Source organism: Mchenga conophoros, linkage group LG15 (genome assembly GCF_057382185.1).
Source record: "Mchenga conophoros isolate Kocher_MC1m ecotype Shallow Benthic linkage group LG15, M_conophoros_male_GT1.1, whole genome shotgun sequence".
NCBI classification, from domain to species: Eukaryota; Metazoa; Chordata; class Actinopteri; order Cichliformes; family Cichlidae; genus Mchenga; species Mchenga conophoros.
Window position 1 is genome coordinate 38,517,722 of NC_140540.1, and position 144,179 is coordinate 38,661,900.

Genomic DNA, 144,179 nt, shown 5'->3' on the forward strand with positions numbered 1-144,179 from the left:
AGGATACAGAATTGAAATCATATTTTCAAAGGTTATAGCTAAAGTGTAGTTCTGGTCATTAAAAAAAAGAGGATTTTAAATGGGAATATAAAAACACCTTGATTTTGGGGGAAAAAAGTAAATGTTTTGTAAAACTGAGCAGCTGAAGATGGGTGCTTCACAAACCACCACAGGCTCAGCTGCAGGAGCTCCGTGTTGTCATTGATGAGCTGAGTACCAGTTGATACACTTACCCACAAAAGAGGGGCACACAGGTAGAGTGCAAATACGTAGATCATTCTGCTAAAGTGGTGTGACATTTATACCTCTGGCTGCATGTCTCTTGTGAAACACGCACTGTTAGAATTAAAAAGTATCCACTATGAGGTCATTCAATGGAAATGTCTGTTTTTCTGTCCCTTAAAGAAATATTACACTTAAAAAAATGGTAAATGGTAAATGGCCTGTATTTATATAGCGCTTTACTAGTCCCTAAGGACCCCAAAGCGCTTTACATATCCAGTCATCCACCCATTCACACACACATTCACAAATGCTTCAAAGTTACAAATTATTTATTTCCTAAAATGAAACAATGTTATTTGAACAAGTACACCTTCCATCACTTTGACAGTATTGGTTATTAAATCAGTTATACATCAATTCAAGCACAATATGAGTGCTTGTGGCCACAGCTTTGCTTTTATGTTAAAAATATTTTTTTTACCATTTAAAATGCAATATTTTTTTTAAATAAATATGACTGACACCATGTGGTTTGATGCCCTGTAGCAGCCATTTTGTAAAAGGCATTTTTCATGAAAATTGTCACTGGCATGTTCCCTTACATAACACTAGAGCCCTTACTTAATAACTGGATCTTGGTAACACCAGTGACTTTATTTGACTGTGCAAATAAACTTGATCAAAAGCTGTTCATGCAGTTCTTTCAAGCATCAATGGTTCTTAAAGTACTGTATACCGCAGCTGTGTGCCATATGTGTCCCCAGATGTGTGTCACTGGTGTTACTGTGTGTTTTCCCCCCGGCACATTAAACACAATAAATTGATAATTTTACATCTATCAATTTTTTTTAGACTTCAGGGTTAAGATCAAAAGGAGTCCATCATTACTCATTTTTAACTCTTATTCTAATAATTTCATTGTTGTAGCAAATAAATGTCACACTTTTAACAAAGCTGATTGAAAATGGTAATCTCATCCGGATTTGTTGCGTTCCTCTTCTTCTGTGACTAAATGTGCTGAGAGATTGAAGAAGTAATATTTCCTGAGGTTTTAAATGCCTTTCATCGTACTCCTGTTGAAGCATGTAAATTATGTAGAAAGTGTTGTTGGTGAAAGTGAAGTGTCATTTTTTCTTATTTAACTGTTTTCAAGACACTTTTGTTGCTTTTTGCTTTCTTTATTTCTTTCTCTTTTTTAAATAAAGCAAGCAATTGATCAGAGTTGCCGAAGGAGTAAGGTAAATGTACAAAAATTATTTAAAAAATCATTAAATCATTAAAATCATTAAGCTGTCATTTTTGAGAATATGTGAAGTCAAAAAGTTATATTGTAATATTGTTGTAGTGTTTAAAAATGTGAAAAATAAATACATTTTAGCACGTTTATGTAGAATTGACCCTATCAATTAAAGGTGACAGCCTACGTTATTTTTAGATAATTATAATCTTGTTATTGTTATGGGGTTTTGTCTTTTGTAAGTTTTTTTTTAATGGCTTGTCTTTCTAAAAATCTGTCCTTTCCGAGCGCAAAAACGCAGCACCAGATGAAAAAAAATGAAATCTCGTTTAGAAATCCCGCGATATGTCGCGTCGACCAGACCCGCTAGTAGCGCTGTTACCCCGCCGCCCAACCAGTCAGTGTACAACCGGGGAGAGAGTAGACATGCAGGATCCTGACTAGATTTCTCCGGAGTTTGAGGACGAGCACTGAGTTATGACGGAGTGCACCATTAAACCAGGGTCTGTGTTTTGTAACTGAATCGTATAAATCACAGAATAAGAAAACCAGCGCAGGAGAAATAGTTGAAAGCCAGCACCGGTCTGACAGTCAGCGTGTGGGAATGGCAGCTCCCCGGCCGATAAAAGGCATCCTGAAAAACAAGAACAGCGCTACAAACAAGTCGCTGCCCGACGATGAGCCAAAAGAGATTACAGAACAAGTCCCGGGGCTCTCGGAGGATGACCAACAGTAAGTTTTGCCTGAGCTGTGCTGAGGCTGGTAGCCGAGTAACGTTAGCTAACGATGGCTAAACACTTGTTAGCCTTTCTAACGTTACCCCGCTCTCACCCCATTGGCTGTTAATGTTTGCCGGCAATGTGTGGTGCCGAATTGAGAACTTTCTGGGTGTTTCTGTAACTATCAGACAGTGATGTCTTGTCTCTGATTTAAACCTTGATGGGAGGTATGACCGAGCGCTAACGTTTACACGGTGTAAATTAGTGTAAATTACACCCCCTTCGAAGCAGGTTAGCCTGTAATAAACAATCACCACATGCAGTGTGACTGTAACGCCTGCTAACAAACGGTTATTCTGTTAGAGGTTTCAGTGCCCATCACTGTGTAGTAGCATGAATCAGCACTAGTAAAAGAAGGTGTGGAGCTGTTACCGCGATAGTGACAGCTCTCAGATGACCATTATCATAATAGGCATAATAACGTGAAGTTGGGCAAAAAGTGGCGCGTTTACGCATGGATGTGTAGACTAATGTATTGCGAGAGGATCGAGGATTTTCATGACCTAATCTAAGGCCATTAATTTCATCAACCTTCTCTGCCAGTGATTTTAAGCAGCAAGTGGTTTGTTTTATGGTTATGGATCAAGATTTGGATAAGGAAAAAAACCTCTGGATGTTAAAGAAATACACTGCATGCGATGCATGTCTAATGCAAGCACCGTGTAACACTTTGCCTGTTAAAGGATGTATTAGAGTGATCGATATCTACGACATTTACAGCACAGCTACAATCAACACCCTGTTACCAGACCACACTGTCCCTACGGCTTAAACTTTATACTAAATACTACGTGTTGCCAAAGATTTGATTCGTCTGCCAGACTTCAGATTTGTGTCCTCTTTCATTTTCCTCTGATATTTATGTCTGACACTGACATTATCACTGAAACAACTGTCTGTGGTAAACATGGTCGTCCTCATGCATGTTTCGAAAAGCAAAAGAAATATGTTGTATCACTTAAGAAAAACAAACCTTAAAAAACAAACTAGAAACGATCATATTTTCTGAAGCAGTTCATCGGCATATAGAATTGCTCAGCAAAGCATGAAAGGACAGGACATTAGCAGTCACAAACATCATGTTACTTTGAGTAAGATCCTGAATGCATCACTTTATGCTACCTCAAGCTTTTGCATTTTTGATACACTGCCAGAGCACCACAAATCTGCTGTGGGGGGAAAATCAAGGATTCTGATTCACTTTAGTCAAGGTGATTATTATTCTGCTCTTTCAAGGGTTGAATTCAGTACCATACTGTAAACCATACCTTCAACAGACCTGAAACAGCTGCTGCAAGCCAGCACCATAAGGAGACAGGACATCCAAATCATCAGCATATATCAAATGGTTAATAAGGCTCTCCCTGATTTAGTGTTTTAGAAAGACTATCCTTATATAAGTTGAAGAGAACAGGTGACAGTATCCCACCTAGTCAAATAAAAAGGGTGTAGATGCGCTCCTGCCTCACTGAACTCAGATTGATATGAACAGCAATAATGTGGGATTCTTATCAGATATGAGGGGGGACACACTCACATCTCATAACACTGCTGTTGAATATTCATGAGGCTCGGTATAACCTCTGCTTTCTGAACACATCTAATTTGACCTTTATTTCCAGCTGCCTATCAGATTTTATGGGCACCTCACGTTATTTGGCTTAACATCCAACTTCATGTTGGCCAGCGCGACTGCTCACATAACCACTAGTAGTAAAGGATATCAAGGATGGGGGTGGGGTTGCTTCAGATTCGGGACCATTGCAGGGCAAATAAATCAGAGTGGGCCAATAGTCTCACAGGGACGTGACTAGGGTACCTAATGAAATGCTGATATGCAGAAACCGGTGCAGAGAACTGCTTAATCAGCCATCCTGTTGCCTGTTAGGTACTTGTGCTGAGGATTGAGTTGACAAGAGCTGCAGGTTATCTTCTCTCTGTCTGGAGCCTCACCTTCTCATATGCATTTGACTGTGGCAGGGAACATGAACCAAATGACCGAATCCAGTTAGGTCATTTCCACAGCCAACTTTCTGTTTTCTCTCTGGCCTCAGGCAACTGTGCGTAAACAAACTTTTGAAGCTGTTGAATTAGGTTGTATTAGTGCCAACAAGGTCAAATTTTAACAAAGGGACCATATATAAGTAAGCAAGGTGGTTCCATTTGGCTCTGCTGTTTTTTGATTATCCCGGTAATGTGTGACATTAGGAGACGTGGCATAGTGTGATCGAGGAGTGGACACAAATCCTAATAAGATCAAAAATGGTGACTTAGTCGGGTATTTGTGACAGGAGGAATACCTGAAGCAAAAAAGAATAACGTTTGCACAGGAAGTTATCAAGGTTAATGCAGAGAGGTTCAGATCCCTCATTAGTGAACCCTTGAGCAAGTTTGAGTCACTGCAAAGCACATTTGCTGTATGGGCTAAACTTTTAAAAAATGAACCCTGCTTACAGGATACAGCTTTACATATGTTGATGTGATGAAGTCAATAAAATGAATGTACACAACATATGAGGGCTTTTGAGGCACTACATGAAATGAGTTCTGTGTGCTTTATAGTCATGGACATTTATTAACACCACCCACCTGCCAAATGCTGCTACATTTTTGGGAGCTCACTGGACTCTATCAATAACAGCATTTATCATGTTCATGAATAAACCCTCCACATGTCTTACTGGTTACTTTCAAAGGGTAACCATCCAGTTCTTTTTACTTGGCAGAGGCTAACTGTGATTTACCATCCACTGTGCCTGCTGTTTATCCTGTGCCATCACGTCTAGACAGGAGGAGCTCTCTCTGAGCTGCAGCATGAGAAATTAGGCCATACCAGGATGGCAGTTAATAGTGAATTCCTAATTCAACAGTGAATCAAGCTTTTTCTGTACTGTTCTAAAAATAGCCTCTCTTTGACTGACGAGGAAGTGGAGGAAAAAGAGTTTTCTGGATGGATCCCGTGTGCAGCCAAGCACCAAATCCATGGAGAACTCGAGCTGGACCGTGTCAACACTGTCTGCATGCAGAGCATCCATGCTCTCATATTGTACCAATATAGATGTTAATGTTTTGTCTTCAAACATTTTTCATAATTTTCAAAACCTTGGGTAAATGCTCGTCATCCCCTCCCCCCAAAACAAATAAACAACAAAATAAATCAAAACAAAAAAGCCACAAGATATAATAATCAAGTTGTTTATTTAGTCTGATAGATATTGTTGAGAATCAAATGGTTAAGCAACACAGGAAGATGTAATGCACAATAAAGCTGATTTCAGAATCATCTAGAGTTTTAAAGCCTTATCAGTCCAGGGTTTCTATCTCTAAATGGGACTTTTTTTGGGGGGGGGCGGTTACACATGTACATCACTGGTTTGCGTATAGTTAAAGCAATGACTCTGTATTACCTTACTCAACAGAGATGGTCTTGTTATTTTTGGCCATTTGTTAAATATCAGTGTTTTTAAGATAAGATAAGATAAGATAACCTTTATTAGTCCCACACGTGGGAAATTTGTTTTGTCACAGCAGGAAGTGGACAGTGCAAAAGTTATGAGGCAAAAATTAGAATACAATAAGAATAAATACAGTACACAACTGTACAGAATAGAATAAAATAAAATACTATATACAGTAGAATAAAATAAAATAAATATACAATAAGATAAAAATAGAATACAAATACTATATACAACTGAGTAAAAATACAACGATGACAGAAAGGATTATTGCACTTAGTATTATTGCATATGTGTGGATGTGTGTGCTTGATCAGTTAAAGTCTTTATTATGGAGTCTGACAGCAGTGGGGAGGAAAGACCTGCGAAATCTCTCCGTCCCACACCGTGGGTGCCGCAGTCTCCCACTGAAGGAGCTGCTCAGTGCTGTCACAGTCTGCTGCATGGGGTGGGAGATGTTGTCCATCAGGGATGACAGCTTAGCCGCCGTTCTCCTGTCACTCACCACCTCCACTGGGTCCAGAGGGCATCCTAGAACAGAGCTGGGCCTTCGGATCACCCTGTTCAGTCTCTTCCTGTCCCCAGCAGAGATGCTGCCGCCCCAGCAGACCACGCCATAAAAGATAGCAGAAGCCACAACAGAGTCATAGAAGGTCTTCAGGAGTGGGCCCTCCACTCCAAACGACCTGAGTCTCCGCAGCAGGTACAGCCTGCTCTGCCCTTTCCTGTAGAGGGCGTCTGAGTTATGAGTCCAGTCCAGTCTATTGTTCAGATGAACACCAAGGTACCTGTAGCTGTCCACAGCCTCAATGTCCATACCTTGGATGTTCAGTGGTTGCAGTGGAGAATGCTTGTGCCTGCGGAAGTCTACCACCAGTTCCTTTGTTTTACTGGCGTTGATCTGGAGGTAGTTCAGCTGGCACCAGTCCACAAAGTCTTGGGTCAGACCTCTGTACTCCTTGTCATCCCCATCAGTGATGAGGCCGACTATTGCAGAGTCATCAGAGAACTTCTGCAGGAAGCACTGGGTGGAATTGTGGGAGAAGTCTGCAGTGTAGATGGTGAAGAGGAACGGAGCCAGAACCGTTCCCTGTGGGGCCCCCGTACTGCAGACGACCCTGTCCGACACACAGCCCTGAGTCCTCACATACTGTGGTCGGTCGGTGAGGTAGTCCAGGATCCAGGATTTGTTTTGTTTTTTAAATGCTTGTATTTTTATCTCTGTCCTAATGAGTGTCCTGTATTTGGAGGTCAAAATCTCCTTCATAGGTACCAGCACAGCGTTACAAAGCAGGTTTTTTTTTTTTTATTAAAACATCCCAATAGTCAGTGTGTGCATGAATGTATTTAAAGGCTTATTATCTGAAGGTTTTATTGTAGAATACAGGCAGTTTATATACCGAATGATTTGCCCTGTTGAGTGTCATTCACAAAAGAGTTGGTAAGGCTAATTTCTGCCATGATTTTAAGTTGGCAGCACTAACAAAGAGCAACAGCACAAACATGTTCTCCTTCTTATCATCTTCAATTGTATAAAACATCCCATTCCCTCCACCAGCTCGCTCTGCCAGCAGGATATCCTGAAGTAGCTTTACAAAAACCCACCATTCATTTATGTGACCACCTGTCCGTGTTTACGCGCTTCATGCACTCTCAGTCTGACTCTGTGGTTTACAGTCAGTGCGATGCACCTTTTAGAATTTTTTTTCTTTATCATCTCTTAGATGAAACAAACAGGATCCGCTATTCCAGCAATTTGTGTTCATGGACATGAATTGGGGCCTTTTTATCATGACCTTTGGCACAAATACAAAGTTTTGTGTTTCAGTAGAAAGATTGGCATGTCTGAATGAGCTGTTGTTCACAAGAATCTTGGACACGTTACCATGGTGACCATGAAAACAGTTCTAAAATAACTAGCAGCCATTGCATTTTTAGCCCAAGCTGTGATTTTCTTTTTCCAAACCTAACCAAGTTATGTATTTTGAATTAATCACATATTATGTGTTAATAAATAATGCAAAAGTGTGAATGGTATGTGACTCCTATATGGCTCTGATGTGAGCGGAAAAAGGAGTCGCTCCGTCAACAACCCCCAGCCACTAGGGCTGCTCGATTATGGCAAAAATGATAATCACGATTATTTTCACTGATATTGAGATCACGATTATTTGACGATATTTATTTAACCCTTTAAGACCTACTATAGAACCAAGTCCACCAGAGCTTATATTATTTTTATTTATTTATTTTACATGCTGTAGTGCCATTTGTGGGAGCATTTCAAGTTGCTATACATCAATACAACTGTTATAGCCCATATTTTAATAATATGTATGCATTAAGTGCATAGTAATTACATAAATTGCAAAAAAGTGCAATAAACTACAAAAAAAAAATTGAAAATCGCTTTTGTTTTGTTTACATATATTTCTACTTGGAGAAATTTAAGAGGTTTATCCCTCAAAACTTTAAATACAATAAAGTTGCAAAAAATAGTTTACAACAACAGGAAATTTATTTTGAGTGTCTTCATAGTTTTATTTTGGAGATACAGCAATTTTTATATACTGCAGGAAAAACAAAAAACAATCCTATGATGCAAATTTGCAAAGAAAACAGCATGTGCATCATTTCACTGTGGGAAGTGTTACGAACAGCTGATAGGAACGGCAAAGCGTGTTTCTGGAATATTATGCTTTTGTTCCTGCAAGCGCTTTTTATGCAGTTTTTGCAAAGCTATATGTGGAACGAAACCGTGACCGAGGACAAGCTGATGGCATCAGATGTAAGTACAACTCCTCCGGTTTCATATGCAAAACAAATTATTGCGCTAGCTTACACGGTTCAGGTTCTACAGGGATTTAAAAATAGTTACGCAAAACGGAGCGTGCTGCTCTGACCGGCTTTAAAGGGTTAACAATGACTTTAAAAAAATAATATAAAATAGTGTGCAACACCACTGAAGTTTTTTTTTTTTTTTTTAACTCTTTTCAACCAACGGCAGTCACTCTCCAAATAACTTCTGCTTAGCTTTCCGAGCTTCCCTCGGGTCCTCTTAATCAGCGGTCTCCACCCTTTTTTGCGCCACGGACGGTTTATGCCCGACAATATTTTCACGGACCGGCCTTTAAGGTGTCGCGGATAAATGAGGGAGGGGCTAATAATCGGCTCAGTCATTTTTAATGATCGTTGAAAGCCCAGATCGTAATCGTGATTAAAATTCGATTAATTGAGCAGCCCTACCAGCCACCCCTAAATGTGGGTGAAGTTGTCTTTTTTTTGTTTTGCTTTTTTTTAAAGCAGAAAATGTTGATCTTGTGTTGTACGTGGACCAAGATCATTACAAACACGACAGAGCAGATTCAATTCAAGAAAACAAAACACATGTCCACAGACATGAGTTTGCAGAGCAGCAGGTGTGACAGCTTTACAAACTGCCACGAGATTGCTTTGGATTTGAAAAAGCAAAGATAAATCTTAGAAGAAAATAAAGTAATAGGGTTCATTAGAAGCGGGGATTATATTCCTTCTGCATTCAAGGCTAAAAAACAAGCACTGTTCCTTGTCCCTTTAATCACCCACTGCTATTTAGTTAACAGTAATGTCTGAGTCTCACACCCAGTCATATATAATTCATTGATGCCTCCATGAAATCCAACCTTTCCCTAACTGTCTCGCAGGCCTCATCATGGCTGTATGATGTAGTGTCAGACTGGTAGGCAGTGAATCTCTGATTTTCCATAACATGGATAGTAGACAAAACTTTGTTAACCTCTGGCTGTCATTTTACACTCCTCTGTACAGGTCAGATGGGGTCAACTGTGTTTCCAGTTGAAACTGGAAACACAGTTGACCAGCCAGCTTTTTTATCGAGGAAAGATCAACAGGTGTCTAACAGCCTCTTGTCTACCAGGTTAAAGTGTGACCACAGCTTTTTTTAAGAAGCAGTAAAATGTGCAGATATCTTACTCTTTTGTGGCACATGGCCCAGGAGTGGGTCGTAATTTAGTGTTATACCACCTGCGGGTGTAGTTTTGTTCAGATAAAATGAAACATTTGACCTTTGAAGTTTAGGATTCGTGACGTCATCGTGATTGCCAGTGCATTTAATTTGTGTTCCACCCTGCTCCGCTTCTCCCCTGAACATTTTCCTCTACAGTCTGAGCAGATCAGAGGAGCTTAAGGAATAGTTTTCGTCCTAATTCTAGCTGGCCGTCTCTCAAACTTTGTGTAATCTTTTTCTGTGCTGTACCCAAGGGTGCGCACACTTGTTAAGTATATATCTTAATAATTCTCACTGTATTATCACTGACCTGCCAAATGAGTAATCAAAAAGTTGCTGTGTTGTCTAATAATTGTGAGACTATTTGGCTGTGACCATCTGTAAATGCAAGCAGATATAGGCCACTTTTACCAGTGTGGTTTACAGTAGATCAGTTGGAGGGGACAAAGGGAAAATGATAACGACTACATAAATGTTCAAATGGTTGTCTACGTTATCTTTTCTATTGCTTGCTCAACAGTTTGCAGTCAGCAGATGGATTTAATAGGAGGTTATCTTAACCATGAGTTATCCTTATTTGCTCACACAAACCTGGTATTGGCTTGCTTTGTTTTTTCTCCTCTCACACCACCACAGTCTGCACAGCAGTAACTGAGGAGGTGGCTCATGGCCTTCTTTTCAGGCCGTCTGCCTGTTGTGTGGTCTTGATCAGAGCTGATATTTGGTGAAATTCAAAGTTAAACTGGGACACCTGTAAAAACTGATTAGCTCTTCCCTGTGGCTGGTATTCATTTCCTTCCCTGGCTGCTACTGCTTTAATGCTAATTTTCCACGCTCCCTGTTGTAAATATTTAATTTGGCACTTTCATTTGGTTTAATTAAGCGTTCCCTTTGGCACGCTTCCTTTTTATGTTGTTTCCCCGTGAGCCAGGTCATGGCACTCGCTTAGAGTACTCAGGAAGCAGTATATTTTGTGAATTTATACTGACCTCTGTTTATAAACTGTGCCCGCTGCTGTTACTGCTGGCGGGCTGATGCTGCGGTAGAGGGCACAGGGGCTGGACCTTTCCTCACCGCCCTCTGCCTATGCCACCTGATAGCACGGCTCAGCTCGCAGTGATGACTCACTCTATTTAATGAGTTTTCCTGAAGCGTTATGTCGCCAGCTGTTGACCACCTTCGAGAGGAAGTCATCATCACATAAGAGATGGAGCTCTATATTTAGTGTGTACTAGTAGTTGGTTGTGTCCTGTTTTTTCTTCGCGTGCAGAGGCAGGTGCTTCATCTTTGCACTACAATTTTCACGATGCTCTTAATGACTTAGTGAAGATGTTTGGTGGGAATGAAACAGAGGGGTCTGCTTCTGTTTTCTTTTCTTTTTTTTATAAATATAAATGAAACACTAGAGTGAAGTAAACAAAACACTAATGTGCAAAATCCTGTTTATTTCCAAGACCCTAGTCTGCTGTTATGTTGCTGAAGCTCTGCTTGTCTTTAGTCTTGTCTGATTTGACTCTTGCAGCTGAAATTTTCCCCAACTTGTCAAGTAGGAAGAAAGGAGCCACAGCAATCTCAGGTCATGAATACTTTGATGCAGATGAAAGCTTTGTGGTTGATATATTTGTAAAAAGTGCACATTGATTCTGTGCATTCATTCCAAAAGCAGCTTATTTAGAGTATTTTCTTCCACTGCTAGGCCACTTTGTGAGCCACAGTTCAGGCCAGCAGCATTGTCCCATTTGGTGCTCAAGTTTTAGCCAAACTTGGCGATTGGAAGGTTTATATCAGTATTGAGATCTACTAATCCTCTGTTCCAATCCTCTGTTTTGATGTGTCATTGTGACAAGCCAGGAGATCTACCTGTTCTTCCAGTGGAGTTCCTTTTTGAATTTGTCTTGTAAGTCTGAGATTAGCCGTAATCCATGTATGGGAAAGCTACATCAGCCTGGCCCAGCCCGGACATCGCAGGGCCTTTGCTTTGGTTTGGGAACAGCAGTGGGTGAAGTCCTCCAACAGTTGATTCTTTTGTCATAATGCACAAAAATTAAAGTTGCCTTGGAATGCATCGCAACATCCTGACAGTAAAAATAAGCTGTTACGTTGGAGGGTTGGGCGGTGGCACTTCTGTGAGGTTGGTGAGCACCAAGCATTTTGGCAGCTGATGAGAATCTTTTCTCCACCGCCCAGCTGTGTACCACTGTTAGCATGGTGACATAATAGGGACAATGTTGCACATGTATCTGATCTGTTTACATTAAAAAAACACTGACTATGCCCTCTTTCCTAATGTCGTCAGGAAAGGCAGCGTGCCAGATTGACCAGGGAGATGCGTGCTGTCTGTCATGCCTCTCACGCATGAAAAGGAGAGAGTTTGTCATCCTATAATCACTTAATCTGAGGCAGTCCCCATCATGACAGGCAAACATCTCGTGTAGTCTGAGTTCAGCATGAGTCCAACTGTTTAGAAATTGACATAAACGCAGCTCTTGTGTTTGAAGCTTTCATGTAAACAGTTTAATGAACCAGTTCATTCACATCAAGCAGTTGTAGCGCTCAAGTCTGTGGAGCTTTTTTGGCTTGTCGCAGGAGGCGGTGGATTAAGCATCTCCTGCCTCCCACTCCTTCCTGTCTCCCGTGATACTTGACCTTTTGTTCCATGAACAAAGTCAAGATGTGGTACCTTAGCAGAAGAAAGCAGAGCTGGGTTAACCAGACCCTGATAACCTTGAATTGAGGCTGTTTGGCTGAACATGTCTGGAATTAGAAGTTTTAAATGTGTGAAAAGTAGAAAGTTTCCTTGGCTTGGAATAAACTGAAAGGAGAAAGAAATGTGAATATAAAATGGAAATTATTACAAGTAAGTCTACAGAAATCTGCCAAACTCTTGGCAGTGCAAAAACATCTTCTTCTGTGAGTTAAAAGAAACAGTTCCAGCATCACTCCTCTTGGCAGGTGGCAGGTGTTCTCTTTATCCTCCTGAGCAAAAATTCAAATTCAGCACTGATTTGCTGTCTTTGTCTCAGTTCATTTCCTCTAAGGATTTGAAAGGGTAGCACGGATTAGTGTAATTTTTGAACAAAACAAAGCCGAGGTGAAAACCTTATTCCCCAGATGAGAATAAAACCATTTGAGGGATTAGAAGCAGACGTGCTAAAGAGAGATGGAACCAGAATCAACTCTTGATGCGATTGTTTCAAATGAGTCAGTTGTTGGACTTTTGGCCTCATTCACTCACAGCTGATAAGCCTCACCACCCACTTAAACCCACACCCTCATCTGCAATGTGTTACCTTGACACAAAAGCAAAGGCCGTGGCACTTCCTGGTAGTTGCTGGGACAAACTGGTGCGGAGGACATTTCTGGGCCGTGTGTGTGTGTTTGTGTGTGTGTGTTCCCAAAATAATGCGGTCTGAGTGAAAACTGGGGCACATTCAGTCCTAGATTAAATCTGTTCACTCGTCTCCCTGGAGGAAACTGGGATGGGATGGTAGCTGGGTGCGCAGTGGTCCACATTGAGTGACTGTCTGTTTAACCCTTCTTCTTCCATCCATTTTACAGGAAGAAGTCCCAGAAATGGGATGAGATGAACATCCTGGCCACATACCATCCACCTGACAAAGATTACGGCCTGATGAAGATCGATGAACCCAGCACACCTTACAACAGGTTCAAAATATCATTTTAAATATTACTAAAACAGCACTCTACAGGGCAGTTTATCATTCGTTTCTTTTTCTATAGAGGTGCCTGACTGTTCAGGACTTTTTCTTGCCCTGCTTTCATTATCCACTTTATAAACTTCTCTTTCAGGATGATTGGGGATGACGAAGATGAAGGGGCACTGAGTGACTCAGACGGCCAAAGTGGACTTGCAGTCGATGACCTGGCATCAAAGTAAGAATTGAACTTGAGCGCTGGGAGACAAATGCAAATGAAAAGCGAGGGTGCAGCTGATTGTAGACGCTATCATTGTTGTCCTTCAACGGGAATGTGCATAAAAATGACTCCGATGGCTTTCAGACACTGAGCGCCATGTTACTGCACAATTAGTCCCAGTGACAGAACTTGTAGTAATATTCTGATCCACAAACATATGAAGCAGTCTGTGTGTTTTTCTTAACAGCTGTTCCATTCAGTTAAAGTATGACTTCAAATATACTCCGATGAATAAGTGTTTTTGCTGGAAGTTGGAAGGACTATAATGCCAGCATATAGTCACATCCTGCTGATTCGTTTTTAAATATGTGACCTATTGCAAGTAGTTTCGGTGACCACTTTGAATTGCAAGGGAATCAATCGCACATCAGGTGGGAAGCAACCTGTCTCCAACCAAGGTTGGCAAATAATTGCCATCTGATCGTCAATCAGAGCCACCGAGTGCAACTTGTCTACGATGCTTTGCAATGAGAGTTGACTCAACTTGTTGCCACCTGGGTATATTCATGTATAAAAGCAAGGCTATTGAGTGCCTGTGTCACCTTGCAGTTATCTGCCATGCTGCAGCAACAGTGTCACTATTTGTAAAGGAATTAGCTTCAGATTTGTGAGGTTATCACGGATGATGAAGTCAAATAAGAGTAGGAACGGAAATAAGCTTCTTTTTTTCAGGGTTGTATTGGGCTTATAAGTATTTGGTGATGACAACAGATGTAAACACGATTTGCTTATCAATGAGTTTGAGGTGCTTTCTTTCATGGACATCTTATTACTGCTTATGCTAACAAACCCCCAGCTAACATTGCAGGTTCTTCTGCTGTCCTCAGGCTGGGGCTAAACCCTGTTTTTGGTCTGCCAACAAATTTCTTCTATACTGTAACACGCTTGCTAAAGCCACTATGGCACTGTCTGTATTTGAAATCTGAGAATTTTACAGTATGTGTGTTATCAAATCCAGTTTGAATGCACTCCACATGTAATCTCTTGGAGTGAAAATACTGAATTAGGAGCTGAAGCTTGAGGGCATACTGAAGATAGGTGCTTTTACAAAACAAGTGATTTGTGTCATAATTCATGGACACAAATGGAAAGCAGGAGGGCGGATAACATCTTATTGTCTCCTGCTATTGCGATCCAAAAGGTCTGTGTTCAGAAGCCACTCCGAGCCGTGATGCGGACGCTAACGGGAAGCTCGAGAAGCGTGTCCGCTGCGAGTTACTGTGCTTACATAAGCGTATCGGCGCAGTTGGGGATGAGCTCGTTCGAGTGTGTGTGCTCCAGAGTGTAGCGATTAGCTTCAGGCTTGGAAGTCAATTAGCCTCCTTTGTTTGCTTGTGCAATGAGTGCCAGCCATTGTTTTACACTAAACCCTCCAGATAGTGCAGCAGCTGCTCTCTTCCTCTGCGCTCTTCCTCGTTTAGATCCTCAGCATCCACTCTCTCTCTCGCTCCCGTCATCCATCAGTTATCCAACTGTGCTTTTCCTGTGCTACCTTTGCTTCTTAACTGTATCTCACGTGCCATCTCTCTTCCTCTTGTCTTCACAATGCTTCGCCAGCATTGTTTCAGCACATAGAAACAGCTCTCGAGCTGGTTGGTTGGAGAGCAGTTGCACAGTAAATGGGAGCTTCCCCGTGGGCACTTTCACATTTTCACTACCATCCACTCAGCCATGACTCGTTATTCATTTTGTCCACCTCTGTTAAAGCTCTTTGTTATTTTTATCTCATGCTTGAGTACTCGCACACTCTCATCCCTGCACTTTTCACTCTGCCTACTCGTTTTTCCACCTCCCCTAATGCCTCTCCTGCTTTGTTTCTCTCCAGTTTATTTGTTTGTTTTAACCACTCACAGTGACTTTGAGGCTCTATCAGTCATTGCCTGTTTGCGTTTGGTTTCACACTTGTGTAATGGAGTGAAACCGAAATTAAGACAAGTAAAATTGGATTGTGAATCTCCTAATGTATGCCCTTTCTGTTTCTCTCTTAAGGCTGGTGGCAGCAGAGGGCTCAGAGCCTCGCTTCATGAAAGAAGAGGAGGAGAGCAGCGAGGAGGAGGAAGAGGAGCTCACTCCCGAAGAACAAGGTAGACATCCACTCAGATTTCAGTGGAATACTGCAATTTTTTTCTCTGAAGCCGTCATGGGCTTGCAGCCTATTTTGGCGTGTGCGTCCTGCAGTTCACCTGTTTATGTATTCCTTCCACCTCAACACAAAGTGTCCTACACAGCTGTGAGGGTGACTAAATGCAGAGTGACACTCCACAGCCAAGTGCTGGCAGAGAGGGGACAGACTGAGAAAGAGCTCAAGTGTTCGGTGTGCTCTTGACCTTCTGCTGACTTCCTCCACACACACACACACACACACACACACACACACACTGACTCTCTCTGTCAGCATGCGTTTAACTGTTCTCCCACCTTGCCCTTCTGTGCACACTCTCGGCACACTCCGCTCTCAGATGCAGAGCTGTATTAGGAGACACACACACACACACACACACACACACACACACACACACACACACACACAGAATGTATTACTGTCGCTGGCTTTTATATTTATATCTGGCCCGTGCAGGCAACAGCGAGAGAACAGTCTGGAAAGTCACAAATCCGGTCAATATCCTCCCAACTGCAAGAGCATCATCAGCAGTTTTTGGACGTGCAGTTTAATCATGTGACACAACAGGATGATAAGATTTGTTAAAAGCAATAACAACAGATGTGTGTTAGTGCATGTTAATAGGATTGTCATTAAAGTACTCTAACACTGAATTTTCTACCACAGATTATCTGTTGTTAATTAAGTTAATTTATTTATGTAATGGACAAGCCCAAAGATGGGATTGGATGGTTTTTTTTGCAGTATAATAATCTGAAAATCTAATTAAATTAGAAGTAAACTATCCCGGGGTTTCATCTCAGTGGGACATGCCAGCGTGCAAAAGTAGCAGCGTTCATCCTCGACAATATTCATACAGTTTTATTATGCAGCCACAAAGTTATTTATTTTTTTAAATTATTAAATAGTCTTACATCAACAAGTACTGACACTAAATGTTTTTATTTGCTCTGTATTTCTGCGTACATGCAGTGTCTGAAATGGTTTAATTAGCCCACTGCTTCACACATTAGAAACTCTGCTTCTGCTTGGCCAAACCTCGTTGTAACCTTTACTGTCTCAGATGTGTGCATTAAATGCTGAGTTGGCCAGTGCCGCATCACTGACACTGTGAGGCGTAAACACAGGCCAGCAGCGCCTCTGTTAGGTCTCAAACAGGCTCCACACAAAACTGCTTACATTACACAAAGGCCAGCTGGATCAAACAGCAGAAATGCAGGAGTCGCGTAAACATTCACAACATCCACTCTGACTCACCGGTGAAGGTTATCAGTGTCCTCGAGGATGCGGTGTGGGCTAATCAAAGTCAATCGGAGCGTTTCCATGACCACAGGAGTACATGGCATTAGGGAAGGAATGAAAATTTCTGTTTTTAGTTGTTGATGGAGGAAGGATGGTGTTTGAGTCTGGAAGTGTAACTGGAACATTTCTCTTGGATGTCAGTGAAACCGATCCATATGATTGCTGAGGTTTTTGTGTGAAGATGTTGGCTTTCTTCTTTTAGTTGCTATAGCGACCCTCGCTGCAATGTCCAGACTGCAGGTCATGCCATGCTTGAGATTTTTTTTTTTTTTTAAACAGGCACGTGTGTTTCCCTCTTATTCATTATTTTAGACCAAATAAAAAACTGCAGACACTTAAATTGTTGTCTATAGTTACTATATTGTCTATTGCAGATTGTTTACTGATGCCAGATGCAGATGTATTGTTGCATGCTTTTACAGTGCATCAACCTTTCCATGAGTCACAAGTAAAGCTCTGTTTTATCATTATAGTTATAACATGCCAGCATTGAACTCGCTGCTTTTGGCAAATTAAAGTGATTTCAAATGTCTCTGTCCCCTGTAGCCAAAAAGAAACAGTTTCAGATGATGAGGAAGATGCACTACAATGAGGGCCTAAACATCAAGCTAGCCCGCCAGCTCATCGCCAGCGAGCTAGAAGCTGACGAAGACGAGGAGATGAGAGATGACACGGAGGAGACGGAGGAGATCAGTGTTGACCCGCCACAGGAAGGTGAGGGGAGGGAGACTGCGGCCTGTTGGGTATTTGTTAGAGCAGTGATTCCCAAAGTGTGAGCTGGGGCCCCCTGGTGGGCACTTTGAATTCACTTTTTATTTGTATAAAAAGTGAATTCAAATTGGTAGTAGGAAGTGGTTAGTTTGTGATATTATTCATTATTCTTATTGTTTATGCCTCAACTCTTTGCATATGCCCAGGTAGCAATTTATAGCCAACAGCCTGTGTTTATGTTTTTTGAATAAAGTTTTCAAGGGAATACATTACTTGATTAGAGGATGAAAAAGCTGAATAAAATCAAAATATATCCACTCCTGTCTTTTCTCATGTCTTTGTTTCTTTCTTTCTCCAGCTGATTCTCTGGACTCATAGATGCCGTCTCCGACCTTCAGCCCTGCGTGTGTTTGTGTGTGCGTGTATTTGTCGACTCAAGAATCAGAAAGACAACGCTGCTGATGTTTTTAACACTGAGCAACACAGCAAAACACCGCTTCAACACCCATATAACAACTCTCAGCAGCCATTAAACTCCCGGTCACACGTCTGGCTCTACTTTTCCTTCCAACTGTGCAATATGACACACTGGTTTTTTCAGCCTCCACAGTCTGTACAACACACAAAAGAAGACTGTTGCTCCCTCCTCTTCCCTCTCCTGTTGCCAAGAATTTCTTCCTCCCGCCTCTTCTGAACTGGCGTCGCAGTGAAGGGTGTGATTCTGACCCTGAATGGAGGATCAAGGCCTTTAAAAAAAAAAAAAAAAAAAAAAGTACCAGGACTCCCGTCTGGGCGCTCCACACGGCTCCTCTGTCGGCCACAGAGCCAGCACATCAGCCCTGGAGGAAGCCAGGGGAAACCCCACGACCTCTTCAAAGGCGTATCCGAGACATGACGACGGCTCCTTCACCGATGGCTGTGAATATTTTCTTTTTTTTGGGTATGTTTTTGTTTTGCTTTATAACCCGCTGCTCTGTTGTGTTGTCCTTCCCCCTTCAGTACTGTCTGTGATAAAAGTTAGTCCAAATGATGACCAGTTTGTTTGTTTGCTTTCATCCACACTCACGTTTCTTAACAGTTATGCTGAAGACTTCTCATTAGTGTAATGGTATTAAAGTAAGTTGGGGATTCTGTATGTAGCCCACAAAGTTTAAATTTTGCCACCAAAATAATAATAATAATCAAAATTTGATGCCTTACATTGATTAAACTCCTGACATTTGTAATATGTAGAGCAGTGCATCTCAGATTGAGGGCTGTGCTGAGACGGCGTCTTGACCGTGGGGCTGTTGGGCTTTTTGGTTTATAAGCCACTACTTGCAGTGCCTCACCTCGATACTCTCCCATATGGCTACACATTAACTGTATTTACATCAGCACATTGATTTGTTTTTCCCCTGGTATTTCTCAGTTTCATCATTTCGGTTTTACAAACGTGCGTGCCTCATCAGCACCTGATCGAATCCACTGAGAAATTCGGCCTGTGTGACGTCTACTGAGGCACTTTTTTTCTTTTTCTTTTTTTAAATCAGACTAAACTAAAATCTGTTTGTTTTGCTGGTGCATGTTGGGATATGAGGGAAGATCAACGGTATGAGTGTTCTCTTATTTTCCTCGGCAGAGCAGTAACGGTAATTTAAACAGTGTTTTGGGGGCTGTATTGAAGTCTTGCTGCTGAGGTAAAACATCCACTGGAGCGCTGGCTCTGCTCTTGCGTAATTTGCCTACTGCATTAGAGCTTTGACAGAATCTGTGATTATGTTATTTAGTTTGTGTTTTAAGCTTCATCACACACCAGTTGTCGGACTTGTCGAGTATCTCGGTGTGATGCAGTTTGGGATCTCTGTAGAAGGAGATGCTGATGCTACTGACCTTAATGGAGACGTCGGAAGTGGCTTTCGATGGTTTTTTGTAATGTTTGGTGTTCCTGCAAGCGCCGAGGAAGTTGCAACGTAGTCTGACTCGAGTAACAGAGGAAAGAAAGCAAAGGTCCCGATCCCGACTACACACTGTACGACTTGAGTCTAGTAAACAAAGAGGAGGTGTTTGAAATGAAAAGCGTGCAGGAGCCTTGACCGTCTCGTGTTTGGAGCTTTCATTTCCCTCTGACCCTTTAATTCCTCACTGTGATTGAAAGTATTGAGCTTTATATTGTGGGAATGCGGAAAATCATTGAAACATTTGGACTTCTGGATTTATTTTAAAGTCTTATATAAAAACACCTTCTAAGAGAAACTCTGTAAAGTGAGCAGCTAATTATCAAAGGGTTCTCATCAGGAAACAGGAAGTCGATGTTCTCTAGAAGCTCTTCTTCTTCGATGACTGAATCCATAGACTGATAGAAGAGTTCAGAGGACTTCATCTTCTCACTTAGATAAAAAGGACAAGATTAAAATCTGACACGATGACCCCGTAGGTGGTTATTACCCATCAAAAGAAAACGTGCCTCTCATGTATCTTTGTACATGTGTGTAAAATGAACATGATATGCCCCGTTGCTTGTTTCCCCCCCGGTTTGCTTTCTAAGGATGATAGACTGTTAAGCAGCCCCACGACTTTGCACTGTCTCAGAGTGACATGGATGTTGAATCTGTGTTTGTACTTTGTTTTGTTTTTTTTAAACTACCAGACTGCATGTTCTTTGCATCATCAGATTGTCTATATATTTTTTTCCTTTCTTTTTTTTGTCTCTGACCATTAAACACACGTTGTTAGGAATTCCTGTCGTGTGGTTTGTTTTGGAGCAAGAAAATCTGAACTAAACGTGTGTCTGTCTGATTAAAGCCACAAATTACACAGCTTTTCTTAACTGCAGCTCACACAACTGTTTGGTCCTCTAGTTTTTGGGTGTTTAAACTTTTTCTCTTGACATGAGTGTGAAGAGAGAGAGAGAAGCCATTTTAGGTCATCATTCAATTTTTTTAAAAGATTTTTTTCTAGTTTTTCTAGTTTTTTTTTTTTGTTTTTTTTAAAAGAAAAAGCTGTAGAAAAATCCATATTTTAAGAAATAAATGTGTCCATTCCATTAACATACTTTCCCCCAAGTAGTCCTCATATAAGTTGGCAGAAATAAAAGTACCCATTTAAAAAAAAAAAAAAAAAAGTCTCTTGAACTCAGTTATAATACTTAACAATGACTTCGCAGATATTTGAAGCTTCTAACCTAACTGGACTTTTTATTAGCAATACACAGTTGCTTTTTCCCCCTCGTACATTCAATCAGGTGCTGGAAACATTGGAGATTTTGGTCCACATGGACACGATCACGTCACACAGATACTGAAGATTTGTTGGCTGCACATCCGTGGTGTGAATCCTTTTCACCACATCACCAAGATGCTAGATTGGATTGAAATCTGGTGACTGTGGAAGCTGTTTGAGTGGAGGGAACTTATTGTTATTAGTTTAACGCACCTGTTTGGGATGATTTGAGCTATTTTGACCTGCTGCATTATCCTGCTGGAAGAAGCCATTTATGATGCCACTACTACCTGTAGTGATACGCGGCAGAATGAATCCATGCTTTCATGAAATTTTGGCACCACCATTTGAATGTGTCAGCAATGACCAGACTCATCAGACCAGGCAAAGTTTTTTCCAGTCTTTTATTGAGCAATTCATCTCTGTTAACCATAGAGATGGTTGTATGGGGAAATTCCCAGTTTCTTAAGCATTCAGACCAGCTTCTGGAGTACCAACAACGACGTTGCACTTAACATTGCCTTTTCCCCCAAATGTGATGCTCAGACGTGCATGGATAAATGGACTAAGCTGCTACTAAGCGATTAGCACATTAGACATTAGAAAACAAGCAGCCAAACAGGTGTACCTAACACTAGTGCGTATATGCAATATTCAAAAAATCTTCAGGTCTGCTTTTTAACGTTAAGGTACTTTATTGCTGCCCAACAACCCCAGATTTATTTCAGAAGTCTGCACTGCATTATAGCACAGATAAAAATCTGTTTTTCCATTAAGCTGAAGCAGATATTCTGCCTGATTCCAGGTGATCTACTTTACATTAACCATGTTACAGTCCCATCACAGTTGACTTTCACTATATAATGACTGAGCTAATGGTGCGTAAACAAATTAAAAGTAAAAAAGCACATAAAATATATCAACAATGAAATTATTTCAAGCATATTTAAAGTTAGTGCCATACAGATTTTCTTTAAATAAGCAAAAAAAACAAAAAAACAACAACAACAAAAAACAAACCCTCTTAACAGTAGGCTGCCACCAGATGGCGCTGTCGCACAAAACTTCTCATCTTCCCGGAGGATTTCTAGTCATTCTCAGAGGATAAAGCTTGACATTCTCCGTGCAAAGGATTATTCTGCGTGTTTCGTCTGGTGTGTGTGTTTCCGGCAAGGAAAAAAGAAAAGAAATGCATCATCTGAGGTCCTATTCAGCCTCAAAGTGTCGCTGTACTGTAATCGAGGCAGGCGAACTTGTTTTCATTCCCGGGGAAAAGTGCTCATTATTCCACTCACTGTTTCTCGTGGAGGAGTGCTCGTGTACTTGAAGTGTAAAGCACAGTGGGGAACATCCCGTCCACCTCAGAGATCGTGTCGGCGATGAAAGAGCCATCACTCCTGCCTGTTTTCGAGGTTATGGACCAGCAAGATTATAATTGCTTTATAATTATAATAATAAAGATTCATATTTTATGCCAAACTAGAAAAAACAGGGAGTCTGTTTTGAGCAGAGCATATTTTCTTTACATATAAATTCATTTATATAAAAATATTTTCTATTAAAACAGTCTGAAAGCTTCAACGTCAATTTTAATATAACTTTATCATTCACACGCCTGGTTTCCAACATAAAACACGATACTGGCAAGAGTTAGTCAGCTGTATCAGTCACACCTGTAGGGAAATCATGGACACATTTAATGCAACACCTTCTGTGCACATTGCAGGTGCGGGAAATGTGAACCAGTGGCGATTCTAAGTTTAAACGTTTAGGGGAGCTCAGCTCTCATTCATGATGCCAGCAGTGCTTTGTAAATAAAATTAATGGAATATGCTGTTTGCAAATATAATCAGCCCTTTTTGCATTTGCACAACTCAGTTCAGTTGGATACACATTACAGTGTCACCTTCAAAAGCAATCTAAGCAGTTGGATGACCTATTGTAATGTCTGAGAATAATTCAGAGTGAATAATCAGACCTAATCCACCTGGTTTAACCTATTTTGGGTTTGAGCTTTTTTTTTTTTTTTTTAGCTTAGGTTTAGATATCAAACCCGAGGCTAACCCTAGAAGAGCAGGTTGCAAAGCCAAAACCGATTACAGTACAGCACAGTGCTTAGTGAAATCATCGTCAATGAATCTGGGTAAAACAAAAGCTACAGCTTTATAATTTTTGGTGAATTTGACTACATGTCCACACTTCCGGTTTATTTTGCTCTTTCTCTGTCTTTATGCCGTCACCCAAAAGTTAAATGTTACAGTGAATAAAAGATATAAACGGATCCATATCAGTTCATAGCATAATTCAAAGTGAGTAAAGCCTGCAGCTGGACATTGATCTGGAGCTGTACTGTAAACAACCACTGAAGCCCAGTTTGCCCATAAAATGATTTTTTTTCTGTTTTACAAACTAAAAAAATAAAGTATATGTGAGCAGACTAGAGAATCATAATGATTTATGCTACATTAGCCAAATTTGTTTATGTTATTTTGTCAAATAAAAACATGCAGATGCTTTATAAGTCACAGTGATTTCCACGTGTTATCAGAACAGTTTGTACTTCTGTTATATTCCAGTTAAAGTGTGTTTTAAATCCACATCACTGATTTGTGTCATTACATTACCTCTTCATTAGGGGTGCACTGATAAATGGGTCTAAACTTATTGAAAAAACCTTCAATTATGTTTAATTTTGCTGACATAAAAGCAGTTAAATTAAAAGTTACTAAAGATACTAAAGTCAGCTTATCATTTGTGGGCTGATGGCTACGTCTTGTGGTGGTTTCCTAAAAGAAAATCAAAAGGAAAAGCTCTTTGGGACCATTGCACGTGACAGTATGAAGCAGGGCAATATCAGAGACTTTAAATGAGAAGGACTTTGGTAATAATCAGGGGAAAATATCTCTTCATTTCCAAATGTCCTGCACAGAATGTTTTGAGTGCAGAGTACAAGAAAACTGAAGGAAAGGAAAGTGAGAAAGATTTATTTTCACTTTCTCACAGGATGAAATATAAAGCACATGTATGTGTTAAAAAGATTAATAATAAATTTTGAAATATATTTAAGCTTTTATCCTTGGAAATGTTGTATTTAAATTAAAATATATTTGCTATTCACATCCTAAATACCAAGCCTGCCATCTGCACAGTTTATTGTTTTTTTTATTTATAAGTTACTGTTTATTTGAAAATGTCAGACCACCTCCCAGCATCACTAATGTGTCCCACATTGTTTCTCTCGAACTGTGTCTTTATATGTTTTATAGAGTAATGTATATATAATGCAGTGAAAAGTATTTTCCCTCTTCTTCTTATTTTGCATATTTCCCACTTTTTTCTCATGTTTCAGATAATCTGATTTTTTTATATTAAACAAACCTGAGTAATTGTCTTTAAATAATCATTTTATTTATCAAGAGGAATAAAGTTATCCAAACCTACCTCTCCCTGTTACCTAATAACTATTTGTGCCACCCCGGGCAGCAAGAACTGCAAACAAGCATTTACAACAACTCACGATGAGGATTTTTTAGTCCACACTTTAAGGTCATGCTAAAGCATCTCAATTGCATTTAAGTCCTGACTGCGGTTAAGAAAACTGACAGAGTTTTCTTAATTTGTGGATAATGACTCTCACCATGGTTTGCTAAAGCCCCAAAGCCTTAGGAACGACTTTATAACCATTTCCAGACTGATAAATGCCAGTTTCTCATTTGTTCTGGAGTTTCTTTGGATTTTGGCACGATGTGCTACTTTTTGAGATCTCTTATTTTGTTTTACTTTGTCAGACAAGGCCAGGTAGTTTTTTTTTAACCCCCTTAACAAATGACATAATCATTTGAAAACTGCATTTTTTTTGTTTTCCTGGGTTATCTTTGTCTAATATTAAAACGTTTTTGACGATCTGAAACACGAAAGTCTGACAAATATGCAAAATAAATAATAATAAATAAATTAAATAAATTAACATAAGAAAGTAAAAAGGAGATAAATACTTTTTCCACAGCAGTGAATATTATAGATACTTTGAAGGATGCAATAATATCCTATATTCTTAGTTATTACTGGATCTATTTGTGAATTAGTTTATTCATTTACCGCTTATGTAGAAATAGCAAGGATTGTTGGGTCAAACCTTATTAAAAAAGTCAGTAATGAACTTTCATGAGTAGTTATTAGTTGTTATATAGTTGTCATATTCCTGCCTTGCGCGTTATTTTGTGAATTACATTTCAATACGTCCTCAGCAATGGGGCACATGCGCACTGGCCGGTGGATCCCTCTCTGACCACGACAGACGATCTTCGGAGTTGTGTGTGTGTAGTGTGTGCGCTCCACTCCCGCTGGCTGCTATGACCTAGCTACCGGACGACACTTTCCGTTTTTCCACGCTGACCCTTCCGCCTCAAACTGCAGTCCCCACACTCAACGTTACGGTCGTTTATGGTCGCATTACCGCCACTTTTTCATCGTAGCTGCTGGCCTCCGGGGCTAGCTGGCTAGCAGAGAGGGGGTGACGGAGTGGAGCCAGCTGGTCGGACAGAATCGGCAGCGTTAGCAAACAAGCTAATTAGCGAGAAAGACTCAGCCTGGATTATTGCCTTTAATCAAAAGAGAGCATAGGTCTGCGGCTTCACCCACTGCAGCAAAAATGAAGATAACTGTGGATTTCGAGGAGTGTTTGAAGGACTCCCCAAGGTTCAGGTGAGTGATGACAGCCAGGCTTTTTTATTGTCCCGTCCGCTGCTTTTTTATTTATTTATCTCAAGGGTAAAAGTATACGGCTAGCCGCCTGCTAAACCCTCACGCCAATCAGCAGTAAGTAGCTAGCTGTTCGTCGCCTGCTACTTTTCTATTTTTGTCCCTAAGAGAGCTGGGGCCAGTCTGGGAGGCTGCTGCTGGGACGAGGAAACCAAACAGAGACTCGCTGAGAGTCGTGGTGCAGTGGAAAGCTGCTCCAGCGCCTGTTTTTACCCCCAATATAAATTATGTAAACATAGTAAAATACATTAAATATGAACGCAGAGATTAGAGTCTGTCCCAGGATCCTTGACTGGCATGACCCTGCTTAATAGTGTATTTTTTCATGACAGCCAGCTTTGTGTTTACTGTGCGCAGCACTGCATCTGTAATTCACTTTTCTGTTTGATCACACTTATATTTCTAATTAGACCCAATGTCTATTTTCACTGTCCGCTCATTATCTTGCTTTTAAAGTAACCTGACACATTCATGATCGTTTCCATATAAAGACATATTAGTAGCGTAAGCAGTAAGCTTCTTTCCTCCTTCAGTTACGAGCTGATCAGTGAAAAAAAGACAAATCACTGGTGACTTTAAAAATAGTGTTACCGTCCATGTGACGTGTTCTCTGTGTGGTCATTTCTGAAATCACCCCCCCCCCCCCCCCCCCCCCCACACACACACACACACTTCTTCTGAAATTTGTGTAAAAATGGCTCTCACCTCCCTCCTCTAACAGTGGCCTTGAACTGTCCAGTGTTTTGAGACAAAAAGCATCTTCCCCTCTTCCTCCCTGCACAGCCCCTCGCGCTCCCTTGCTGCTGCTGCAACATCCTCTCTCACAAAAACGAGGAACAGATGTTCGAAAGTTGTTGTTGCAGTTGTTGTTTTTCTGAGACTGAGCATTTCCTTTAGGATTGTATTCATAGGGCTGAACAAAGGGGAAATGTCCCAGTCGGTCGTTGTTGCCTGGTTTAAGGCTGTGTGACCACGATTGCTCCCTTTTACTCACTGTTTTAAATTGGACACATTATTACTATTAAAGCGCTCTAACTGGTGTGCTGCTTAGTGTGTCAGCTCATTGGTATTTGAGGTGTTCGAGGTGCTGCATGCTGCCACAGGCTTTGAAGCCCTCACCTCTTTGCGTCATCACACTTACGTTTGCTTTCATTGATTGTGGATAACAGAGCGCTGAGTCACTGCATACAGTTTGAAGTTTTCTATGTCAGCGAGGCAGTTTTTCAAACAAAGAAAGGAAACTGTTCAGTGGGAGTGCAGAGGCTTTGTTTGCGATGTATATCCAGCAGAATCTGAAATACTGAAAGTCACTCATTTGTATACAAGACTTGCCTGACTTTTTTTTATTTATGTTAGTAAATAAGAACAGTCATCATCATGAGCCAGGTCCGAGCATCTTTTAAGGTAATTCATTGCAAGGCTGCAGCAGTATAAAAAGGCTTGGCACTTATTTTTCTTAATTAGAGCTTTGCTTTTCCCGGCACTGAGGCGGTGTGTGATTGACCTTTCTCTGACCTGTAACTTTGCTGCGGCACCTGTTACAGCACCTAAATGACACCATTACCTTGTCCTTGCTTTATTCCAAAAACAAATGCACAAAAGATGTGGAAAGTGGTAATCTGTTGATCAGTTAGATGATGTTTGATGAATATATACTCGTTTGGGGTCACCTTGGGCTTTAAAAAGGTGCTCTTTTTCTGACTTCTGGAGACCAAAGAATCTGTTGATTAATCCTGTAAAACATTAACCTAAAGTCAAAATTAATCATTAGACTTTACAGTAGTTCTCGTTCTGTCTGTTTAAATGTAAATATCTCTGCTTCTCTGCCTGTCCCTATCAAAAGTATAAAAGTTATCACTTTTATTGAGGGAATTCTTGGAGGGGTTTGGATGCAGCAGGCAAAGTACTTGGCCTAGTTTGTGACAAATAAACAACAAGCAGTGAGTTTCTCCTCCAGGACTTCTGAACTTGCCATCGGTTGCACTGAACTTGCCGGTGCCACCGATGTCGGTGCTGTTTGACCAGAGTACATGTAATCTTGCACCACTGAAGGACATCATGGATAGAACCTGTAGGAACGTAACTTAGTGCTTAACTCAATGATTTCACTATAGTACTTTTTCTCGTAGTAGTTTTCTAGCAGGTTTTTTTTCTCCAGTTATTTCTATGTTATGCTGCTTGGTGCTTCTACTGTTCTACATTTTGGATGCCAGCTTTATAATCCACACTAAAACCAAAGCATTGCATTACTATGGATCAAACTATGAAATATAATAAGTCAACAGCTGCAACATTAAAGTCATAATGATTTGGACAAGTGCCATTCTAAATGGTAAACACATTTAGTTTGGGTCAACACCTGGATTTTACTTAGCAAAGTGTAAGAGCTTTACATTGGTCTAGGATACTGTTACTTTTGGTCTAGGTGTGGGATCAGCATCATCATGTACCACCCAAAAATTGAGGTCAGTTGAATAGCTGAATATATTGAGTGACCAGTTTTTTTCTTCCCTGGTGGAAATGGTACATTGACACACTCAGGCATTTGACATAAGCACACCAAATGCTGAAGGTGATCCAATGAAATATTAGAGATTGTGGGGGGTTGTTTTTGGTCAGGGCAGTGTGTTTTGATATTACAGCCTGTGCACTGTTAAGCTGCTTAAGCAGGATTCTAACTTTTACTTAAGTAAAAAGCCAGCATACTTTTTTTCCACTTTGCAAAACAAACAAACAAACAAACAAACAAACAGTTATCAAATATAAAGTTATGTTTAAACTTTCGTGCAGCACCACTTTCAGTTGGACAATTTCTATCCCAATTTTTTTACACTGATTGTATTTCTCATCAAATATTCTGATTTCCTTTCGGCACCTCTATTTTGTTCTTAGCCCGCTCTGTCCCACCCTGGTTTATAAACTTATGGAAACGCCCATGCATCCAGCTGACAGTGGATCTCCAGAGCTGAGCTGCAGCTCAGACTGGCGGGGCTGGAGGCTGTGGGATGAGAGACTTGCAGTAGAAAAAGCTGAATCATATTGAGGGCCGCCACGGCAACCTGGCCCGTGAGTCAGCTGGTAACATGAGACAGGAATGGTCGGTGTTAGTTGGCTAGCAGCAACTGAACTTTCAGAATGAGAGCAAGAGGACTGTTTTTAAATGTGTCACCAAATGTATGTGATGAGGTAAAATCTATGAGTAGGAAACACCACTGTATGGGCAGATGTGATACAACACATAGAACTCGACAAATGTTGTCGTTACTTTTTGTCTAAAAACTCCAGTTTGTGTTTTATTCTGTTAATCTAATTCACATCCACTTCCCATGATTGTCTGAGCAAGGTAACAATATAGCCCTGTCTCTGTTTGTGCTTTTTTGTGACCTTTGCCCCCCTTTTGGATGAGTCATCAGTTAGCATTTCCTGACTTAAACACTGCTGTAGGTTCATCATTGCTCCATAGTTATTAGAGATTACTGCACCATAGTTTTCCACTTCGACCACCGCAGCTCTGCTGCCGTTTATCCAACCCCCCTCTCGTTGTGTTTGGCCAGGGAAGACGACGACGACGCAGGAGACACAGAGTATGGATAAAAACATGTAATACGCACCAGCGTGAATTAGCTCTCACTTGCTCAACATCTGTTTCCAGTTTGGTGTTTGCTTTCAACTTGGTGCTGGAGAATATGGAGCCCCCAAATGTAGAGAGGGTTGTTTTTAAGTGGTATTTTGGCACACCCCACTTACTTTTTTTTGTTTTGTTTTTTTTTCATCCTCATTTTTGTTGGAGAAACTGTCTTTGGTTGTAAACCATGTGTTCGGGCTGCATGAGAGGTTCACTAGTGCAAAAAAGTTATGTATTTTTGGCAGTAAACCCTAGTAGCCTAGTTTTCCACTTGAGAATAGATGTTGGACTCGAGAGCTTCCTGGCTCCTCTTCAAGTATGATAGTTAAAAATTCCCTCCAGAGTGCAGCAGCTTTTCTCTCCACAAGTATAGGAACAGATGTTTTACATATTTTATATGCTGTTCCACTCTGCAATGTCCCCAACAAAAGCAATTATCTGTAGTGTCTTTTTATATGAAATAAGCAATGTGGGGGTAGCTTAAGGACCTCGAAAGTTATGGATACTATAGGCTCCATTTATTAAACTGATCATAACATCTGTAAAACTGAAATGTTTCCAGTTTTTTTACATAGGACACACAAGAAATTATCCCATCAAGAAAATTATAGTATGATGGAAATGTTTTCAGACTAGTTGTCGGTGAGGTAATTTCTGTAAGTGGCAGAAAAGTTCTCCTTGTTGTTGCGTCCCTTTTAATCATTATTACGCGAGTACGTGCTTCTGATTGGGTGTGTGACCATGCAGTGCGATACATCCTGATTAGCTTCCCATGGGAGTCCACCTGTGGGCTTGTTATCATGCTGGGCTATTTGCAGTTTGATTTAATTAAGCTCTGGTCCATTTCCTTTTAATGGTTATTAAGCCAATTAAAATGAATGAAATGTGAGGACTGAGGCTGCTCTTTATATCACATAAATATCCGTGTAAATACTTTAACTTTCAAGTATACAATTATTTTATCAGAGAGGATGAAGCAGAGAGAAGCTGTTGTTAATTTATCTCTCTAAAAATGCTTTTTCAAAACCTCAGATTTTGTGGATTTTACACATTGCCTTCGGTATATAATTATTAACTCTGGATTTTTTATGAGGCAGGATTTCACTGTCTATAAGTGATTGATCTGTTAAATGAGAGAATATTCTGTAAGTCCTTAAGAAAATGCTTTTGTTATAATTATTATTTATAGCTCTCCAAATACATAATATTGTTGAACAATGATTGTTGATGATATCGTTTTCCCCTCGTCTACAGCAAATACAGTTAAACCTGTAACTTTGTGGACATGGGCACAATTTTTGTAGTGTTGCCATCTTTACATCATTAAAGTAGATTTTAATTCAAACAATCAACATATGATTATGCAAAATAGTCAGTTAATATTAGAGAGTTAGTATTGTAATAATTGTTTAGGGGTTCACAGCTAGTTTTATACACAGTCACCTATTTTCAGTGGCTCAAAACTGATTGGATAATTAATTCACGGCTCAGTGAGCTGTTAATGCAAGTAAAGGGGATCTTCACAGGAGGCTTTTAGTATTCTTTAGGCTGAAATCCAAACTAAAAATAAAGTAAATAATTAAGGAGTGGCCAGATTAACAATCTATTTCATTCTTTAAAAGAATGAATGCACTGGCCAGCTGTGAGACAACTATTGTGGGTGATCTGTGACTTTCAGAGTTTACATTAAGGTGCAAACCTCTGGGTACACTCGAGATCAACAAGACCAGTTTAGACATTGGCAGAAAACATCTAAAAGAGCCTGAAAAAAATGAAGGTTAACTTGCACCAGAATGATGGAAAGAAAAAAGTATGGAGAAGGAGCCAAAGTAGTGGTCTGTCAAACATCATGAGAGTAATGCTGTGGCATGGGCATGTACGGCTGCTAGTGGAACCAGGTCACTAGTGTTTATTGGAGATGTGACTGCTGATAGAATTAGCAGGATTAACTTTGAAGTGTACAGGTTTATACTCTCTACTCAGATTCAGCCAAATGCTGTAAAAGCTGATTGTACTTCACTTCACAGTCATAGGGATAATGTCCATGGTTTCTACACCTCCGGCAGTTGCTGACTGCAACGTTTTTTTTTTTAATCTAAGTATTAAAAAATAATCATTAGATCAACAATTATGTTAGTTACTGAAAATGTAAATGGGGATTGACTTTAATTCCTAAACATGTGTCATTATTAGTGGTGCAACGGATCAAAAATCTCACGGTTCGGATCAGATCACGGTTTCAAGTCACGGATCGGATCAATTTTTGGATCAGCAAAAATAGAAAAAAAAAAAAAAAGACAAATTTGACTCGCCATTTACTTATTTAAGTATTTTTTGCCTATTAAAAAACATTCAACTGAAGACTCATTCCACGCACTTATATAAAAACAAATTAAGGTGCAATATGGACATTATGGACCATGCTGGGCATCCTCTGCATCCTCTGCACACGGCCATAAACAACCAGAGGAAGTCTGTTCAGTGACAGGTTGCTTCTCCCAAAGTCAAGGACCAGCAGACTTAAAAAGTCCTTTGTCCCACACGCCATTAATCTGTTTAACTCCTTGCTAGAGGGGAGAGGGAGGGGAAACGGGGACAAAGGAGGGGGGAACAAGTAAGCTGTAGTGCCTTTTCACTGTGCAATAGTTTCTGTTAATATCCAACGGTGTAATAGACTCACAATACTTGAAATGTGCCGTTCCCTTGTATTCTTATTCCTATTTATTCTATTTATCCCTTTTGTATACTCTGTATTTATATATGTGTGTATTTCTGCTCACATTCTGCAACTTCTGTCGGTGCTGTGCTACTGGAAACTGAATTTCTCGGAGGAACCCACCCGAGGGATAAATAAAGTTTCATTTAATCTAATGTAATCTATAGGGCAGTACAGGGCTTTGTATCTACCACTCCGCTGTGATACAACGAGCGGTCCCAGTCACGTGGCTTTCCGTTGCCCTGGAGCTAGACCCATTTGTAGTTTGATCAACAGAAGATGGCTGGGACAGTTCAGCCATAGCTTTAAACTTCTCCTGCTCATACATGCTTGGAACGATCTTGTCACACTGAAGTGGACAAGCAACGGGATATCATAGCGTGGCTCAAGCACGTTCATCACAGTTTAAACCCCTTGTTTTGCACAACGGAATACGGCCTCCCGTCTGCAGCTAAACACCCCGATAGCTTTTGTAATAGCTTTAGCCCGGTCGGATTGGGCAGCAAAGGGCTGCTTAAATGCAGCAAACTCCTCTGCTCCGCCACTTGGATCGCTAGCGCTGGCCATAACTATCGCTTGACAGACCCAACACGCGCACCATACACATACTTTTTTTTTTTTTTTTTTTCTCGACTCTTCGGATCACATGCGTACCGAACCGTGGAGTGGGTTCGGATTTCGGATCAACCGTGATCCGTTGCACCACTAGTCATTATCCAAAAAACCTACTGACCTAACTGTGTGTGAGCACATTAATCTGTGGATCACATTAACGCCACCGTCTAGTGAAAATGCTGGAGTTTCCACTCTTTCTCATCAGTGCGTTTCCTTCCTGCTACTTCCTTGTGACATAGGAAGACCAAATGTGAAGCTGGCCTTGATGTTTAGTCAATCTCACACCAGAATTTCCAAAAGCTAGTAAGCGTTTATCTTTAAATAATGACTTCATCTTGTTGACGATGCCGACACGTGTTTGTGTGTATGTGTCTAATGGTGGGTTTTTACCACTGGAGGACCCCCTTCTGTGACAGCACTGCTCCACTCTCTAACAATTACAGGATCTACGTCACGGGACTGAATCTCACCCTATTCTTCATGTTTCCAACTGTTTGCCTCTACCACCACTGTTATTTCAGTCCAGTGGAATAAACCGTTTTCATGCAAAGTGGTCAGCTTTTCTGCGAGAAGTAATGAAGTAAAAAAAAAAAAAAGCAGACTGTGTAAAATAATCTTCCTCCTGTATTTTAAGAAGTTCTTGGCAGAAGTAAGACAAGACGAGGGAGGCTGACAGTACGCTAGATATATTTGGAAGACATCAAAGTAAAGATGTAATGCCAGGCTGACACATCTAAATTGGATTAGTAATAGTAATTTAGAAGTAAGCCTGCTTGGGGCTAACTATGAAGTTTGAGCTATTTTATTTGGAAAATAGTATTGTTAACAACTAGGGAAACTTCCCTGTATTCTCTTGAATATGGCTTTAAACGGGTTATTGTCACTGGAGGTAGAGGAGCTCGGTATTTCTGTGTCAACAGTGCATATTAACTTCCTGAAATCAGATAATTGGTGAACCGAGAAGTCGTTTTACTTCTGTATGACCATTACATGATAAATAGTTTTTCCGATATTGTGCAACGGGGGAACAGATTTTCAACCAAACCGGTGCTTCTGTATTACACAATATTCTCCAGTGAGACAGAAATACGTGTAAAGTATATTCTTTGATGTCTCCTTTTGTCTTTGAAGTGTTGAGGTCCGTACCGCAGGCCTGAAGAAGACTCTGTAGCAACATGAATGACAAACCTGTTCGGCCGCCTGACTTCTTTATGTAGAGTAGACACAAGCAGCTGGGCAGATGCCAGCTGCCTCACAGAGCTCCAGGGGTGGAATTATTTGCTTTTTGGAGTGTGGTCACTGAATCGCTGCTAAAGAATTAGGTGTCTCCTTTTCTTTTTATACAGTATTTTACTATCCAGACAAATCATTGACTCTAGTGCTTGTAGACTAGCACAGTAAAAGTCCGGAGCTGCTGTTAGTGTTGTTGGCAGTGTTAGAATCTTAGTCACCCCCTGCTAAAATAACCTTTTTATGTGGATGTTTACTCAAAAGCTTTAAGAGGCAGAATGTCAGGCGACTAACTAGAACTGATTCAAATGACTTGAATTAATTTCCTAAAGTATGGAAGCAAGCTATTGTTTACTGTCTACTGTTGTTAGATTGCTGGCTTACAAAATGGAAGATGGATCGTGTTATAAGATATGTAGAGTAATATAAGAATATTGTAATATTGGCATTTATATTCCAAGCAGGAGGCTTCTGTTTTGATGTACAGTGGTGTGGAGTCCTATCTGACATAAGCTTTTGGATCAGTGCCTTTTTGGGTCAACATAAAGGGAAGCAGGACATAAACATGGCCTCGCTGAAGCTGAAATTGCCTCTGATGTGGTTTACAAAGCAGACTTTTTTTCTCTCCCCGTTTTACTTCTTCATGGCCTGTAGTCTGTCTTATACCACACGTCTCTCCCTATTTAGCTCTGGCTTGATCCTCACACCCACTCCGCACTTAAACCAGGCTTAGTTCCCTAATTTTTATTGTTTCATGTAATAAAAAAGCTAGTAGTCATATGGATATTTCCTGGAATTTATTCTTGGATGCCTTGTCACAGAGGGAGGAAGAGAGTGCTTTTTTAAAGCTTTAATGGTTTGGAATATGGATATGTTTTCTTTAGATCTTGAATGAGCAGCACCAGCTATGGACCAGCAGGGATCTGGTATCTCTATGCATCGTGACCCTTCCAAATAGTTTGCACAGTTTTCTGTTGTTGAATGATACCATAGTTCAGAGAGTTTGCATTTTGTTTTATCTACTGGTTACACTCTGTGAATGCTGTTTTTGCACAAACTACCTCTCTTGTTCTGTTTTTGGAGACCAGAATCCTTTTAGACTAAGAATGTAGATTCTTAGTGATCCAAATTGGTGGGCAAGAACATTTTATATCTCTTTACTAATGATATTCTCCTCTTTTTGTCAAATTTGGCAGGTAAATCTCATTAAACAAATTGATAAATTCAGACAGTTTTCAGGTTATTAAATAAGTTATACGATACCATCAGTGCTTTATTTAAATCAAGAGAAAGAGAATCTCCAATAATCAAATCACTGTTTATAAATGCAAAAGAAGGATTCATGTATTTAGGAGTCAAAATTACTACAGATATAAAAGCAATTGTAAATGTTAACTTGTATATAAGAAGAACTTTGGATAGGGGGATGACGATACCCATCTCTTTAATGGATGTGTCAATATGATAAAAATGACTATTTAATTCTATTGGCAAAATTTCTTTACTTATTTCAGTTGATCCCTTTGCCGTTATTGAAATCATTTTTTAACATGATTCATTCAGTATTTGGAACAATACAAAGCCCAGAAAAAGACTCAGATATCTACCCTATGACAGAGGAGGGCTGCAGTTCCCAAATTTGAAATTGTACTATTGGTCTGCCCAATTACAAACTGTACATTTTACTTTTCAAGGTGTTCCAACTTCCTGAGTAGATATGGAAAAAAACATCAGCAAAGAGTTGGTATAAAGCTCATAAACACCAACCCCCTTTTTTTCTCACCAGTCCATGGTAATGCATCCTAAATGGGACAAATTGTTCAAATATCATCCCTATGACATTTAAAAATGAGGGCTGTGAATAAACACAAGATATGTTGTTATTATTATTATGTAATTATCCTTGTAGTTGTTTGATGTACGATGATTTAAATCTCTCTTCTCGGATAGTCTTTTACACCCAAAAGTCAGCTGCTTAAGACTCAGGTCGTCATATTTGTGCAGTATCTTCTGTATCAGAATACCAGGAAAAATAAATACAAACACTTAAACAACTTGTATATACTTCTTACTTGCCATGTTTTCATACTTGTGAAAGACAGCGTGAGATTTTTGTTTTCTTTTTGCTTTTGCTTTTTTGTATTATCCATATCAAGTGCTGAAGAAGAATGTCAGTGTGTCACCTGCTCAGATGCTAATTTAACAGTTTTAAGTCAACAATCAGGATAAAACGTAAAATGCTTGAAACCAGACTGAGCAGACATGGTCTCAAGCAACAAAGCATTTTACCAAAATACGTAAGAGAGAAACAAGTCAATATAGAAAGAGCTATAATAAACAGGATTTAAGAAGAATGACAGATAAAAGTAAGCCATATAGATATCTTAACTTTGTCTGATCAAATGGATCAGAATAATAAATCCAGTGTAGTTAACTTTGTGCATATGTGGCATTTCTCATGACTGTCATATCTACTTGCTCTTTGTACACTTAATCCAGAGTGAAGGCCGTACACTGCCACCTTTAGTTTATCAGGTTCCAGATGATTGATAGGACAGCATATACCATGTGTGGATATGTATATGAATGTATATTGTTTTTAAGAAAAAGAAGAAAACAACTATCTACAAAGCACATTTCAAATGGATTTCTTTCTCCTGTAAATGTATTCAGACTCCCCTGCAACAAGTATACTTTCAGTCTCATTTGCTAGAACCAGCTGTTCAGCTTGGCTCACTCCAGGAGTGGAAACAGAGTTGTCAGCAGTCAGTATATCCAAACCAGCTGAAAATGCTGCCTTTCATGTTACTGCTTTTCAACTTCTGCTGCTTCAGTTCATTAGTGTTGCCCTTTTGAAGTCATGCTCCAATATTTCTTGGTTTAAGGGCTGTTTCTGAATTTTACTTGATTTTTCAATATTTCTGTTGTTGATTTGTTTGATAAGCACATAATCTTATTGAGCCATCTAACCTCTCCCCAGCTTCGGGCCATGAACTTCTGTTCTGACGTTCACCTATAAACATTGTTTTTGATACACTTTAAAACCAGTTGGTTCTCTGAGAGATTTCAAAGTAGCCCCATGATGATGATCCCACCACTGTGCTTCATAATTAGGATGATGTTTTGTTTTTGTTGTTGGCCTTTTTCCCCCAGATGACCTGTTTTGACATTTTTTTCCCTGTTTCCTGCTGATTTATGATGTAAAGCAGTGTGAAATTTGACTGTCATACCACTCATCACAATTCATGAAACTAACCTGGTGACAACTCTATTGAAAGGAGTCTTATGAGGCTGTGATAAAACCGTGGTTCACACTGTCCTGACTTTGTACAGAAAAGAGGGCTTTGTCACTTAGTGGATTTTGTATCACTTTGTTTATGTAGAGCAGCACTTGTACAACCCACACTTAGAGTTTGCTCATTAATTTAAATGCCTGCATTCAGGTATCTTTTAGAGAGAGTTTTCTTTGTCTATTTTGGTGACTTTATTCTAGTAGGGACCACATTTTATGACTCTTCAGTGTCGATCTTGGTGTTTCCAAAGCTTTGTGGCTCTTCTTTCCTCTGCTTTCTCCTCTTTTGCTCATTATCCAGTTTCAGCCTGGATATGCTCCAAGTTCAGAGCTATGAGGCAATAGCCCAAATGTTCGTTTTGCCAAAGCCCCTCCTTTTCTTATCCTGTCAGCACTTTTGCAAGTTTAGCTTGCAGGCTCAGCTTTTCAGATTAGAAGGAAATGGTCTTCTTCTTGCGGTTACTTGGAAAGCATGACAGTGACTGACTGACTGACAATTAAAACAATTGTTTCTAGGTCTGTTCCTGAGATTGTATCCGAGTTTTCCAGTCTTCTTTCATTTCAGTGATGTTTATTATAGTTCATACTTGTGACCTGGATACTAAATGTTGTTGTTTGCCCCTGGGCAGAGAAATCAAGTGACTTTTATCAAGCAAGAACTGGCCTGACAAGATGTTAGATAACACATAATCAGATAGTAATTTGACTGACTGACAAACACAGTCTGTTATTGGGTAATTTTATTGTAATAATTCAATTCACTTTTTTGTAAAGTGTACAACTAAAGCTTTCCTTAAACATGTTTTAACTAACTCTTCCTTCCCTCTGTTTTTAGTGTTGGCAAATGTTTGTACTCCTTACGTTTGTACTAACTACATCACCAAGCAAAAGTCAAATCCTCCTGAAGTCGGACGCTCGACACGGTCGGCAGAGCAGTGGTGATTCTGTGTGAATCACTGGAGAAATGTCCTTTGCCCGTGGCAGCAGAGAAAGACAAACGGGGCTTGTAGCATGTTCTTTTGACCACGGTTAATATCTGTGTGAGAGAGGCACAGTCATCTATTGCCTTTGACCCTGTTTCTGCCCTGTTGGACTACTTAAGACCTCAGTTCACAGACTTTACTTGGACTGCTATTTAAGACTCATAAAAAGAAGCACTTTGCTGTCTTCCTCCTATACTTATTATGAAGCACAGAAGACAAAAAAAGATCTATTCAGCTAATGTAATTTTATGTTAACATGTATTAATCAAAGTACATGAGATTACTTGTGCAATAAAGTACATGTTGCAAAGCAAAGGACTTCTCTATGTGGCAGGTTCTTCAAGCATTTAGCTGAATAAGGCATATATCAGTTTCTGAAAGCTCAGCAGTTTGATTTTGGCATTCCCACAGTTGAACTTACTGAGTGATGGATTTGCTGTTCATGCATGATATTCAGATTAGCCTTACCACCAGGTTTATCCTATGCGCCTTGTAGCATAGCCAGCAACTCAAGCTAATTCTAGTTTATAGTTTTAACGATTGTGACTGCTGCATCTGTGCATCCTGCATTAAAAAACAACAACAACAACAACAACAACAACAAAATCCCTTTCACATACAGAAGAAAGACGAGGACATGTAAATAACAATAAAATTAAGTCATACAGTTGCACTTCACAGTATCTGCTGTTCAGTATGCGCATACATCCAAGCCTCTCCTGTTGAGGGATCCCCGGCACTGACCAGATGTCCACGACTTAGTTTGATGCCATATGGGAGAACAAACAGCTACAGGGGGTTTGGAGAAAGCCGTCCGCTGCTACTGCAGGGTGACGTTCTTAATCCCTCTGCTTTACACTGACACATGGCACTCATGCACTGCACTGCATGATGTTGGACACATTTTTTCCTGCAGTAGAATAAATTGTATTTGAAATGTAAAACTGTTGTTCTTATCTTCAGTGAGTTTATGCTAAGGGCGATTGGCTGATAGGCCTGAAATGGAGAGAATCGCTGTGATAAGAAACAGATACTGTTGTATTAGTAGATGTAAACAGTTTTAATGCTGCTATTGTCTTAAGAATAAACTTGCCTCAGTGTTGATTACTGCTGCTAAATGGTTATAAATGTGAAGCATGCATTATCTAAAGGCCACATCTGAGCTGCACTGCATAACTAATGATACATGACTTAACAGCAGCGCATTCATTAAGTTTTCATAATGTGCCACCACTAGCACCATCATTTCAGAGCTTTTCTCCTATTTTAAATGTGTTTTTCTAGGATATGTGGGCTTATATCGTTGCAGTGCACTCCTTAAATTGGTGTTTTAATGCTAAAGGCGCTGTTGTGTTGTATGTTTTAGATGCACCTTAAAGACCTTGTTGCTTTTCTGCAGATACATCTGTGTCTAATAAATCCATATATCATTATCAAGTGTTGGCATTTGCCATGTTATTTCTTATTATTTCTTTACTCCAGATTAAGCATAAATAAATGCAGTTTTAGAAAAAATTAATCCACAGATCCTTTGCTGGGATGATGTATTTGTTATTCTTCTCCCTCTGTTGTGGTATCCTGAAGCTCGTAGGCTGTCGATCTTGTGGAGAGGCGAGCTGTGTCTCTGTCACATTTTAGAGGGCAGGACGCCAGACCTGACTTCAGGCCCAAAATGGCAGCTCTCAGTTTGTCTGCTTCTAGACGTCTGTCTGTGTGTCTCACGTGCTCGAACGGGAGGATATTGTCATTTACTGCAGCTGCCGCTTTCAGAAACTATAATTGTGGAATACGGGAATGTTGGGGGAACCGAACTGCTATAATTAAATTAAGTTCTTCTTCTCTGTCTGAAAATGATCAAGATGTTGAATAAAAGACAAATATTTGACCCAGTTTCAGTTGCATATGTGACAAAGATGAAGCTGTGTGGCTATAAATTATGTTGCTTATATTGGCATGCAGTATATTGCTTCCTTTTTACTTATGATCAACATAAGTGCCATAATGCGGAACAGAGATTAACCTAACTGCTCTGTAGACACAGGAGGGTTATAAGGAGAACTGTGATAATGGGATGAAGATGAAGGGTATGCATGCTTTCCAGCAGAATGCCTCTGAGTACACCTTCTTTCTCTGTTTCACAGTTCATGCATCCGAATGTCAATGAAGTATTGAGTCATGGTTGCGCTTCACTTCAAACCTTTGCATTTTCTGTCCTCACAGAGCCACCATAGAGGAAGTGGAGGGGGATGTGTGCGAGTTGGAATCCAAGCTTGACAAAGTGAGTACCGCCCATGAAAAAACATTGTTTAATTGTTCGTTTTCTCCACCGTGTGAGCCAGCAGCAACATAAGCCATCCTGTAACAGGTCAGGTTTGTCCTCGGACTTGTCCTCGCTGTATTCCTTGGCATTTCGAGCAAGACTGAATGAAAGCAGACGAGTAAACGCACTCGTTACCCTTCCAGCAATGTGATGGTTTACTTGGACCAGATTAAATATCTATCTATATGCCAAGTCTTTTATTGTAACTGTGGCATTTTGTTGATCAAAATCATACGTTTGTAAAATCACGAAAAGGGATGTGTGCCTATTATTAGGGATTTGAAAAATGGATTTCATGGAGGGGCCAAATGAATTCATGATAAAAGACGAGGTTAATGTTTTAAGAAGAGTTTCCAGTTTTTGTAATAGGTCTGGATGAAGTAATGCAAAGTAGTATACAAACAAAATCAGGGTTATTCACACACTCACACTGATGCATGCATCGCCTGTTGATTGGTAGACGACCCACTCTACTGCCTGGCTCAGCATTTACTCACCATTCAGCATATTTATTCTTTTATCAAAGCTTTTTATTGTTTTGCTTATTTTTAATAGGAAATACTCATGCGTAGGATGGTATTTACAATCGTATTTAGTGGTACAGACTTGGGTTGGACGACTGGACGAATATATCGACTATCAATGATAGGCTGAGCCCATCGGCCATCATTTTTACAAGGGGCAATTTAATTATTCGTCCATGAGTAAGTTTGCTAATAAAGATGGAGCTAATAGAACCAGTCAACAGAAAGGGAAAAAAAAAAAAAGCTCCATCAAATGCTTGTTGATGGAGCTGCAGAAGCTGGTGATAGCCTAGCATACTCAGCCGGATGGTGGCCACGTGCATGCTCATGCAAGTTAGCTGTGTTTGAGTAGTTTGCTCGCACTATAGGTCTGCACAGGCGGGACACTGCTTTGGTTACATCCTTGAATTGACCTCTTTCATCCCAAATTGGCGACTTTATATATATATTTATGTGCTGTCAGTGTTAACACGTTAACATAAAATTTTTACATGCCGCCCAACCCTAGTACAGACTGTTAAGCACTTGATGAAATCCATATTAAAGCTACAGAATTGTTTCACACTTGATTACTTATTAAAATTAAAAAATAATTGGCTCAATAACTTTCTGTGTGCAGAGATATTTCGGGAGTGTTATTTATAGTCCTGAGTCCTGAAGAGTGCCTTTGGTACTTTTCCCAGCTTTCGTGCAGATTTCTTTTCCCCCCCCAACAATCAATTCATGCCTTTTGGGTTTTTTCCTGTGTAACTGACATTAATCCAACCAAACAGAGTCATGTTTATCAACGGTTGTACCGTCTTGATGCCACAGAGCCCACAGAATTGTTCTCTTGCTTAGAGTGAGACCGTAGAAGAATCCAGTTCTTTATTCCTCGACTTAGTCTTACAGCGTTACTCTTACACCCTCCTCCTCACTCCACCTCCGTGACTCAGCCTCACTTCCCCTCTTGCTGTGGAGAGGAAGGATCTGCCAGAGAGTGGGTGTGTTTGCGTGAGTATGGCTGTGATAGTGTGTGTGTGTGTCTGAGTGTGTATATGTTGACTTGGGTGAAGTGAAGTTGTCTTCAGATACCAGAGTTCAGCTTTTCCTTCAAGCTTGCTTACCTGTGTGACCATAACGTGCACAGCCATGTTGGATCAGAAGTAAATCAACAGAGACAGTGTACACATTACATCTGCTCTCATACATCCTGTTTCCAAACAATGGAGTAGAAACCTTTCACATACTGGTGTCTTCTGAATGGTGTCACTGTGGTTCTGTTTCTGTGAAACTGTTGCTTCCCTCATCAGTGTTAAGTCTCTTTTTATGTTCTGGAAATGAACCAAGAGAACAATGAAAAAGCATGTCTACCTGAAGCATTCCTGAAGTGCTACAAGAAATTATTTACAGAGCAACAACAGAAAGCGAATACATCTCTAGATCTATGGGTGTTTTTTAAACCAGAGTGAGACCACCTCCTCCAAAGGGTCTCGGTGTGCGGTTACCTCGTTTACATCTGCGCAAATGAACATCTGCACAATGGATTTAAACAGACTAAACACCACAAGTGTGAAAACACCCTAACAACATGCAGCAGGGCTGAGGCAGCTGTAGTGTAATCATATTTAAAGATAAGTATTTTGTTCAAATGGAAAGGAAATGACACGTGTGCATGCTGGAAATGTGTGTAAATGTGTGTGAGAGTAAGGTGTTGACCCACTTGTCTTGTGCTTCTAATGTTTTGTAGCACTTTCACTTTTTTCCACTTTGAGCCTGTCTTTTTCTTTTGTATCCTCACTGCTGAGACGGTTATATGATTGGGGGAAAAGAGCATTTTTTAACCTCCTAGGACCTGGCGTCCACATATGTGGACGTCACATTTTGGGTTATTTAGGCCAAAATACTCAATTTTGCTCTACAAGAGCCTGACATCCACTTACGAGGACATTATACTGCTACTGTTCTATCAAAATTTTAAACGAATATCCTCATTTGTGGCTCTCATTTTTCTTAGAAACAAAAATCAGGTAAAAAAAAAATCTGGTAATTCTTTGTTTTTACATTCATCGTGTCCCAATCAGCCCAAATATCAAAGAGAAATTAAAAATGCTGCTGTGAAAGAGTTCGGGTCTTAGGAGGTTAAATATTAAGCGAAATGCTTCATTTTGAGTGACAGCATTGCTTATTCTCTTTCCGACTCAAACTTCACTCATAATTAGTCGTGAAGCAGGGTCAGTCTGCGTTTGATCAGCTTTTAGGTGTTCATTAACATTTAGTAATTGTTGAAGGAAGCTGCTTAAAATTGGCATTTTCTTAGCGTGTCATTTAGCTGCTTTGGCTGTAGATGCACATTCAGCCTCTGTGTCATCAGCTGTGTGGGAGTAGATGGAGAGTGGCCAGAATTTGTTGGGAGTTTACATAACCTGGAATTATCTTTGCCCTCAATGAGTCAGAAGGGAAAGAAGTGGCTGTTGTTAATTACCAATAAACTGAGTAAGCACTGAGTATCTTATATTTTAGTCCTTTTCTCTGCGTTTCCAGTTTCCACAAAAAATCCCAAATCTATTTTCAGCAGCAGAACTCCACTGTTATTAATAAGAGACAATGCCCTGAAGAAATCTCTAGCACTGTTTCTAGTTTATGTTCACTGAAGTGTTTCTATTGTTAATGCATTTCTTCATTTCTCCGTTACCCCCTCGAACACTGACGTCTGCCTCTTTCCTTTCTAGTTGGTGAAATTGTGTATCGGGATGATTGATGCTGGAAAAGCCTACAACGCAGCTAACAAACAGTTTGTTAATGGGATCCGGGAGCTTGCACAGCAGTCCACCAAAGATGAGGTCATTGAGGTAAACAAAAATATAATTTTGCTCCATCTTATCTGCACAAAATGCTTTGAAGTATTTTTTTGCTTCTTCTCCAGCTTGTGTTGTGACAGTCCTCCTGTAATATCCAGTAAAACTTTGAAAACTCTACATCTCAGTAAAATAAACATCACAGATGGTGTAAAAGCATTACTGACTTCATGAGAGTCCCCAGATGTGAAGAAGCCTTTAGCTCTTTGTTTGATCACTCTAAATGGGTTTCACTCTGCATCCATGGTGAGATTTATCCAAGTTTGAAAACTGAGGGCTAGCAGAACCTCGCACTGTCCGCTGGGTCTCGCAGAGGTCAGATGTTTTGTTTTGTTCTCTCTTATAAATTTTGCATGCCGAGGCAAGCACTTCCTGGCTGCCTTTGTGTATTTTGTTCACCGCCTCTCCCTTTAGGTTTGAAGCTGAGCCACTGCGTGTATCTGAAAAGTGTAACTTAGCCAAAAGAATTCTTTCCCAAAGTGCTATTGTTGCTTCAAAAACACCAGGGTTTCCTTTCTCTCATACCTGAGGAGCATTTGTCCCTGCAGCTGTGACTTAGCAGGCATTTTGAACCACTGGTTTTAATTATATTTGACCTTGTGCTGTTTTGTGTTTTATTCTTGCTTTGTCTCTTTGCCTGCCTTCATGGCTGTCCTCTTCCTTCTCTTCACAGTCCAGTCTCACAAAGTTTGCCGAGAGTCTGCAGGAGATGATCAACTATCACACGGTACGCTGACCAAAACCGGATGCATGTTTTTTTCCCCCCAAGTGACTATAAAATCCAGATCGTTTTTAAAAAAAAAATCCTTGTGCTGAGAAAGAGAAGCAGAAAATGTCCAGTGAACATGTTTTAAAAGCTTAGCACAGAACTGAACTATGGTGGCTGAATGTGAAGAAAGTGGCTATAATAAGCATCTTCCTGGGGGAAGATTTCATATTGCTGTAAAATATGTGAAGCAGGGTGTTGCTAAAAACACACAGGAAACAATGCCTATTGTAAACAGTGGTTTTAAAAAAAGCTCCTTGGGTCAGCTGCAATAAATTCCTTTTTTATTCATTGTCAGCCATCATTAGTCACAAACGCTTTGGGATTTCTTGTCTTTTGTTACAAAATAAAAATAATTCCTGGAGTAAAACGGTCCATGATGTCATAAGCAGATCTGGTTGTGGGTGTGGGTTGAAATCCATCTGTTGGAATAAATCATCCATAACTGGTGTAAAGTGTTTGTGTGTTTAGTTCATCCCGCAGACAGGTGAAGAGCTTTAGTATAATGTTGACCATAACAGATGTGTTGCATGCTAGATCATTTAAAATAAACCAACATGATGCCTTTTCCCCACTCTTCAAGGAGCCCAGTAGGAGAGATCTAATTATGTGATTATTCCTTTCCTTCTTAAACTCCCTACTTGTCAGTCTCTGGTCGGCATTAAGGTGGCGCTTGAAACTTTCCTCTGTTGGGCTTCTCATTAGGACTTGAGCTAGAGCCTCTTTCTCTACAGTGAATTTAGAGAGTCCCCTTGTCAGGAATTATCTCCACTACCTCTGCCTAACATGTCCTGATTGAGCCTCCAGGCGTTAGCGTTGCACTGTGATCGTTACTGCTAGTTGAAATACAAAATTTACAGTTGAATAGAAGTAACATGGTTACATACTGTAGTTTCTAAAGGCTTTAAATTTTAGGTGAGGCAACATAATGTAGATGTTGTCACCTCAGTGAGATGTTTGTTGCCTTTCAGGTTTGGTTAAACTGGCTTCTGCACAGTTTTAGTTCTATGTTTAGGTCAGACTGCAATTCCAGGATATTTAGTACTAGTTAGTAGAGATATTAACTTAGCTGCCTTGTTCCCTAACAGCCTGAGACTGTTACTCATTGGTGGAGACTGCGGTCACATCAGCTGATTGTCAGATAGGATTTTGCTGCTCAGCGATCTTTCAGCACGTGATCTCCTCACAGTGCTCAATCTGTTTGTCAGTGAAGGCCTCTCCACATCACACTGCTCATATTGTCTGTTTTTGACTACAGATATGCGCCGAAGCCTTATTTAATGCATTCGTCTGGCTTTTTTTTCCTTTTGCTTGGTTCAGCTCATTTTTAAGGAAGGATGCAGGTTAATGAGGGTATGACTCATGAGCGAGAATAAACGAATCACGTCATTTCTCGTGTTTGTGTCTTTATGAGGGGAGTTTACAAAGTCAGCGCGTTTGAGTAAATTTAGCTGCTTAATTGCACCCTGTGATGTTAACAAACGTCCTCCTAAGCAGATGCTGACAACTAACTTAGAAATCACACGGGGGCTTAGAAAGAGAATAAAATTGTCAGGTTTTTGTTTCTTAAGTTCCTCGACATGTTTAGAGAGAAACCTTTTCTTCAAATGGGAAGGAGCAGTCACTCAGTCTTTCTGTCTGTTTTTGTTTCACAGATATTATTCGATCAGGCCCAGAGATCAATCAAGACGCAGCTTCAAACCTTTGTCAAAGAGTGAGTATTAATTACCACAGTAAAAACTGGTTAACTTACCTTTCACAGCTTCAAACACAAAATATTCAGGAGTAAATACACTACAGGATGATGCGGACAGCATTGTCATTAAATTGCATAAGAGAATATTTTTATTTCTATGTAGGCTTCATAACATCCTCCTCAGTTCTCCTAATTTAGCTCAGAGATTTGGGCAGCTTGTATAATTACAGGAAGGAGTTGCTTCTCTGGTTTATTTCATTATAAGGATTAGCAGTTTTTGCCTCTGGCACATCAGGACTAAACACCCACATCAGCAGCACTTATACTTTACTCAGTATCTTGTGGTGCTCAAATGTGACTTAATCTCACTCAGGAAAATGGCTGCAAATGATAAGTGTGGGGCATGTGGTTAACAAGAAGCAGGTCAAGGAGTTTGCCTTTGTTTTAAATTGACATGTTCCTGTTGCCTGACCATTCTCGTGCTCATTCATATTCAGAGATTCCTGTAACTATGGACCTTTCCCTTTAAACTTTAACGTCTTAGATTATTGAAGTCCCACTCTTCGTGGAAACTCATTAAAGTTTGTCCTAAATTAGGGTAAGAATTCAGTCTTTCAGTGCAAGCTTTCGTCTTTCACATGTTTATAGTCTAAAATGTGACATTAGCTGTCGTGTCTCTTGAGTTCTGACACTAAATGTTGAGCTCCTTTGGCTTTATGCGCGTACAGTTCAGCCCTACTCGGCCACCAAAGTTTGTGGTTGTTGTAAAACGCATCACGATTAGTATAAACGATCATATATGATTGCTCAAACTGCTGAAAAGCCCACATCCTTTTTATAAGATTAATTGGACACAATTGAAAGTGGCTTTGTCATAAGGCTATAAGTTATTGTCCGTCCGTGCAGGCTATAACCTCACATTCACTTCTATGGTCACTTTAGATTCACCAGTTTACCCAAAGCTTTGCATCACTTTGGACTGTGGGAGGAAGCCGGAGTACCCTGAGAGACGCACAAAAACCCAGGATCTGCTGTCATGTTTATACTAATAAACCTCTCTTCCTTTGAAGTGACCTGCGTAAGTTCAAAGAAGCCAAGAAGCAATTTGACAAAGTGAGCGAGGAAAAGGAGACGGCGCTGATCAAGAATGCCCAAGCTCCCCGTAACAAGCAGCACGAGGTGGAGGAGGCCACCAACATCCTCACTGCCACGCGCAAGTGCTTCCGGCACATTGTCCTCGACTACGTCTTACAGGTACAGCCCGCTGGATGTTGAATGACAGCAAGGGATGCACTGACATGTGGCCTACTGTGCATTTTAAATAGCAGTAACAGGGTTTTATGCTTACACGTAGGATGATCTAAAAAAAGAAATGCGGTGCTATTTCAGGGAGATTTTGACTTGAAACTGAGGCAGTTTTCAGTCAGACTATATTTATATATAGCAACAGATTGCTGACATTCATCTTTTAAATATGGATCTCAAAAAAGCTGAGGTGCACGCTGTCATGTTCAGAATCTGGATGAGAACTTATTATTCAGCATTTAATTAAAAAATGCTATTTTTGCACAGGAATGCTGCGTTTGATTCTGTTTTATCCAAAGTGAACAAAAAAAGTACTCAGAAAGAGGTTTAATAACCTGGTTAGTCGGAAAAGTTTCTTCAGTTTCCAAAATCAGTTTTTGAATTAATGTTGTTCATCTCCTTTTGCTCGTTTTCTTTCTCATTTTCTCTGTCAAAGCCACTTAGATATTTTCTGCTGTAACCTTACTCAGTGCTTTTGTGCCATTGAATGCATCAGCTCTGCTCTCAGCCACAGCAGTGCTGATGAATGCTTTGTGGTTTCTGATAAGGCAGCTGGCGGCCCTGTTATTGAATCTCCCTCCCAAAAGAACAGACAATGCTGTATGGGCACCCTTCACTCCTTGAGCAAATGAGATGGTGAATTGAAACCAAACTGGAGGTTTTAATATAGGTTTGGCAGTCTGCTCCAGTGGCCCACTCTATAATCACCATCTCATAAAAAAAAGAGTCCTGGCTGTGAGAAACGAGTCTGGTTTTTATCTCGCTTTTTAGTGTGCTTATAGGAAATCTATAAGCTAGCAGCTAGCTCAGCTGATTTTTAAATGGGTCTCCATTAAAGTTTCACATTTGGACAGTGCTGTCAGCACTTTAAAAACTAACTTCTGCAGCGGTGCTTGCAGGAAACATTTGAGACAGACTTTAACTTTATTTTATTTTTTGTGCTTTTTAGTTTATTTTTTTCATCTTTGTGGCATTTGTGCTTGATTATACAGTACGCAGTTTATAGTGACATGCAAGATGGTAGCGGGAGAGGAAAATATATGAGTGAGGTTGTAAGCCAGACTCGCATTCACGGCGTTTTAAGAGTGAAGCATGTCTCTTTTACTATGCTGTGCCACGTAGAGCTGCAGCATAAAATATTAAACTTCAGGGATTTCCTGGCTCACTGATGGTGAAGTGTGCTGCTAGTCTGGAAAAATGGAAAAGCATCTCGCTCAGTAACCCACCCCCGTATGTTACCACTTCTATTGTTTTCACCACTATTAGAGATAAGTGAAAGTTGTTTGTGCGTAAAAACTTGACAAACCAAACGTGACAAATTGAAATGTTACATTCCCACAAGTTTGCAATTGCTGCAGCTTTACAAACCAATTTCCAAATAACTGCTCTGATAGTTTGCTTGCGGCTGTAGTGTTGACACTATATTGCACACTGAGAGTTAAATAACCATCGTTTAGAGGTGCTGCTTTGGTCAAAGCTACTAATTGACTGTAATCGAGAAGGAGGGGGGCTTGTAAAAGTCGCGATGCGTCAACTGTTGTGGTTTGGGGATGGAAAAAAATAAGCTTCCTCCCCAGGATGGGAGTTAACATCTGTGTATAAACACAAGTGTGGTTAGAGTCGCTTGAGAAAATTGCCTTAAAACCTGCAGCCATGAAATTACTGCTGACCATAAAAGACATTTCCTTTACTTTTATTCTCCGGGGTATTGAAGCATGGTGACCCTGTTTTCACTACACAAACAAAAAGGGGCCGCTGGACTTAGGTTAATTCAGAAGTATGAAGCGAAGTGTGGGATTACTTCTGAAGCTGGCCTTCCACCACAACACATCCCTGCTCTGCACCATTAAGCTATGAGAAAATCCAAGGCCAGATGAGGACGGCGGTAATTAGTCTGGACGAATGGCAGAGCCTTCTTCACAAACATTCACACACAGAAGGAGACGGAGAGACAGGAGGCGATGAGGCAAAGATGAAAAGTGAGACAGGCTTCAACCCACATCCCTAAACATGAGGCAGAGGGCTCCCCCTGGTGCTGGCATAATGAAACGCTGCCTATTAATGCTGAGGGAGATGGTGCGATTTTATCCAGCCTCAGTAGTAGTCATTTCACGCCTGTCAGCTTTCTTTGATTTTTCTCAGGCACTTCTTTTTGTTTCATCTCCACCAGCTCGTCTCATTTTCTGTTCTGTCTCACGCTCTTTAAGTCTTTCCCCCCCATCTCCACTCCACTTTTTACTCTCTCTCTGCATTTTTCTGTCAGATACCGCATTGTCCCAGATATTTTCTCATAATAATCCCTACTTCTCACTGTTTTGGTTTTTATGAACTTTCAGATAAACGTGCTACAGTCCAAGAGAAGGTCGGAGATCCTAAAATCAGTAAGTTTACTCGTTCTCTCAAATGAAATGAGCTTTCTGTTCTGGGTCGTTCACTCTCAGTTCATCAACTGCCTCCCACATGACCAGATTTGCCTGGAAAAATTCAAATAGGAAGATTCATGTTGGGAAAATGACTCATCAAAATCCCAAATGTTACATGTAATATTAACAGAAACCTGCTCTGAGTGAAAGGAGCAAGACAGATGAAAATGTGTTTTCATGTGTAAGCTTCATTATCATTAAATAAACTCTCAGTCCCCTGACTGTACACTTTTGGTTTTTTCAGGCCTCCTAATCTGCTGTCAGAGATCAGACAAATACATCCAAATATTCCTGTGTTAACTCATTATAGTCCTTAGTTCTTAGAGCCATAAGATGAGATATTCGGCCTAAATGATTTCGAAGGACTGAGCTCAGATAGTTTTCTAGATAATGAAAATTTAAAATGCCTCCTTTAGCTCTTTCCCTCCATTATTTGAGGACCTCTCCTGCACTCTTAACGATGAGATTTAACGCTTCGAGATATATCAATAAAGCTGGTGTTTGATGACTATTAGTATAGAGTCCGGGTTTTTCCAAGGGTAGCCCTGGTAAGCTGTAGAGAGAAATCACAGCCAGTCGTTGTGTTTTGAAGCAGGCTTGAAACAGAAACTGCTCAGTTCAGAAAAGAGAAACCATGATTACTCCTACTTGGTGTCCAAGGGAGAGTTAAAAAATGATGCTGGAAAGCTGTAGGATGTGACACGGGTGTTTTTAGACAAAGGATTTTAAGGGACCTTTTACAGTAGGGAAATTTTGCATGCTTCCTATTAAGAATGAGCTTTTTCCAGTAGAAAGACAAACCTGTGATGGTCACTTGGGGTTTTTTTCTGTTTAAATTTGATGAATGGAGATGGAAAGACCCTTCTTCCTCTTAAGTGTTTTAATAAACACGTTGTTGTTGTTTTTTTTATAGATGCTGTCCTTCATGTACGCCCATCTGACGTTTTTCCACCAAGGTTATGACCTCTTCAGTGAACTGCAGCCTCTTATGAAACAGCTGGGAGGGCAGGTACAGGCTACACTCTGCACACACATGCACCCATAATTAGGGTTGGTGTGTTCCTACGTTACCTGTATCCAAATATAAAAATCTTCCAGGACTTTCAGACACTGATGGATCCAAACACACAGCCACAGTTAAAAAGGCGCTCATATTTGTACATAAATATATCTATCTGCCGTTGTTCCCTTTTGTTCCTTCGGCTTGCGCAGCGTACGTACAGCTCGCTGCTATTTTGGTTTTATTCTTTCTAGTTTGATGCTCTGCATAAAACGAATCCACTGCAGTGCTCGTCGCTCAGCCACGCCTGTTGATTAATTGGAAGATATCGTAAACTCGTGATGTTATTTTTAGAAGAGCAGCAGAATAATTGCTTTCCAAGTTTACATAACAGTGCACTGTAAAGAGTAAATGCTTTATATTATGAGGGAAAGACTAATATTTACATTATTTTTTTTTCTGTTCAGTTTTTCTGCATGCGGTCCTGCATTTACATTTTTATGATTGGCGTTAATTGGCTAAAGTGAAACTGGTGCTTAAAGAAACAGGTTTGCTTGTCTTTCTTTTTCCATTAGAGCAGGTGTGGGGAACTCCAGGCCTCGAGGGCCGGTGTCTTCCAGGTTTTAGATCAACACACCTGAATCAAATGATTAGTTCATTACCAAGCCTCTGGAGATGTTGCAACACTTTACTCTGAAACTCATCTCTTCACATTGTTGTCATGCTCATCTGCTTTGTTGTCACCTTTCATTTTAACTTGTGTGTGTGTGTATTTTTAAACTAGTATTTCTGGTAATGACAATGCGAAAATGCTGGCATCTGCCCAACCATAAGTTCAGCTGCAAATTGAGGTCGCCACTCTTCTCCCTCTGTGTTTGTGTTTCTATCTCGTCCGTGTATATGTGTGGGTTTGTGTGTACTGCAGTACTTTCGTCAACTCAGTTTCCACCCTCGTGTGTGTCTGTGTGCATCCTCTCATAAACAAAGCCCTTCCTCTGAGCCTGAATGTTACTTGAAGATTGTAATCACAGTGAAGCTTTTACATTTAGCGGGAATGAGGAAGAAGGTTGTGAGCTGGAATGGGTTTTCCCACAGTTGGACTCGGAGGGTTGACAGTCAGCTGAGTGAAAGAAGCAGGGCTGTGGAATATATAGGCTGTTTGCTCAGAGGCTGAAGCAGCAGACCAGGACCAAGGAGAAAGGAGTGCAGTTACAAGAGGCAGAGCAGTAGAGAAAAGAGGAGCTTGTTGAACGTATAGCCAAACTGTGAAAGAAGGAAATGCAGTGTGGATTTTTTGGGGGACTTTTTTGACAGCCAGATCTGAGGAGCCCATTCAGCAGCTCTTAATTGGGTTGGAGAGAAGCGTGTGGTTTCTTACCCTTGTGTTCTGAAGTTGGAAAATTCTCATTGACAGAAAAAAAGAAGAGAGAGAAGCGAAGGAAGGCTGGACCTCTTTGAAAAGCAGATTTTAGGAAAGGATAAGAGGCAGAGTGTAATCTTCTTGAAGCTAAATGTGACTGAAGAAGCACAGAAAGGCATGGACTCGAAAGACCGACGGAGAGAGAAGAGAGTGTTGTGTGAGGAAAAGGGGAAAAAAGGACAGAACTGAAAAAGACCCTGAAGAGGGAGGGGGGAAAGAGACAGAGGGTTTGTTTTCAAGTGGATGAACAAGTAAGAGCTTAACTGTGCTGTGGATTACAAGCCTGTCGTGCTGAATTTGGGGCAGCACAAACCAGAAGGAGAGGAAGATCAAAGGCCGTGCTAAAGAAAGCAGCGGCCGTGGACGGTGCATTATACCTCCATCATGAAGCTGAAGAAGGTGGAGAGGCTGTGCAGGGAGGTGTGGAGGAGCTGCCAACAGGTCTGATAATATGACGCGATGCTTCTAAACTATGAGAAAGTCATCAAGAGTGCGAGTAAATTATTAGAAAGATGAATAAACCCTGAGCTGGAGTAAAAGCAGCTTACCTGGAAACGTTTAGAAACTTAAAAAAATGAAAAATGGAACAACAGAGGAGGATGAAAACCAAAGACTTAAATACTTATTGAAAATGTGAGCTGGTGTGTAGACAGTAGCTTCACAGGGAGGTGAAATCAAGATCACATGACTTAGAGTTTGAATTGATATTGCTGATGTTCTCTTTTTGTTGGCTTCGGTTGACAGCTCACAGTGATTCGTGTCAAACATGCCGCTTTTCCACCGCTAGTTGAAACCGTAATGCTGCTTCTAGACATAAATGTACTGCTGACTTCATGTTTCCGTGACACAGAGCCTCAGGATCAAACACACGTGAGCTTAATGCTCATTCAGAAAGATGTTTCATATCGTTTCCATGAATCACAGACCTTGTCATTGCAGCTACATGTCAGGAGTGATTTAATCTGACGGCTGTGGTCCGTAAATGACGAACTGATGTTAGTAGAGACAAACGTTTGTCTCGGCCTGAGAAGATAAGATGTTAAAGGCAATATGAGTCACTGTCACAAAATGTGAGGAGAGCTACGCACAGAAGCATCTTTGAAAATAAAGACAGGCCTCGATAGATGGCATGAGCTCCAGGCGGACCGGACTAGTTGTTGCAGAGGCAACAGTGAAAACATTTCCCATCTGTGTTATCAGCCTGCTGCTCAGCCATCCACCCATTTCCTCTCTGAGCACAACAAAACACGCAGCTCCCTCAAAGCGTCTCTGAAACTGTGTGATAGTAACACGTTTGTGTGTATTTTGTAAAAGAAACCACACGTTTATTATACTCTGCTTTAAGAAAGGAAACAAATGTATGAATTTCCATCTAGTTTATTGATACAAAGCAGAAAATTGCTGCAAAATTTGCTTGATGAAACTTTGAACCCCGCTCGCCCTTAAATCGGTGCCCTGCAATCACATACTGAATCTTTTGTTTTTGAGGCTGGTGATGCCAATTTAGGTCACGTTGCGGCGACAGACTATAAAGACGCACAGAGCAGAATTTCAGTGCTGCAAGGCAAACTGGCATATTTTCGGCATCACCCAGTGACCTCCAGAGCTTCACTGAAGCCTTTAAGAAAAAGAAAAAAATGTTTCTTCCTTCACAGCTCAAAAGATTTTTTGTTTTCCTCTCCACATGTGTCGGTTGCTCACAGGGACAAAGAGAATTAATCATCTCCCGTCTAATTTCTCCTCAGAGGAGTACATTTTGGTTAGAGGAGAAAAAGCATGTTTCTCTCGGTCTGGCCCGTGGAAAGTGGCGTTAGCATCATCAACGCACGCATGCTCACGCGACCTTTTAGGTGCAGTTTAAAGATGTGGTGGCACTGGATCATTCATTCCTTAACTCGAAATAAATAGATATTTTTCTTAATTAGTGTTTAGTTTTGTCATTTTGAATGAAACGCTTGTCACCGGTCGGCTCGGTGTGCTTGGCTTACTGGTTGTTCTGTCTCTTGCAGTTGGACCAGCTGGTGGTGGATGCTGCCAAAGAGAAGAGGGACATGGAGCAGAAGCACTCCACCATCCAACAAAAGGTGCGAACACACTCAAAATCTGGTGTTATTTATTTATTTATTTTGTTCCCTCAATTTTGTGCAAAAATGTTTGCAGCACTTGCTCACGAAAATAACCTTCAATCCACAGAACACCATAATTAGCCGCACTAATGTGAATGAAAAGCACGAATGACAAGTGAAGGCGTCCAGGCTTATTCTCAGGGTAACTTATGTACAAATATGAACATTTGGGGGAAATGTATCAAAACACTTTGAGGTAGAGCCCTGTGATCGAGCGGTTACACTTACCTCTTGCCCTCAGCTCTAATAGGCCTGCTGCGAATCTTGGTCAGTAAAATGGTTAGATTGGATTTATAATTGGAGTTGGAGTCAATTTAAAAAAAGTGAATTCTTCCCAAAACAACTTTAATATGCTGGTTTATTTATAGAAACATGTTTATCATTTGAATGAATGGAGGTAGGACTCCACCCTCAGGTGTAAGGTGATCCCTGTGGAGCATCTAAGCCACACACCCGTGCAATATTGATAGCTTACGGAAACCCATTTCCAAACAAACAAGGTTTGGTTTCGGCGTCTCTGTCCAGAGTCATGCTTTTCATATTTCTCCTATAATTTGTTAATTTGGCAAAAGTAAAGATAAGCTTCTCAAATGAGATCTTTTTTTATTTTTAAACTCTTTAGCTTTTAATCCTAGTATTTTTCTTGTTATTTGAAAGCATTTCCGATAGCAGAGTACAAACCCACAGCAGACAAAAACCTCGACAGGATGTGGGTTGTTATATTACATTATGTGGTGGCAGTAAATTTGCTCTTAACTTTAATTGAACATCCCACAGCATCATTAACTCCAGACTGCCTGTGTCCTTACCCAGCTGTTGTTTGCTGGGCTTCTGTTCATTTGTCTGCCTGTCAGTGACCTTCGTTTCAGTCTCTGCATGTGCGAAGCTTCTTCTGCCCCGTCTTTCATTTGACATCCTTTTTTTCCATCTTTCCTTTTGTCCCCTCAGTCTCATTATTTATCCTTGTTTCCTGTTTTACCCAGTCACTGATGGTACGTGTGCCAGCTCCCGCCTGTCCTTGAGCACCTATCCCCCACTTCACCTCCCTCAATTTATCTAGATGCTATTTTTATGCGGTCTGGCTCCCACCCTGCTCTCTTGTCTGGCTGTACGTGGACACTCCTAACCAACTGTCTCTTCTTTTCTTGTGCTTCTGCTCTTTTTTCCTCCTCTTCTCTTCTTCTACTCCCTCCAGGCTGCACTGCAGGTAAGCAGTGTTTCTCTTCATTTTTCCTGCACTGTGCGTTTTTGTAATCTTCAGCTCACATCGTTTTAGTGAAAATAGCTTTTTTTGACAACATGCACATGATTTTGTCATCCTGAATAAGGTTCTGTTATTTGCAGAGTGTAGTACACTTGTATGAAGTAAAGCGCACTGATAAAAGCCACTATATCTTTAGAGAACCTCTAGAGCTGGTATTTCTTTATTAAATATCCCTAACATGACATTAGTCTGATAAGATAGGCCACTGTACTTAAATCAAATATAGGCCTGACTTGACGCTTGTTGATCTGCTGTTGCAGGAGTCAGATCTATGGGATTAAGAAGTTGAGTAGTAGTTCTGACTTTCACACCCGCGCTTCACTTTTTGCTCCCCAACTTTGTTAAAACCAGACATTTACTCAGGAGTTAAAATAGTTTTTTTTTGGTGAATTGAATTATGTGTTTGATGTCTGCCAAAGAAAATGAGTCGTTGCTACTGGTAACTGCCTTTTATCTCAGTTGAAATCCTTTCCCATCATTATGTGTGGAAGGAGGCTTCAGTCCTCAGGGGGGTCCTGAGGTTGTGCTTATGATACTTCCTTTCTGCTAATGTGTGCATAACTCGAAGCACTGACACCTCAGTGCATGTTTCAGTAGCTACATGAAAGCTTGAGATGGGCTGAAGATGTCTGTTTTATCTCATAGAGTGAGCAAATAACAAGTGACTGCAGTTGTAACAGCTGTGCAAGAAACGCCTACACTCAGCCGGCATTTACAGAAGACGTTTATTTATTTATTGGTTGCAGTTCATGTTAAAGGGTCAAATGCTACAGATATTCAGTTTGCCTGAAAGACTGGCTACTTTATTTACACACACCCAAGGGAGATGAAAGAGCGAGGGGAAAAGCTGAGCGCACTGAGTGTTAAACTGTAGTCACTATAAATGTTTGATGCTCGAACTCCTCTGCGTGGTCCACTTGATTATTCTAACCCAGCAGTCACAAGAGCCACACACACAGACACACACAGACACACTGGTGACCTTCACTTAAAGGAGGAGCAGCAGAGGCTGTGACGGAGGTTTTGATAGACGCACAGCCACAGGAGAGGAGGTGGCGAGGGTTTGTTGACGAGACAGGCCACACTGCTTCAGGTAGCTTCTGTTGTTGGGATGCTGCACAGAGACGCGCGTAAGCAAACACACATTCAAATTGATTTGTGTGCAATAATCTGGGGAAAATGAGGATTTTCAGTCGCTTTCACTACGTTTGGTATCTGGTGAGTGCATCCGATAAGAACTTGTAAAGCATGTGTTTGTGTCTGTGGCTTCTTACACTTACATCCGTGACCGATTCTTCTGTGTTAGCATTAGCAAAAGCAATGTTCTTCTCTCTGTGTGTCGTTCTCTCGCTGTGTGTTTGTGTGTGGTGTTTTAGGAGGTGACAGAGCTCCACTTTTTACCAGACTACAGCAACTTTTGCGCTTGGAGGTCGACCTCTGTACGTAGAGTCAATGCATCGATTCTCGGCCTTTCATCTCCTCCCCTGCATGCGTTGCAGGACCTCATTACAGTGTTTATCTGCATCTCTGTCTGTTTTCTTACTCTGAAGTGCAGCACATGCATTAGTGTTGCTAATGCAGCTCGTTTCATTCTGATGTGTCATCGTTATTGTCAGTGTCTGCGTCACTGAAGTCTTCTGGTTTAATGCCGGGGTTTTTTCTTTTCTACATATTTGTTTTGTTTTGCGGTTTTTCATAACTTTTTTTTTTCTTTACTTCTTAGATAATATATTTAAAATCAGGAACTAAGAACAAGCGCCTATGAGCTTTGTTTCAGCCACTACCTGTTTTTAGGTTTATGTCATGGGTTTGACGATACTTTCCCAAGCTGAAGTGGTCACGTCAGGTTTCTCAACCAGTAGTTGAAACCAAGAACTGGAAAGTTTTTCACGTGACAGCAGCAGCTGAAACTCTGTCATTCTTTAATAGTAACATTTGTAGCATTTGTTTGATGTGTGGGTGACGGCCACCACACATCAAGCTGAAATTAGGGGCCGCTGTTTCTAGTGTTTGAAGTTTAAAGAATAATTGTTAAAAGTTATGGGACTTAAATTTTGTCCCACCTTCAGGAAGACGGGGATTTATTAATGCCTGGACTTTCCATTGTGTCCCTAATCAGAAACTAAACGCAGACACGTTTTGTTCCCCTTGTGCACAAAAATAACTCGACTCATTCCAGTGTATGTCGTGCTGGAAAATTGTGCTTGCCAGTGTGTTTGTGTGTGTGCATGTGTGCATATCCTTTCGGTACAACATGGAATAGGACATATTTTTCATGGGTTACATCTACATCTCTGGGCTGTAACAGGGGTTGTACATTCAGGAAGTTACCATGAGAGACTCGTGGATCATTCAGTGTTTGCTCCTGAAAATCCCAGATGTTCCTTGAAAAAAATCCAGAGGAATGAATCAGATTTAGTAGGATTTTTTTTTTTTTTAATTTTCTGGTCCCTGCTGTCATTAGTTTAATCATATAAATGTTTCAGAGGAAGGAATAACAGCAGATTTTAGATGTTTTTCCTGCAGCAATTTTTTGAGGAGCCAAAATTCCCTTATTTAGAAAACTGCTTGAGCTAGGTGCTTCAGATATTTTAGAGTAATATCTGATACTGTGAATCTATGAATATGGACTCTCAGGAGTTTACCAAAAGTTAATGTAGAATGAAGTCTCTGACAGCAGATTTGAAGCCCTGTAGAAACCACAATCTTGCAGGTCAGGCATAGATATTTTGTTGATAGCTTTACATAATTTTATAATATTCATAATATTCTTTAAACATTCCAAATCAGGTAAATGGTTTCACAGATATTAATGGCTATAGCAATTTTACTTATTTAATTACATGACAACTAAATGAGGTGAACCTGTGTATGCTTAGAATGGCTTAAGACAATGAAAAGAGGAAATATAATAAAACAAAGCAAAACAAAATAACAGAAAACACCTGATTGTACCCTGTGTGAACTAAAGGGTTATATTATATTATTTTTATTTTATTAAAGCTGGAATATGGAAGCAAAAATGGGTATTTTTTTTAGAAAAAAAACAGATTACTACACTCACAAATTTTCATGGTCTTTACTTTTATTTTCTCCAGTATAAATTTACTTGTGTATGTTTGGCACCCCGACGTTCATCCCTTTGTTGTTTGTTTTTGTTTTTTTAATGAGACTAATTAACTAATGATATTAGGAAACTGAAATGTTAAATAATTCCTATAAAGAAGTGTTTCTCTGGAAATGCATCTGACACATCTGCGATGGTCAGGTGACATTTGATAACTGCTGAAATGACCCACTGTGTCAACACTTTCCAGCATTATCATGGTGCTGTAGCTTTGTGCTGTATTTTTGTAATGTAATGTTTTGTCACAACCCCAAACCCAGATTTAGGTATGTAAGGGGAAAAAAAAAAACATTTTAAAGTTGCTTAACAACTCGTACAGAAAAAAAAAAAAAAAAAAAAAAAAAAAAAAAAAAAAAAAAAAAAATATATATATATATATATATATATATATATATATATATATATATATATATATATATATATATATATATATATATATATATATATATATATATATATATATATATATATATATATATATATATATACACACACACACACACACACACACACACACACACACATACACACACTTACTTTCAAAACAGATAAGAAAGACTTCAACTAGCTTGAGAGCCGATGACCGCTTTTCTAATGCAGGTTGAATGAGTTAAGTCTGAGTTACAAAAAAGACTGTGGATCTTTCTAGAAGGACAACAGAGAGGATGAGTCCCCAGCTCGCCACAGTAACAGATCTTGATGTATCGAGCTGTAATTGATTTTGGAGACGGTGACACCTGATGTAAAATGAGTCCACACACGCACGCACGCGCATGCTTCTGGTGTCCGGTGTCACCTGAAGCTGAGAAAGCTGGGAGGGTGTTAGGAGTGTGGCAGCTGCTCTGGTAGTTAAAGCCAGACTGAGAGGGCAGTCACATGACAACACGTACGACTGAGAGTCAATCAGAGATGGGATGCATGACAGGTTGTTTTTTTTTCCTGCGTTACACGTTGAAGAGCAGTGCGTCACTACTGCTGTAAGAAGCTATGCAATAAAAGCTTCATAACACCACGTTTATTGCTTTGTATACTTCTGCGTGTCTCCAGTATTTTAAATAACAAATGTTGGTTTGCCTTGTTGCTGGATTTTTGTTAATTGTTAACAAATACGGTGTATCTCGACACACTTTTTTTTCACTTAGGTTTCTTTCTCAAGCATTACATTACATTGCATTGGTAGCTATAGATTATTGGCCTGTGCTCGTACGCTGTGGCTGCTGTTTGTCTTTCCTGGTTCGCGAATCGTCAGTCAGGTCAGCGGGGCCGTGACACTCACTTAGCTTATACAGATAAACCCTGATATAGATAAACAAGAGGAACTCACCAGCATCAGAAGATTTAATGTGTTTTTTCCTGTTTTAATTCAGTTGTTTGCTTTCCTCTCTTCCTTCCTTATTATTTTTCAGGATTTCTCGAATGACGACACAAAGCTGGAGTACAATGTGGATACAGACAACGGCATCGCCATGGAGGGTTATCTGTTTAAGAGGGCCAGCAATGCCTTCAAGACATGGAATAGGTATAATGTATAGAGTTTATTTTGAAGTGGTTCCTTTGGACTGATTGCAGAGTTTTATATACTTTGATATCCTAGGAAAAGCTTCAAGTGCATTTTAAGAATGATTATTAATCACAGACGCAGAGTAAAGCTAGCTAAGATTCACAGGAAGTGTTAATAATTTGGAAGAATTTCCATTCATCTTGTCATCTTTGTGTTTTAATTCCTGTAAATCAACACAAATGAAATCGAGAACATACAGACTCAAGTTTTTGCTTCCTCTTGACCATTTTTTCCCCAAGTGGATATAAACATGTTATGAATCAAACCAACATATACTTTTGCAGAATACCATAGTTTGTCTTTGTGTGTGTTGTGTTCACATGCCTTAGGATTACTCTCTCTCATCCACATCAGAAGATATCAAAGCGTCTTATTTTAGGAGCATCACTTGCATGTGACTTTATCTTCTAATAAACTTGTGATCTTCTTTCAGGCGCTGGTTCACCATCCAAAACAATCAGCTGGTTTACCAGAAGAAATTTAAGGTATGTCAAGTGACTTTCTGCACGGCCACCATGACAGTCATGCACGCGTTTGACTTCCAGCACAAACATCTCTCTGTGTATTTTTAACTGGACGGCACAGCTGTACGCCTGGTTTCTGTGTGTTTGATAGAAAGAGCTCACAATAAAGTCCTCTTATATACTGGAAAAGTTTAGTTGTTTTTTTTAAATGAATCTCTACTTTATGTACATTTATCCTTGTCAGAATATGAAAACTCTCCAACCACACAGGTTTAGAGACAAGTCTGCAACCACAGGTTGCTAGGGAAAAAAATCTTTTCAATGACCAGTTGGAGAGCGGTTGCTGGATGTTGCTAATGAAATTGATCAGAAAGAGGGTGCTGCACCAAAAACTAGTCACTGAGCTTTAGCAAACCGAGGAAGAGTCGTGCTTCTGTAAACATGCTGGGTGCAGCTGTGAGACACAACTTTTATTTTGAAGGCTTACAGTCTCAAAGTTTCACTGCTGCTCAGTGAAGAGTTGGTGCATGTGTGCAGACAGGTCAGTGTGCTAGCTACCAAGGCAATTGCAAGGAAGGTTTCAGCGCAGCACCATATACCTCCATGCAGCTGTTTTCACCTGGTGACTGCCAGCAACCACTCTCCAATCAGCAAATTTGTCCTTAGCAGCCTGTGGTTGCCAGGTGTTTGCCGACCGGCCTCGAGGCTTGTGTCACAGAGGCCTAACATTTAGTTTTGTCCCAGATTATAGTACCAAAGTCAAAAGAGCAAGAGCAGTTGGGGCTTTGTTACATACTCTGCGCTTTGCATCATGCTACAACAAAATAACCCCAACTGTAATTATTATTAGTGCGACAGAACTTGTCACTACCAACTTAATAAAAATGTTAAGGAAACTGGACAATATAGTTCTGCGAACAATAACCTTTGTGGTAAAAGAAGTGGGCGCCTGTTGCTGGATGTAAGTCCCTCTGCTGTGCCTGCAGGACAACCCTACAGTGGTGGTAGAAGACCTGAGGCTATGCACAGTCAAGCACTGCGAGGACATAGAGCGTCGCTTCTGTTTTGAAGTCGTGTCACCCACCAAGTAGGTTTGAGTCAGTGACGTTACGCCCTCTGTCAGCTTAATGAGCACATGAGTATTTTTAAAAAGGTGGCAAGGTGGAGCACCAGCCTACCCGCCTTCTGGTGCCGACACTCCTGCTCTGAGCCGACAGCAGCTGTGTGACGCTTGTCTGCCCCCACAGGAGCTGTATGATGCAGGCAGACTCCGAGAAGCTGCGACAGGCTTGGATCAAAGCTGTCCAGAACAGCATCGCCACCGCCTTCCGCGACAAGGGAGATGACAGTGAGGTAAAAACCCACACATACACCAGAAAGCCAAGATACAAAGTCTTTTGACTCAAAACTAATGTGGCAGGATTTCTATTAATTTTGCAACACTTATTTGTGTAGATTTATGCAAATAACAGAGTTTTTCATTGACTGTTTGCTTCTTGCATTTTTTCCCCTGAAGATCAATTTTTATTTACTCATTTTAATACGTCTGCTTTGTCCTTTATTTTTGTCTGTGCGCCTTCCCCGTTTCTTTCCTGTCAGAAGCTGGATAGGAAGTCGTCCACATCAACAGGGAGCCTGGACTCTGGAGGGGAGCCAAAGGAGAGATCACTGAAAGGAGAGAGTGCCCTGCAGAAAGTCCTGGCCATCCCAGGCAATGTTTGCTGCTGCGACTGTGGGCAGCCGGAGCCCCGCTGGGCCAGCATCAACCTGGGCATCACCCTGTGTATACAGTGCTCTGGCATCCACAGGTACAATGCTATATTTTCATAAGCAAATCCTTATAACAGCTCTTTGATTATTGCTGTGAGCAACTTCTTACATAAAGATGAAGCAAAACATAACAAAGGATTAAAGGAAAATATCAAATTCTTAAGTAACCAACTTTTAATTGCTTAGAAAATTTAAAGAAGTTAAAAAAGAAGAAAACCTGGACATTTCTGGAACATTTTATTTATTTGTCTACCACACTGCAGGAATGCAGTTCATTAAGAGTTCATGTTAGGTCTGTGAAAACTAGAAGTTATGCAAAGTATGTTGGCTCCAGTATATAAAATCCTCCGTCGGGATCACAGATGTCTTCAGGGGTTTCTGAACTGTAAACTCACTGGTGTGTGAACTGAGATGTTGTGATAACCTTTAATTATTTTCCTGGGTAAATGTAATTAAAGTTTAATATAGATAAAAAGCGTCAGGTCGCTTCCCACGCTTTCACGGTACAGCATTGATCATCAAGGATACCAACCCAAAAATACACTGGGCCTTTTTGCAATTTTCCTGATTTGTGTGAATTTAGTAAGATTGTTAGAGGACACATCAAAAACAATTTTTTCCTTTCCCACTACGTGCATTTGTATATTTCACAGACAGTGGGACTGTGTTGTCTGTAAATCTGTTCTCTCCATACTGTGCATGGGTTTTTGTGAGTGAACATGTGAGACCACAGTTTTCACCACAAAGCTAAAACAAAAACATTTTATCGCTTTCACAATTTAAAGTACACAGAGCTGACACGGTCTTGCTTTTTTTCCTGCTTCTGCCACCTACAGGAGTCTGGGAGTGCATTTCTCCAAGGTTCGTTCTTTGACTTTGGACACTTGGGAACCAGAACTGCTAAAGGTGAGTAAGAAGAAGGTTTACAAACAAATGCACATGAATGGTCTGCCTTGGTTACACACACAGTTTTTATTTTGTTATCACTCTGCCTTTTAATAAAATCCATTAAGGATCAGGAAGAGTAACATATGGCTGGAGTAACATTAGTCCACTGATGTTAATCTACATGTTTTCCAGTTAATGTGTGAACTGGGCAACAAAGTAATCAACCAGATCTATGAAGCTCGGCGAGAGGAGCTTGGAGCAAGAAAACCACAGCCGGGAGATCCGAGGTACCGAGTTACAAGAGAGCATGCTTGTAATTTCAGACCAAAAAATTGCTTTTGTAACCTATTTTGTTTCCTAGTAAATTGTACTTATGACTCACTGACAGCCAACTTTCATTTTCACTTCATTCATAAATGAAATGTTTTTCTGGTTCGCTCACAGGCACGAGGTCGAGGCCTACATCAAAGCCAAGTATGTGGATCGTCGATTTGTACGCCGGCCGTCAGACGAGGAGCTTCGCAGCAAAGTGGTCTCTCTGAGCAAACAGGAGAAGAGGCTGAGCGGCAACTCTGAGCACATGCCACCAAAAGCGCCTCCACCCACACCAAAACTTCGACCTGGTTCGAATGCTTCAGGGCAGTCAGGTCAGTTCAAAGTAAATGAGAAACACAGCTTTAAACCGACAGTTAGCTTCGCTGCAAGCCTCGGGATTCGAACTGTTAGTGGATCATTGCCTCCAAAACATATTTTGTAATATTTTTTTATACTTTTTTTTTTTTTTAACATGTTGTTGTTTTCTTTTTCATTTAAATGTATCTTTATCTTTTAATTTGTTTCTTTTTATAGCACCCAAACAAAATTAATTAATCTGATTTCAGAGTTTGGTTGTTTCTCCCTCAGAATCAGAACTTTCTCCAGTAAAAACAAACAAACTAAATAAATACATCACACGAAGAAGGATTTGCTCGTGCGACGCTTCCTACCATGAAGAAGTGTCCACCCATCGGCATACTGCATGTTCTTTGTGAATAGCGTATGTCTCGGCTCTCTTTGCCTCCCATTGCTTTCCGTAGAGTCTGTCTCTTCCAGCGTCAGCCGAGCCAGTAGTCTAACTGTCTGTGCTTCCACCCTGCTTTTCCCCTTTCCCTAAATCTCTCTGTCCTTTCCTCCCCCTCTGGCTGTTCTGTGCTTCCGAACTAACCCCTGCCCTGACTGCCTCTCCCTATAACCCCACCCTGCCACTCAATTTACACCCTTCGCTCTCCAAACTCCCATCATCCCTTGCGTAGCTGCTGCCAGTGGTGCCGAGGCCCGCCGGGACTCTCTCTTCTGTCCTGACGAGCTTGACTCGCTCTTCTCCTACTTTGACACCTCCTCCAAGCTCAGGAGCAGTAAGTACTGAATGCTTAGTGTTTCGCTTGCTTTCCATCCCCTGTGTCCATTTGAAGTCACGGCGTTGGGCTGAGGACTAACAACTCTTCATCCTCCTCATTTCCTTCTTCATACGGACCGTGCTAATGAGCCATCCAGTCACGTTTTCCGTATTGCATTTTTTCTTTTGGACTGAGGGGTGGGGAGTGTTTCTCACACATGGTTTTGTTTAGTGTGTTGGTATTTTCGCATATATCTGTGTCATATTTTTGGTTTTTAGGGACCTGGAATTTAAGGTGAAGGCGGGGATCTGTCACCCGGTTCTCTTTCTCTTCCCACACTGTCGGCACCTTGAGTAAAAAATATTAGGAACACCTGCTGTTTCTGTTAATCAGGCTGAAATAAGTTTGAGAGGCCGAACACATTGATTGGCTACAAACAAGCTCTGATAAGAGTTACTTTCCACTGCCAGAAACAAGCAGCAGTAGCAGAGTGCTCCTTTTATTTCATACGCTCAGCAAATATCTTCACGTTCTTCTACAAGCAGTGACTCAGACTCTGTTTTACAGTAAAAAGTGCAGACAGTGGCATCCAGAACAGTGCTGATGGGAGCAGGGAGATGCTGGCCACCACCCCCTCCAATGACAGCCTGGCAGATGCAGGTAAGACGCACTCACCTCTGTTCTCTTCTGTGCTGAGACGCTGAGATTCTGAGAGAGAAATGGGGCATTATGCAATCATACATGCTTTGTGTTGTAAGGCGTGTTGTAGAAGGTATAGTATTTTTCAGTTAGAAGGAAAATTTCTTTGACTTCGCTCACACCCATCTTCTCATTTTCAGAACCCGCTGAGACTCCACCCATGCCCATGCCCGCCACACTGCCTCCTCCGTCACCCTGTAAGGAGATGGTTTTCTATGAACCCAAGGAGTACAGCCCGGGTCTTCAGCTCTACTGGGCGTCCTGCGCCCGCAGCCTGCCGGACATGGCAGAGGCGCTAGCCCACGGAGCCGAGGTCAACTGGGTCAATACGGAGGAGGAAAAGAGGACCCCGCTGATCATGGCAGTGCAGGGGGTCAGTATGGCTACAGTAATTCAGCTTGGTACGATACATCGCTAAACTCAGTGGTCGGCAGATTTAAAACCTTTTCACCAGTTTTATGTCACACAGGTGGATGAAATAAAGTGTTGCCTGTCTTCGATGTCTGCGTCAAGTTTCAGCCAAATAATAAACTCGTAGCTTTTTCCTCTCGGTCGTAAAAGGCTCCTCTGCCTGCAGAGTGGGCGGGATTGGGGGTTGCGATTTACTAAATATCTACTTAATAATCTGTGAGGAGTTAGAATCTCACTGAACATCGATCTTAAGGTCAAGCTTTATGAATATCTTGTACGATAACTCAAGAAGGAAGTCACCTAGAAATTGGATATTAATGCCATACATGCATCGACTAGGAGCCTGCAGGGTAGCAGTGATGAACGCCAGTATTATCTAAAAATTACAGAGACGTTCTTATTTACTCGAGCATTTGACTTCATGGAAACGATATCACACCTGTTTAGTTTAATCCAGCTTTCCTTTAGTTTGGGTTTGAGACATTTGCAGATACTAATATCTATACTCCTCCATGTTTACCTGTTAAAAGCATAGTGTGTGAATTAAAACAAATCTAGACCTAATGTGTTGTGCTTCTTGAAAGAAAGGCATGTGTCATTATAAACACCTGTAAATTTCAGGGGTCTCTGGTCACCTGTGAGTTTCTGCTCCAAAATGCAGCGAATGTGAACCAACAGGACGCTCAGGGCCGAGGACCCCTCCATCATGCCACCATGCTGGGACACACGGGGTTTGTTTCCACTTCTCCCCACCTTTATTACTACAAATGCAACGCGGATTATGTTTTACACTGAAAAAAAAACAACTTGCATTTCCGTTGCAGGCAAGTGTGTTTATTCTTGAAACGAGGAGCGAATCAAAACGCTACAGACATTGAGGAGAAAACACCGCTGTCCATAGCGGTGGAGGCGGCCAACGCAGACATTGTCACCCTGTGAGTGTCGTGGTACTAATCTTAGATTACAGAGTGGATTGAGATGTGCTGTTACCTTTAATTCCCTGTTTCTTTATTCGCTCCCCAGGTTGCGACTAGCCAAGATGAACGAGGAGATGCGGGAGGCGGAGGGGCCCTACAGCCAGTCAGGTCAATATAACTCCAACAGCCCCACCGAGATGCAGTACAGGAAGTGCATGCAGGAGTTTATTAGTTTGCAGCTGGATGAATCTGAATAACCAGCCGCTGCGTGTTGAGCCAACGACGCCTAGGAAACATAAAGTGTCGGAGTTGGGGTCAGCTGACTTAAAAGAGCACCACCCCCAATCATCCATTCTCAGGGGTATTGTTAAAAATTTGGGCGATTTCTTTATTGAGAGGAATTTAATCCACTGGCCTTTAAGTGAGCTGAGCCTAACTCTGCCAGCTGTGCTCGTGTGTCCTGCTGTTACAACTTCCTGCCAGGTGCTCCACCAGCTCTGCACCTTGTCCCTCAGCGGCAGGGTTAAAGCCATCGACTCTGGGCAGTATTAGTTTTTGTTCCAAACTGGAACATCCACCTTTTCCATTTAAGTGACTGTTACTCATGTCAAGTTACTGATAGCACAAAAATATTTTTCCTCGGTTTTAGAGGTGATTAGAAGGTAGGTTTTTGTTTTGTTTTGATTAAAGTAATTGTTATTTTTAAATTCCTGTTGTGTTTCTGCCAGCAGTCACAGTATCTTTGCAAAAAAAAAAAAGTATATATATAAATAAAAAAATAAATAAATCTGCCCAGTAACTGCCACCAGTATCCAGTGACACTCAGACCTCAGAGGGAGGGCAGTTTCTACTACAGTATCTGGCAATAATCAAGACTTTTTGAATGATGCTTTTTAAAATCGTCGTGAGAGGCGTGTCTGTAATCTTTTTTCCTTTCCAACTGACCTTTCAGAAGTCATTTATGCACCTTCCTGTTAATGGTTATGCAACTGCTGTACCTTTTCCCATGACTGTATGGTTCTTATTTGAAGTCTTAACTGCTTGTCAAGTCCTGTTTACTTATTTAATGACGCATCTTTCTGGTGTTACATGACAGATGTTTTTAGAGCAGTTTTCTTTTATAGAGATGACTCTAGTAAGTCTAGGTATTCTTACTGTACATGCTGTAAATGATGTTTTTAGAGTGACTCTGGTTGCACAGCAGTAAGTGCCATGAGGACTCTTGTGTTCGCATACTTTTCTTTTGAGTGTCTTGGTTGTAGTGTGCTTGCTCATTGCCCATAATCATGGGAAATCCAGAATTGTAAGACAAAAGGACTTTTAGAGCCCTTGCACTAATCGTCCTGAATGTTAGTGGATTTGAAGGTGGTACATTTCAAGCAGCAATAGTGCAATAGTCTAGAAACGTATCCACATGTAACCATGTATAGCTTTTGATCGCCTGCTTGTCCTGGCTTATATTCACGTTAATCATTATGGGAGCTTTATTATTTAAAAAAAAAACAAGCAAAGAAACTGTAAAACAATCTAGGTTTTCAAAATGAATGTAGACGGAGAGGAGGGTGAGGTTTGCTGACAGGCAATGAATGATTGAACTGTACCCCAGTTTCATCCCACATCGTCTCTCTCATGTTGCCCCGACTGCTCGGAGGGCGCCAAAGCACTTTGATGAAACGGTCACTGAAAGAGCAGCGCCCCCTGCTGCAGGCAGAGCGTCAATGCAACGTTTCTAATCGCTGATTTGTGTGGATGTCCCTGGATGTTAGAGATCTGGTGTTTAGTAGTTCTCTATGAAATGTTTGTTTGCGATTGTGGAGCAAAAGGATTTATTCATTTGTGTGTGCTGACACACAGGAAGAGGAGGGCTGAGCTCATTTCTTCTCGAAGAACGGAGCGTTTGCACTAAGGGCGAAATGCACAGCTGGAGGAAGATGCACTGTTAGTAGCTGTTTGGACCTTACAACAAATAACTAGAAGTTCTTTTGTCTTGTTGTTGTTTATTTAATGGTTATTGATAGAGACTGATTTAGAAACTGCTGCTGATGCCGAACAGGTCAGCAGCAGGTTTGTTAGCAGTGATTGTAAGAGGATGTTTGTGTTGAGCAGAAAAGGAGATTTAAAAACATGTTTGGTACTCCAGCGCCTCTTCATCAGCACCCTCCAATCAGCTGATGAGTGCTGAGAGTGATGAGGGATATTCAGGGTTAATGAATGTGAGGGAGAGGTGACCTCATCAGTCCTCTGTTCCTTTTCTTTTCTCTTTAAAAGAAGTTCTCTTGACTCGAGTGTTTGAAGTGCAGAGCCGTGGTTCTCGGTTTAATATTTCTTGGCATTTAAATGATTTTTTAAAATAATTTTACGATGTTTTTAAATACTATTCTTTTACAACATCATGTCGTGTTCTTAAAACCCCCCAAAACAAGAAATTTACCCTTAAAACCGACTGAGAACCACTGATCTGATTAAGGTGGAATTTTCTTCTCTTCCTCCTAACACACTCTCACGTTCTCTTTTATGTAAATCTGTTCTGTCACTTTTTGTATTTTGCTTTTCTCACTCTCCTCCCCAGAGTTTGTGCCTTTCTTCTTTTCTCTCTTTCTTTGGGGTGCTGAGGCCAACACAACTGTATTTTTGTACATAAACTCCTGCACTTTAAACACAATACAGTTGTTGATGAAACAAACTTGCTGTCTGTGGGCTGTCTTTTCTCTCCGAGTCCGTGTCCCGTTGCTAACGAGGGCCTCGCTGACTGTTTCCTCAAACATTTGCCTTTTGCTTCTTCTGTCCTTCGCCTCTTTTCTCCCCTCTACATTGTTCTGTTTCATATTTCGCAACCACGCCAGCACTCTTAACAGGTATGGCTAATTATTTTTTCTTTTTCACTCTTGTTGACACTGATGACACTGTCGCTGCATGAGCCCCCTCCCCACTTTGCATGAAACTCTGTGCATGTTTTACCTGCTTTACATCTGCACAATGAGGGCATTGGGGTTTATGATCACTGTAGTCTTGACAACTTGAAGACTTTGGCAGAATATGAAGGGGAATATGGGGAAAAGTTCAGCTATTTGTGAACATTGTTTAAACACCTGCCTCTACGCAGGAAACAAAACATTTGTGCTACAGCAGAAGATACGAGATGGAGGATTTATTATTTCATGCAGCTCCGTCAATACTTTAGTTTGTAGTGAACATAAGTTATGAGCAGTCCAGTAAACAGTTTTTTTTCCTTCTTAAACGTATCTACAATGAAGTGTTTTTGTCATAGACTGTATATAAAAGATGTACATAATTTCCATAATTCTGTCTGAGTCCTATGTAGAGTCTGTGCAGCTGGAGTCACAAAAACAGGCAGGCTCGCAGACGTCTGGCTGTACCTTTGCGATAACTGTCCGATGATGAGGCTGAAAGTGGAACTGCAAACGTGGAAATTACAAAAACCACTTAAGTGGCACCTGTGTTCGGGGTAACATTGTTGCCACTACGTTGGCAATTAAGATTCTCTTGCTGAATTGATCGTTTCTCTTTCATTTGATTTGCGATACAACGACAGAAGAAATAGCTGGATGTGAATAGGAGGGAAGGATGGTACTAAACGGGCCAATCACAGTGCATTTCTAGGGAGAGGCACGTCAGGTTACAGCGTAGGGTTTCGTGGTTGATTTAGACGACTTTGGTGAATCGTTGTAAAGCCTACCAAGTGGCCGGCATGATTGCCAGTATTCAGACCTGTGCTCGGGGATTATGTTGTGATTACTTTACAGTAACTCTGTGTTTTTAGATACGGTGCCAGCTACAATAGAAACAAATAAAATCCTGGCACCATTCAGAGGCAAACATATTTGTTCCTTACGTTTTTGACTTTTTGTTCCTCATTCACGTTGCAATAGTTTCTGAGTCTCCCTCCAGGGATTTACTGAAATCTGCGAGTTATATTGAGGCAATAATTGTTTTTCTCTCACTGATGAATAAAAAAAAAAAAAAAAAGAAACTCTGGTGGAAAAAGTGGAAGCAAATGCACAGAAGGAATTTACTGTACTGAACAGGCCAATAAATATCGTTGCAGCTGCTTTAACACGATGTACAGATGCATTTCTTGGAGGTGCACATCAGGTTACTGACGGCTAGATTTAACACAGACGTTGAGCGATATAGATTGGACCGCAAGGGTCTGTGGGGATGCCACGTTTCTGTTTTTTGTGACCACACAGACTCACCAACGGGGACTTTACAGTGCACCAGCTGCACGTGCGCCCCCCCAGGGAGTGGACTTAAAGTGGTCTTCAAAGAAGGATTCATTACTTCACAGCCGTATCTTAAGGCGGTGCAGATTTAACTCTGAAGCATAAATTCACTGCTTTGTGGAAGTACCTTAAACCGACATTCTTTCTAATGACCAGCAGGGGGCGACCCTTCTGGTTGCAAAAAATACTACTGTACAGAAGTGACCAGTCGCTAGTTTTAAATCTTATTAATTACAAAATGATGTATTTTTGTAAATTATAATCCTTTTGTTTGTTTATCTCGTTTTTGTTTTTGTTTTTTTAAAGGTCAAAATGTCCATCTTTGATATACAGTCTATGGTCTTACACTGTTTCCTAAGAAAATAAAAAAAGTTTTGTTACTCACATCTTTTCTCCCCCGTGTTTTTACAGGAGATGAAACGTACCAGGACATTTTCCAGGATTTCACCCACATGGCCTCCAATGACCCAGACAAGCTGAACCGCTACTAGCAGTACGACTCGCAGCGGCCGTGACGCTGCAGAGCGCCGTCCACCCGCGGTCAGAAGGGCTGTTTTCACAAAAACAAAAGTTGGAATGATGTCCACTTCGCATTCACACTCATTCAGAAACGGCCCATCAAAGCCAGCGACCGTATCTAATGTAGCCAAAGCTCCCTTTCATCAGTTCGTTTTCACCAAGGCGAGTGCTTCGTTCAATTGAAGGGGAGCTTCAACAGTGGATTTTTTTTATTTTTAAACTGTGCATGTTAATAGGATGTATAACAGTAAGTAAATGGTACAGTGTTAACGCCTTTGGAAGGATTCACATAGTCTTAAATCCAATGATAATTACACTCAGACTGAATGTAAAGATGCCGTCAAGGCTGTCGCTTACTTTGACTGAGTTAAATGTTTGCTGTCACACTTTGTGACGGTGAAGGACACTTATTGTTTTTTTTTTAATAAAGTTAAAGTTGTGGTGCATCAGAGCTGCACAGAGAAGTAAGCCCACGGCAGACTTTTAAAGGCTCTGTTTCATGCTTTTTGTTAACTGCTTCTGCTTTTCATTGGGACTCTTTTAATGAGCTGCAGCATTTTTTTTAATGTAAGTTTTTCTTTAGAGAATCATCAGTAAGTGTATAAGTGTCCGTATGCTTTTATGTTAAATCACCACAGACGTCTACCAGTTTGGATGGTGGCTTTGAAGTGTACAGTGATCTCTGACAGCAGCAAACCCAGAATGAATTCACATGTAAGGTTAAATAGTTGATTTGACTTGATTTTTAAATGCTTTTCTTTTTTAGAAATGTAATTTCTCACAAGTACCTGCAGTGGTTTGAAAAACCATCGGTCATTATTGGGATGATTTCACTGTGTAGATACAGGCAACGCTTTATTTTATGGGTCAATAATTTTCCAGGTGTTTGTCGGCGTGACAGTGTAACGCTGTTTTTATCATAATGGCATTTTCCCAGAGTAGATCCATGAAAAACTAAAAGAAAACAGTTAATGCTGGTCAATCCTGCCATAGTCGAGTGGCTCGACATTCACAGCAGCTCGTCAGAAAAACAAAACATCCTCCTGCTGTTGTAAACCAGTCGGCTATCGATCGTTATACAAGCCCTTTAATAAGACGACAGCAGCGCGCGGTAAAATGTGTTTTATAGCTTAGCAGTTGTCTGTAACGTATCTAATGCTGCAGTCACACAAAATACAGTGGCTGTACCAAAAACGTTGCTGCGACTGTGCAATAAACTTGTTGCCTTTGAAATAGGTGTAGCTTTGAGGACGGGAAGAAGATGCTGGAGTCAGTCTGATATCAGTTTGTGATTGAATGAGGTCACGTTGGCAGTTGCATGAAATCGCTTAAGTTTGAAGCAGTAATTCTTCCATAAATAACGATGTAGTTGCTGCAGGACGGCAATTTAACTGCAAAATGACGCAGGTGCTCATCAGCCTTGCTTTGATGTAGGAATATAACCACGGTACAACCGGTTTAGACCAGGTGAGTCAAGTTTCCTATTGTAAAGATGTGCATCACAGATGAGTCGCCCTCACCGCTGCAGACTGACTGTATCAACAGTTATCTGCAAACTCTCAGCAATCTGTCTGAGAGCGAATGCAGTCAGTCCGTGTCCCGGCTTTCTTTGGAGACACGCTCCCTCCCACGTGGTCACCTAAAGGTTGAGGGTATTGCACGCTTGGTCTTTGACACCAAAAAATTCAGTGCAATCAACGCACAACTGTTGGCTTTGTTTTTTCCTCTGTGCAAGGTTGCTGTTCGGTTTGGTCGTTACTGAAAAATGTGAGTTCTCTGACCGGCTGATGAGTCGCTGTTGGTGGTCGCAAAGGCATCAGATAGCTCCTTGCAGTTGCTTTGGTTGCTAGTAGATTGCAGTTGTCGCCTATAGTTTGCATGGGCGGTGTACAGTCATCCGCAAACACCGCTGAGTTTTAGTGAAGCTCGAAAAAGTGCGACACAAACTAGATATGGAAGTTGTGCCTTACCACTGACTTATCATCGTTTCATTATTTTGGTCAGACTTTTTTCAAGATTTACTACCACTTCAAAAGTACTTAGCATCTGCTGTGCAGACTTCCACAACTGTGGCAATCCGCTAGCAACCAAAGCAACTTTATATAATACGCATTTGTGGTCAATTTCAACTCACAACTGCCAGAAACCGCTCGGCAACTCATTGGGAAGTACACATTTGCCCCTGACAGCGTAACTAAAAAGCAGCAGAAAACTAAAAATTCTGAAAATGAGCATCTTCTTATTTCATGGATGAATCTATAAGCAATATCAGTGCTTTTCTGTCCAATTAATCTGCTGTGTGCGTGTTCAGACCAGCTGAATTCAGCACTGTGCTGTTTCCTGCCTCTAACTATACAGAAGACGAGATTAAATATAGATCCACTGAACGGCTGTCGCTGAAGCACAGAGGCCGAGGTTTACTCAGACATGTAAATGGTGCACACAGTCTCTCATAGCTAATTAGGAGCAAACTACACCGACCCTTCAATGAAATTTGTTAGCAGGTTTTTGGGAATGTTTTGAAAATGACAGACCTGTAAACTCAGAGCGATGCAGAGTAACCGGATGTGTTAGTGAGTAATGCACCTGCTGTGAGACATTTGTTGTTTCCGTCCTCTCGTGTGTTGAGCTGAGACATTAACCCGATGGATCCAGTTTAGACGCCTCCGGGTGAGTTCAGTGAAATCTTCAAATTCGACTTCTGCAACTTCACTGATGGAAGTTTTGTACTGTGAGTTTCTGTGTTCCTCGCTTCTCCTGCACTTCACTTTGAAAGTTACACGACATACAGTCAGATGTTAATCGCAGAGGAAACCTGGGGCTGATGAAACTTGGGATACAATTCTTGTACATTTTGTACAGATGCTTTTGAATTCTCCAGAGGACTGAAGTATAAAGTTAAAGGTACTTGAATCATTAAATAAGCTTTTGTATATGCTGTTCTTTGTATCGTTCAATAATTTTAGCCCCCTTTTTTAAATTGCCTGTCTGTACACCAATATACATGTACTGTACGTTATACCTGTAATATGGAAGGATTTCAATACATACAGACTTGAGGATTCAGCTCAGTGTTGGTTCTTTTACTTTGAGTTCTTCATTTGACTTCATTAAAATCATCAAACAGCCGTTTGACACTGTTAACAGGTTATTGTAAGACAGAGAGGTTTTCTTAACTCACAGCCTGCTCATGAAGAAAGAAAAAACTTTCCTTTTAAAATCAAACTAGACAACAATCCTAAATTCCACTCACGGTTGTTGGTGACGGGGGGGCTGGTCCAAGTGTGTCAGAAACTGCTGATCTGCTGGGATTTTTCTGCACAACCATCTCTGGGGTTTTACAGGGGACGGTCTGAAAAAGTATCCAGTCAGTGGTAGTAGATGGCTCTAGAAAGGCAACAGCAATCTCAATAGCCACTTCTTACATTTAAGATATGCAGAAGAGCATCTCTGAACGCAATATGGTTAAACTGTGAAGCCGATGGGCTTAAGCAGCAGAAGACCACACCAGATGCCGCTCCTGTCGGCTAACAAGAGGAGAGTGAGGCTACCATTTACACAATATTCATATGGTAGGGTCATGAAAAGCACTGATCCATCCTACTCGTGTCATCAGTTCAGGCCCCTGCTCGTGGTGTTAGTACTGTGGGGTATTTTTTTTTTTTTTAAATTCAATTCAATTTTATTTATATAGCGCCAAATCACAACAAAAGTCGCCTCAAGGCGCTTCATAGATACAGAGAAAAACCCAACAATCATACGACCCCTATGAGCAAGCACTTTGGCGACAGTGGGAAGGAAAAACTCCCTTTTAACAGGAAGAAACCTCCGGCAGAACCAGGCTTAGGGAGGGGCGGGGCCAACTGCTGCAACCGGTTGGAGTGATAGAAGGAAGACAGGATAAAGACATGCTGTGGAAGAGAGACAGAGGTTAATAACAGATATGATTCAATGCAGAGAGGTCTGTTAACACATAGTGAGTGAGAAAGGTGACTGGAAAGGAAACACTCAATGCATCATGGGAATCCCCCGGCAGCCTATGTCTATTGCAGCATAACTAAGGGAGGATTCAGGGTCACCTGGTCCAGCCCTAACTATATGCTTTAGCAAAAAGGAAAGTTTGAAGCCTAATCTTGAAAGTAGAGATAGTGTCTGTCTCCTGAATCCAAACTGGAAGCTGGTTCCACAGAAGAGGGGCCTGAAAACTGAAGGCTCTGCCTCCCATTCTACTTTTAAATACTCTAGGAACAACAAGTAGTTTTAGCACACTGGGCTTCTGAGTACCAGCTGAGAATCGTTTAAATCCTACATCCTTCCTCAGTGTTGTTGCTAAACACGTCCAGCTGTTAAGACCGCGTGTCCCATGGCTCCTTCTGGCTGGATAACACACCACCCCATAACATTACGGTGATTTCAAATGAACCGGAGATTCTCCTTTACAGCAACTGTGTGAAGCTATCATGTCAACATCGATCAAAACCTGAGAGGGATGTTTCCAGCACCTTGTCAAATCTCTGCCATGACGAATTGCAGCAGCTCAGAAACGGAAGCAGGTCCAAACCAGTACTAGTAAGGGACCTATAAAGTGATTGAAGATGTCCTTAAAAAGTTTAAACAGACAAATGTAATAAATAACAACAATACTTCAAGCCCAAAGGACTTTTCTTCTTTCTCAGGGACTCTTAAAGAGCACGACAGAGACGCTCCTCTCGGCTGTTGTACGCTCGTTATCGTGACGCTGTCTTTGCTTTGGCCTATTATACTTTGCTTCCTGTAAAGAGGATAATCTGTGATTTGAGACAGCTTGATTACAAGATAATGAAGGGGGTCTAAAACTGATTTTGGAGAGCTGAGGCCCTGAGGCTTTGACTCGTTTGTCTTCTGATGTATAATTTCAGCTTATTTGCAGCTGCTTTGTACTTCACGCTGAATGCGGGTGCCAGTCAATGACAAAAATAATCACACATGCTAATTTTCTGATTTTCAAATGCTGGATTTCGCTTATTTATTTATTTTTTTTACAAAAAACAAGTGTCAAAGAAACAAGAATTTCAAAAGACGACGAATATGTTGAAAACGGCAAAAATCCTAAAATAATTTTCTCTGTTTATGACACAGCTTGTTAATAAACATCTGTCGATGTTCCTTTGATGGTAAGAGACGCAGCTATCGTGATTTCTCTTCTCTCTTCAGTCTCTTAACTGAAAAACCGAGTTGATTTGGTTTTCCCTGGAAAATCAAAATAAAGGGTCTAATCTGTCTGTCCAGCAGAGGGAGGGCTGCTCTGGGTGTTTACTCAGAGGTTAAACACTTGACCTGAAAAAGCAGCTCAGATGGTCTTTGTGCAGGTCTGAGTTTCTTAGTTTATTAACTTTATTAATTTGCACCAGATTTGAAGGCTTTAATCCTCACACGAGTCTGTGTGTTTGGTTACTTTATCACCTAAATTCAGAGCGCATAAAGACTTCATGCTGTCAGTTGCCTTTTCAGTGAAGTCATAAATCCATCCGGTTGCCAATCTCAACACAAGTCCATTACCATGCGTCTCGGTCCACCTTTAATAATTACGGCACGTTTATTTCTGCAGCTGCTTTAAATGAAAGGCGTGCAGGCCAGTCATGCCCAACACTTCAGATGATTTATAGGCGTACCCGTGTGTGTGTGTGTGTGTGAGAGAGAGATAGGGGAACCTATGTGTTTAGTCTGCTGCAAACTAATGTTCCTGCTTCTTCAGTAGTGTCTGCACCACCATCATTTAACTCCACTGTACCAGACACTCTTCGGTTAAACATCTCTGAGGAACAAAGTGCACGAGTCCCTTTCAATATTGCCGCTGACCCAGGTTCACCTCGCTTCAGCTGTCCTGCCTCTTCTAAAGCATCAGCCTGCTGTGCAGAGAAACTCCTACACCTTTTATAACGCAGGGTGAAACGGTGGTGAATGATAGAAATATGCTGTTCGGCTGTCGCTGCGGAGTAGGAGGAGACTGCAGCAGGCTTTATTTGTGAATCATATTCCCAAAGTGGGCATTGTGAACTTTGCTGTTAATTTTCAGAAAGGAGTAGAAGCCTCAGAAAACTCGTATTCCTACCTGGAAGTCATGCTAGACTAGGTGGATGTGGATAGTGGCTGTAACTCTGTGCTACAGGTGACATTTCTGTTGTTTCCAAGCTGTAATTTTTTTTTTTTATGCAGCTTCTTCAGGATTAAAATCTACCACTGCACAGCTATAGCACAGGTGCACTCAGTAAAGACAAGTATTTACAGTAAAGATTCAGTAGGGTGCATTAACATGATGGCATCACACAGTGGCTGCAGATTTCTTGGCTCCACATCCATGATGTGAATCTCCTGTTCTGCCACATTTTAAAGGGGCTCTACTGGTCTGAGATCTGGTGACTGTGGAGGCCATTTGAGTACAAACTCACTGTGTTGTTCAAGAAAGCAGTTTGTGATTAATGAGATTGGTGACATGGCACGTTATCCTGCTGGAAGCAGCCATCAATAGATTTGATTCAATTGCAATTGATTCAACTGATATAAAGCCAAATCACAACAACAGTCATCTCAAAGCGCTTTATATTGTAAAGTAGAGACCCTACAATAATACAGAGAAAACCCAACAATCAGACGAGCCCCTGGGAGAAAGCTCTTGGTGGCAGGGGAAAGGAAAAACTCCCTTTTAACAGGAAGAAACCTCTGGAAGAACCAGGCTCAGGGAGGGGCGGGGCCATCTGCTGTGACCGGTTTGGGATGAGGGCGGGAAGTTGGGACATAAAGGGATGGAGATGGTCAGCTTGTAGCCTGGTACCCCATAATCACTGACCAGACCCTTTTGCATCTCACCTCTTATTAGCACCCCTCCCACTCATCTCTTGTATAGACAACATTCTTTTAGGTGGCTCTGAATTGGTTTACCTACCCACACCCACTCTCTGTCTCTGTAAACCCACAATGTCCTGGTATAAACACACCACCACAGCAAACTAAAGGAAAATAGGACTTATTTGAGTCAGCTCAAAGCAGTCCGGCCACCCTCCTTTGGCCTCTGGCGCCAGCGATGCATTTTCACCCAGAGAACTGCTGCTTGGTTAGATGATAAACCCCAGAGATGGTAGTGTGGGAAAATCCCAGTTGATAGCTTCCTGTATATTTATAAATCCCTGCTGCATGTCATTAAACTCTATCCTCTCTCTCATACTGTGGGTTTTGTCTCTATCTTATCTTTTTTCACCCTCTTCTCTTTCCCTTCAACCCCCAGCGGCTGCTCCTCCGCGAGCCTGGTTGTGCTGGAGGCTTTTTCCTCTGGAAAGGGAGTTTTTCTTTCCAGCTGAGTGTGCTCATAGGGCAGTGGTTCCCAAACTTTTTTTGCTGGGCCCCCCTTTGTTTTACAAGAAAAATATCCCCCCCGCGCATGCACACGCACAAACACATCCTCCAACCACACACGCCCATATTTTGCTCCATTGCGTTTTTTTCACACCTCAAACATTTAGTAAACAATTAAGCAAATACAAGTAACCTGCGATAAATTACAGGTAGTAAGAAAATAAACTACTAACTCTTTTACGCTGCGTCCGCACCTACACGGGTGATTTTGAAAACGCAGCTGTTTCGTTCACACGTAAACGGCGTTTCAAATCACCGAAAACGGAGATTTTTAAAAACCCCTTTTTTGGGTTTATGTGTGGACGAGGAATACAGAGTTCGTCATGCAACGTCAAAGGTATGTGCCCTTTTTCACGTCACGCTGTGCGCCACGTTATTGTTTACATGAGATGAATTGCAGAATGGCAGATAGTCAGATTAACAGTATTTTGTCTCTGTCTGCAGTGTTTACATGCTTACACACACACGCAGTTACTGTCCCTTCATTTAGAAAGGCAGAGGCGTCACGTGTGATTATTTTACGTGTAGTTGTTTTGTTCCTGTGTAATAATATTCAACATTGCTGTCAATACATTTTTCAAAAATATCTCTCTGTCCAAAATGGGTTTAAAAACATAAACAGCTGTGGGATCCTGTTTGTCCGTGATTTGAACCGAGGGAACAAATCCTGGCAGGATCAGCCTGATATTATCCCGCTGTAACTTTACTGTATAAAGCGCTAACATCTCCAAAATGTCAGGAGTAGAAAATCAAGAATGTGGGATACTGTTTGTCCGTGATTTAAACAGCCCAGCGCTGCTCCCTACACAGGGAAAACCAATCCTGCAGGGAGACCTACCTCAGCACTTGTGAAGGTGAAGCCAAAGGGAAGATTTGCTTCACCAGATTTTCTAGTTTTTGGCTTAGAATGAAGTTGGTTTGGAAACATATTCAGCGATGCTTCATCTCCTGCTTTGCATTTGTGTGGGAGCCCCGTGCTGGCTACTCCTTTTCCTTTTCTCCTTTTCATGCCCCCCCCTTCAATGGCTCTGCGCCCCCCACTTTGGGAAGGTCTGTCATAGGGGATCATAGGGCCTTACCTCTAATATACTAGCTCACAGCTATGTGGATGGAGATTTTAGCATTGTGTGTTTTCCCATTAAGCCGTCAAGAGATGCTTAATCCATCTACTTGTTGCAGTTAACAAACATGACTTGATTTTAAAGGTCACCTAATGCCTGCCTATGTGCAAGGCTCACTGATCTGCAAACGTGCCACTGAGCCTTTTCCAGGAAGTCTGCGGTCTGCTCGCCTGTGGGGAAATGAAGAGCCGCCGCTGGAGACGTTACCCTCTATAAAAACACCATGTGAACAAACGCTAAGAAGGCCAAGAGCCATCAACGCTGCCAGGGACTGAACCTGTGAAGATATTCATGTTAACAAGTCACCAGGACCAGTGGTGACTGAAGACTTATTTTGTTGAAACAAGTGGAAAATGCCAGTAGAGTGAGTCATTCAGTTCCAATGCAAAAAATCCCCCAAAGTGTTGAATTAAGCAATAGGCTGTGATTGCTTCTCTTCTATCTGACACTTTAATGAAAATAACAACTGACTATTGAGGCTGCTTCTTTGAGCTGTTTTTCCTTTCCATCACATCACTTTTGAGCTTTTGCTGTGGAACAAGAGGACGATGAACAGGAAAGAAGCAGCAGCATCATCAGGGTGCTCAAATATCTGATCGCTCAGTCACATGGTAGCAACACGGTGCATTTAGGCATGGTTAAGATGAGCTCCTGAAGTTTAAACTGAGCATCCGAATGGGAAAGGCTTGCTCGTCTGATGGGATTTTTACACACAACCATCTCCAGGGTTTACAGAGCACAGTCTGAAAAAGAGAAAACATCCTGTTCTCTGAGTGAGAATGCCTTGTTGATACCAGAGGTCTGAGGAGAATGACCAGATTGCTTCAAGCTGACAGGAAGGCAACTGTAACGTATCCACTCAAATCAGCTGAGATCTGCAGAAGAGCATCTCCAAATGCACAGAAATGGTCTACAGCAGCAGAAGACCACGCCTGGTGGTACTCCTGTTAGCTAAGGATGGGAATCTGTGGCTAAAATTTACACAGACTAACTAAAGTAGAATGTTAGAAGATTTCTGCTGTGATATTTAGATGGTAGTTTCAGAACGTGGTGCAAACAACTTTAAAGTACAGTATGGATCTATCTTGCCTTGTATCAAAGGCTTCTGGTGCATGATCTGAAATCTGCAGCGACTGTGTGATTCTATGGAGCAAAATCTCTGAGAAATGTCTGCAGCACCTTGTTGAATCTATGCTACAAATACACAGCATCAAGGTGTACCTGATAAAGTATCCAATGTGCAACAGACAGATCTGTGAGTGTGGACACTGGGATCAAGTCTTCAGATGTTTAATGTCTTGTTGCGCTCTTAAATTATAACAATTTCTTTGTGTGCATTGTTTCCACTGGGACGTCCCAGTGGAAACAATGCACACAAAGAAATTGTTCTACTTAAGTTTTTCTAGTGACTTGATTTCAGTCTGCGGTGACTGTTGCAACACTTCGGCTCCACCTCTGGTTTATAAAATCTCTGGGAAACAGACCAGAAAAATAAGAAGCATGAGGCTGGAAAAGTCACGTAGATTGCATTTATTCTTTTGTGTTTCTGAACAGTGAAGCTGCCTGGAAGGATAAAATGTTTGAGAGATGCGTCTTGGCAGCCTCTGAGAAAAGAAAGCTTCTCAAACTGAAGTAGGATGAAGGAAAGCCATCGTTCCGCCAGAAATACTTCAGTGCTGCACAGAACAATTGTGGTCTCCAAATCCTCAGGCATGAGCACTAAATGTTTACTCCACCCGTGCTCACACTGAACAGACGGGGGGTTCAGGTTTCATATTTTGGAGCGGCCTTGTGCTGAGAATCCAAACAGTCCTGCCTGTATTCCCTAAATGCTGATGATGAATGGGCAGACGGCATGAATAGGCTCAGTGTTATAAGCACATGGTCATACCGCGAAATCCTCCACCGCCTCTGAATGACCAAAGGGGGGCAGGGGGTGGATGGGTGAGGAGGAGGTGGTGGTGTCTGAGGTGTGTGCAGTGATGTGCTGTACCATGCACCACCCTCACCGGCCTGCAGGTCTGCGCTCCACTCTCCAGAGCTTGTGCTTGTTTAGGTTATGTCTCCACAGCCTGCGTTCCCAGAGTGAGCTGACCCGGCTGCCTCCGCTCGATTTTTTTCCTTCCTATTATGTTCAGTTCAGTTTTCTTTTTTATCCTGAGTGAAGCTTCCCCAGAGACGGCACAGTGAGCAGTCGGGCTTTCCAGCAGCTGGGGAATACGAGCCGCCTGCTGCTGCTAGCGCAGCACCACCATCACCGTCAGGTCTGGTATCCAGCTGTTCTGACACCCAGAGGACAGCTGCAGGGAACTCAGGGGTGCAAGGGTGCTCAGCCTGTGAGTGTTTAGGCAGTGGGAGGAAAGAGGCCAGATACTCATTGAATTCCCAAAAGCAGCTGGGAGCAAAGTAACCAAGCTCTTCCCAGTAAACAGGTACTGGTGCGGATATTTAAACAAGATTCACTGCAAGAAAAATCCAAAATCAGGACCTTAATGAATCCATGCTTCTTGTACTGTCTTTGCAGTAAATCCCGAGCCATTGGAGAGCAACATCACAGTACATTTATTGTTTAATCCGTTAGATTAAAGACCAATCCATGAAAAAGGGTCGAGGCCTGTTGATTCTGTAAACATATAAACACACACACTGTGATGTGTCTGCTTCCCTGATATCAGAGTATTTGTTGGGAGGAAAGCCCGTGTTACGAGTGGGGGTAACCCCACCTCAGCAGATCAGGATCCAGAGCTTCATGCAGTTCTCATCAGCTGTGGAAAGTGTGCTCGGAGAGGGTGATTAATCAGTGAAGTGTTGCTCAGGGATGAAATGCAGAGCCGAGACTTGCTACTTGTCCTGCCCAGCTGTTGCTGACGGTTTCCAGCCATGTTGGAGAGCATTGTATAACTCTTGAAACTGTTTTGACATGAGTCACCTATTGGGGTCCAGCAGGGCCAAACGAGTATCAACACGGTAAACTTTAGTGGATCGGGCATGGCACGTGACAACGAGACCCAGAACTTGCTGTACCCACACGGGTAGCCTGTGCAGCAACCTGTTAATTTGCTCAGTCGGTCTTTCTGCGCTGAGTCGTGGTTCATGCCAACTGCACTTCTTACACAAGATTTCTTGTAAACTCCAGCACTCTAGCACTTAGGTGAGCTCTTATCAAGCACGGCCTGTTTCTGTAGCTGACACTGAAAAATGATGCAATTTTGTGAAATTGCTCAACTGCACATATGGTGCTATGAAAGCCTTTCATAATTTCTTAGTTTTTTTGCATATTTGTCACACATCCATGCTTCACATTATCAAACAGGGTTTAATATTACACAAAGATAATCTGATTAAATACAAATGTACTGAGTAAAAATGATGATGTCAGTTATTAGTCAGTTACTCACTACAGCCTGTACATACTTATAGTTATAGAATATTCACAACATACTTCATACCGTGTACATTATAACATACCATAATAGACCCATTTCTGTAATATACTCACATATCTATATTATTGCTAATATATATTGTAATATATCTATATCACTAAAGCACTTCTGGATGGATGCAAACTGCATTTCGTTGCCCTCTACCTGTGCATGTGCAATGACAATAAAGTTGAATTCTATTCTATTCTATTCTATTAAAGAGGAATGAACCATTCGGAGGTGGACTTGCTGGTGTGTTGTGGATCACAATCCTGCTGCAGTGTGCTTGAGTTTCAGGGCTCAAACAGACTGTCAGGATTTTCTGTCAGAGAGCAAAATTCATGGTTACATCAGTTATGGCACGTCGTCCTAAAGCAGCAAAGCAGCACGAGACCATCACGCTACTACATCCATGGGCCTTTTCTGAAATGCTGTGTTAGTTTTATGCTGGGACTTTATGATGAGACTCAGACCTTCCAAAACACCAATATATATATATGTATATATGTATATATATGTATATATATATACATATATATACACCCCCCCCAATTTTTGCACATGTCGAGGAGCGTGTCAGGCTACATTTCACTGTGTGTTATACTTGTATAACTATGCATGTGACAAATAAAGAACCTTGAACCTTGAAATAAAATGATCATTTAAATTTTTTAAAGATGTTTTATAAGTAAATATGACAAATATGGAAAAAAAAAAATCAGGAAGGGGGCAAATACTGCATTATGGCATTGTAGCTTTTTACTGTTCAAAAATGTATTTAATTTAAAGCCAAAAAATGTAATTAATGAATTCAATGTAATCATCAAAGTCAAACAAAAGTAGTAATCTGAAGAATGAATCATAAACAAAGTATTTGGTTGAAATAAGGAGGGGAACAAAGTAGAAATATTGCAATATTAAAAAACCCCGGCACAATCATTAACAGAGACACAAACAACACATCAATATGGACAACATGGCTGAACTGAACAACAACCAGGTGGAGAACGCTGCTCATGTCATTGCAAAGCAGTTGTGTTTTTGGCATTCATGTGCTGTCAGTCTAACACATACCGTTACTTTATACGGTTCACGTTTACAATTTGCAGATCAGTGCATACTTCAGACGCAGTTCTTTAATGTCCAAAGTTAAATCCTTTGCAAAAATTTCCCGTTCACTGATGATTTTTGTTTTAAAAAAGAATTAAACCTTCAAATCAGAGATATTTATGATCAGTTAGGTGACAGAATTTAATTTCCTCGTTGATTAATTGATGACTGGCTGCTTCTGGCTTAATTTTTAAACCCTAGCATTGATTTACAATTTTCCCTTTTCTCTTCAAACCGACATTAGGCAATGGAATAAATAAGCAGGCACAACACAGTTACACTGTTTATGAAAGCCAGCTGCGATTATCATTGTTGGAGGTCTTTCGCTTGCACCATCAGAGATAGAAGGACATTTATGAGCTGCAGGCCGCTGAGGCCAAAATCCACAACATCCCAGGTTTGTCCAGTGTGAACATCCGGAACGCCATCATGGACCACCGGCACATCACTCGCTGGCCATTTAGTCCAGCCAAGAACTGTGTGGTACCTCGGTCCCGTCCGCTCACAGACCAGACCGACGAGCTCTCTCCGGTGGGTCTGCTTGTTTGCTTTAACAGCTTGCTAACCCTGCATCCTTTCATCAGCAGTCACCATCGCTGCATCCACAGACGGTGACTTCATGCTCAGTCAGCTCACTCTTCTCCTCTTCCTCAGCAGCTGGTTTACCAGTTCGCTGACAGACATTAACTTGGACTGCATGAATGGGGATCACTTTTTCCTTGTATGGTTCTTTGTAGTTGTACTCATCGAGGAATTCAGAGCTCCAGACTTTATTCCACACTTTCCCAGAGGTCAGAGGAAATTTTTGTTGTTGTTGTTTTGTAAGCACAAAGCCAAAGGTTTGAGCCTCACAATGACTGGTTTTAGTTTCAAGTAAAAGAAATATAATGATAAGTACAGCCCAGTTTAAGTTTAAGACCACTCGAAAAATAGCAAAAAAATCTTATTTTGCATGGTTGGATCTTAACAAGGTTCCAAGTCGAGCTTCAACAAGAAATGGGAGTGAGACAAAACATTTTTTGAGCATGCAATTTATTGAAAATGTTCCCTTTTTAAATGTAGTCGGGTTGTTGAACTGCACGCCATCGCTGCTGAGGTAGGACGCAGTAAGAGTTACTTGGAATTTCTTACATGATCTTAAAGGGTTATGGAACAAAAACGTCAAGTGGAAGACCCAAAAAAATTTCACCAGCACTGAGCCGTCAAGACGATCCTCGACCCAAATTAAGGCCGTTACTGGTGCTGACTGCAGCCCCGCAACCATCGTCTTCAAAGGCCTCGTCTCCTTGAACGCCACAGAACCGACCGTTTGGACAAGAGAGCACCAAACATGTGACATTGAAAGGTGGAAGAAAGTTTTATTCTTTGATGAGAAAAAATGTAACCTTGATGGTCCTGATGGTTTCCAACGTTACTGACAGGACAAGCAGATCCCACCTGAGGTGTTTTCTATGCTCCACAGTGGAGGGGGCACCATGGTGGTCTGGGGTCCTTTTTCCTTCAGTGGAACAATGGAGCTTCAGGAGGTGCAGGGGGGGTCAAACAGCTGCTGGCTGTGTCCAGATGTTGCAGAGAGCATCCTCGTGACTGAGGGCCCTCGTCTGTGTGGTAGCGACTGGGTTTTTCACCAGGACAGCGCTACAGTACACAATGCCTGCAGGACAAAGGACTTCTTCCAGGAGAATAACATCACTCTTTTGGACCATCCCGCATGTTCCCCTGATCTAAATCCAATTCACCACTTGGAGAAATGTTCCCACTGCCGCAACGAATTTTTAAAGTGATCTACAATAACGGAGGAGCTGTTCATTACTGAGTTCATGTTTGGAACTTTGATTTCTGTTTTGGGGGCTTTACAGGGGTTTTTTGAGGCGTGGTCCTAAAATTTTGATCAGCTGTCAAACAGCTTGTTTCAGTTTAAGCTTGTTTTCAATAAATTGCATAATCATGTTTTTATGTCTCACTCCCTTTTCTTCTTGTTGCATGTTGAAGCTCTACTTGGAATCTTGTTAAGATCCAAACATGCAAAATATGTTTGTTTTTTTGTGCCATTTTTCAAGTGTCTTAAACTTTTTTATTTATTTATTTAAGTGGAGAGAACAAACAATGTTCTCCTTCTCACACTGTAATTACACAGCAGTGTTAGAGCTGTATTATAGAGTGTATAACCTCCCATTCTTAGCTTGCAGTTTTTGAATATCTTGTATATTTTTTTTCAATTATTAAGTATTACACCTGTACACCTGTAATACCTGCCAGGGGCGATTCTAGAATCAGAGCTTTGGGGCTGCTGAAGCACCTGATACCTGCTAATATCTCATAAACATTAGAGTTAATAGTAAATGAATCTATCTGTATCTCTATTGCGACACTTGTTTTTATACTTCTGCTGCATGCATGCTGCTATGACAAATCAATTTCCCCTCTGGGATTAATAGAATTTCTCTGATCTGATGTGAATACAATGTAAGACGGGAGGTTTGAATACTTTATAATACAGCCTGCACCTCCTAATCATAATGTGGGAAGAAGAAAATGATTTGCCTTTTTTCAAAATCCCTCAGAGGCCTTCATAAACTAAAACTAAAATCATGATATAATATTTTTAATTTTCCTTAAAACAGCCATTTGTTACGTCCTTATTCTTCTGCACTTACTCTTAAGTAGTTTTCTGAACATTACTGAATTTGTGGGAAATGTTGGGAAACTACGGAATGATTGTGAAGAGTCACTCGAAGAAGCGTCACATAAACATCTGTGTTTTGCCTTCGTTTTTATTAAATAAATGATGGCATGTTTTGTAGTTCTTCTGAGGCTGCCCTTACCTTATTTGAAGATCTGCTAATGTCCTGATGAGAGCGTGGGCTTTGTGTCCCTCACAGCAGGCATGTTTTCATGCTTTTTACTGACTTCCAGCACTTTGAAAACAGGAATATTTCCATCGGGAACAGCTAACGATGACGGGAAGCTTCAGAGTATTCCCGTGTAGGTGAGAAAATGATTTGAATCGGCTGTTAGATTTTAAGGGAAAGAACCTGAGGAATGAGGAGGAAGTGCCTGCATCAAAGAAAAAGTATGAGAAGAATGAAGTGTGGCGTTGAAGAGGGGCATATGTTCCATCCACAAACTGACATAAATCTCATCCCACCTGTGCTTCACCAGGACATACGGGAAGTGAACGCAGCAGCAGACCTCATCTCGTCTTTGCTGGAAAAAAAAGAGGTTGGGGGTGGAAAAGTGGGGGAAGAGTGTGCAGTGTGACTAATCGTTCTCTCCTTGTACCGCATCTTCAGGAACGCCATCCTCTAATAGAAAGCTGTGGATGTGATGGAGCAGGTCGAGCTCTGCATCCAGCTCGCATGCTGAGCGATGGCGATGATGGATTTGGTGGTTAAGGTCAAAGTTAGACCTCAGTGCGAGGAAAGATTGAGAAACCGTGTGGAAACTTGTTAAACAGCCTCCTGTGACAAAGTATCTGGGAATGTGAGAGGAGGAACTGATTAGACTAAATGTCTCGCCAGAATGTACATAGGCTCTGATGGGAGTGGACAAGCAGCAAATCATATCGGCATACACTTTTCCCCCTCCACCAGTCTTACACACTCCGAGTCAAAAGAGTGGATTTCCAACAAGACTTCATGCAGAAAACGACTGCCTGCGCTATCATTTCCCAGAGGATTCCCAAACCACTTTCCACACAAAGCTTCATTTACCAAACACAATCACACTGGTGAAACTGGACAGTTAAAGATCACAAACTTGATCTGTGTTAGAGAACAAAAGGAACCTTAAAATTAAATATAAACTCAGTGGCCTCTTTATTAAGTACACAGTGTTAGCACTCTTCAGACCTGCCTCACAGACTCAACGTGGAGCTGGAAACTTTGTCGGCTGCACATCCCAAAGGTGCTCGATTGCATTGATATCTGGTGACTGTGGAGGCCATTAGTGTAAAAGATACACTGTGACAATAAAGGGATGGGCAGCCACAGGTCTCAGGTGGGTTGTGGCATTTAGTTGCTACCACTGGGCCAAAACGTGTCATCTGAATTTTGCAGTCCTCAGATCAGTTCCCAGTCTTCTGTTGTCCCATTTTGGTGAACCTGTGTGAACTGTAGCCTCAGTTTCCTGTTCTTAGCTGACAGGACAGTGGCACGTGGCATGGCACCAGCCATGTTTACAATCATTTAAATCTCATTTCTTCCCCACTGTGATGCTCAGTTTGAGCTTCAGCAGGTCATCTTGACCATGTCTACATTCCTAAACTGCAGTACTGCCACATGATTGGCTGATTAGATATATGGATCAACAATCAGCTGCACATTTGTACCTAATAGTGTTTTCTCTAGTCTCGAGTCTGCCTAGGAAGACAGCTGCACAAACTGGAAGTTTTTTATTTAATGGTTTTTGGTTGATGTATTCAATATGAAGAACAACACGGGTGAAAAATAAGTGTTGGATGAAAAAGGAATGAAATGCGATGACTTGTCATTGAGTGAGCGCTGCTGTCTGTTGTTTCCGGGGTTCCCAAAAAACAATAATAACTTGTAGTTAAGAGAAAATGGCTCTCTAAACTCTGACAGTTTAAAAAAAACTAAACAAAATATGTGGTCACCTCAGACACAAAGCTCCACCCACCTGCTGCTCAAACCTTCTGTTTGTGAGGGGCAGCCAATAAGAAAAATGTTTGCTTAAAGGGAGAGGAGCTAACACAGCTTGTTTCAGCGGCTGCACTGAGGCAGAGTATAAATAATGATTATTCTGAACTGTGAATCGTGTAAAGCTACTTTAGCAGAGTCCAAGAATAAACATGTGAGGCTGAAAATGTCTAACAGATGTTTGTTCTACATTTCTATTTCAGCCATCTGAATGAGATTTCCCGAGGGAATATAATTAAAGGACTCTGTACTTGATTGATGGTGCATCTTGTCTTTCTCTTTTCATAAACATCACCGACTGTCTCCAAGTCTCTGGGCTGTGGAAAGGAACGGATTTTCAACACACGACTCTGATATCCTGCTGTTCCTGTGTCAGCGGAGCATTCCTGAGGTTAGCAGCTGATCCGTGGATCAGTGCGATTGTTACGGATGTTTAGGGACACACAAAATTTCAGGTTTGTCAAACAATCAAGCAGTTACACTGATTTAATTTAAAACAAACAAAAAAATAAACCCAACGAAAAAGTGTTATTAGGCGACATAAACCAGTGGGGCAACACTTTATAATACGGCGCATGACTAAGGGCATTACTAGCCAAGACTTCAATGTATTTTATTTGAAAGTACATGTGAAAGTATTACATTAGAATACTATAAGTAATTCTAAGTACTGCGTGACATCCTGGTAATTTCTTACATTGTAAGTACGCTGTACTTCTTGGGTGTGGGCCATATTATGGAGTGTCCTAATCTTGCCTAATTTCCAGGTATTTTACAGGAAAGGTGACAAATTATACTGCAAGTAATTGTAAGTTACTGTAAGTATGTATGGCGTAACACATTTTAAGTAGTGCATAATTACCTGGTGATTTTGTGGAAGAACAATATTTCTCCATTCTACATTGTAAGTATGCTGTATGTTTTGGGGCGGGGCTATATTATGAAGTGACTTGACCATGATTTTTTACATCGTTATTTAATAGTCGATGATGTGCATGGTGGGTTTTCTTTTATTCAGTTGTCCTTTCTTACTTACACTGTACTTAAATATTTCCCTGAAAATACCCAGAGGTTAGACAGGGTCCAGCCACTCCATAACACAGCCCACACCTTAAAGGTACAGCATGCTAAAAAGATAAGATGAAGTATTGTTGGTTTTTCTGCTACATTGCCAGGAAACTATACAGTACTTAAATTTAATGACAATTTCCTGTAAGAACCTGACTTGTTACCTCCTTATTCTAGTGTACAACCTTTAAATATTTGTATCTAAATAGAATTATCTCGCAATTTCAAATAAAATGAACTGAAATTCAATATAATAACAGGGGAATTACACCCTTAGTCGCAGCCGTATTATAAAGTTTTACCCAAATATGTTTAATACATCAACAGATTGAGCTAAAATTCTCTTTTCAATGCTGCTGCAAAACTGATTGTTGCAGGTTTTGAAAGCTTTGTGGACTGAATGTCACTGACTCATAACTGGACTGCTGCATATTTTGTACTCACAGCAGCACAGCAGTCCTACTTTCCACACACACACTTTTAAAAAGAACCAAATGAGGTTCATAAATTTATGCACTTGATTATGGACATTTTTAGAAGCAGCGACTACCTCCTCTCACATCACATGCCCTGCAGATTTATCAATTACTCATAGCGATTTTCACCGAGGCAGTAAATGCTCAACACAGTGTAAATCAGAGCTGCATGAATCCGTGTTTGTTTGAGTGTAGAGCGAGTCTGACGAGGTCACTGATCACTCAAACTTTTCTGTGCTTGTAACTGATCCTGTGACAAACATAGTCTGACTTACAGTTTTGCCTTCCCTACTAAACACTATCATACAAAATAAGGCAGCAGCTAATTTTTTCCTGAAAGCACACTTCCTCACCCCCAGCTCGCGTTTACCATTTGCACAGCAGACAGACTGTAGCAGCAGCTGCTGAGTGCACAAAATGTAAACCAGTTTTAATGTATGGGATTAGCAAGTCCCTAGACCCAAGCCCCGAGTGAAATACAGGCTCAAATAAACACACGCGCTCCAGCATTTGATATATATGTTATTTTTATTGTAAGGACTGAAAATTATACAATACGAGAATGTAAAACATTCCTCGGGTGGCAAATGAGGAGCTAGAACAGGAAAGGAACGTGTCAAAGAAGCAGTCGAGCGGAGAGGTGGATGGATACATGGATGTGGAGGGGAGACGCTGAACCAACATGCTGGGATCTCTCTTCTGATGCCTGAGGAGGAAGGAAAAAAGCCATTACCAGTACGTCACAATAATGCCCCGCCCCCGTCCTTTGATTAATAAAACAACGTTAGACAATCAAAGACAATTCAGGGCTTTATTAATTGAGCTGAAGTCATTTAATCCATAGAAGCAGTAAGAAATGACACCACTGCCCAGCGCTCTCCCCGTGGAGCTGCAGAGAGCTGCAATCATATCACACGCAGACTGAAAAGATTCTCGTGTTTACAACATGTGAATGTTCACATCACTGAACAGCTCCGTGCTTGTCGTGAGGGATAAATGCACAATAAGCAGCGTATCCTTTACATTTGGGTTCAGAACAACTGTATTCAGTGTGGAGAGTTGATGAGATTGATGATAAATAATATGTGGTGGGCTCAACACACTGTCAGCAACAATAGTATATGATATAAAACATCTGTGAGACAGATGTGTGTAGGACCGGACCCAATCGGAGCGTGCCTATTCAAATGAGGAATTTCAGAATGACGACAAACACGTGGAAGCAAACGTTCCTGAGGGAGAAAGCTACACTTGAGATGGCCTTTAGGTGTACGACATTCGATGACCTCCCTGTACCCTTAAAGACGCGTTTCGACACCTCAGCTTTTATCCAAGATGTGGTTTGACCACCATTAGAACAGTTTCTGGGTTTTCCTGCAAACCTCTGATTCAAACTCAGTCATTTTGTTCTTTAAGCAGGTCTGAAATATGACAGAAACCACTCAGTTTAGAAGAGAGCTTCAAGGCTTACTCCTAGTAGGCTTTCAATTTATTTATATAACGCCAAATCACGACAACAGCTGCCCCAAGATGCTTTATGTTGTAAAATAAAAACCCTACAATCAGATGCCCCCCTATATGAGCAAGCACTAGGCGACTGAGGGAAGGAAAAACTCCCTTTTAATAGGAGGAAACTGGACTTTAAGTCACCAAACAGGCACCTGTGTTTGCCTCGCCCTCACACGCTTGTGTCCATGGATGTAGCCCTTCGCTCCATACCAGAACTCCAACGTCAGGACCACATCACTGAGTCAACCAGCAACTTTGCCTTAGCTTTGATAGGTGGGACATGTCATGGGCATTGGGAAGAAAGGAATGCTACACAGATTAGGCCAAGACCAATCTCCACATACTTCTGGAGAAGTATGCTAGTGACGGACCACACTGGTGAGCCAGTCGAATATCTATAACACAGTTGTGGGAGAAATGGTGACCAAAGCTCACTGCAGGCAGCAGGGGGAAAAAGCCCCAGTGCAGCACCAGCAACATCACAACACCTACTTCCAGTTAAAGTAGACATTGACTTTGCACGTATCAACAAGGACGGCCTGACAAGGACCTCTGCAGCGTTTAATCTTTCACAGCTCTCAGACCTCATACGGGACATGACATAATACGCACAGAGGCCCTAATTTGGTCAGTGACACCTCATCGGTCTCATCGCACTAAATCGCGCACACTCCTGCAGCCAATCCAACACTAACACAACAAGCAGCAAGTGATCATTAGGCGTCCAGGTTCACTGGGTAGTGCAGCGAGGGGGTTTGCCCTCTGAGGAAGGAGGCGGTGATGTTTACATTCCTCGGGCAGCGATGGGTGAAACTCTGTGATACTTTGACAGAAACGCAGACCTACGTTGTGTGTTATTATCACACAACGTTACTTCCTACGAAAACACTCAGACAGCTATGTGGGAGTGTGCCAAAGCCAGAAAGTTGTCTAGAGAGCAGTGACAAAATTATTAACTTTTTTTTTTACTCTGAGCAGCTGCATTTCAGTCCAGCGGTTTGATTTGCTAGCTGTTAAACTAATGCTGTTGTGATCTCTGCGTCTGCTTATGCCAAAAAGAAACATGACTTAAAAACCCACTGGAGGGTTTGGGGCTGGTCTATGTCAGCTGTTAGCTCACTGCATGGACAGGCGTTGCCTCTTAAAATCATTTAAAGCCACCTTTGTCAGTCATTCTTTAACGCTCGAAAAGTTCCAAAGTTCAGAAATGATCAGCATACCGTCACTTCGGGAGCGTTTCTACTCGTCAATGTACTCGAAAGGCTCGGGCGGCTCAGGCTCCTGCTCTTCCTCTTCAATTTTTGGGCCGTGAGCTGAGACGGGCTCCACCAGCTCCTCCTCCTCCTCGCTGGTGTCCTTCATGATGATGATCCCGCCTGTATGGAGCTGGTGACATACGGAGGGAAATTAGCACAAGTCTGGAGTAACAGGTTTAAGGTTTGTATACACTTAGTAAAGATTAAAAAATGGGTCAAGCTCAGTGAAACTAAAAACTCAAATAGGAGGCTACCATGGCAACGAGCAGAGCCACCGAATACATGCAGAGCTCCAAATCTCAGCTAGCATTTGGGGTAAGGTTGGTGGTTTGATTCCCGGCCGCTCAAAAACTGTGTGCTTGGAGCTTCATGGCATCGGCTTCCATGACCATACATGTGACCCAGTACTTTTGTCCATGTGGTGCATTATATGTACTTAATACACTTTTACATATTTTTTGTCTTTAAACGCAGGAGCCCAGTACATGACAGAGTCCCACAGTTATGTATGCAAGTCCATATTACAGATGTGCATCCAGTTTCAAACAGAGGGTCAGACACAGAAATGTATTTTAAATTCTCTTCAAGACACATTTAATGAAATATTTACTTTTAGTGTAACAGTACATCTATAACAGAAGTGTAGGTATATTAGAAGTATTTCTAAATAAGCAATACTTTTGAGGATTTGCATAATTCAAATTAAAGGTTTACATATGCGCCCAAAAAAGTAAAAGATTACACACAAGCCAAACAGAGACCCAAAGACAGGAAGTCTTGTATTAATCTCCATATAATAAGCCTCTTAACACTGAGCAGATTTCAAGATAAGTCCTGTAAACCTCCCTTCACTTCCTAAACCTGCTTTTGGAACCTAAAACAAACCCTTAAAAGGAAAGCAGCATTACCAAAACCTTAGACAAGCAGGGACACATGTACAGTGTAGTACACCGAGCTTCGCTCGCTGGACAGAAAAATCAAACAGTACTTCCTCTTTACAGGACTGGGGTGAGTGCACGCTGTCCTGCCGTTTACTGTGGAAAACTGTCAGCGTTTACAGGAGAACCGCAGCGCTCGGGTTTATGGGCCTGGACGGGGGAGATTCTGCACTTTTTAATCGAACGAGGCCAAAATCAACCCGCGGCCTGGATCTTAATTTGAACGATTTATATTAGAGGAAAATAATCAGAGATACTGTTACACTGTTAAATTCTGCTCTCTGATGCTTAGCACTCATTTAGAAATATCACGTGTAAATGCTGTGACTCAGGGGACATCTGAGACGTCACAGAAGCACCGATGCTGTAAACAATAAAAAATGAGCAGAATGATTACATTCAACAATCTATTTGGGTGCTGTGTTGTGGTGGAGACCTCATGTTGTTATACTGGATTAAATTTTGGTGAAATCTGTACATGAAAATAATGACTTTGCTGACTTTATCAGTAAAAGAAGCTATGTTCATATTTTCTGAGAGGGGCCTAAAACCAAATGACTCAGATATTAACAGGAGTGACGGACCGAAGGGGCTTTGACCTTAACTCGATTTGTTTTGTTTGTTTTCTGAAGCATGTCATGTAAAATCTGAACAATCAAGTTCATAAAAAAACAGAAAATGTGGATCTCGGTCCACATCTGGTGGATTTTGAGTTACCGGTTTGAAGGGCTGGTAGCGGCAGGTCTCTGGCATCGTGAGGACTTTGAGCTGAGCTGGCATCACTCTGGCTGGGTTCTCCAGGAGCTGGAAATTTGGCTCCACCTCCTTTTTCTTCTCTTCATCCTTCTTCTCTTTCTCACCTTCTTGGACCTCCTGCGAAGGAAGAATGAGGATCAGGGCCACTAGAAGTACTTACAGTATATTCATTTACTGCTTTGTCTGAACAGATCTAGTCCCTGACTCGGAATAATTTCTTTCTACTGTGAATTGGACATTATTGAGGTGTCATGGGTAATAAATTCTACCCTCCCCCCTCCATCTTTCCATTTCTGTGAATCAGCCTGCTCTTCCTGCTCTGGCACCGCTGATGGCAAATGAATTGTCGGGCTGCTCAGCAAATGCTGGAAAACTACGAATGAGGCACAACGAGTACTGATGGATTATGAATAAGCAAATGAACCGTCTGACCCCAGTTTTAGTGGGTACCTTTCCTTCAACCACCATCTTCGAGTTAAGCCAAATAAAATCAAAAGCCCGAGATGTGAGCGCGTAGGACGTTTCCAGGCTCGTCTCTCAGCACCAGAGCTGAGATGTAGCGTGGCAGAGAGGATCAAACACACGGCCTACACTCAGAGAAAATCCCAATGAAAGTCATACTGGCTCTTTACTGACAGGGGTGTCTGAACGCTGGCTGTGGATGAGTGAAAAGCTCAAGAGACTTTAAGAAAAGAAACAACTGGGTGTATGCTGCGCTACTCCATTCATTTTTCATACAGCTGTCATTTGATTTGACTAACAGGAAAGTTTTCATTTGTTTGATGACAACAAAAGCTACAGGAGAAAAAAAAGCACAAATACTCTAAGTGCAAAAAACACACTAGTAGAAAAGATGGACTGCTGCGTGGTGACTGAAGCCAAAGGCGAAAAGCAAAGACAGACACTATATTATACGCTCACTGGCCACTTTAGTAGGTACACCTTACAAGGACCAGGCTGGACTCGTTCCTTCACAGCTGCCTAATTCTTGGTGGCAAAGATTCAACAAGCACCGCATAGATGCTGCAGTCCAGTTGTGTACAGTGGGATCAGCGTTATGTCTAAGAAACCAGTTTGAGATGACTGGATCTGTCTGAGCATTATCCTGCTGGAACCAGATGGACAAACTGTGGTCATAAAACAATAGACACGGTTAGCAACAACATTCAGGTATGGTGTTTAAATGATGCTCAGTTGGTAGTAAGGGGCCTGAAGTGTGACAAGAAAATATCCCCCACACCCTTACACCACCAGCACCAACCTGAACTGTTGGCATAACTGAGTGCTCAAGTAGAACAGTGCTTCACACACCATGCCTCAATCCCCCCGTCATTACAAGCACTTTTTCCTGCACCTAAATGCTTTCTAACAGTCGCACTCTGATGAAAATATTGGAGAGCAACCTGGAGTTCAGTATCTTGGCTAAGCTTTCATGTTGTTTACAACTAATTCTGATCCTACCATTTGAATGAGGCAGCAGAAATTGAGACTCAGTCTAGGCCATATTTTTAAGTTTAAACTTTAAACTTGACCAGCCCCAGTGGCCTCAGTTTGTTGCTCCTGGCTGACAGTAGGACCTGGTGCGGTCTTCTGCTGCTGCAGCCTATCTGCTTCAAGGGTCAACGTGTGGTGTGTTGAGAGATGCTCTTCTGCATGCCTCAGCTGTAATGAGTTTATTGCCTTCCTATCAGCTCCACTTTGGCCTTTCTCCTCCAACATAAACAAGGCATTTTCACTTTTTCCAGAATCATCTATAAAACCTAAAGATGGTTGAGTAGAAAAATCCAAATAGATTCTGTAAATAAGCTTCAGACCAGCCTGCCTGGCACAACAACTACGCCACATTCAAAGTCACTTAAATCATTTTCTTCGTCATTCTGATGGTTGGTTTGAACTTCAGCATTTTAATCTTAACCATGTCTACAAGCCATCTGATTGGCTGATTAGCTTTTTAACAAGCAGCTAAACAGGTGGACAGCGGCTGCAGCACATCTCGCTACAGCTGAAGAGTTTCACGATTATAAAATATAATAAATGCTTTAACTTCAACTGCAGAAATGAAGGACCTGAGTAACAACAACCATCCTTCTGTTTTCATTTAAGAAAAGCAACCTCAGCGTGGTTACGGTTCGATTTTGTTGGATTTTTCTGTTCCTGGAGGTAAAGCTGCTTTCTCCAATAATAATCAAAACAACAGGGAAAAAAAACACAATACGATTATTAGCAATGAATCAGGAAAGTTGGGTTGTTTTCCCCACTCACCACTTCCATCTTCTCCTCCTCCTTCTCTTTCTTTTCCTTCTCCTTCTTCTTGGCTTTGGCTGTGATGGAGAGAACAGCGGTGGATACCTGGCATGAGAGAGAGAGAGAGCGAGAGAGAGAGCACAGACATTTCCACGACGTCAGACGTTACCACAGACATTAAGACCTTCTACAAACATGGCTTAAAATGTACAAAACTAGTGAACCACAAAATAAATGTCTTTCATTACATTCTCCAAGGGCAGGATTGGATTGTGAAATGAGCAACTGAGAAAAAAAAAAAAAAAGGCCAGAGATTCTACAATAATAAACACGACGGGCAGGAAGATGATGAGTCTTTACAGGGAGGGTTCGAAATTATTTGCAAATCAATACGGAGCGGGATCAGCTTTCCTGAACTAATAATTTCAGAAAAAGGGAAAGCAAAACAAGCTGATGTGCTGCGGCGCCTCAGTGCTCACCTTCTCCTTCTCCTTCTCTTTGGGAACCTCCAGAGCTGGTGGGTAGGCGAAGGTGGAGGGCTTACAGTTGGAGCGGTACTGCACCTTAGGCATCTGAAAAAGAGAGGAGAATAAAAAAACTTTGTAAACATGTTTCATATGTTCACAGTGTAACTGAAAATGAGCTGACTGACGTTCTCGCTACAGTACAGAGCACCTGTTTGAAGCACCCTCTAAGAGACAGCCACTTAGCGTCATCTATTACAGGCTGTATTTTATAATCCTTCCTGAATGATGTTCAAGGACTTGGCACTTCCTATTCCTTCAGTTACTTCAAAACAGACACCTTTAAGCAAGGGAATCCTCTGTTACCTGAAAAAAAATGCTTGCAGAGAGGTTGAAGCTGGAGAAAGCCTGGCTTACATTAGCTCGGTCTGAACCCATTTGAAAAACACAGGGCAAGTGACAAGGATGTTGTTTTCACCTATGGTAAGGCTCAACGTCTGTGAAGGCTTGTGCTGTGCAGCAGAACTCGACCTGACAAACCTTTCCGGGGTGCGGCGAGTCTGTTAAACCCCGCTGTCCCCGGCCCTGGTTATTCAGGGATTTACACAGAGTATATTCTCTAGTGCTTTGTAACGTTGGGAATTCACAAAACCTCAAAAGGGTGTCAGTGTCCCAGGTGTCCGGTGCTGCTGATTCGGGTAGGACAGAAGAGCTTAAGCTCATCTAACACCAGTTTAACACCACAATATGTCACGCTGATTCTTTGGCACCATAGTGCGAGTGGCAGGCGGCCAGAACAGGCAAAAAGTCAGGAGAGCCTTGTTAAGAGTCGGCTGCTGGTTACAGTTGTTCCCAAGACAAGAGGCTAAATATTTCCTGCACGACATGCAGCAATAACTACAAGCTCAGCAGCCATATCTTAGACCTCATGTTGCTGTTTCCTACATACAAAACAAGGCTCACCTATAAACACATAATAAACACATAGGTGGGACTAATCTACCAGACACCATAGCCCACTTTAAACATGTTGAGGTTGAGGCTTGTAAATAATAAAATGCTTCGGTACCTTGAGGTCTTTGTTGAGGCCGATTATAGCGGTTGGTGTGAAGGCCAAGGACAGGAAGTGGGAAAGAGGGAACCAGAACCAGAACTGAGTGAAGACCAGCAGGCCGACCACTGACGGCATGTGAGTGTGACCCGTCCTGGACTGCAGGAAGATGGACACGTTACGTCCACCTGGACGACAGAAAGCACAAAGGTTAGAGAGCATTTCAGTAAAATGAGACAAGAAAGGCTTAAAGACCATGATGGCAGGTTCTCAAATTTTCTGTCACCTTTGACCCCCTAAGGAAGAACCCCTGATTATGTTAACACTGATTTAGCTGGTCTGGACTCCGATGTTTCTCTATGTTGGAGTTAATACGTTTTTAAGCTGCTGGTTCTTTTTTGATCTTCAGACGGACCCACGTGTTTACAATCATCTCTAATGTTTCTTATGGGCCAAACATAACATGGTCCGCAGCACTGGATATAATTTGCTACCATCATAGCCTAGTGCTAATTCCAAAATTATCAGTCGTACATTTCCAAAAAGACCCCATTTATCGGTGCCCACAACATAAAAGACACACTCATTTATTATTGAACCTACTTCTGCTTTATGTGCTAACCACTGATGAGAGGGAGCTCTTGTCTAAATTACAGGCTCTTGCATAATATCTGAAGGTCTGAAAACAAGGAGAGCACTGAAAAGCAGCAAACCTCAAGCAAGCCGCAATGATACAAATGAAATGCTGAGCGCCGCTGGCCGTCAACACCTAACATAAACAGACTGAAACCCAGGTCACGGGCTAAGTCGAGGGGAAAACGGAAAAGAAAAGGAAACTGTGCTTTGAACAATAACCAGAATGCTGATGGCGAAAACAGCTTTTTTCTTTCATGTGACACAGTTACAGTTGATAGTGAAACACATTATTTGAGACTTGGCAGAGTAATCAGGGAGTAAGAGGTTAACAGGGGTACAGACCAGGATGTTCACCACCCAAAGGAGCTTTGTCCTTCTGGCTTCATTCTGTGTGATCCGTTGATCTCAGGGCAGAATATAAAATATGAGGATGTGCATGGCAAGACAATTACATCCAGGAATGCATTGTCTAAAGCATCCTGCATGACAGGCCTCATTCATTATCATCCGATTTGAGCTGGACATGGCATTAATAAGTGATCTACATCCAAAGAGGCGTCTGCCATCCTGAAAAGATCCCAAATGCCTTTTCCATCTACATCTGAGCAGTTACAGTTTATACACAGCTCAGTTTAATGTTCACCAAATAATAAAAGCAAAGAGTTAAGAGCCTTCCCCTGAGTAATTACTACAATGATTATTATCTCATGCAGCAAGTAGCTTCTCATTTATTAAACAGCCATGTTGGAAGACATCGCCCAAGGAGGTGGGAAAGATGCGATTTGTTCTAGCAGGGTCACGTAAAATGCAAAGACTAAACAGCAGCATTGTGTGGCGAAAAACAAGGTCACCTGACTGTCCGAATATGGTGAATGACCAGATTTTCCTCACGCCAGGTTTCATGGACCGGTTTCCACAGAGCCCACAACTTAACCCCACTGAGAATCTTTTGCATTGTTCTGGAGGACATTTCAGAGGTGCTACTCTCCCATCAATAACACAAGAACTTGGCAACAAAAAATAAAGAAACACTGAAAGGAAATATTATATAATTTTTTAAAAAAATTTTCTTTGTGCAGGCAGTGTATCTCAGCTTGAAGGTTCAAAAATATCAAGATGTTCTGCTGACTTCAACAAAAAGACATCTATTTATATCGTATTTTATTTTTATCTATGAAAATGGCTAGAAGGGTGATTAACAGGGGTCAAGGGTGTAACTTGAAAGAGCAAAAGAATAACAGCCCACCCAAGCAATTCTTGGATAAACAGAAGGGAGGGATGGCAGAAGACAGAAAGAGGAGGAAGAGGAAGCGCAACCAGGATGAATTCATCATTTCTATAGAGATAAAGAGAAAACCACTTCTTTTTTTTAATGACAAGGTTACTAGGGAGTAGCCCTTCCAACTAAAAGTAATATCAGCCTAAACAATAGCACTTAAATCATCTGCTGCCCTCTTCTCCTACAGCGACTCTAACCTGAGGTCACTCGGATGATTTAATTACGGGGCCTTATCTTCAAATCTGAGCCGGTGTACGAGACATTCCAGTCCCATGGGCTCAATGTTGGCCAGAATGAGTAACGAGGCTAGCTCAACGCACCACGAGCGTGTGCTTGAGAGTCTCTTAAATACTTAGAAGAGCTTGAGTGCACTTCAGTAACAGGTTCTCCCCCACCCGCTGTTTTCGCCAACTCTCACTTTGGTGGGCCAATTTTCATTCCAAGGAGTAGGTGAGGGAGGTGCGCAGATCCACTGCGATCCCTTAAAAAGGTGTAACGTGACTACATCAACAGCCGGCCTGCATGTTTGGGTGTGAAGAAACAGCTCCATCGAATAAAAACAACAAGACGTGGCATGATTTGGTTTTTCTTCTTGTTTTTTCTTTTTTTTTTTTTTACATAAGAATGCGAAAGCTAATTACACTTGATTCAGACTGCATCAAATACTGGGAGAAAGCCTGAAAATACAGGCGGGAGGAAAAGACGTGGACGCAAAGTGAGAGAAGGAAAGCAGGAGACTGACGGCTTTCAGGGTAATGAGCACCAGTTATCATGAAACTGAGCTCTAATCGCTTCCGCCAGTCAAATTAAATACAATTACCCCTGCACCTCAAACACTCCCAAGGCCCTGGAAGGACGAGAATACTTAAACATTCGTACCGCATGAGCCTGAGCATGTCTGACATTCAAACGGGAGTAGTGTATATTCTGCACTGAAAACAGGGCTAAGCAGCTTGTGCAGGAAAGAGAGCTGAGGGTGGGAAGAATCAGGGGTTTTGGTCTCAAGCAGGGACATCCTGGCCTGAATTTATTGCGCCTGATCTGAAGCATGATGGAAATCCTGTCGGTCATCAACATGGATAATCTACCCAGAACAAAATGACCGTTAATCAGAGAGCAAGAGGGGCCGAGTTAACAGCGAGCCAATGCTGTGCTTAATGAAGAAAAGAAAAAAGTGTCATGTAAAGGTGCTCGGGTTCACTTTGTGAAGAATGCAACACCTGAGAGTGTATTTCAGTGTGTTTCCCTGCTATTAACACACATACTTGTATTTAGATGAAACCCTTACACTGGGGTTTTCTTTTTGCATACATACGAGTTCTCCATGTGATGATATGCAGCTCTGTAGGACCTCACACACACACACACACACGCACACACACAAGCTGCTTGCTTGTGTCTACAAACAGCCGCACAGACACACAAACACAGAGACTATCAGACAAACAATAATTACCGCAGGGAGACCGACGGGCCATATGGCTGCGAGCAGAGCGGAGCTGAGGTACGGGCTGGCAGGCGCTAATGCACCTTTAGCATGATCTGTTCCAGAAACGCAATGCACGGGTGGTCAGCCAAAGGAGGGGGTTACTGTTTGCTCGAGTGCAAAGGAACTCCAATTAAGGCGCACACAAAACCACAAACCCACCTAACATGTAGAGCTGTTCACTTGTTTTACCGTGTAATTAAGAATTACACATCTTTTTGTACTCCACTAAGTGGTGAAGGCATGTGAGGCAGGCGGGACCGCATACCCATTCATTCTCTCACTCAGTGACTGACATGGATAAACCCACAGCAACTCTGTTTGGAGACCGACCTGCATCGAGGATTCCCTGGGCCAGGATGGCGCCGAACTTGGCCATGACGTCATCGTGCTTGTCGTTGATCACCTTTGCGTAAAGTTGCCTGAACTGGTTCACCTAGAGTCAAGATGAAATTAGGAAAATTAATTTAAAAATACACTGCAATAAAGCAGGAGGTGCTCAACATATAAAGGAAAGAGCAAAGATTTTAAACGCAGTCGTCGCAGGCTTTAACGCATTTATCAGGTTCACTCAGTATCTGCAGAATATTAACAGCACATCAGCTTTGTGACACCTGCGGTGATGATGATGTACCTGTCAGAGTTCCAACATCAAGAACATAAAGTTTTGTTTTTGCAAATAAGCTAAGTCAATGCTCTGCTAGGTTGCTTTCAACATATTTGGCCTAATTTCACCACCCGCAAACTATTGGCCTGTCTACAACTCCACAGCAGAACTGGAAATTACAATGGTAGGAGGTTGTGTTGGGGGGGGTGGGGTCATAGATATTCAGCTGCTAAAAAAGAAATAAACAACTACCTCTTGCAAAATTCTGCATACTGCCTCGAGGCTTATAGACCTTTGCTGTGCAGATGAAGACTCTTTGAAAATGCATCTGGTATTTCTTAACCGTCTATGACAAAGTATGCGGTGATTCAAGGGTGAGTGCGTGCAGTTATGCTGGGACTAGTCACTCTTCAGTCTTCCATGGCACAGACCTTATTCCTTCTGCATTCACAATACTAATACTTTCTGCTTTCAGTCAAGTCTTCCCCCCTTTTTTCCTTCTCACGGTTTATTCAACAAAACCTCTGTCTCATTGGTATCGTATTATGAATCAGCCAAGACCGGCGTGCAATAACAGAGCAGTTTTGTTTTTCTACTCGTGTACATTTTACATCCAAAAGGAAGTTCCTCTGTTTTATAGTTATACTGAAGAGTGCAGACAGTCTCACTGAATGCTGGTCCTGCCAATTACGCCTGCTCACTTACCTTGGGACAGGTGACTTCAGTCTGTTGGACCATGATGAGGGCAGAGGCGATGAGGGCGCCTTGTCTCACGTAATTTACAGGGTCGTTGGTCATGGGCTCCAAGAGATTGATGGCCTCCTGTGACAAGAAACACAGAAGAGTAGGAAACATTGGTTTAAATATACAACATTTTCACTTTTTTCAAACTGCAGGCCTGGAAATTATTCCTTCATATTTAACTCAAATTCACGATTTAAATGATAAAATGCTCTTAGAGCATTTCTCGAAGATTGGTACTGAAGATTAGACTGTTAAGACAGATGTGACGGTTTTGCTTCTATAAAATAATAAGACAATTTTCAAAAATCAATGGACCGAGCCTTCATAATCTTGAAGGTCTTTTATAATTCAGTCTCTTGCACAGAATGATCTGTAGAACCTCACTGTAAGTTTTAGGTCATCAGGCTGAAAACGCCTCATTTATCTGTTAAAGCCCAAACAATCAGCATATTTTTATGCCGTAAACTTGAAGTACATCATTTTTCACAAAGAGGAGTAAATACAGTGATTTTTGTTAACACGCTAGTAGATGACATCAAATATTTACAAGGAAAAAATGAGCCACGTTTCCTAAAACAATTTAGAGAACTTCTGTGACATTATTTATGCAGTATTTCTTTCTTTTCCAGAGAAAAACCCAACAACAATAAAATCACCTCTCTGATTTCTTTTGGAAAAAAATGCATGCAACTTTTTATTTTAAACTTTAAATGTATTTTATTATGAAAAAGGGAAAAAATCCCAACAGGAAAGATCAGTGCAACAGGGATATTTCTGTTTGGTTAAATACGGGAGAGGCAATTATCAACAGAGGCAACCAGACCTCACAAATTAATGACATTAGTGTCATTCATATCTGGTTGTCCTTGACAACTGTCCAACAATCAGTCTCCTCCCATGATTACTGTGAATGAATGAGTGAGGCAGGACTACCTCGCTGCCTCCTCCTTTCTGCTCTCCCCTGTGTTTTTCAGACAGTCTATCATTGTTACTTTTGTTTCTCCTGAACAGAAATGACTGTAACCTACACCAGCAGGCTCAGAAGGAGGCGTCAGCTCCACCGAGGAAAGAGAAACAAACTAGGATGATGACAGTGGAGGTAAAATAAACCATGTTTCATGAATGTCTTCAGCTCAGCTGGGTGAGACACTCGTGCACCAGGATGATATGTTAAGAGTGGAAAGCCAACACTAGTCCACCACATCCTGCCCGTGATATGTTCTTGGAAGGACATAGTGGTGGGGTGGAGGCGGGGTAATTAAAAGTATTTACTGTCAGATCCAATCAAGTGCAGCGGACTGGTTACTTAAGATCACGTTAATCCATATCCAGGGTTTTCTTCATGTTTGAGCTCCAGTGTGGCTCAGTCTTTAAATTAGATTCATTTGAGCTCTGCTAATAACTGTCTGCAGGCTTGTGCAAATAAATAGAGCAACGCAGAGCACGGTCTAACGCCACGTAACTTCCAGTTTATTACACACTTATAAAACAGTATCACATGACAGGTCTCGTTAGTCTGCTTGGTGTTAAGATTACATTTCCACACATTTTTTTGGTGAACGGTGTTTCCATCAGGTCCACCAAACAAAGTGAACTTTTTCTTTTTTTTTAAAGAAAATCACAAACAGCCTCGGTTAAAACATTCCTCAACTTTCCAGTTCATATCTCCTCCTTCAAGTATATAAACAGATCAGGAGCAGCAGCCCAGTAAATATCATCAAACTCCAAGCTGTAAATGACAGCAAACAAATGTGCATCCTCTAAATAGGTGACCCAGTTCTTTGGTCACAACATCATCACTCCTCTAACGTACTCGAGTTCTTATTCGAGGGAAAAACCAAGCGGTGGAGCTTCGGAGCCGATCACGCCTGCAGCACGCCTCTGGGCTGACTTGGTCCAAAATATTCTCCTTAACGCTCGAGTCTCAGTGAGGAAGAGGGTGCAAAGAGGATGCTATCATTCTGCTGTGGCTGCGTCACCCAAGACTGAGCAGCCAACATCTCAGGGAGCGACAGCACTCCTGTCTTCTGTCCTCTTCCCTCCCTCTTTTTGGAGAAGCCAAACAAAATGCATGCTAACTCATCTGCAATTAACCCTTTTCCCTCTGTGCTGAATAGGAGTATCTACAAAGCAGTGTAAGGAAATTGTGGCAGGACATTACTGCACTCTTGAAACAAATGAAGTTCAAATGCAGTCTTCTCCCATGATCTTGGTGTAATTAGTTTTTTGACAATGCCATAAATTTTAGCATTTCGTCTTCTGCCATCATTCTGTGTGACATAAGAAAGCAGACAAGCTCTTGTAGATGCTCCTGCAGAGGTTACAGACGTCAGTCTGTACTCGCTCACCCCAGCCCCACAGGGAAGCTATCAATTTAAAGAGAAACTGTTCATTCAGCATAGACAATCTTTGCATCGCTGATGCACATTACGCCAAGAGGAGAAAGAAGCCGCATGGGACAAATGAAGTCAGCAGGTGTAATGCTGCGTTTGTGGTAAAGGAAATACTATGTAAGCTTTTCTTTGACACATAGTTTAAAAAAAATATTAATTCTAGCTGTGATTACCAACTCCAGGAGGGGTAAGTGCTTTGTAAAGACATATTTAAAAGAGAGAAAAAGTTCAGGTCTAGTTCTATGCTTAAATCAATATAGTTCATAAGACACAGCTGGAAGACTGGACAATTTTTAAAAGGCTGAAGCCCTCTATTAACCTCAAGTAAAGAGAAAACCAGCGACACCATTGTAAGATATTTTCCTCTTTTTTTATAAAAAACATGTTGTTGATAACATATTAGTCTATATTCTAGTGCAAGTCCGGCTAGCAAAATCCAATGTTTCCTGCCAGTTTTTTATTTTGAAGTATTGCAGTACGTGTTGATAGCAGCTGCTCAGAAACAAGACAGAAAAGATTTTTGGAGCAGAAGAAGGAAAAGACACTGACCTTGTTGCCTGTCCCTGCACAGCAGATGCCCAGAGCCATGGCAGCCCCACAGCGTACATGAGGGTTGTAACTTTCTGACAAGAGAGAAACCACACTGGGACACTGCTCTGGGGTCCTGGAGACACAAAGGGGTAGAAAGAAGAGGCACTTGAAGTTAATCACAGACAAATGTCATTAATCAGTTCAGATTGCTGCTGGACTAATCACAGCTTTCTGGATGCTGTGATTTATCAAAGAAAAATTAAACAATCAGAAACTCTCACAAACTTCCCCAAATCTTTACATTTGATTCTCACTTTGATTAAAAAAAAATTGATGTACACACACACACACACACACACACACACACACACACACACACACACACACACACACACTTCATATCTTAGTGAGGACATCCTAACCAAATGGTTTGGGTAAATTGTACAATATTAACCACATGGTAAAAACATTACAAATTCCTACAAATGTGAAGGAATGTGCTAAATAAACACATATTTACCAGCACCGCTTTAGTCATATAGGCACAACCTGCAAGATCATATCAAAATTTAGCTCAGCGGGTGACAGTCGTCATTGTTTTCTGAGTAAAAATTCTCTTAGTTAAAAAAAACCAAAACTAAACAAAAATCACTTTGAAGCAAATTATGCACGGGCACACGCAAACGCACAAAAGAGGAGGGAAAAAACAAAAACATGATGTTGAACATTATCTGATAATTCCCTTGTGATAACAACGGCTCTGCCCGGGCTTGAATTGGTAGGCTGATTGGTGAGATCACGCAGAGTTTTGCATGAAGAGTTGGTCTGCTTTAAACTGCAAACAGATGCCAATCAGTGACTCAAGGATCACAGAGAACGGCCACGTTTAACTAACTGACCCAGCAATGCTATAGTGGAAATAAAGAGGCTGTCCCTGTTTCTCACATAACACTAAAAGCTCAATGATCCACAGAACAAATAGAAAAGCAGGAGAATGAAACAGTGGTGCTAGTTCGTTAAAAAAAAAAAAAAAAAAAAAAAAAGGCTTTCAACTGTGTTTGTGTATATGCCGAATTATTCTACAAATGTGTTCACAAATTATATGAAAATTATGGTATAAGTTCAGTAAAAACAGTCTTGGAAGCTTTAAAGCTTCACAAAGATGACTTACTTCACTACTGACTGGATGAACTACACTGGGTCCAATAACTGAAGCTATAATCACCTCGTTATGAGCCTTACAACTATAAAGCATAGAAAGAAATGTTTGAATCAGTCTTTTTACTCATCATTAAAAACAGTCGCGTTAATGGACAGAATATATAACCTATTCAACAGAAGTAGAAAACACTATAGACTGGAAAAACTCCATCTTGGAATTAATAAGTTGCCCCTTCAGAAAAATATGTCATAATAAGATTAACACACACACACACAAAAAGCCACAAACTCTTAAACTGTCCATCAATATGGAGGCATGTCCGCAGTGAGTAATCTGCACTGGTCTGTCTGGAATTAAAAGCTCAGCTCGACCATTATATTAGGATTTAGCGAGATCACAAGTGGCAATCACTGAGAGATTTGGATCAGAGTTCAGTGTCACCTCCAGAGGGTTTTTTTCTATTCCTGTAGACCGACGGACGGTGACCTTCAATCTACATTTGGGTGAGAGCCAAACTGTAAAGGGCTCACACAGAATAAGCATTTAGGTTAAATAAAAATATTTATGATGCTTTTTTGAAACTGACTGCACAATAGCTTGAAGCACACCTTGAGAAAACTTTGGCGATTGGTTATCTGAATAGCTCAATCTGAAGCCTTTTCAGCTTTTTTCAGTAAAAGATTACCTTTAACCACCATCAAAATAGAAGAAGTGAGATGGAGAGAAGAAATCAATATTCAGCATTTGTTTCACATGAAAGCCTGTGAAGCTGTGACGCCTGGAATTCGACTTCAAGTTCAATATCCTGGTAATGCGTGATGGACTTAAAAACCTCAGAATTAACTCAAAGGAAAGAGACAAAAAACCGAGCACCAAGTTTATGACTCCACTCAAAGTCAAAGTTGCAGGTGTAGAGCAAAGAAAAAAAATCTTAAAACATGTAATTTTTCTGCATGAAATGTGACTGGCAGTCATTGATGTGGTCTTGCTGTATGACTGCAGATCACATTCGGTTGCTTCCTGTCTGTTACAGGAAGCAGTTGTAAAATACATCATGAAAAACACCTGGACAATGTTAATTTTAGACAAGAGGTCATGTGGCTTTTATAGTTTACGCTAAAAGGTAATCAAAATTCATCCAAAGAGTAAACAAAACAAACACGTGTGAGTATACTGCTATAATAATAAGTGATAAGCAGCTGCCAAAGGGCAGACTGTTAACTTGTTAAACTGCTTAAACTGGGAGAAAAAAAAAAAGTGTCACGTCTAATGGTACATAATGTTTTTATTTCCTTTAATGTTGCAGCAGTTTAAAAGTTGGCAAACATGCAGATCCCAAGAAATAAGATTAGTTATCATACTGAAAACATGTTCGGGTAAAAGCAGCTGTTGGAGAGATAGATGCTGCCTCTAATCACAGTGCTACACCTGATGTGATGATTTAAGCATTTAAAAAATTTCAACTTCTGGGACTGAAGAGATTAAACTTCATTAAAGGATAAGCAAAGTAAAAGAGAGCAGATTATCTTATGCATGTACTGCCACCTTGACAGAAACAAGGGGCATGTATCATCTAAAATATCCAAGGGTACACTCTGAACTTCTCACTTAAAAAATAAATAAATAAATCTGCTTTTAAAAGCAAAAAATCAAAGCAACATCATGACTACAAGCAAAAAAAATCTATAGAGAAAACAAAAATATACATAAATAGGGGATAATTTCTTAAAATCTATATCATCTATTAAAAAAAGGTTTCCTGAGATTTTCTCAATGTGAGCTCACTGAGGACAAAAGGCTTTAACAGCTATGTAGTATAAGTACATTTTCAAGCATGTACCTCTACACAAAAGGTTCCCCCCATACAGTGCTCCTACCTCCCCTCTTCTTCGAGCAGAGGAGTGAACAGAAAGTGACAAATATAAACAGTAGGACGGCGGTGTTGAAGGAAATTACCTCCCAGAACAACTGGCATGTTGCCATCATGAAGACATTCATCTGTTTTGTATAGAGTCTGAGTCACTTGCAAGCAGAAGGGGGAGGGAGGGGACGAGAGAGAGCGAGCGTGAGCTGATCGCAGGCTGCAGACGAGAGGCAACGAGTGAGAACGGGAGAGCACCAGAGGAGGAACAACATCTGAAAGTTTTAAACCTGTGATCGCGGTAGGTGACGCGCAGCGAGACTGGAAGTTCCTCCAACATGTGGAAGCGAATAAATTCCACATCACGGACCGCTTCAGACTAAGACAGATTTAGGATTCGCTGCTGAGGGAGGGCGTTCTCTGTCACATTCTTCTATGGGAAGGGAAGAAATTTAAAGATGAGATAGGAGACATTAAAAGAGACCAAGCTGTCCCACCTTACAAGGTGTGCAAAGAGTGAAATGCACGGGGTGTCAAGCGGCTCTCTTTTCCCAGCTCAGAATACTGTTTTAGTGTTCAACAGCGTTAAGACGTAAAGGTTTGGGAAAAGACTTAAAGAGCTGAAAACACAAAAGGAGAAGGACAGCTAACATTACCTTGGGAAACAGGTAAGAAACTTTTGCAAAACTATCACAATACTAGTTTATTTTTTTTATTTGAAAATGGGTTTCGACATCATTTAAACCACTGCTTTGGAAGGTATATAAATTCAAAATCCTACACATTCATCTACTAATTTTAATCAACAAATATCAGCTGAAACACTGTGTACAAACAACTTGCATCTTTTATTAACCTTTAACTGTATAACAGAAGAAATCTGAAAAGCTTTTAAGCCATCACTCTGTTTTCCCAGCTTGGCATTCACATAACTCATGATCTGACTGTCTTTGCTCTATTTATTACTTACCATTGCTGCATTTTGTCATTATTCGGGTAAAGAAAATGACTAATCACTACCCCTTTAACAGACCTATTTCTTCTTTGAAGTGGATGTCAAGAGTGTCAGCTGCCTGGGAAAGTGAGGACCCCTGCTCACTTGCGGAACATCGCACTGTGGAGCTACTAATCGTGTTGGGATTATTGCCAGCTTTGGATTTTATAAGAACAAAGATCATCTTCGTTTGGCTTTTACGGGATGCAGGATCTTGTGTGCCGCCCCTGAACTGTCTCACCCTACCCTGTGCCCTTGCCTGTGGGACCCAGTGACCATGCTGACCGAGTCTCCCAGACCAGAAAGATTAGAGCCCCGACCTACACTCAAGCCCGCTGTATGCTCAGCAGCACCCTGTCTCAGCCAGCCATGGCACAGCTCGAGGCTAACAGCTCACACGCAGGCAAAGTGTCTGAGCTTCAGCTGAAATGGGCTGCCTTGCTCATTGTCATGGTCATCATCCCCACGATCGGAGGAAACATCCTGGTCATTCTCGCTGTGTCGCTGGAGAAAAAGCTGCAGAATGCTACCAACTACTTTCTAATGTCACTTGCTGTAGCCGATCTGCTGGTGGGACTCCTAGTGATGCCCATTGCATTGGTCACTGTTCTCTACAGTAAGTTTAGCACGGAGCTTTGGCTTTGACAGCTTCATTGGACATATACTGCATATGCTTTTTTACATTATATGGGTAGTATTAAAGCTGCACAGGTAAAAATCCTAGAAACCCAAGCATAACATTTCTTATTTTTTCCCTTTTAAAAGGTCGTTTACATTTATTTAAAAAAAAAAAAAAAAATCACAATATTTTTTATTATGCTTACAAAATAAACAGTATTTAAACTCCAGACGCTCCCCCAGCAAACAACTGCCAACATTACCTCACCCATGTCTAAGGTGTGACTCTGAACAAAGCACCATTGGAATGATTATATTTCTTTCTTTAATATAGTAAATGGCCTGTATTTGTATAGCGCTTTACACATCCAGTCACCCATTCACACGATCGCCCCGACAGATCATAATCTGTCATAATATCCAGAAGAACACTGAAAATTGATGTCCAAACCACCAACAAATTTTGAAAACAATTTTTTAAAGTGAGTTCAAGCGTGACCGAAGTGATTTAATGAAGAATGTCCCCTAATTCACAGCAAACTTGTATTAAACCTTCATTAGGCGTTAATATCTGCATAACGACCAGAAGACTTGGGGATAACAGAAGAGGAGAAAAACAATTTGAGAGGCAGTATTAGATCCAATCAAGACTATCTCTAAACAAATTATTCTAGATGAAATAGAACAAGAGATAGTGGACGGTGAACAGTCTACTTTCTCTGGCAAAGGTTTGGTGCCAGGTCCACAGCTTGGACTGAACGACTTGCCTCTGGGACTATTACCAATGGAAAGCCATTTTTCCATTAATTCCATTAATAGTGTTGTGCAAATACAGCTGCACAGGAACTGATTTAGACTTGTATCATCTTTTTTTCCTCTTCATACCACAACAAAATACAGAGCTATGGCAAAGCTACGCATTATTCTCCATTAGTTCAATTGAAAGATAATGAGCTGGATTATAATTATGCCTAACACACAAGAGCGCAGATGTGGATGTGTCACACTGAAAGCTGCACAAGTAAGATTGCTCAGAGATGCTGCTTAAGCGCTTACCTTAATGCAGAATCTAATTAAAGAAGGGCTTTACAATTAATCTGCCATTGCATCTATTTCTGTAACAAATCTGTGTCTGGAAACATGCTATTTAAATTCTGACTGGATCGCTGGATTGAAAAGGATACCAGCTATAAGGGTTTTACATCACTCTCCACATTAGAAACATATAAAGCCTGTTCATCAGTCTACCAGGAAGCTTAATCCCCTTTCACATTGCTATAATTGAGCACACTGAGCCCAAAATTCACCCAGTAAACCCTCCAAAGAAGTTTTAGTCACAGCCAAAGGAGAAATCATCAGTAAAATTAGTATTTTAAACCACACTTATTTTGGGTTCATCATCAAGCATAATAAACAGTTTAATTTATCAAACAGCCACATATAACAACAAAACTCACAGATTTCTGTTCAACAAGCCTGTGCAGATTTTGTCCTTTCATATCATTCATTTTTGTATGCGCGCTTCAGTAGACACCGAAAGGCCCATTCTGATCCATGAAAAACCTGGGTATTGAGCTAAAAGCAGCTGGCTTTGAAACATAAAAGAAACTGAAAGGGTATTGATTTCTTTTTTCTTTGTTCAAACCATCACTTCAATACGGCAACCTCTAAAGCAATTTATCTAGGCCGAAAATATTTAGTCCTAAGAACTAGTCCAGTCACGTAACTGAGAGAAAACACCAACTGTGATTAAAATGTATTTCTTTAATTTTTCCAGCAGTATTTCTATCTGCTAAAAGGTTACAAAGGTCTACAAAAACAAAAAACAGACTCCTAAAATATTCTCTGCTTTTGTGAAATATATTTTAAGACCCAGGCAGCTGTCATCCTCTCCTATTTAGAGAGAGATGAAGCGCTGAGGTGAACTGGAAGAGGTCATGAGGACACAGACAGAAACAGTGTGTTAGTGTGAAGGATAGCTAACGACGGTGCGGACAGTCATGCTGTGCCAACAACCTTTAGCGAAATAAACAAAGTCACATAGACAAGGTTATAGTACATTGGTACACTAATACCACAAATGTCAACACAACTAAACTAAATATTTCAGTGAAATCAGTGATACAACTGTAAGGTGGGGTCGATGAGCTGTGCTGGGCTTGAAATAATCAGAAACAATAAAAACACACGTAAGCTGACAGACTAATAAAGCTGTGCGTGTGTTGTGTAAATTAAGACTGTTATCATTGTTAATTAAGGCTAGAGATGTGCTGGTCCGGTGTCCAGAGGTGTTTGCTTTGTAGCCGTGTGCAAATGATGAAGGTGGTTGAAGTCCAATTTATCTTTTTAACCTTTATCCCCCTTCTTATAATCTAATAACAGGTGAGGAAGGTGCAGAGAGGCTAACAGCTAGTCCTTTGAAGTTCGTTAGTTAGTTACATTTCTTTTTCTTTTCAGCTCTATACAATGTCACTATAATTATTAGGCCTTTACCTTTAGCGATCCAATCACATATAAAACAAAATTGATTTCTCTATTAACCAAAGTGTCTCCAGTTGAACAGCTATAACCTCCTTTTATCTTTGATCATCCGTTCAGACTTGCTCGTGGAGTAAAGTAGTAGGGCAGGTAGAGCTGGCTGCAGCTGGCAGAGAAACCCACTTTACTTTGAATTAAAATATATAGGTTTCAAAGAAAAGATGATGCAACACACCCAATCCAGAAAATGTTTCTAGTATTCAGCCACTCTTCCACATCTGCTGAGCAGAAGTATACAGACACCTGGAAAATGTAAGAGGTCCTCTTGTTTAAAATATGAGCTATGTGAACAGAAACTCTTGTAAACTTAAAATAAACCAACTTGTAGCCAAAAAAGAAAAAAGAAAAGCCTAAGTGAGAAGCCAGCTCTCTACTAACCAATAATGTGGTAATTTAATACATTAGATTTTCTGAACTCCTCTATTCTATATATTTTTTTTTATTTAAAGAGATGTGGATATTGTAGCTGTTTCTACTGTGCAATGTGCTATAAACACATTCTTTCTTATACTTGCCAGAAATGCAAATTATTCTTATTCTTTTTTAAGTAATAACACTTCATCCCCATATTTTTTTAATAAAAGTCCTGCACTGTTGACTCTTAGACACCCACATCTGTTCAAATAGCAGTTTTGTAATCCTTATAAACCAAAAAAAAGAAAAGAAAAAACATTGCAAATGACTTTGAGGTGCTGACACGAGCCTTGTATAACTAGGAACTACAGGAGAGCTCTGCTTTATGCTCCAAGTTTTTAATGGGCTGCCACGTGGTGGAACTAGGATGTTTTCAAAGGCAACCATAAAACAAAAAACTATAAAAAAAAATAAGCTTACAAGGGCAGGATTGCTTTAGTAACATTGTAAAACTAATATAACAAATAAACACTTTCCAAAAGTGTCAATCATTTGTCATTTGGGGGGAGAAAAGCTTCCATGTCAAACTTAATCAAAACAGAGTACGAGAAAGCAGCGCAGTAAGGAGGCGGAGGAGACGGGCATAACACAGGAAAATTCCAACAACTGTCTTTTACTATGTTAATGGATGACGAGACAAAAGCCAGAACAACTACTTGCCAGTTTTATACTCAGAACTCAAAATAAACACTACTGTTGAGCGCAGTCTCTGCCACATCTACATAAAGAGCTCCGAGCTCCATAAACACTCGGCGAACCCTCCTTTTTCCAGTAAAGTGATTCCTCACAGATAAACAAACAGCAATCATTTGCACGAGTGCTACTTCAAACCCGTTGCCATTGTCTGATATCTACCCTAACGGGCAGAGAGTATGACCGCATTCTTTTTGGCAAGAAAACGAGTTACACCACAAGTATACTAAACTATCTGCCAACTCTAATTTCCATCTCATCTTCTCTTTAGACTCTGGATGGCCTCTTCCTGAGTTTCTCTGCCCCATCTGGCTCTTCCTTGATGTGCTTTTTTCTACTGCATCCATCATGCACCTTTGTGCCATTTCACTGGATCGCTACATTGCCATCAAGAAGCCGATTCAACACAGCCAGTACAAATCCAGAGCAAAAGCGCTGGTCAAGATCGCACTGGTGTGGCTCATATCCATTTGTAAGTTTGTCAGTTCAGCCTTCAGCTCTACAGCAGTCTTTAAAGTCAAAACTCAAAACATAAAAGCCCCAACAAGACCTGGTTTACACTCAGAAATGCATGCCAGATGACATAAAACAGCAACATATATATATATAAACAGCACTGATGTGATTTAAAGTCCACTGTGACTTTTTTACAGTAAGCTGTAAACACAAAGATGCTGCAATCAGTCATGCCTTGTTATTGGAGACACATTTCAGTAAAAGCAGCTCTTTCTCTCAAATGAAAAATTACTGCATTTGCAGAAAAAACAAAACAAATGCAAGCCAGTAAGCTGTTCATCCAATGAGTAATAATAATAATAATAATAATAATAATAATAATAATAATGGATACTTTATTGATCCCCATGGGGAAATTACTTGTTTTTCTCTGCATTTGACCCATTCACTCAGTGAAGCAGTGGGCAGCCCACTAAGCAGGCGCCCGGGGAGCAGTGTGGTAATAATCAGTGTTTCCCAGTATTTAATGTTGTTGTCGTTTTTCTAGGTATTGCAATTCCAATTCCTATTAGGGGCCTTAAGAACTACCACCTTCCCAACAACATCACCTTCAACAGCAACCACACGTGCCTGCTGAAACCAACCACCTTCTGGGATTTTATCATATTTGGCTCTTTATCAGCATTCTTCATCCCTTTGACTATCATGATGGTCATCTATCTACTCACTGTCCATGTGTTGCGCAAAAAGGTTTATTTGCTCAGGTCAAAGGTCACTCAGCGTTTTAGCTCTCCGGCGGTGTCCACAGTTTTTCAAAGGGAGCAGTCTATGGCTTCAACTGAAGCCGAGCAAATGAATGTGCTGGACAGCAGACTTCCCCGGATGCAGGAAAAGCCAAATGCAGGCACCACGATCGCTCACACGCCATACGAACAGTCCTTTCGCAGGATGTCAACTATGGGCAAGAAGTCCATGCAGACTCTGAGCAACGAGCAGCGTGCATCCAAGGTACTGGGCATAGTCTTCCTCCTGTTTGTAGTCATGTGGTGCCCTTTCTTTATTACAAATATCACCTCAGTGCTATGCAAAGGGTGTGATCCCAACGTCATTGCCTGGCTCATGGAGATCTTTGTTTGGGTGGGTTACGTGTCATCAGGTATTAACCCGCTGGTCTACACCCTATTCAACAAAACTTTCAGGCAGGCGTTCACACGTTACATCACCTGTAATTACAGGAGCTGTGCCAGTAACCTGTCAGGAGGACATCTGAGGCCATCAACTGCAGAGTGGACTCTAACAAGGATTTCAATCAAATCTTCCATGGCAGAGAACTCTAAGCTATTCATGAAACGGGGAATGAAGAACGGCATTGGAGCTGTGGCCTACCAAAGTCCGCTGAGGTGTCGGCAACCACCTGTACAGTCATCTAGTGGTGTTGTGCTAGACACAATACTTCTGACTGAAAATGAAGATGATAAGCAGGAGGAACATGTTAGCTGTGTATAGACTATGGACACGCAAAGCAAATGAATATAAATCGGGGGTGGGGTGGGGGTGGGGGGGTACTTAAAGTGGATAAAATTTATGTTGCAAATTTGAGTTCTTTCAAGACAAAGGCTTGTCACGAACAGATGTTTCTGTCAATTGGATACATTTAATGGCAAGACAACAAACCCCAAACTGTTCATAGTCTTTTGTAGCGCACACCTAGAGGGCAAAACACCAAAATGCTGGCTAACTCAGAGCATCAGAGCACCAGAGAACTCGTTTTTAATATGTTACAAGCTGCAAATGTCCAGATCAACTTTCAAAAACACTGATATTTAAAATACTGCATGTTTTTCCATACTTGTAAAGTGTACATTGCACAAGCTGCAGTCCATTTGGCAATATTTGCAATATGTAACAATATCCCCCCAGTGCACTTACACTGCCACCAGCACATACACAAAAAACCCCAAAACAAAAACAACAGTAGGTGCAGGTCTATCTATTTTTGATTGAGATGGGTCACTAATGCCACGTTTGGAAGGTGAAACTCATCTGTTAAGCTTATAATAATGTAATATAATTTAGCCTTTGGTGGGATTTGGCTGCTGTTTTTGTACGGCAGCCTCAGGAGAGGTGTGTTAGCATTTAGTGCCATTATCTTTACTTGCCCAGCAGCTGTAAACAACTGAGCGGCTTGTGAACATTAGCTGGCATTTTGGTTTAATAACTCTGGTGAAAGTAAAGCACATGAAGTCTAAGGAAGGCTTGTTTTGCCCTCCAGGGTTCAAGGTGGTGACCTCACTTAGAAACTAGTAAGTGATCGCTAATGTTTGTTTACATCAGTTACACAAGGATCTATTTTCAACTATGAACACTACATCCACAAAGTTCAGGACATCATGATGACCTGGAAACTCCCTGAATGCAGCATACAGTACATTTCCTATTCTGATGCTTTCAACTTTTGCTGTCTAAATATGCTGTAAACCATCTACATGCTTATATTTTGTCAAGACAACACAGACAGACATAAACGCCTTGCACTCTTGAAACGATACTTAATGTATTTGCTGGACCTTTGAAAAGCACTCTTGTACGTGTATAGCAGCCTGCTGTTTTGACATGTTAAAAAGATGTCCACTTAAAAAGACTGTACATAGAAAATGTTCACTTTAAATGGAAATCTACATGTGTTTAATAAAATATTTCTTGTGTTCCTGATAAAAAGGCCAAATTCTAACCATCTGTGTGTTATGCTGTTGATCTCCACATTCATATGTTACTGTAATGTGATCGGAAAAAATGGCCTCTATCATAAATAAGGGCTGGGCAAAACAAAACACAGCATAACAGCCACAGTAAGACAAACAAAACAAAACAAAACAAAACAAAACAAAAAAAAGGCTATTCACTTTTCCCCAAATCATAAACACCAAAGCAGATAACAGAGTTTGGCAATAAAAACCACTGCTATTTACACTGAAAAAGAAAAATACGAATACTGTAACAACAGCATATTTAAGGAGCAATTCCTGATTTCTCTGTTTAAAAATATCCAGGAAAACATTCAACTAAACTAAAATCCTAATTAGTTATATTCCTGTATAGACTGTGTCACTGTTAAACAAAAGACAAACAAACAAACAAACTGGAACTCTGCTGATTTAGTATGAAAAAGCTGAAACGTAAGGCATTCAAACCTGGCTCTTCTTGTGAGGCGGAGTGCATGCAGTTATTCTTAAGGCATTAGGGTGAGAAATCAGAGAAGAGCAGGCAAACTAAATAGCTCTGGTTCACAAGTCTTTCTAAACACAGAGAAAATTTACACAAGGTTTATGTAGCGGCCGATTGATCACAGGATATCACATGGCCTTTTTGGGCTTAAAAATGCACACCCTGATGTTTGTGAAGTGGCCAGGCAGTCTGTTTAGCACGAGCCCTGCTCTATGGTGGGTAAACACTGATGTTAGTGGGATAAATGCCTGTAAATAACTGGAGAAGACAGTTAAAGTGATAAGGACCTCAGTGGTGTCATTGTCTGACAGAGGAACATCATTCATGAAGACCAGTAACTACTACTAAACTAAATTTTGACAACTCATTACACAAAATATAAAAAACACAAGGTCAGCCAGGAAAACTGAAGCAAAAAAGAAAGAAAACCAAACTGTTTCTGTGTCAGTAGTGACGTAGTGAATAACAAGAACCTGACTGGTTAAAGCCAACTAAGCTCCAGGACATCTGCATGGAAATGACATTCACTGGTTTCATTCATTTGCCAGCTGCTACATTAACACTTTTGTGTTAGCCAATCAACCAACAACACTTCACTTCACAAGTTAAAATCCCAAACAAGCTAACTGTAGTAAAGCTAAATAAAACTCCCACAAGTAACCAAGAGATCAGCTGCTTGTAATGATGGAAAAACTGGTAAACTCCCTGTTCTCCTTCTAGTTTGTGGGGGACACCAGAGTATCCACAGGTATCGGCTTTATAAAGTTACTGTGGCAGCTAATGCTATTAACCTTAATACGGATGGCTATAGTTGTGCCATTTTCTTTTGCCGTAAGCATTCTGCAAGTCTTTTTTTAAGGTAATGATTTTTATTTATTAATTTACATATAACTAGCATCTAAAATCACACTGAGTTTCTACTATAATGCACGTGCCTCTTTGTGGAGGTTGTTGTTCGTGTGCCAGCTGCGTTTAAGATAGACAGCCAGTTAGCGGCAGATGTGACACACACTGAAATCAACAACCATAAACCATCTAGCTTTAATTCTACCTCCCCTCAGCAAACAAAGATAACTGTGCAACTGTTTAAAATAAACGGACGGACAGCAAACTGAGCACTGGTTGGTTGTCATTATATAACTTTTTTTAAAACTCTTCAAAAGATTAACATAAAGAAGCATCATTTGTAATAACAATGATATTTAGAAAACCCTTCAGAATACCTTCCTTTTACCAGATGCATGATTTGATCTGCTCAAATAAGTATGTCTTTGTTCAAAGGTTGTGTTTTGCATAAAGCTGGAATTTTGGCACAAGTATTGAGGTTTTAAAGAGAAAGGCCTTTGGTGCATGCGGAAAAAACCAAAACAGAGCGTTCATAGTTTAAAGAATGGGGTCTGGCTTACCTGAACAAGATGAAGCCAATGGACTCGACAGCAGCCCGTCTGACATCATCATTCACATCACTCACCTTAATAGACAAAAGAAAGGCAGTCAATTAAACGGGACTTGATTTAATCTTAAAAATGCACATCCCCTACTACTCAGAGTAAAAGAAATATGCTCTACTATTAAGCTGTCTAATAAATTCAGTTAGCACCAAGTGCCACCTGCAGGACAAAAGTGGTTCACACCTCTGCAGTGATTTCTGTTAGCAAAGAGTTTTGCAAGATCATCCCTGAAAGAATACAGTGCTTTAAATAACTGGCACTAGTTTAATAACAGCAGCTACTAAAGCTTTGAAAAAAAAGACAGATTAAGGGAGAAAATAAACAATCATACTTTTGACAATATTATGACTAGCAGCTATTATGAGGCCGGCCATTAGTGGATCTTCCATCCGCTTCAGTGCCATCATTATAAACCTGCACTCCCTTCAGTGACAGTGTTGTAAAGAAGGAAAAAAGGAAGCACTCACAGCGACATGTAGCAGGCGTCGGATGGCCTTGTTGTTCCCAGAGCCACAGTATGCCATTGCCACAGTGTACATACCAGAGCGCCGCAGGATGGGGTCCTACCGTAGACAGTGAAAGAAAGCAGAGCTTTAAGACTGTGTCTGGATACACAACTAAGATCAACATAATTTGAGTAATTTCCCACATCTAGATCTTGGCACAAAGTACAGAGGAAGAGTCTCACATGTGATGGGAAATACACACAACCTGAGGTTCAGTAAGTGCAGACGGGATTTGATACATCAAATATCGGCACAGTGAATTGTGAGCTTTACGGAGAGTAGTGACCTTTATGAAGCAGACTGAGATTCTTTCCATTAAAGAATCAAACTTCTATTATTTTCTAGATATTGGTAAGTTGACCCTATGGCAAAGACAATTGTCACTTTTTTTGACAGAAGTTTCAACCTGATGGTGTACATAATTTGATTTTTGAGTGTTTTTTAGTCATACCTTGTCTCTACAGAGGCTTTCAATGAGGGCATCAGCCTCCTCCATACGTCCATACATGACCATGGCAATTCCTACTGCCAGGCCACGCAAGATCTTCTCGTGCTGCGTCTCCTGAGCGTAGCCCACCATGTCCTCGATCGCCTGAGCCGACTTGGAGCCCAGCATGACGAGACCAAGAGCCAACCCTGCAGCTTCACCTGGGAGGTCGCAGAAGCAGAAAAAATAAACAATAAACATGTGGAAGAGCATTCAGCTCTAACTTTATTGCACACACACAGCTAGGCCTCTGAGAAAGGGGGTGACAAAGCGGGGGAAATTCCACAGGTGTGAAGCCTTTTGTTCTGTGTTTTTGAGGATGGGGGAAGAGACAAGGGGCAATCACGGTAAGAAGAGATAAGGTTATAAAAAATCTCCCACATTCTGGAGAGGGTTAACAGCTGTGAAAGTACTTTTGTCTGACTGTATTTAAACCAGGGCTGTGCTGTTCATTGGTAGAGAGACTGCTGTCAGGGCCCCATGATGGCGGCTCTCTCCAAGCATGCTTGTGTTTATTATTAAAAGTTGTTGGCCTACTGCTCACTGTGTCTGTAGGCTTTGTTAATTAAAATTCCATAACACATCACACAGGATTAAAAACAAACAAAAAACCCTGCTTTTTTTTGGTCCACATACAATTAAAAAACATAACAAAACACATATTTAAAACGTCTGAAAGTTCTACTCTAATAAGGGACGTAGCAAAGATGCTCAAAACAAACAAAAATAAAAAACCAAATCCTTCTTTGTCATATTTGTAGAAACATTATTATTAGTAAGCAGAACAGTAAAAAGCAAACTGGGGCTTTAAAATTCAAAAAGCCCCTTCACTGACAGGGCCTACGTACCAGTGACAGCATCATCCTGGTAGAGGTTCGACTTGAGCAGATCGTAGACATCCTGCCTAGCCGTGCCCAATGCAGCCAAGCCCAGGCCAAGAGCACCGCCATGACGGACAATCTGTGACCGTGGAACAGAAAGCACACCATCAGTGAGAGCATAAAACTGACACAGAGACTTAAACTAGCTCCTGCTCTCTAAAAAGCTTTAGCTGGGGCACAAGTGTAACATTTATCTGACAACCAAGCATGAAACCAAACCTAAAAACTCACATCATTGCTGGCGTTCTTGAGTTGACTGAGCAGGTAGTCAATGATGTCCCCGCCATGGTTGGCATGAATGAGGCCCAGGGCATACAGCCCGCCTCCTTCCTGGTAGGCAGACCCAGGGGAGGTATCTTTGGGCAAGTAGGTGGCCATTAACTGGAGCGCCTCTTTTTCATGACCCTGAAAGAAAGCATTTTCAACATTTTGAACATTAGAAACATTTTAATCTTTGTCTAAAACATTCTGAGCAGGCAGTAAGATTAGAAAAGCATAACATTAGAACAAAATCCTTTCTGGTTTTCTTAGTATTACCATCATTGTGCCAGAACTCTACCTTGTGGATGACACCCAGACTTGCTGTCGCTGTGAATTTTGCCCAGTTTGTTGCTCTTGCCAGCCATTCTAAGTTTTCTCTACAAGAACAAAAAACACTGGGGTTATAGTCACTCGAAAACAACACGTTTATCAATATCCCTCTGTAATCTTTTCAGTGTTTTATCATCCTCCCAGCACAGTTACCTGAGGAACTGGTCACTTGTGGTTCCTGTGTGCATGAAGGAGTTGGCTATAACCGTAGCTGTGTGGCACACTGAATTTCGAACCGCGTCCTGGAGTAAAAGGAGGCACAAAAATCAGGGAGTTTCAGGAAGTGGTCGCTACGGCACATTAAGTGACCTCAAGCAAAATGCAGTTCATCTGGTTGTAAACAATCTTCTTCAAAACTGCACATTACACTGGCAGCGAACGTTACCTTTGTGTTTTTCAGAATCATTAGATCTGTATTGTTATTTCGAATTAAGAATTGTAGGTGAAGCTCAATGGCCATCTCCCCACTCAGGATCTTGATCATCTTTGCATTCTGGTCTTTGGACTCATCTTTCTGTAAAAAGACAGAAGGACAATGTGACAGGATATATTAAAGGCAGCAAATCAGAGTGTATTTATTTAACCCCCCTCCCCCAAAAACCCCCCCAAAACTACTGTTCAATTGATTTTCTTCTTTCTACTTTCAACTTTAACTTGAAGTTTTATATTCATTCCTCCCTCCCAGCATTCAATAACACTATCAAGACTGCAGCTAAAGGCCACACTGAGTTAGTATTGATATTTAGTAAGGTAGTACTAATGATGTGCAATCTGCATTTTTTCTTTGAACTTTTCTTCTCGACTTTGAATGCTTAACTAGACTACACTGCTATATATACACTTGGCAAACACGATTCTGATTCTGACTCTAATAAACTCCTTTTAACTCGCAGTATATTTTAGAATTCCTCATCAAGTTTCAGGATTACTTTTTGTTATTCCTGTGAGAACCGTGTGGCTCTAGACTTTTCCAGATGATGCCAACGCAACCAGTTTTATGTGCATGTATACAAACTGCTTAGCGTGACTGTGATTGTTAGCCTTGATCACATGACAAAGCTGTACTGATTATGGTGAACATGCTTTGTTGTGCAGGCTCCAGTTATCAAAGATATACTGCAGTTAAAACCCCCAAAAATCCAAACTACTAACCGTTTCTGCAGGCTTTCCAGCAGGTGAGCTGCCAGCTTTGTCATCGGTCTCCATTGCATCACTATAAAACATACAAGAGACAACAAGTTTCAGTCTGTAAGATGTGTGTGTATTAGACTCAATTCAAACTCAATCTTTTGTATTTCTTTACTTTAGTTTGGTTCATTTCAGAAGGTTTAAGATGCCCACCAGAAACTTAGTGGGCTTTATTCTCACTGACAAAGGGTCAAAAGGTTTTCCCACAATACAGCATTTTAAAATAACTCTTCTGCAGAGAAATGCCTTAAATCAGAGCCACTATCTCTGAAAAAGCCCAAGACCTATAAACATGAACCAAGACAAAGTGCTTCAGAATTAGTCACTCTTTGTCCCTGCCTACCTCTCTTTGTCTGCCGTGGGCACAGTGCCTGTATTTGTGGAACCAGGGACTGCAGGAATAGGTGTCCCAACGGTACGCAGGTTCTGAATGACAGAGGACAGAAACTGCTGGCTGGCACTCTCATAGAGGTCAAAACAGATCTGGTAGGCCATTAGCAGGTTGTCCTCCTTCACCAGCTTCTCCAGGATATCACTCACAGCCTGCGGATCATCCAGGAATATCAGGCACTGGAGTGGGGAGAGAGAGAGATAAGTGGAGAGGGATGTTAGTTTGAAATAGTTTGGGAAAATCTATTAAATTAAAGCTGTACATGTGATCAACATACAGCAGTACTATCAACTATTTTAAAAATCACACAAATAACTCTGAGCATGACTCAGGGCAGATGTTGGTTTGGTTGACTGATCGTTAGAGATTCTTATCTAACAAAAAATACCTGCTATAATGGGCACCTTTTTCCTCTTATTATACCAGCTAGAGAGAACGCTCATCATTTACTGTTGTTTTTTTGCTATAAAGTGAACTTTATAGCAAAAAAACTCTCTGGAATCATGAAGATTGTGATTACATATAAATTTTGATCTTATCATTTGGAGTTTTCATTTTTCATAACGTCATTTTAGTGGCTTTCAGCAGCCTTCTCCAGAGACGTTAAACCTAACCATAACTTGGCAATCTTTGGATGCTCCGTAGAAACCCTTGGGTTTTCACCTGGCATCCAGATTCATCTGTATGAAGGAATTGTGCTTGCCAAGAAACATATAAATTGGAAGTCTGCCTCTTCTACGAAACTACATTAAGGATGTTATCTTTTCTACAACTGGAAGAATTATGCATGTGTAAACCAGATATTCAGGGGAGATTTAATAGGAGATGAGGGCCTTTTCTTCAATAATACCATATTATCTCTTACAAGCTGTGATCTTTACTTTTTTCTCGGCCCCATAAGATGCAAAAATGTTTTTAATATATTTTTGTTATATTCTTGACAGGTTTTCTTCATGTTTGAGAACTTCGAGAGTCGCACTGTCTTAAATTCCCTCCGTATGTTTTCGTGCCTGAAAGCCTTTTATTTCTTTTCTGTGTTTGTGTATGCTGTCACAAACAACAAATCAATGGATAAAACATTGGAGGGGGAAAAAAAGAAGTGAAAGCACGATCACCCGCGCCAGTTTCCTTGGCTCAGGTGTTTGAACAATTCATTTGTTACCTGACAGACATTGATGAAATCGGGTTTTTCCAGGTTCATGTAGAGTTTGACCAGCACCCTCAGCACGTTGTTACGGAACTTCTTGTTCTGCATCAGGGACATGCACACCTTCAAGCTGTAGGCAAGGAGGCCACTCACATCATTCTGGAAGGGAAGTGAAAAGAAAGAAATTCTTAAGATGAAACATTAATAACCTTGAACAATCAACAGCAGTAACCAAAGCGTAAATCTTATTAAAACTTGTTATAAAGATCCAAAATAATCTCAAGTTAGCAGAAAACTGCACTGACTGATTCTAAGATGGTTTTCTCAAACATGTCCAGACGTCTTGTTTCCAGGGCGATGCCAATGGCCTGTTTATACTTGTGATCGTCAAGGCAACGCAGGAACATCTTGTTGACAATGCCCTCGAGACGGGGGTCTATGGTTTTCTTCTCTTCGCCCTCTGGCAGCTCGGTATTCTCCACCCGCAGCTTGGTGTAATGGTCGATGCATTTGGCTGCATCCACAAAAATAACAAGTTATGTAGGTAAATATATTTATTTCATACATACTTTTCATTAGAAAGCAACGGAGGATAAACCTTACGTCCAACATTACATCTTTATTTTACTTTGCACTGGTAAGAAGAGAAGAAGTCCCCCCCCCCACTCACCAATGATGGTCTCCACATATTCTGAGTCATCTGTGACACTGAAAAGATCTCCTGCACCAAGAGCATAATTTAGAGACTCTTCAAAGGCTCCAAGATGGTAGAAAACCTTGGAGGCCACCAAGGCTGCAAATTCTCTGCTCCGGAAAGACTCATCCTCATATAGGACTTCACTGTGAGGAGACAACAACAAGTTACATAAAACAAAACTGTCAGGAGCCATTTTTCTAATCACCATTGAGTAAATTGTAGATCAGATCAGAGATGATCAAAATCATTCAGTTCTGCATTTATTACTGAACTATGAGGGAGCTTTGAGGGAGAGTAAATACTGATGTCAGTGTCTCAGCATTTACAGGGAAAGTCAGTTAAATCTTTAACCCTACAACAGACATAGAAATAAACAATGAGCTTAAGTTCCTGCTGACTTATGTTACAGTACTGTAATAACTATAATATAAGCTCTTCGCTACTTACATCTTATCCACGGATCCTGAAATCTCAGCCCAAAAGTCATTCACAATGGCATCTAGCTTGTGCAGAGCAAACTCCTGCAAGAAAAACAGACGTGTTGTTTAAATATTCATCTTTGTATTCACTTTTATGTAATACTGCATACACCAAATGAGTTTACATTTATGTCACGTAGAAAATTAAAACATTGACCAAAACTTGATGGGCCACACTGACAATTCATAAAAGTCAAGAGACTTTATCTCTGCAACTGTATCTCTTGTGGTGAGATAACAAGACATGAAAATCTCCCGTTACCCGAATATTCAATTGACTACCCTACAGCCAACTCTTACCTTAAGCTGGGGCTCATCCTCATCAAGGAGAGAAATAATTCCAGCTAGAAAACAAAAGAAATTATTAAATGGATGTTTACTTCATAAAATCCAAATACTTTTCTTTTGATCCAACGGTCATTTCAAATACTAAATACATTTGCAAATCAAAGACAATACATTCTAAGAATACATTACATTACAATACGGTCTGAGGAGATACAGAAGCTTATTGAGGATCAAATATAATGTTAGCCCAAAATCTGGCAATTTGAAGATTGTTTATAGCAATACTAAGATGACAGCAGCATTTAGGATGTATTCAAACACATAACGTCATCGGAAATTACGTCTCAGATGAAAGCAAAAATGAACATGTTTATCTATAAAGATCCATGCTGTTGCCATTACTGTAATTTATTTCCGCTTCCTCCATTTAAACAGCCTTGTAGTGATTAAAACCATTTCTGAAGCACGGGAAATCCACAATGAAATGTGTTTCTCCTTACTATAACTACTTTAGTAATTTTATATGTGATCAACGGTCTATGGTGGGCTGCCAAGTACTAGCCGTGTGACTCAGCTAAATCAATGGCAACGGCTAACAAAATAAAGCTACCTTTAACTACTTACCGGCAGATGTTATCATGATTGGCTCTTCGGTCCCTCCTCGGTCCCGCGTATCCTAGTGTGACGGCGAAATTTCGTGTGATTTGTGAGAAGTTAAAGAAAAGATTTGCAATATTTGGATATGTTTAACCACCGAACTGAACGCAGCCGCTGCTAACTTCTTTTTGTTCAACACCGCAAGTCCCTGTCTGAAGGACCCTCGGGTTGGCCAGCTGTAACTATGCCTGATTAAAAACGTAAAAAAATGTATACAATTCACGCTGGATTCATCAGTTGGACCAACATATTCCAGTTTTATAACTAATTAACATAAAGATAACGTAAATATTATTTGAAAAAATGTGGGGAATTTGTAAATGTAGTTGAATGTATCCGATTTTTACACTGGCACCTCAAATGGCGACCTGCCAGCCCAGCAGCTCTTCTACTAGTGTTGGGATTTCCGACTCTTTTTAGAGAACCGGCTCTTTCGGCTCTACTCACTAAAAAGACCCGGTGCTTTCGGCTCCCAACCGACTCTTCAGGTTGTTTTGTTGCTTTAATTAATTTATTATTAACCATAATATAAAATTATGCACAAAAGGAATTACTATTGTAAAGGATTTCAACTTTTAACTATTTAAATTTTCAGCTTTTTCCTTTTAAACAATTTTAAAGTGAAACAACACAAAACACTGCAAACCACAACACAATTAAATATAAATTAAAATATGAAAACAAAAAGAAGATACACATTCTCTGTCTTATGGGCCTGCATGAATAAACTTTCTGAATCCTTTATCATCTGCAACTGCACAAGGCTCGTGTGCGGAGTGGAGTGGAGAAAAAGTGCGAGAGAGAGGGTGAGAGAAAGAAAAAAAACAAACCCCACGGTTCCCAATAAGGAGTTGGCTCATGTCGTTCACTTCAAAGAGTCGGCTCTAAGAGCCGTTTCATTCGCGACCGACACATCACTATCTTCTACGTTTCTGTCAAGACAAGGCAGGTCGCTTACAAACAGTAAATTAGCACATCTGGCAATTAAATGAAGATCGTGGAAGCCAAGGGGCGGCGTGTTTTTCATGCAAAGTTGTATGACAATACAGCTTTCGATGACTACTAGTTGTCACCCAGGCAGTTTTTACTTTATTGAAAGAATAGGCAAGGAGTATGTGTTTTAAAACAAAGCTGAACACTCAGGCAAGTCCAATGATGTTTATTTAAAGGGATGAATAAGTCAGTAGGCTACATAAATACAAGTGACATAAATCTCGTTACAAATATTGGTGGTCCTAAAAGTTGTCTCTAAGACACAAAATCCTAATGAAAATGAAAAATAAAATCTTAAGTAAAGCACCCAGGGTCCCTGTTATCCAATTAATACGGTTTTCCGGAAAATTAGTGCAGTGCTTCTAGGCGAGAACGTGACCTGGATTCAGGTAAACTGTGCGAGATTTCACATTTTAAGGCTTTTATCATGTCAGTTGATTTTGTTCTTTAATTCCCTGTATTTGATATACACAAGTTCCCTGACAAACAGTGAGCCAGGAATCAAGTCCTGTATCATTTTATAAGAGTACTTATGCTGTAAGCCGTCTAACGCTTTCTCAACACGTAACAAACTAATGCATGTTTCAAACCTGACAGTGTTTAGGTGGCTTTGACGTGACAAGAAGTATGCTGACTCATAAGAAGTGGGTCCCTGAGCATCACAAAGAAAAATTGTAACACTGTAGCAAAGCACTGAGGTCAGCTTCTCTTTTCACAGTCTAAAAAGCACACAGGTTACATTAGCCGTCTCCTCCAGATGGATCTCCATTCAGAGTTGGTCCAGTAGACAAGGCACAGGCTTTCAGAGGGATGCCCTCTTCTGCACTTTCAGCGTCACCTGAAAAAAGACAACTTGTGAGCTTGCAGTGAAAATAAGTGACTGCAGGACTGTGGTGCAGTTCAGGCATTTCTCTGCTGAAGTTACTTTGCAGCTACCTCTTTGCTCGCTGCTTGAACCTCGGTCTTCTCTTCTCCTGTGGCTGAACCAACGTTGCAATGGCCAGAAAACTGGGTTCCCTTCATCCCTAGTATTATCTGAAAGGCGATAAGAAGCGTTTAACAATGTGGCAGCTTTTCTAAGGGGGCGACCGTTTTGTGAATGCTCCCATTGTTTCCTGGCCTTTGCAGCCCTGCCTGGGAAGAAAAATGTGTGCAGTGTGGTCTTGTGAGTGTCATGAAGTGGCCTACACAAGAGTGAGCTCTCTCATTAAAGTACATTAAAGTATGTCCTGTATGGACTTGAATTGAAGTAGTGCTCATTGGTGAGCATACAACGATCATATTATGAGTAGTGGAGGCTTCGGTATAATAGTTAACATATTATATCTTGGACAAATTATGCTGTTTGCCTCTTGCTGATCTAATATGCTGTACATTGTACAATATTCCCATGCTGGCCTGGTTAAATGTGCCAGGGTTCAAACTCCATGTTTACAAGCATGTGTCCTGCTGACATGGGTGTGTGCGGTTGTTGCAGATGGTCACACTAAAACATTTTTTTTTTTTCTACACACTGCATGAAATAAATAAGCTTTTCTGAGGTTTTGCTACAAGTGGAATGTGTGTACACCTGCTGCTTGAGATGAATGTATAACTCTGCAGACGTTTTTCTTGATGCTGAGCATTAGGGTGTCTGTCTTCGGGATGAAGCAGCCGACCCATATCGCCTCTGATGCATGGTTGTGGAACACCGAGCGGATCAGACGCTCCAGAAGCTGGGCGCACCGGCGCGTCTCGGCGCTCTCGTCGGTTGTGTGGATTAATCCAATCAGAGCTGGCCGAGCGATTGTAGCGCGTTTCGTGCGTGCCTTTACATCCTTGAGGATCTCTTTTAAGCACACCTCGTTTGGAGCTCGGCCGATGAAAGTCTGTCTGAAGATGAATATGATGACAGGGGAGTCTATCGCTCGCTTCAGGCTGTGACTGTTCGCCCTCCTCGTTGCTGTCCTCTGAGCATTGCTACTACCCGCTGGTCGTCTCTTTTTCTCTCTGTCCTCTCCCAATTCCAAGTCCTTGGGCCTCGCTGTTAGATAATTTTCATTGCCCTTTCCAGTCTCCGCCTCGCTGGAAACGTGGTTTGTACTTGCTTTACCGCCATGATCGCTCGTCGGACTTGACTGGGGGCCACCATGACCGTTTGCCACCAGACTGCCGTCGTGAAACATGTCGCGTACGAACTCCTGCAATATTTTGGCGTCATCTCCGTCCAAATCTTTACTTCTGCAGACATCACTCACCAAATAAATCCTCTCGCTACCTCCAATTTTCGCTATAGCCTTCTGAAACTCCCTCTCCTCGTCCGGTAGCGTGTCCTTCAGTGACTCCTCGTCCGCCATCCTTGCGCAATTTAAGCTGCGTCGATCTGTTTTATTTACATGAATCGTCAATCCATCGCTGGAGGGTGAACCGGTGAAACTTGTTTACGGTCATCAGCGGGAAGGGTGTGTGTGTGTGTGTGAGGAGGAGGGTGGGGGGGGGGATCTACTCGCATTTGTATTGGGTGATCCTTTTAGTGGGCGTGGCTAACCGTCAATAACCAAACGACAGTGGCTTGATAATGAAGTTAATCTTTAATGGATAACTAGACAGAAATACATATTGGAAATACATTACTACCAATTATCCTAGAATATCATTTAACAGCAGTCAGAGGGGATGAAAGGGGAAAAATAGTACAGTTTTTTTTTTATTTTCTAAGAATTTCTTAGAAGTATTGTGGGGTAAATGGTGGATATTTAAACCTCAGGGTGTAGACTTCACTTTCTTTATTCCCACTATTCACATGGAAAACAGTCTCGACTTCTCTCCAGAGTCATAAATTCTTATCTAAGTGGAAAAAAAGAAATGACAGAGAGCACAAAAGTTTATTTGTCTGACCCACATTTGATAAAACAGCCCATTTCTGGAAATATTTGACTTCATTATGAGATCAAAAAATGACTTTCACACTCAAACTCCTCTCTACTTCAACAAGCTCATGAGTACTTCAGACTAATCCTTTAATCCACCCACGTTTGTTCCTCAAATTAAAAGGTGCCGTCATCCTAAAATGCCATTGAGTTCATTAACTGAAATCCAAATGGAATAACTTCAGCTGCTGAGTTTGTGTGAGATTGTTTACTGATGGATAATAAACTATAAAGTTGGACCAAAATCAATGCAGAGGTTTCAGCCTTTGACCTTTAGACTAGCTGAACACTGATTAGGTGGGTGGTGCACTTGCTTCGTCATGTCTTTGCAGTGTAACTGAACAGTACAGCTTTAAGTGTTTTTTAGTTAAAACCTGTTATGTACAAAATACACACAATACTGTTACTTTTTATGCTTATAGCACAACCACCAACATTTCTCTCCCAGCAAATTCAAGGCGTACATTTCAACACTTTGGACAGTTCCCACACTACGTTTGTTGTGTATGCTGGAGTCAGTCTACTGACCTTTTCAAACCATAAAAGGAGAGACTCGGGGTCAGGAAGCCCACTTTGACCAGAGAGAGAGACACAGAGACACAGGCGAACTGCAATAACATGAAGTCCAAAGCAAAATTCAAAACAAGAAATGGCACTGTTATCACCCTTGAAAAACTTTTTACATATTGTTGAAAGAAACCTCATTTCCAGATAAAGTTCTGTGCAGAAGTCTTGAGCCATCCGTCATCAGCCTTTCTAAATTTCTAAAATGGCAGTGATAACACAGTTTGATTAGTCTGAGGAAACTGGAAAGGCGAAGGACCGAAGAAGACGCTGAACATCTAAGAATATCTACAACAGATTAAAAGCAGTTGAAAGTCATGCCAATGAGAGATAAGAAAAAAACAAATGCCAAATTGCACAAGAACTGCACTGAAAATCAGTGCAACATGCTTTACGGATGATGAAGCCATATTTGAGAGGTTTTTTTGTTTTTGTTTTTTTTGTCAAATCATCATCAGTATGCATGGAGGAGGTCAGAGGACCAAGGGCACCAGTAAAATACAGTGGAGGCTCTGTCATGGGGGTCTTGTCAAAATAATGGAATTATGAAAAAAGGAAAGTACCATCAGATTTTGATCCACCATTCAATACAATTTAGAAAACATCTGATTGGCAACAGCTTCATGTTTCAGCAGGAAACTGATGCCAAACACGCTGCAAATGCAGTAAAAGCATACCTGGATAGACAAATGAGTGCATCTGGTTATTAGATATTGAAAATAAGCCTGTTTATTTACTCTTCTTTTTACATGCCTCACTGTAACTCTTCAACACATTTTCTTAAAAATGAAAGAAATCAACAGCTTTTCATTCCAGCTTACTGACTCAAGTCAGGTCACTCATTTCACGAGAACATGATGCTTTTTCTAGTAATAATAAACCCAGTGATAAACAATGAGACTTCACTCTTTCTGCACTCTGAACGCAGCTGCTCTTTAAAAGTATTTTTCCTCTGAAAGTACACAGTTATCCTGCAACATTTCTTCTTGTGATTTTATTTTTGTTTTTTTTAATCATGTAATAAGAAACTTTGGAGTTTTTCTTATTTCTCTTCTTCCAAACACAATATAAAAATTGAGTTTTTATGGGGGTTGGAGTGGATTTATTCAATAGAGACAGAGGACATGAGTTGAATGTGAGCAGGCCAATGATGTTAGGTATTTTAGTACCATGGTAGCATTTACTGGATATTGTTTTATAGTGACATTATGCAGGAAAACTCTGTCATTCAATAAGGCCCCTTTGTTTTAGTTATTTTTCTCTTTGACCCAAGAATTGATGTGTGAGAATCACAGGCTGGTACAAGGTTGAAATACCACAGAGATCACTCCCTCAGCTACATTAGTTTCTTAATCTTTTAGACGCCTGTTGAGGCCAAATGGTTTGTTTCAGATTTCACTAATGTAAGAACTCTTCGTTTTGTGCCTTGAAAATATGTCGCTGAGATAATCACAATTGTAGCTGAACTGATACACTACACAAAGGATGCTTCTTCACCCAAGGGCAGGAAGACACTGCCTTATCTTGGTCTGTACTGGTTTAAACTGATAAATCTGCTGTCTCATGAATTTTACCCTCTATATAAACTGTTGTACTTGTGAATAAAGTTGAGTCACTTTGGGAAGACAATCTAAAGCAGTCTCTGTTTTCTTGTTCTCCCAAGCTGCTCCCGAGCTCGTACTAACACGCTGAATGGCATGCTTGAATATTACTTGAGAATATATTTGACTGTGTTACAGACTAAGGGACATTCTCTGCTGATAGGTGAAGGTACATTCTCTGCTGATAGACGTCCACGCCTCGGAGGAAGCCGATCCACGGAGTAGGCCCTGGAAACAGTTTCCTTCAATTTTGGTGTCAGAAGTGGGATCCTGACGAAGGTAGGCACTTGTCTTTTTATTTTATAAGACTGTGTTATGCCTTTCTCAGTGATCCACATAGAAACGGGATACGCTGACGAGGCCTTCTTCAGTGGCCCACATAGTAACAAGTGGGATACACTGAGGAGCCTTCTTTAGTGGCCCACATAGAAACACAGGAAGTTGCCTGTTGTTTTGTAAATAAAAGCAGAAAGGACACAGGAAGTTGCCTGCTGTCATAAACTAAGAAGTTGCTCACCAGCAGAAAGGACACAGGAAGTTGCCTGGGGTCATAAAACGAGAAGTTGCTCGTTAAAAAGTGAGAAGTTGCTCACTAAAAAGATAAAATTGCTAGCAAAAAATCAAGTAACCTCAGGTGTGCCACAGCAAAAATAAATACTAACCTAAATCCTCCTAGCGTGTAAACCCCTCTGGAAATCACTGAACATGGGTCAGATTTATTCAAAGACCACAGACAGGTCCGATAAAAAACCTAAAGTACCTGTAAAACCAAAAATTAATAAAATACAAAATAAAGTCTCAAATAACGGCTCAGTACAACTCCCATTTCCGGTTACGTGTAACCCACGTCCGCGAATCGGTGAAGACGTCCATGATCACGTATCCAGAACGTGTGGAAGTGCTTATGTGACTGACTTTGTTTACAACTTACGGACTGTAAGTTCAATGCATTCTAATTTATTTCCGGAGCCCTATCCCGAACGATTATCGCCAGAAAACAGGTCAGTAAAACTGAAGGCCAGTGCAGATACTACCACGAAAGCTAAAAGTGTTAAGATAAAGTTGAATTTTGATGTAGAAGGCTCAGAGGAAAGTGAGAAACTAATGTATGCAGGATTACCCGCTCCAGCACAGAAAGGAAGTTTCAGAGGACGGAAGGATAAAAGTAGAGATATGTGTTTTTATTGTGGCTCAGTTTTCCAGCAGCCGCAGACACCCAGAGCAAAAATGAATTTGTGTATTTCATTTAACATAAAGGGTGAAATGTTTGCTGACACTGATAACAGCTTATGTTTTCTCTGCCCTATGTACCGACATGATGGAGAAGGAACATCCTCTGTGTCAGCTGGACCCTCAGCAGAGAATGAACTCAACATCCTTTTTGTCCGGTACTCTATGTCACACACTGTGCCAAAAAAACGTGTACAGACGCCACTACCAGGTAATCCCATGACTGGGAGCCACACTTTTGTTTCTCTAAGGTCAAACAGTGATTTTGTCACATAACTCAGACATAGTTTATGACATAACTACACCATGTCGTCACATAGATCTAACCTACCCTATCCACTGTACTATTTCTGCACTTACCTTGCCAGCTGAATACCAGAATATGACATTGTGGTCAAGAAGTGAGAATGATATAGGATTTATTGACTGTACACTTTATCACGTACACCTATTAAAACACAACAAGCCAGTATATGTCAAGCAACATCCCATTTCCACGGAAAAAGCCGCAGCCCTAGATGTCATGATAGGAGATTTATTGACTACAGGAGTAATAAAGCCCACACTCCTGTCAATCCTGTGCCAAAGCCTAACAAACCTGGCGTATGGCGTTTCATACAAGACTTAAGGCAAATTAATGCAGTCAACATTCCTCTGCCACCTCTCCTTTCAGATGTTCACAGCATATTGACATGCATTGCATACACATTTTACCGTGGTGGATTTATGCTCCGCTCCTTTTTCTCAGTACCTGTGCATGAAGACACACAGCCGTTATTTGCATTCACACATAGAAATAAGCAGTACACTTGGACTCGTCTGCCTCAAGGCATGATAGACAGCCCTGCTGCTTTCTCAATGGTGATCTGTGCTACCCTGGACAGCTTTACTCCTCCAGGGCTGCACCCTGATCCACACGTGGATGACCTCCTCCTCTGTGCTCCGAGTGAAAAACTATGTCAAACTGCTACACACATGCTTCTCCAGCACCTCCAAAAGACTGGCCACAAAGCATCAGCAAAGAAAATGCAGTACTGTCAGACTTCTGTTCAATATTTGGGATTCACACTGTCTCACGGAAAACGTTCCATGACTGCAGACAGGGTCAAAGCTGTGACCTCCGTCCCTCGTCCCACTACACAGAAGGAAATGTTGTCCTTCCTGGGCATGGTGAACTATTGCAGACAGTGGATACCAGACTGTTCTTTTCATGACCACATTCTGCGTGACTGTTGTAAAAAAGACAAGCCTCCTCGAATACTGTGGTCCACAGAAATGACTGCCTCTTTCAATGCATTAAAGGGAGTGCTGACCTCCGCCACTCAAAGGTGCTGCCCTAAATTGTTCAGGGAATGCCGGCCTGCCTGAGAGCAGTAGCAGCTTGCTCTATCATGATAAGGGACTGCGAGAAGCTCACACTCTCACATGACACTATTCTACACACCAATCACCAGGTCACGACCATTCTAGCAAACATAACTATACAACACATGACCGCACAACGTCGCTCAGGTTATGAAGCTACACTGACTTCAACAGCAAATCTCACTATAACAGCAAGCAGCACACCCAATTCGCCAGCACACTTACTTATTCGTATGCTGTGTTCCTCTGACCGACAGGATGGTTCAGACGACCCTGACGATCATGACTGCATGACACGTATACAGGAATCCACAGCACCATGTCCAGATTTAGAGCAAACACCTATCCCAGACTCAGCCACGGTTTATGTGGACGGGTCCTGTTCAAGGCCGAGTGACAACTCATTTCTTTGTGGCTATTCAGTGGTAACAGTGCCTGACATCATACTAGAGGCTCACTCATTACCATTTCACTCAGCACAAAAAGCAGAGCTCATGGCTTTAATACGCGCCTGTGAGCTACATTTGGATAAGCATGTGACAATTTACGCAGACAGCCGCTATGCATTTGGCGTTGTGCATGACTTTGGCACATTGTGGAGACAGAGAGGATTTCGATCTGCTGATGGAAAATAAATTGCTAATTCTGATCTTGTGCAAAGACTTTTTCAGGCTATACAGCTACCATCGGCCGTTGCAGTTGTAAAAACGAAAGGACACAGTACAGCTGACACAGACGAAGCAACAGGTAATGCCTTAGCAGACGTGACAGCCAAGGCTGCAGCTGCGTCACAGCTCCCACCTCCGCAGGAAGTATTATCTGTGCCCCTACAGCTGCCACTTGTTACACTCCCAGACTATTTAGAGACAAATGTTGATTTAAAATTTATACAAGAGCAAGCCTCTGCATGTGATTACACCTGTTGGGAGAATAATGACTGTACCTTAGATGACAGAGATGGCTTATACAAAATCTTAAGGGTTTGATTGCCCTCCCATATTCCCTGATGCCAGTCCTTGCCCGACATTTTCACTGTGTGAGTCATGTCGGACAAAGAGGGGTAATAGGGGCAATAAAATCAAGATTTGTAATTGAGAAAACATCACATGCAGTAAAAGCATATTAGCAACCTGTCTAACATGTGCACGAACTAATGTAGGAAAACCAAAAGCAAAACATCAGCATTTACCACAACCAGATTTTCCATTTCATACATTATGACTCCATCTGCAGTAACCAAATTATTTCCATTTGAAATAAGACTATTTCCAACACCATGGTCAGCTTCCAGAGGGGCACCGCTAGTAGAAGGTGATGTATATTGCATTGTCCACTGATGTTCACAACCTGGTAGAAAAACTGAATAATAACTATCAGAAAGTTTGTCTCTCTCAGCCTTTCCCCTCCACGGTTCCACAAGTGGAGACAAGGAGATGCGTGTTGGAGAAGTCACTAAAACCAAGGACACTCTGGGAGGCCGCGCGTGTTCCAGCCCCAGACTGTACTGGCAGTGACGAAGAACCAGCATCCTCACAGACGGACAACCTCAGTGGATTCATGCCAGCAGGGTTAAGACCAGCCCCACCAAACCACCTAAGGCGTCGGATCAAGTAGATGACGACTCAGGCGAGCCAGCGCCCGGATCCAATACACCTACACACACACAATCACTGATTAACACACAACGCCGGAAAGAGCCAAGACTCAGAAAGCCCTTTGATCCCCCGCCTGAACAACAACAAGGTACTCGAACATCCAGCAGGAACAGAAAGCCTAGAGTACCACACAATGTCTAACCTGATAAAGATAGACTCGTTTCATCCTGATAATGGAGAAAATGAAATGCCCATTGTCATCACACGAACCTGGGACCAGGCCAGGAGACGACTAAAGAACTGTCTTTTTTATATATTTAGGTTATTAATCATATCTACTGCATTAACCTTAGGATTTTTATTTACTATTTCGTATTGTAAAGTGCAACCCTGTTCACATTTCTGCAAGCCACATTTTCAATGATAACCCATATAGCTACTAGTACAGCTACTTCAATGTATTTGCAATTAGCACAAATTGATCCTGAGGATGTGCCAGATGTTACCAATGATGTTCCTGATGTGTATATTGAACATTAGGTTGTGAACTATTACATTTTATGATTTGCTTTTTATATTATGTTATTACATTTGTGATTTTTCCTTTCTATTTGAGTTATTATTTTTAAAAATAATAAAAGAGGGGAACTGTTAGGTATTTTAGTACCATGGTAGCATTTACTGGATATTGTTTTATAGTGACATTATGCAGGAAAACTCTGTCATTCAATAAGGCCCCTTTGTTTTAGTTATTTTTCTCTTTGACCCAAGAATTGATGTGTGAGAATCACAGGCTGGTACAAGGTTGAAATACCACAGAGATCACTCCCTCAGCTACATTAGTTTCTTAATCTTTTAGACGCCTGTTGAGGCCAAATGGTTTGTTTCAGATTTCACTAATGAAAGAACTCTTCGTTTTGTGCCTTGAAAATATGTCGCTGAGATAATCACAATTGTAGCTGAACTGATACACTACACAAAGGATGCTTCTTCACCCATGGGCAGGAAGACACTGCCTTATCTTGGTCTGTACTGGTTTAAACTGATAAATCTGCTGTCTCATGAATTTTACCCTCTATATAAACTGTTGTACTTGTGAATAAAGTTGAGTCACTTTGGGAAGACAATCTAAAGCAGTCTCTGTTTTCTTGTTCTCCCAAGCTGCTCCCGAGCTCGTACTAACACGCTGAATGGCATGCTTGAATATTACTTGAGAATATATTTGACTGTGTTACAGACTAAGGGACATTCTCTGCTGATAGGTGAAGGTACATTCTCTGCTGATAGACGTCCACGCCTCGGAGGAAGCCGATCCACGGAGTAGGCCCTGGAAACAGTTTCCTTCAAATGACTTGCAGTAAAGGGGACACGCTGCTTAGGTCAGTCGAGATAGTCTTTGTTTTGCCGCCATCTTGTGGATAAATGTTTTACCTGGGTGCAAATTTTGTGCTCATGAGGTTTTCTTTTGGCTGTATGAATTTTATCTTAAAATAATACTAACAGGAATTTGAGAACAAACATAATCAGTGTATATTTTTTCTCAAATTTTCTTTCTTAAAAAAACAATGTCAAAGTAAGCAGAGAGAAATGTCACAGATGAATTTGCTAAAAATGATTTTAAACTATTTATTGAACTGAAGAAATTCATTGTAAGTTTCTCAAGTATGGCATGAATGAGAACTTACTGATCCACCTTACAAAGATTTGAAGTGAGGATAATGTGATGTCGTTCACATAAGTTAGGTGTGGCTCAATGGTTACAATGAGAGGGGAGGTGATCCGGGCTGAAGCGGTTGATAGGAGCCAGAATATACAGGGCAACTACAAGTAACTGAGTATCCCAGAAGCCAGTGGGAACCGTGATAAAGACGCACAAAGGCGAGTCACAGCCAGGTATTAGGATCTATAAGCAATGGAAAGAGGGCGCCACAATCCAGGATGTAACAAAAAGCGCCTGTGAATACATCAAGACGCCTGCCCAAGATGAGCTGCTCAAGAAAGCCTCAGGCAGCTGAACAGGAAGAGGAACTATCATGGACGAGCAAGCGCTTTGAGAGAAGACAGATGAGAGCCGTTCAGGATGTTTGGAGGCAAAACTGAGTCATCAGCAGGTGTAGAGCTTCGTCTTGCTCTGTGGACGTCCTTCTCTGTCACATTGGTTTCATATTGACTCTGCAATGGTGCCAGCAATACTCTGGACACATTTCAGAGAAGACAAAACATTTCATTGCAGTTTTAACACTTTTAGAAAACAAACTCTTACTCTATACTGTAAAGCTTTGCTAATACTAACTAATATGGACCTATGTTTTCCTTGAGGTAAGTAAGGACAGACCTGTTGAAGAAGAATTCTGCAGGAGTGGTGAGTCACCCAGTGATGTGGAGGCAATTCCTCTCCGTGGCCCTGATTTCCACACATGACACAATTTGTTTAAATGCACTTTAAATCAGCAGAATATCACTTAGAAACTTCTCTGATCCTGTTACTCCACAAATGTTTAATGTTAGCCACAAACTAGGTATATTATAATTAACACAGTATGGATTTTAACATTCCAGATTATAATGGGAGAAAAAAAACAAAGAAAAGAAGAATAGCATGACAATGACCCATTTTGTTTTAGGAGACAGTTACTGAATAATTGCAGAAATTTAAATTCTATAAAACTGCATTATTTCCTTCCTTTTTTCCAGCTTTTCTCATTTTAAGTAAGGTACTTACAGTTTATTTTGTGGTTTAGGATACATCGATTATCAAACAGCTCACCTTGTTTGACCCTTCAGCTAGAAATACAGTCATGTAAAAACTAAGTACACCCTTACTGTTTCCATAGGAAATAAGGCAAAGAGTGAAGCTAGGTGCTGCTAATTAAATGTACCTGATTAACTGATCATCAGCAAATTCATCTCAAGGTCAGAACATGCAAACCTCAGAGAAAGTGCAAAATACCCAAGAGCTACATCTAATATTCCTCAAGTTTCAGTTAACATGTTTAATGTTAAAGTGCACGACAGTTAGAAAAAGACTAATCACGTATGATCTGTTCGGAGGGGTTGCCAGAAGAAAGCCTCTCCTCTCTGAAAAGAACATGGCAGCACAGCTTAGGTTAGGAAAATTACACCTGAACAAACCACAAGACTTCAGGAACAATGTCCTTTAGACAGACGAGACCAAAGGTAGGTTTGTGGTAGGTTTACATCTCTCTGTGCACCACCACGGTGGATTTTAAACAGTCAATATGGGATTGAAGTGAAGACTTCAACTTTAATTCAAAGAGTTTAGCAAAATTATTGGATCGACTGTTTAGGATTAACCGCCATTCGTTTTAGATAGTTCCCCATGTTTAGAGGCTGTTTTTCAGGGTACAAGGTTACTGATAAGCAGCGCAATGGGCAGGTGAGTTATTTGGTATCTTTTCATCAAAACTTTCAATATGAGGTGCAAACAGAAGTTAATGCAAGCGAAGGAGACCATAATTAGGCTAAAAAAACAAAAGAAAAGAAAAAAACCTATCAGAAACATGGCAAAAAGTCTGGTGTGTGAAGAAAAATTGTGCACTAGCTCAGTAACAGCAAAAATCCCGAAAGACCACAGATGGATGATGACAGAATTATTTCCATGATTAAGATAAAAAACCTTAGAACATTTAACAAATCAAGAACACTCTTGAGGAGGCAGGAGTATCACTGTCAAAGCCTGAAATCATAAAAAGTAAAGAAGACGAAGAAGAAAAGTCCTACTCTTATGTGGATATGCTCACATTTACAAAGACAAAATCAAAAGCCAGAAAGAAAATCTGTCACTTGTTATGTGTGTCCCATATAATACAGTGGTTCTCAAAATTTTCAGGCTTCCTTCACCCCCAGCACATCACATAACCATAGGGCAAGAATCCAAACTGAATATAGCCATTATAGCGCCACTTTTTTGCTGCATAAATCATCTCCTTTCAGCTTTGGTAAGGTGCTCACTGATGTCCAACTCAACCCCTCTCCCTCCAACTGGTATAATTTTATAATTTTATATCCATAGCTGATAATTTTTAATTAAAGAATTTATCACACCAGAATTGGACACTAGAAGTGTGGAAAATGCTGCCCTGTCTGACAAGTCTTGATTTCAGCAGGACATCAGAATTTAATGTGAACAACATAAATGCATGGAATAATCCTGCCTGTTGGTATAGTGGTGTAATATGTGGGGGATATTTTCTTGGCACACTTTGGGCCCATTATTACCAAGTGAGCATCATTTATTCTCAACTGGTTTCTTGAACATAAACGCTGTGATCTTCTGTGGCCTTCATAGCCACCATAGAATGGACAATTTACATCATGGATGTGCAGCTGACAAATTGGCAACAACTGTGTGATGCTATCATGACGTTATGGACAAGAATTTCTGAGAAATGTTTCCAGCACCTTGTTGAATCTGTGCCATGAAAAGTAATGGGCAGCTCTGTAGGCAAAATGTGTATTCCTAAATTCAGACCTTAAAAACAAGCATGACTTTTATGCATTTCTATCCAGAATTAAGGCGGAAACATTTGCATATTTTTACTGCAGCAGTGAGTAAGTTTCAGTTTTAGCGTTACAGTGATGAATTGCAGAAGGCAATAAAATAAAAAAAATAAAAGCCTTTGGATGGAATTTTCTTCAGCATTAAACATTTGTGCAGACTTATGTCCACTAGATGGCAGTATTTTACAACTAAGGGTGATATTTTATACACAGCCTGGCCAAGTCTCTGGTAGTCAACTACCACCCAAGAAGCATCATGTACTGCATTTCATTAAATATATCACCCAGCACCATTGCGCGCTGTTTTGCTCAATGAATGTCAGAGCGGAACAAAATATTCAGTCACTCAAAACAAGCTGCGTGGAGTAGAGGAATAATGAATACAACGAATGAGTAAATGGGATGCACATTCAGCGTCTGAGCCATCTCGTCTTATATGCGGTGTCATTACTACAGGATGACACATCACTCTTTGAGAACACCCTGGCTGTGTGTGTGTGTGTGTGTGTGGACACTGGCGCACCATCTGTTAGGGCTTTGGTACTCGGTTTAGCTGGTTAAGCTGTTGATTTGTACACTGATCGTCAGATATGATTCAAACCACGCAGACGTCACTGATTTCCCTGCAAACGTCGTTTGTCAATTTCATGGTCTACCTCAAGTGTCATTCACATGTCAGCGGGCTGACAGTAAACGCTGCGGCTGTTTGGGGGGAACTTCAGGCATGCGTATGACTGAAAAAATGAAAGACAGGCGGATGTGCACTTGCGCGTTTTCTGCGAGTTGTGCTCAGAAGTTGCATTGTCGAAGGTAATCATACGTCACCTCTGCGCTCATATAGCTGGTTTGGTCCTTTGGAAAAAACAAAAACACGTAAACAACTAGAGGCTGCACTCCGACACCAAACACCCCGGTGCTTGGTGCAGGGGTAAAGTGCAATATTTTAGTACTGCATGAAGTATTTGTGCTATTTGGTATTATTCTCACAGCTGTACCGGCTAATTTGCAGATTAAGATTTTACGTAGCAAACTTTTGATCTGTGTCTCTTATATCACAATATTTTAGTGATTAAACCTAAAGACATGAAGAAGTAAGTAGTTACTCCTCAGCCAAATACAACAGAAATATTTAGCTTACATATTAATGCACTGGTCATCATAATGACATGTTATTGCGGGTGGTGTGCTTAAAAAGTGCGTTTTCCGTTTTGATAACTTGCGTGTAAATTATGCTATTACGGTAACTTTTACTTTGCTAAAAGGCCCTGAATACTTATTCTACTACAACACAAAGCTGAGCACTGACAGATGAAGTGAATATTTATCATTTCATTACCTTGCGTTGCTCTGCTCCAAAACTTTGGGTACTAGCATTTATGTGGATATTACTTTCATTTGTACACACCTAGGTAACAGTGCTCCCCAACGGCAGCTGCCAGCAGGACATTGTACCACGCTGCATGGCAAAAACTGGCCCCCAGAGTATCCGCAATCTTATCTAGCGTCCACAAGATGAACCAGAGCAAGTTTGATCCCAAGAGGACCAATAAATCAGAGCTCTTTAGTGAGATGAGGAGGATTTTCTCAACATTGGGCAAGTGGTTTTAATGTTGTGGCTGCCTGGTGTATTTTGGATGGTTTATTGCACAGACACGTGTCATTATCATTGTGAATGTGTTG

General features: G+C 41.0%; 5 protein-coding genes across 6 annotated transcripts; 3 read left to right on the forward strand and 2 right to left on the reverse strand.

The window, feature by feature from the left end:
• The first annotated feature begins 1,815 nt into the window (after nt 1-1,815).
• On the forward strand, nt 1,816-20,494 carry ppp1r2 (protein phosphatase 1, regulatory (inhibitor) subunit 2). Its single transcript, XM_085247394.1, has 6 exons — nt 1,816-2,194; nt 13,264-13,371; nt 13,516-13,599; nt 15,631-15,725; nt 17,612-17,779; nt 18,135-20,494. Exons 1-6 carry the CDS (start codon nt 2,067-2,069, stop codon nt 18,152-18,154), a joined length of 603 nt encoding a protein of 200 aa, XP_085103520.1. The 5' UTR covers nt 1,816-2,066; the 3' UTR covers nt 18,155-20,494.
• A 4,762-nt stretch (nt 20,495-25,256) lies between these two features.
• On the forward strand, nt 25,257-74,922 carry LOC146558858 (arf-GAP with coiled-coil, ANK repeat and PH domain-containing protein 2-like). 2 transcript variants are annotated; one of them, XM_085247393.1, is made up of 24 exons: nt 25,257-25,681; nt 40,420-40,477; nt 43,755-43,874; nt 44,554-44,607; nt 46,302-46,360; nt 47,413-47,596; nt 49,984-50,028; nt 50,984-51,079; nt 54,500-54,574; nt 60,414-60,526; nt 61,002-61,053; nt 62,019-62,119; nt 62,280-62,385; nt 62,632-62,840; nt 63,639-63,708; nt 63,883-63,977; nt 64,135-64,337; nt 64,983-65,084; nt 65,634-65,726; nt 65,906-66,138; nt 66,798-66,907; nt 67,001-67,111; nt 67,200-67,261; nt 71,749-74,922. In XM_085247393.1, the coding sequence occupies exons 1-24, from the start codon at nt 25,629-25,631 to the stop codon at nt 71,826-71,828; spliced, it is 2,484 nt and encodes an 827-aa protein (XP_085103519.1). In that variant the 5' UTR covers nt 25,257-25,628; the 3' UTR covers nt 71,829-74,922. The 2 variants fall into 2 exon arrangements, with proteins under 2 accessions (XP_085103519.1, XP_085103518.1); XM_085247392.1 differs by lacking the exon at nt 71,749-74,922 and having other exon boundaries at nt 67,200-71,742.
• Nucleotides 74,923-91,612: 16,690 nt separating this feature from the next.
• On the reverse strand, nt 91,613-127,875 carry psmd1 (proteasome 26S subunit, non-ATPase 1). The gene is made up of 25 exons (XM_085246458.1): nt 127,689-127,875; nt 127,077-127,120; nt 126,745-126,818; nt 126,271-126,440; nt 125,906-126,114; nt 125,616-125,759; nt 124,406-124,632; nt 124,027-124,087; nt 123,260-123,388; nt 123,028-123,116; nt 122,843-122,921; nt 122,515-122,688; nt 122,251-122,362; nt 121,367-121,563; nt 120,877-120,972; nt 120,365-120,429; nt 107,016-107,130; nt 104,035-104,151; nt 103,056-103,158; nt 99,340-99,509; nt 98,286-98,378; nt 97,825-97,911; nt 95,524-95,679; nt 93,833-93,998; nt 91,613-91,809 (listed from the first exon to the last, which is right to left on the reverse strand). The coding sequence occupies exons 1-24, from the start codon at nt 127,702-127,704 to the stop codon at nt 93,852-93,854; spliced, it is 2,874 nt and encodes a 957-aa protein (XP_085102584.1). The 5' UTR covers nt 127,705-127,875; the 3' UTR covers nt 91,613-91,809; nt 93,833-93,851.
• htr2b (5-hydroxytryptamine (serotonin) receptor 2B, G protein-coupled) lies at nt 110,281-117,256 on the forward strand. Its single transcript, XM_085247626.1, has 4 exons — nt 110,281-110,688; nt 111,052-111,630; nt 115,549-115,749; nt 116,281-117,256. Exons 2-4 carry the CDS (start codon nt 111,354-111,356, stop codon nt 117,237-117,239), a joined length of 1,437 nt encoding a protein of 478 aa, XP_085103752.1. The 5' UTR covers nt 110,281-110,688; nt 111,052-111,353; the 3' UTR covers nt 117,240-117,256.
• A 988-nt stretch (nt 127,876-128,863) lies between the features above and the next one.
• On the reverse strand, nt 128,864-131,166 carry LOC146558861 (uncharacterized). Its single transcript, XM_085246459.1, has 3 exons — nt 130,285-131,166; nt 129,651-129,749; nt 128,864-129,552 (listed from the first exon to the last, which is right to left on the reverse strand). Exons 1-3 carry the CDS (start codon nt 131,048-131,050, stop codon nt 129,455-129,457), a joined length of 963 nt encoding a protein of 320 aa, XP_085102585.1. The 5' UTR covers nt 131,051-131,166; the 3' UTR covers nt 128,864-129,454.
• Nucleotides 131,167-144,179: the final 13,013 nt, after the last annotated feature.

Excerpts from the sequence above, each read along its gene's own strand:
- ppp1r2 (XM_085247394.1), top strand. The coding sequence starts at position 2,067 with ATGGCAGCTCCCCGGCCGATAAAAGGCATCCTGAAAAACAAGAACAGC. Across the intron at positions 13,600-15,630 it reads GTCGATGACCTGGCATCAAA|GCTGGTGGCAGCAGAGGGCT; the intron begins GTAAGAATTGAA and ends TTCTCTCTTAAG. Across the intron at positions 17,780-18,134 it reads TGTTGACCCGCCACAGGAAG|CTGATTCTCTGGACTCATAG; the intron begins GTGAGGGGAGGG and ends TTCTTTCTCCAG.
- psmd1 (XM_085246458.1), bottom strand. Across the intron at positions 122,922-123,027 it reads ACAAGTGACCAGTTCCTCAG|AGAAAACTTAGAATGGCTGG; the intron begins GTAACTGTGCTG and ends TTGTTCTTGTAG. Across the intron at positions 122,363-122,514 it reads TCAAGAACGCCAGCAATGAT|ATTGTCCGTCATGGCGGTGC; the intron begins GTGAGTTTTTAG and ends CCACGGTCACAG.
- LOC146558861 (XM_085246459.1), bottom strand. The coding sequence starts at position 131,050 with ATGGCGGACGAGGAGTCACTGAAGGACACGCTACCGGACGAGGAGAGG. Across the intron at positions 129,750-130,284 it reads ACATTCATCTCAAGCAGCAG|ATAATACTAGGGATGAAGGG; the intron begins GTGTACACACAT and ends ATCGCCTTTCAG. Across the intron at positions 129,553-129,650 it reads TTCAAGCAGCGAGCAAAGAG|GTGACGCTGAAAGTGCAGAA; the intron begins GTAGCTGCAAAG and ends GTCTTTTTTCAG.
- htr2b (XM_085247626.1), top strand. The coding sequence starts at position 111,354 with ATGCTCAGCAGCACCCTGTCTCAGCCAGCCATGGCACAGCTCGAGGCT. Across the intron at positions 111,631-115,548 it reads ATTGGTCACTGTTCTCTACA|ACTCTGGATGGCCTCTTCCT; the intron begins GTAAGTTTAGCA and ends TCTTCTCTTTAG. Across the intron at positions 115,750-116,280 it reads GGTGTGGCTCATATCCATTT|GTATTGCAATTCCAATTCCT; the intron begins GTAAGTTTGTCA and ends TCGTTTTTCTAG.
- LOC146558858 (XM_085247392.1), top strand. The coding sequence starts at position 25,629 with ATGAAGATAACTGTGGATTTCGAGGAGTGTTTGAAGGACTCCCCAAGG. Across the intron at positions 62,841-63,638 it reads CAGTGCTCTGGCATCCACAG|GAGTCTGGGAGTGCATTTCT; the intron begins GTACAATGCTAT and ends TGCCACCTACAG. Across the intron at positions 66,139-66,797 it reads TGATCATGGCAGTGCAGGGG|GGGTCTCTGGTCACCTGTGA; the intron begins GTCAGTATGGCT and ends TGTAAATTTCAG.